The sequence below is a fragment of the Rhamphochromis sp. 'chilingali' genome (assembly GCF_963969265.1).
Source record: "Rhamphochromis sp. 'chilingali' genome assembly, chromosome: 10".
Taxonomy (NCBI): domain Eukaryota; kingdom Metazoa; phylum Chordata; class Actinopteri; order Cichliformes; family Cichlidae; genus Rhamphochromis; species Rhamphochromis sp. 'chilingali'.
The window spans coordinates 33,175,649-33,292,791 of NC_137937.1; the positions used below are offsets into that span (position 1 = coordinate 33,175,649).

Consider the following 117,143-nt stretch of genomic DNA (forward strand, 5'->3'; position numbering starts at 1 on the left):
AAGTTGACCCCCTTGAGTGTCAAAGGGGTCAAGGGTTTCCCGGTATTCCTAAAATCCACAATTAATTCCTTGGTCATGAGTCTGCACACAGACGTCGTGTTGAACAGATGGCGCTATGGTGAGGTCAGAATAACTAAGAGCTGATTATGCTCAAAACTGAGACTTTTTAAAATCTGCCTTGAAAGTTAAATGTTGCTACGAGGGGCGTCATAGTGGAGGCAAAAGTGATGCTCAGATAAAGACAACCAAGGAGCCAAAGGAAGGAGGCAGCAGCAGGTCTCTCTCTCAAGGATGCAACACAAGATAAGCTCATACAGTGGCAATTAAACGTTATTAAAACAGCAAATAGCCTTTATCGGTGTGGTTGGTTTTAAGGTTGATTTTAAAATTTGCATTCTTTTCTAAACACAAGAGAGTTCAGCTTATTTCAACAAAGAAAATGAAGATATAATTTTTTCATTGTTAAAAATCGCGCAGTTAGAAGTAAACTGTGTGTCGAAAACATTAATAGATCAGGTCACCTGCTGGTTTGAAATACTCTCCTTTCTACCTTATTATGAGTAAGCAACAGGGGCACAGGCAATAATCTTGGAGTGGGCAAAAAGACGTGATAGAGGCGGATGGAAGTGAAGTGAGCGTGGAAAATAAAGGTTTTCTACCACAGAGAAGGGCTTTTGAGTAAGTGGTGAAAATGGTTTTCGGGTAAATGAAGAGGGATGAATCATAATAAATTTAAATGAATATATTTTTCAATAATTTCTATTTTATTATTTCTAAATATGAATTTAATTGTAAAACTCTGGCAGCCTGTTCTTTGTGGGCGGGATCTATTTTCAATGAGCCAATATGGAACGTTGTGGAGGGCGGAGCCTATTTCAAACATGAAAGCCAAGAGAATGGGGCCATGACGTCAGAAAATCTGACAGCCTGTTCTTTATGGGCGGCCAAATTTCACTGATGCGTGCCAAGCTGGACCAATATGAGATCCAAGCTGGAGAACTCACTGATGAGTCAGTGTCACGCAAAGTGCAAATGAGGAGCACCACTAACGAAAAAGGGGCTCAGGCTTGTTCAGATCAGGAAAAGACCAGCATCTTTGACCTTGAGATGAACCGTCTGGAAGAGCAGCTTAGGCAGAGGGACAGCGAAATCCTGATCCTCAAACAGGACAAGGACAGTCTGTCTGCTGAGCTTGCACAGCTTCAGAAAGGCAAGGAAGAAAAAATTAGATGCACTCTGCCAAAAAGTGTTCTGGACAAACTTACTCAGGTTAGGAAAGCCTTTCGAAACACTCTGTCGGAAAATCAACTTTTAAAAGAGGATTCAAAGACAGCCAGACAGCAAGTCAAACAGCTGTTGGCCCAAATTTCACTGATGCTACCAAGCTGGAACAATATGGGATCCAAGCTGGAGAAGAAAAAGAGGAACAGACTTGTTCAGATCAGGAAAAGACCAGCATCTTTGACCTTGAGATGAACTGTCTGAAAGAGCAGCTTAGGCAGAGGGACAGTGAAATCCTGATCCTGAAACAGGAGAAGGACAGCCTGTCTGCCGAGCTCGCAAAGCTTCAGAAACACGAGGCCCCTCTGAAAGAAACTCAGTGGAATCAGAAAACACAGACAGAAAATCTGGAGGAAGAAAAAGAGAAAGTCCTGGAAGATCAGAAACTGGTGAAGGACACAAAAGAAATGCAGAACAAACTGGACACGCAGAGAAAAGAATTAGCGGAGGCTAAGACGGAGATAGAAGACACGGCAACCCCAGAGTCCTCCTCATTAGAAATACAGGAGGTGAATCAGAGCGCTGAGAAGGGCGGAGTCAACACGAAAACACAGAACATGGGGGAGAAGTTGTGTGTCCACAGAGTTATTCAGTTGGTGGTTTCACAGGCCATAGAAAAAGTCTCTTCTAAATACAAGCTCTTCACAGAGCGCCTGACTCCTGACTGCATCAGCGATCGCCTGATTGAGAGAATCTGGCCTGAAATTGGGCTGAAACATTTGGACATATCCACAAAATGGCTGAAAAAGATAGACAAGGCCATTCTCAAGGATCTGTGCCAAACACACAACTGCAAGGAAAAGTATCTGATTTTTTATCTGAGGGAACAACTTGATAATATCACAGTCCCAACCTTCACCAAACACCTTTTGGCTTTACAAGACGAGTACTCAGTGTCTCTAAAAACAGGGAAGAGTACAAAGAAGTGGTGAAAAATTTCACTAAAGATCTGGTAATGCACGCCATGAGCCAAGAAAATGAGACAGCGACATAGCATCCAGGAACATCAGATTTCATTATACAGAGGCTTTCCCATAAGGTCTGGGACAAAATCTTGTCCAAAACCTACAAAATGTCCTTAGAGAACATTGAACAGCTCAGCCTGACGGTGTACAACGAACTCCATGACAGGTGGCCTTCTCCAGTCCTCTTAATGAAGTCAAACAACCCAGTGGTTGACGAAGCAATCGTCAAAACCTTCAAAACACATGCCAAACTGAGGAGCCAAAATGTCATCCTTAGGGCTTTCTCATGTGCACGCTAAAATTGAACTGAAACGTGCATGTGATTACGTGACAAAGCTCTGAAACTGGCTTAAAATATGCATTTACATTGGGCAATCTAAATTTAATTTTAAAACCAGAGTGGTTAAAAAATAACTACCGTACTCTTCTCTTCCCAACTTCCTTCCCTCATCACCAACTGGCCGAGGCAGATGGCCACCCCATCCCAGAGCCTGGTTCTGCCGGAGGTTTCTCTCTTTTAAAAGTGAGTTTTTCCTTCCCACTGTCGCCAAAGTGCTTGCTCTAGGGGGTTGGAGTTTTTGTGCATTATTGTAGGGTCTTGACCTTACAATATAAAGCACCATGAGGGAAGTGTTGTTGGGGTTTGGTGCTGTTTCTTAACTCAAAATGTCCAATTACAACAGGACATTTTGAGTTGAGAAACAGCACCAAACCACTAGACAAAAGGAAATAAAAATTAATAATAAAAAAACCCCCTGAAAATTTAAATAGTTAAAAGTTGAAATGTAAATAGTTGGTTTTTCTATTATATGATTTATTTATTAGATTTTATGTGGAGTGAATAAATAAAAGTATATTTATGGTGCCTGCTAGAGACAAAGCACGTACAAACCCCAAAACACGTAAAAATTCCAAAACACGTAAAAACTCCATAGCATCTACAAAGGCTGTGTAATTTTGTAAATAATGTCATTGCCTTATGCTCACTGTCGGCAGGTGCAGAAATGAGGTTTTGCCAGGACACTGCTGTCACTAGCACAACAACAGTGGCCTCAATGGAGACAGAGAGACAGCTCCTGAACTTGCACAGACCTCTAACACAGTTGACCGTAACACGGAAATGCCAGTTGATATTTCACAGGAAACAACAGTCAACTTGCACAGCACAACAGAAGATTGCCCTGGTGCCAGATTTATCACTAATATCCAAAATACCAATAATGTCAAGGTTATTCAATTTAACATCTTTAAAAACCTGGAATTCAGTTTAATACGAAAAACCGAAAAAACAATTGTCATGCCCAATACTCCAATAGACAAGAAAGATCGTGATGACACTCAGGCTGTAGGAGAGGGAATGGGGTCTTTCAAGCAGTCACACTTCAACTGTGTAACTCCCTTGTCCTTATGGTGCATTGACACTACTGACACTTTTCAAAAGCAGTCTAATGTTAGAAGAGCTTTTATGTAAACTGTTTCTGTTGTTATTATTATTATCATCATTATTATATATTTTATTAATTATATTTTTATTATGATGTTGATTTGGGTGACAATTATTTGACAAATATTATATAATATTAATTTTCTAAACATATTAACCATCCTTATGCTTAAAAAAAAAACAACTTAAAAATATTTTTTTTCTTTTAAACTTGTGTATTGTTTGACTTCTAAAATGTTTGTATCAGGTGTAAAATTACTTTTTAACTAAAGTTGTTTTTAATGTGAGCAGCTCCTATCCGGTTGTTCAGTCTGACATCACTAGCCGTGTCTGGACCTAAACTCCGCTGCAGGTCCATATATCAAACGATCACTATGGCATTACTGAGAGTTGAAAAACTGTCTAAAGTCTTTCATCTTTAATAAAATGATCAGCGTTCTGCTCTACCAGGTGTAACAATTGAGTTTAACATCCAGGCATCCATGAAAACAGAATTTATGACATTTAACGGAGTTAGAAGTTAGCAGGGAGTTAGCTCGCTAGCTTCTATCTAAACACAATATAGCATGTCCTGACTGCTGGGTTTTGGAAACAAATTAAAACATACAGCTCTGTTATCACTTCCAGCTTAAATGAAGACAGAAAACTAAACAGCAGTGATGTTTGTAGGGTTATTGAAGTGGGCTAGCTGGTATATAATGATGTGCTACGTGACCGCTAGCAACACAGCTATGTTAGCATAATATAAACAAGCTAACTTTTTTCCACTCGATAAAAGTTAACGTGAGTGTTCTCGGTGGTCAGGAACAAATGTAATCAATCGCATGGCAGGATGCTGTAAAAGGACCAAACTTCAGCCAGGAGAACAACTGAGATAATCCATCCACAATACGAAGTTAGTCATTCATATACTGCTGCATGGGATGGGCTGTAGTTACACCCTAAGGTTTTAAAAACTGAGCTTAAATAAATGATTTGCGGTAATAAAAGCCGAGGGAGGTCAACAGTGATCACTGACTGTTTTAGGAGCTTTTTGAGATTAAATAGAAGAAAATACATAACAATAAACATGTTAACTCATTCACTGCCAGCCATTTTCAAATCAGGTAACTCCCCACTGCCAGGGTTTTTGAGCATTTTTACTCATTTTTGAAGAGCCACAGAAAACTGTGTGTTATGATCATATAAACGCTGAACCTACCAAAATGAAGAACAGACTCTTCTTTCATCCATAAAAAAAGCTTGTTTCTACCATTTTCCATTCTTTAGTAATCAGCTGTAGAAGAGAGGTGGGTTCCACCAAAAATGCCTGTTTTGACCAAAAAAAAGGGAGAAAACGAGCTTTTTGTGAAAAATACATTTCAAGCAGAAAAGTGCCTTTGACACTAATATTTCTTGCTTTGTGACACCTCTAACATATAACATAGTTTTTCACTTCTATAAAACAGAAATAACACTGAGAAAGGTTATGTTTTATCAAAACAATTTATTTACAAATATATGAAAAAATAAAATGTACATAGTGAAACATTTATTTCTATAGCCATTGACGTCTATGGCAGTCAACGTAAGTTTTTCAATTGACGTCTATAGACGTCAATGGCAGTGAATGAGTTAACTCATTCACTGCCATTGACGTCGAGTCAACGTAAGTTTTTCAATTGACGTCTATAGACGTCAATGGCAGTCAACGTAAGTTTTTCAATTGACGTCTATAGACGTCAATGGCAGTGAATGAACTCATTCACTGCCATTGACGTCGAGTCAACGTAAGTTTTTCAATTGACGTCTATAGACGTCAATGGCAGTGAATGAGTTAACTCATTCACTGCCATTGACGTCGTAAGTTTTTCAATTGACGTCTATAGACGTCAATGGCAGTCAACTTAAGTTTTTCAATTGACGTCTATAGACGTCAATGGCAGTGAATGAGTTAACAACACAAAAGCCATATTTTTCAATTTTTTGATGCATTTATTTATTTATTGACAGTTCCGCTCAGTCGCGGAACTGAAGGTTAATGAGGCAACTTGCCGAAAAATGCAACGAGAATGGTGCTCGTTATGGCAAGACCTAGACCTACGAAGCTCACAAAGTTGCCAAAATCACTCTGTGATGCTTCCTCATGCCTCATCTCATGTTCATTCAACTCCTTTTGAATGATGTCCATCTTGTCATAAAGCCTTATATTTTGCTCTATGACAAGCTCGAGGCGCTCATCTATTCTCTCCATTGGCTCACTTTGGGGCTCCTGCGGGTCCATGTCTGAAAAGCACTCAACACAAAAGCCATATTAAATGCAGACTACTTTAGGCCTGGAAGTAGGATTCATCACGTCATCACTGAACAATCGAATTGGCTCGTTTAAAAAGAGGGAGGAGCAGATTGCACCGCCTAGCGTCTAGTCTTCCCCAGTGTTGCCAACTTAGCGACTTTGTCGCTATATTTAGCGAGTTTTCAGACCCCTTAGCGACTTTTTTTCTAAAAAAAAAGTCTCTAAAAAGACGTGAAAGCGCGTATCGCTTTTACTCTCAACAAGCAGCGGGTGCTGTAACGCAGTCAGTTCTTCTTTTACTCTTATGCTGTTTTGTGGATCACAAGGTTTAAAACTACTTATAAACACACACACAAAGTAACTCCACCAGAGTGCCTATTTCGGGTCACTTTTGACGGTCCAAGCCCGGGTAAAGGAGCAGGGTTGGAATTGTGACATAAAAAAAAACAATAATTGCTAAAAGACATTTAATTTGTAGTTCTAAATAAACTCTAAATGCATTTAGGACGTTTTTTACTCACTTTATGTCTCTTCCACGATGTTATTTCTCTCTCCAACAACATAGGTTACAATTAGATTAGCATGACCAATTATGCAAATTAGGCAATGACGTCATTTAGCGACTTCTAGCTACTTTTAGGACAACCGATAGCGATTTTCCTTACTGAGGAGTTGGCAAAACTGGTCTTTGCGGTCTTTCGTCAGTTGCGGCCTTTTCTCTCCCTGGTGTTTGAGAACGTGGAGGACAAAAGGATACCAAAGAATCGAAAACTATGACAAAGCTAAATACTCAAAGTTTGATAAGTTTTCATCAATGATTATTTTAACTTTCTATAGTTGTCCTAAACGGTATAAATGGTAAATGGCCTGTATTTGTATAGCGCTTTTACTAGTCCCTCAGGGGGAGAAGCATAACATCTTTAGCTAGCAAGTAGAATTGGGTTAATTTACTGTCATTGTCTTTGGCAAACATAATTAAAAGTTAATTACTAAACTCTTACTGCCTATATTCTACTCAATAAAGTTCATCTTTTCTTATTCTGTTTTCATTCCGCCATTCTCTCTCTACAGTTTTTGAATTTACATACTGTAACGTACACGGCAGTTTTTTTCTGTACTTCTGCAACCTTTTCTTGGGTTTTCCTATAAGGTATTTGTAATTAATTGACATGAAATTTCCCCTTGTGGGACTAATAAAGGTATCTTATCTTATCTTAAAAAAAATTATTCTTTTTTTGGCTTTACTGGATTCCCACTCACGTTACTTGGCCATTATGCACTATCCAGTAAACAAAATGACTGAACAATATCTTAAATGTTTGAACATGAGCTAGTCATGCCATGTAACGTAATATTCATGTGCAGTATAGCAAGCTCACCTTATAGGGGTGTAAAACATGAGGCGTATGAAGTGATTGTTTAAATTACAGCAGTAGATGCCTGCAGCTGAAACGGTTTTCTGATCTGAACCTGACCCTACTGGTCACGTTTACGGTAATGTTACCAGATATGCGTTGTACTATAGGAAAACAGTGGTGGATCAGTGTGCAAAAAGCCCCCAAAAGAAGCACACAGCTTCTTTAGCTCAAACACTGTCTGATCTCTCTCTTAGATACTGTGCTGTTCCATCTAGTTATTGGTTATTGAGAAATGTTTGGTTATTAATTTATTAAGAGAGTGCAGCTGTTCGGTGAAGTAGGAAAATGCAAAACATGTTACTATAGCTGAATGCTGTGTAAAATACTAGTAATAAATCTAACTCCCATTTATGGCTTTTACTACTGTGGGGCTAAATAAAAAATTACAGACATAATGAAATCTGCTACAATTACAAAGCTTAAGTTTAAAAAAATTATTATTTATTAAGCATTTTTTTTTGCTCTTTTTAAAATTATTTTTGCTAATAATGGACTCAATTTTATATTCAAAGATCTATTAAACTTTTAAACCATTAAATCCAGGAAATTAAATGCTCGTAAATGTACGAGACCCTCTTTATTTCGTGCTAACAATGAAGGTTTCATAGAAGATTCCATAGGAACTGCTTGGGGTCATTTTCGACCCCACTTGTGGAGGAGTGGGGTAGTGATACAAAAACTGCATTTTTTTTTTTTTTAAATTAATGAAAAAATAAATAAAAATAGAAATGGCTTCATGTTACAAACATATTTTATGAGGAGTACCTGGAATATGAATATATTACAACTTTTCATTTTAAAGATTTTGAAGAAAAACAACCTGTGGGGTCATTTTTGACCCCACGTGTGCATCTAAGGGTTAAAGATTTTATGTGGAGTGAATAAATAAAAGTATATTTATGGTGCCTGCTAGAGACAAAGCACGTACAAACCCCAAAACACGTAAAAACTCCATAGCACGTACAAAGGCTGTGTAATTTTTAAAAGTTTACGCACTTTGGAATACAGTTACGTAAAGTCACAGTTGTTGGACAAAATAAATGTGAAAAATGTTGTTTTGTTTACCCTCGTGATTTTTGAAATGGTTTTATTTACAAACTTGTTTTTGTTTGCGGTCAGCTTTAATATATTTGGTGTCGTATTGGCCGTCTGATAAATTGATTTTGTGACTGTTTTGCTACATGGGGCCCACCCAGTGCCATAAATTAGCCAATTCAAACTAGAAGTAAGATGCAACTACAGAACCCAATGATAATGCCATTCCAACTTTTTAGCTCGTGTTGTACCCACAAAAAACTTGAAAGATGGGGCCCGGATGGATTTCTATGTACTTTGCCTAGTTGGGGTCCATTTAGTTCCCAGATTCTACCAATATAACACCGAGATGGGCTTACAAAATGGGGCCATTATGGAACCCGCGGACAATCACACTTAAAACCCACTTTTTAGTCTTTGTGGTGCCCACATGGTACCCACAAAAAGCTTGAAAGATGGGGCCCGGGGGGGTTTCTGTGTACTTTGCCCAGTTGGGGCCCATTAGTTCCCAGATTTTACCAACATAGCACCTATATGGGCATTTAACATGGGGCCATTACGGAACCTGTGGACAATCCTATATGGGGCCCATTTTTCAGCCCATTTCCAAACCATATGGGCCCCACATATAAATGTTGGCTGGGAAAGTGTTCTGGACAAACTTACTCAGGTTAGGAAGCCTTTCGAAACACTCTGTCGGAAAATCAACTTTTAAAAGAGGATTCAAAGACAGCCAGACAGCAAGTCAAACAGCTGTTGGCCCAAATTTCACTGATGCTACCAAGCTGGAACAATATGGGATCCAAGCTGAGGAAGAAAAAGAGGAACAGACTTGTTCAGATCAGGAAAAGACCAGCATCTTTGACCTTGAGATGAACCGTCTGAAAGAGCAGCTTAGGCAGAGGGACAGTGAAATCCTGATCCTGAAACAGGAGAAGGACGGCCTGTCTGCCGAGCTCGCAAAGCTTCAGAAACACGAGGCCCCTCTGAAAGAAACTCAGTGGAATCAGAAAACACAGACAGAAAATCTGGAGGAAGAAAAAGAGAAAGTCCTGGAAGATCAGAAACTGGTGAAGGACACAAAAGAAATGCAGAACAAACTGGACACGCAGAGAAAAGAATTAGCGGAGGCTAAGATGGAGATAGAAGACACGGCAACCCCAGAGTCCTCCTCATTAGAAATACAGGAGGTGAATCAGAGCGCTGAGAAGGGCGGAGTCAACACGAAAACACAGAACATGGGGAGAAGTTGTGTGTCCACAGAGTTATTCAGTTGGTGGTTTCACAGGCCATAGAAAAAGTCTCTTCTAAATACAAGACTCAGTGGTGCTGGCTTCTCTCCCGGACACATCTTTCTTTTACATGCAGGTCACTGATGTAGAATAGAATAGAATTTTATTAATCTTAATCTCTATGGGAAGGTCCATTTATTGGTCATTCTTCAGGATGTGGTTTCTGTGTCTGTTCTTTCTATCCTCACATGCAGCTCAACTTTAAAAAGCAGTGCAGCTGCATGGTTGCAGATGATTGTTTCCTATATATACATACCGCTACACTAATGAAGGGCAGCACAATCAATCATGTCGATTCCTGATCTATTATGTTAAATGACATCAGTGCCATTTCAGTCCTAACTGTGCAGACCTGATCAATAATCTGAATGGAAACTGGTTCTTCTTTACACTGATGAACTGCTGATGTCTCTGACTGGATTGTCTGTTTGATTTGACACTTAAGTTATTGTGTAGTTACATTAGTACCATCAATCTGCCACCAGTGTGTGATTGTGCTTTATTTTGTAAATGGACTGGTACTTACATGGTACTTTTGTATTATATTTTCAAATTTTAAGTACATTTTACTAGAAGCCTCACTTACCCATTCACACTCTATCCTGTGCACTTTAATCCTAACATGCACACACAGTCATCAGGGTAAAATCAGGGTTCAGTATCTTGCAGGAGGAGGAGACAGGATTGAACTGCTGACTCTCTAATTAGCAGATGACTCACTGACACAAAGACTCACCATCCCTTTGAGTAGCACCCTTGCTGAAGCTCATTCACTCATTGAAGTGCCTCTGATAAAGTAGGTCTTACAGACGGTGACCATCTGAAGCTGAAAAAAGAGTAAAAGAACTCAGGTTATCGATGTGAAAACCTCCGATGTCACAAATCTGTCAAAGAAGTGGTGAATGCTGTGATTTACTACAGGGAGTGCAGAATTATTAGGCAAGTTGTATTTTTGAGGAATAATCTTATTATTGAACAACAACCATGTTCTCAATGAACCCAAAAAACTCATTAATATCAAAGCTGAATGTTTTTGGAAGTAGTTTTAAGTTTGTTTTTAGTTTTAGCTATTTTAGGGGGATATCTGTGTGTGCAGGTGACTATTACTGTGCATAATTATTAGGCAACTTAACAAAAAACAAATATATACCCATTTCAATTATTTATTTTTACCAGTGAAACCAATATAACATCTCCACATTCACAAATATACATTTCTGACATTCAAAAACAAAACAAAAACAAATCAGCGACCAATATAGCCACCTTTCTTTGCAAGGACACTCAAAAGCCTGCCATCCATGGATTCTGTCAGTGTTTTGATCTGTTCACCATCAACATTGCGTGCAGCAGCAACCACAGCCTCTCAGACACTGTTCAGAGAGGAAGAAGGTGTCTTCCAGAAACTGGCAGTAGGACTGGGAGTTGAGCTTGACTCCATCCTCAACCCGAAAAGGCCCCACAAGCTCATCTTTGATGATACCAGCCCAAACCAGTACTCCACCTCCACCTTGCTGGCGTCTGAGTCGGACTGGAGCTCTCTGCCCTTTACCAATCCAGCCACGGGCCCATCCATCTGGCCCATCAAGACTCACTCTCATTTCATCAGTCCATAAAACCTTAGAAAAACCAGTCTTGAGATATTTCTTGGCCCAGTCTTGACGTTTCAGCTTGTGTGTCTTGTTCAGTGGTGGTCGTCTTTCAGCCTTTCTTACCTTGGCCATGTCTCTGAGTATTGCACACCTTGTGCTTTTGGGCACTCCAGTGATGTTGCAGCTCTGAAATATGGCCAAACTGGTGGCAAGTGGCATCTTGGCAGCTGCACGCTTGACTTTTCTCAGTTCATGGGCAGTTATTTTGCGCCTTGGTTTTTCCACACGCTTCTTGCGACCCTGTTGACTATTTTGAATGAAACGCTTGATTGTTTGATGATCACGCTTCAGAAGCTTTGCAATTTTGAGACTGCTGCATCCCTCTGCAAGATATCTCACTATTTTTTACTTTTTTGAGCCTGTCAAGTCCTTCTTTTGACCCATTTTGCAGAAGATGCCAAAACCACTGATATCAAAATGTGTCCGATGAGATTTCTTTGAAAATGAGGTGAAAGTGAGAAAAAAGAAAAAAAGAGCACCACCTGTGTAAGATTATGTTTCTGTAATGGTTCATTCATGAAAGTAAACATCCTCTTTAACTGAAATCATATTTTAATGCTAAAATATATATTGTTGTTTTTGTCGATGATTTTTCAAATGTTTATTTTTACCAAAAGCTTAGAAAATTATAAAGAGCATTATTATGTTTGATCAGGATGATCGCAGTTACTGTGACAAAATCCTGAGTTTTCTCTCAATCAAAATATCAAAGCCTGGCTGCTCTTTTATGTGTCTGTAAACTCAGAAGAATTTTCTATTTTATTTTACTGACATATTTTCTGGAAGTTACATGTGGGCAAAAATCCACAGAGTGAGAAGTATAACATTAATAATATCATAAAGAAGAAACCAAACATGACTGTAAACGACCTACGACAGACCCGATGACACATTTGTGCTTTTCAGCATCTTTAACCACTTTTATTGCACATTTGCTGTCACAGCACACCTCAGCTGCAGCTTCCCTGCTGCCAGCCACACGAACACAACAACAACATTCAGTCCGGACTCAATTCATTGTTTTATGCTGGAGAGGTGTGATTGTGGATGCCACTCAGCTGCGTCCGCCTCACCTGCAGCGGCACCGCAGATCAGGCCCCACCACAATGACATAAAGAGACATAACAAAAGTAGAAAGAGCCAACTCCAGAGAAATGATGCAATAAGATTGGAAACAAAGTAGGGCTGAACGATTATGGAAAATAATCTAATTGCGATTTTTTGCCCCAATATTGCGATTGCGATGCGATATGCGATTATTTTTTAAGGTCTTTGTCTTCTGTATTATTAAACAAAGACAAGCAATACATCATATAGTATGGCCAATACTATATTACATTAATTTTAAACTGTTCTTTCCTGGAAGACAGACCTCTGTTATGATGACATGAGGTGATGCATGAATTGATGACTGACATTTTTATTTAACTTCTTCAATCACAACAGTATATTTGAACATACACAATAGTTTATTTTTAGCTTACAAACATCTGAGCATAAAGTGCTGACAAGGAACCCTGGTGTAAACATTAAAATGAAAGTCAGTACAATGTGCAGATTGCAGAAATATAAATAAAATAAATCAGTGGCTTTACCACACTCAGTTTTTCGACATCTGTGAACTACTAGACAGTCATTAAATTAAAAAATAATATTAAATAAATAAAACTAATAAATAAAAAATACACACATCTTACTGATCTCTGTAGTCAGTAACATTACACATAAAGTGCAAACATAATAACAATTGTGTAAATGTAACAGAGTCATAAATAACATTGTTATAATTACACAAAATGTGTTCTAAACCCCCAAACTTCTCCTTTTATACCTGACTTTTAGGACCTCCAAGCCTGTAGTTGTGTTCATTATCAGTTAGAGCCCCTCCTCATTCTTTTCTTCTTCTTTGGTGCAATACTATAAATACAGTGTACCCCTTTTGCCTCTCCCCTTTTTCTACAATTCCCCTGTGGGAGAGGTGGGTGTCATTTCTTTCCAGCACCTTAAAGCACACATAATTCATATTTAACCACCCTGATGTTTATGATTGCGATTTTAATTCAGTTATTGTCATTATTGAGCCTGTTTTTGTAAGATGTTATAAGTGTGTAGTATGTGTGTGTCATAAATGTGTTTTAGGCGCCATAAATGATAGCATGAATATGTATTCCTTGCTAGCTTGGGAGCTGTGGTGGGTTGAGCTAATCCTCTTCCCCACTGTCTGTATTTGGTCGTAGGAGCTGGAGTGGGCAAATTATTTACTTGGAGGTCTTTCTTTCTTTTACCTTTTTTATCAGGTATGTCAGATTTCATGTTGTTTTTGTTTTATCTTATGTCAAATATGTTACGTGTAAATGCATATTTTATGTTTAATGTAAAAATAAATGCCAGCCCCCTTTTTCTACAATTCCCCTGTGGGAGAGGAGCTGGAGTGGGCAAATTATTTACTTGGAGGTCTTTCTTTCTTTTACCTTTTTTATCAGACACAACGCAGAATCACACCGGTTACATAAACACACACACAAACACGCCTTTAAATTAAAACTGGCTGAACATCTTGATTATCTGCAGTAAGTAACAGCAACACAGCACAAACTAAAGTGCACAATGAGTATGGCTCAGCTAGCCATAATCATCCTAGCTCACAGGTTTTTTTGCTAGGAAGACTAGCATATCTACTTTTGCTGGCTTTAAGGATGAGCGAGTGCAGGTCACTATATTCCCTCCAGTGCTGAACAGACGCTCTGAGGGGGCACTTGTGGCTGGCACACACAGATATTTGCGGGCCATCTTGCACAGTCGTGGAAAGTGAATGTTGTGCACCTTCCACCAGGCTAAGGGATCATCCTCTCCGTCAATGACAGGGGTCAACAGGTAACTATTCAACTCTGCCTCCACGACATCTTCAAGTGGCAGAGGCAAAGCTGAAGAGGCCGCACTGGTTTTAAAAAGACTACCAATAGTCTTCTTTGCCTTTCCCCCAGAGGCCTGTGCACTTGGAGAATTTTGAGCAGTTTCAGTGCGAGACCTCTTCTCCTGCCAGATGGGAAGAGAGACATTAGTTTTGCAGTTAGCTTATTTTTAAATATTATGTGTTTGTGGAAATATAATTTTCAAGGATTTACCTGATTATGTGTACGTCTAGCCGATTCCACCATTTCTGTCTTCAGTCGGGCCTTAATGGCAGGAAGGTTGTCTGCGCTGATGTATTGCGTTTTGAACCTAGGGTCCATGAACGACGCAACATCCAAAAGCTCCTGGGTGTTGAGGTCACTATACTTGTCGTTGAGGTATGCCAGGACCTTGGTTTTAATTGATCTAGTCAGATCAGTGTCCGCAGCATCTTCAGCCAAGACTGATGTTGCCAGAAGATGGAGAACTGGCTTGAGGTAGGAGATGCTCACATACTCTTCTCCAGAAAGAGCATCAGTAAATTCGGAGAGAGGATGCAGTGCCTTATGAATGGACTCCAACACTTCAGCATCCTGCCAGGTTGGGATGAGGGAGCGTGCATGTCGGTCACCTGTCAATACCTGCGATATGGCTTTCATCTGTTCCAGCACTCTGGCAATCATTTTTTCTTTGGACCCCCATCTTGTAGGGCACTCAGTAATGAGAGAGTGCTCAGGAAGCTTAAGCTCCTTCTGTGCCTCAGTGAGAGCTGCCTTTTTCTTCCAACTGTGCGAGAAGTGCCCCACCAACTTCTTGCACAGCCCAATTGCTCTTGATACTCTACCATCTTTGATTGCATTTTCTGGAGGGAAAAAAAAAATAAAGTAAAAAGTAAAATTAGTGTTAGACATACAATTGCAGTTATGATGCAAGGTTTCACCATTTCTCTCTCTCTCTCTCAAATTCAAAGTTGCTTTATTAGCATGACTATGGGAACAGTGTTGCCAAAGCTATTGTTACATACATCATGACATACAAGAACATAAGACCATAAGACAAAAACAAAAAAGAAAATACATAAGAAGAGGTGGGTACATCAGGGTGGGGTTGACATAACATATCTAGAATTAACAGCAGTAAAGAACAAGATAAATAATAGTGTGGTGTGTTTGTAGGAGAGAGTGATACACAGGCTCGCACATACATGCATGCACACGCACACACTCTCTCTCTCTCTCTCTCTCTCTCACGGCAGTAACTTACCAATAGCAAGATGTAATCTGTGTCCGAAACACTGGAGCCTGGTCCATTCGTTCAGCTGTGCTGCTTTCACCATATTTGACGCATTGTCCGTCGTTATGCAGACAAGGTTGTCTTCAGGGAGATCCCAACACGCAAGCCCCTCTCTCAGGCCAGCAGCAATGTTTTCCCCTGTGTGGTCTTCGGGGAAGTAGGCCGTTTGTAGGCTGCGAGCTTCGAGGTGGAGGTCTTCGGTAATGTAATGCACCGTCAGACTTTGATAGGGCTCTACTGTACGGCTTGACCACATGTCTGTTGTCGCCGCAAAAAACTCAACAGCCTTTAACTCCGCTGCGACCCTCCGCCTACATTGCATATGTAGCTCGGGTATTGCAGTCTGACTGAAATACGTGCGGGAGGGCATTCTGTACCTCTTATCCAGTGTAGTTACCAAATTATTGAACCCAGGCTTGGTCACCGTATTGACGGGCATCATGTCTTTCGCGATGCAGTGGGTTACTGCTTTGGTGATTTCCACGTGCCGTTTTGAAGTGCGTTCATATGGCGTAACACCGTCAAACAGTTCGGTCAGTGATCCTTGCCGAGTAACGTTACTAGGTTTATTCTGCACACTACTAGATTTTTTAGCCATACATCTACCATACTCTGTTTTGTGCCGAGTCTTAAGGTGCTGGTACAAATTCGTAGTGTTTCCGCGAGATGTAGAAACTCTACCAAGACAGGTTTTACACAGTACCTGACTCTGTGCGACATCATCTGTTTTAAACCCAAAATATTCCCACACGGCTGATGTTCCATTCCTCTTTGGTACTAGCATCCCCGCAGGCTCTGGTTCTGTTGAACCTGAGGCCATTGTGTAGGCTACAGCTTTGCTTGCTAGTTCACTCTCGGTAGACTGTTTCAAAACTTTGCTCCCCGTGTCACGTGACCAGAGTGCAGCCTCTGTGGTTAGACAATCTCGTTTGATCATATCACATGTTTTACTCGCGCATGTCACGTAAACGGAGTATAATCGCAGCGTATAATCGCAGCCTTTGCGGTTAGAAAATTGCACTTGATCATGTCGCGATATTATCGCAAATGTGATATATCGTTCAGCCCTAAAACAAAGGCAGTGGGGGACAGAGTGAATGAAGAGAAGTCGTCTCAGTGTTGTCACTGACTGGAGAAAGAAGATCGCAGAAGTTTAGAGTGTCTCCAGCTCATTTCATTGATGCCTCATCTGACTTGTTGGTATCTAAATCGGCTACAAGGATTAGACATGTAAAGAGAAACTGAGGTTTCATGGTGGTGTCACAAGTGAAAGGACTGGTTATTTTTCACAGGCATCCAGCTGACAAAGGCAGTTACGTCATCATGGGAGCTTCTGTTCTGTATTGTATAGAGAAGAGTGAGTGAGTGGACCAGGTCATTGATTCCCAGGCCTGCTGAAGATCATGGTTTCCCAGTGGTAGTGTAGGCAGCACATGCGCATATTCTATGATGTGATTTGTACTGTTGCAGGGTAGACTGAGGCATCCCTAAAGACTGATACATCAGGTCCTGGGCAGCAGGAGAGACGTCATGACAAGAAGAGATGGTACTGAAACAGTTCTAGTTTTACATTTCTCTGAGACTTTTGCAACATCAAAGATGGTGGATGCAGTAGTACAGTTGGTGCACTCTTACTTTACTCAGATATGTAGAAAAAGGATGAGAAATAATATTTATCACATCATCATTGTTATTACTGTCAACAGTAGTTATCAAAGTAATATATATTAACAAAAACATCCCTATCATTATCTGTATTATTTCATGCTGTGTTAAAAATAATTACATGCACTTTACAACATTCAGTTCAGGTCATGTTTGTTTAGCATTAGCATGCAGAAATGCCTTCAGGTAATCTTTTACCGTGCAGTATTAGAACAGGCTGAACTAGACAAACATTTTTATGGAATGAAACATGAGTGCGATACAACAAAGCTGCTCACCCTGAAAAAAGTAACTGCCACCTTAATGAAGCGGATGACACAAAGTACATACTAAGAGCTATAATGTAACAAATGTTCTTTTCTTATTAATGATTTCTAATGAACAGGGAAACCAAACACACTATAAACTGAGAAAAAGCATTTAGGCGGAATAAAGTCTCTAAAAATTATCTGATCAGTTTCAGGCTTGGTTGTTTGATATATTCTCAGAACAGAGAATAAGATATTGAACTGATAACTGGTGCATCTTTCACCTTTGTTTGGATAAAATGCTGGTTTGGGAAAAAAAGAAATCATGCCACCTCACACTTTACCAGTTTACCTACTGCATGTTGTTTAGAACATTTTCACATTAATCCTAGTGAAGAGTGATGCAGTGGTGAGTCCTGTCACCTGTTAGGGTTGTAAATCCTTGATTATTTATTTAAATTATTTGATAAAGCTGTTTTAATTATTCTATTTATACACAATGCAAATGTGCTCATGAATGAGTTGGCTCTCTGTGTTTTGAGGGCCATAAGCTTCGTCCGGCGCTATGCCTGTGCTGAAATATTGACGTGGATGTAGATCGCTTGAGGTTCCTTTTTTGCTGCATGCTTACACATACACTGATAATGGTTAGAATAAGTCTTTCTAGGTCAGGAAGTCCAAACAAGATGCCCTGAACTGGGCCTTAAAATCAGCTGAGGGATAATATTAGATGATCAAGGCTACATAGGGTTGTTTTTCTTCTTTGTCTTTCTGATTCCAGGAGGAGCAGATACGAGGCGAGGTCGGACTGAACGGAGTGGATTGGAAGGGAGTTCAAACACATGCAAGTTAGGTTAACTGACTATCTCTATTTGTTAACCCTGGCACAGATTGTTGATCTGCCGAGTAACCTGTCTTTAAAACAGCAGCGTGAATGATCAGTATTTCTGCACAACTTCACTGACACAGAGAGGCTATCAGCATGTCTGATGCAGAATTTCTTTAACACCGTGAGAAACTGCACCATCTAGTGGTGACAGAGTGAAATGTCAGGGTGATTGATATCAGCTCCACCCATAACAGAGTAAATGAAACCTAAAGATTCACTTCGACGATCACCCGGGAACTCATTACAGTAAAGGTTGGGATCTGTACGGACGAATACAATTTAGTTCAAAAGTCAGAGTGACTGTATTTCGGTGAGTCTTTTCCTTTAAGTAATCTGTAAATTATCAGGGATGGCTGAGAAATTGCTTTTAGGTTACTTGAGTTGCCATGTGTGTTCAGAGACTTTCAGAGATCCTGTGTCTCTGAGCTGTAACCACAGCTTCTGTTCAAGCTGCCTGCAGAAATTCTGGGAACAAACTAAAAACAAAAACTGTCCCATTTGTAAAAGAAAATCTTCAAAGGATGAACCATCCATGAATTTTGCTCTGAAAGAACTTGCTGACTCCTTTGCTAAGACACACAGTGAGAGCTCATGTGAGACAGAAAAAGAAAAGGAGGAAGAGAAGGAGGAGGTGGTGTGTGATAAACATCCAGACGTCCCTTACTGGTACTGTGAGGATGAAGACAGAGCTGTGTGTCCTGTGTGTGAGTTTTCTCTCCACCAGAGTCACAAAGTGGTTCCTGTAGAAGAAGCAGTCAGTGACCTGAAGGAGCAGCTGAAATCTGACCTAAAGTCTCTGCAGGACAAGAGGAACAAATACAAACAAGTGGAGGAAACATACAATGAAATGAGGGAACACATGAAGAAGCAGCTGTTGTCCACAGAGAGGCAGATCAGAGCAGAGTTCAACAAGCTCCAGCAGTTCCTGAAAGAGGAAGAGGAGTCCAGACTGGCAGCTCTGAGGGAGGAAGAGGAGCAGAAGGGGAGGACTATCAGCAGAGAGATGAAGATGATTGAGGAGCAGATCTCCTCTCTGTCAGACAGCATCTCTGCTGTTGAAGAAGAGCTGCAGAAACACAGCATGCCATTCCTCAGCAGTTATAAAGACACTCAGAGCAGAGCCAGAGCCCAGAGCTCAGTGTCAGATCCACAGCTGGTCTCAGGAGCACTGATAGATGTGGCCAAACACCTGGGCAACCTGTCCTTCAGAGTGTGGGAGAAGATGAAGGAGAAGGTCCACTTCAGTCCTGTCATTCTGGACCCAAACACTGCAAGTGGCTGTCTCTATCTGTCTGATGATCTGACCAGTGTGAGGAATGGAGACACAAAGCAGCAGCTTCCTGATAATCCAGAGAGAAACACTGAGTATGCCAATATTTTTGGCTCTGAAGGCTTCAGCTCAGGGAAACACAGCTGGGAGGTGGAGGTGGGAGACCATCCTGGCTGGACTGTGGGTTTAGTTAAAGAGTCAGTTGACAGAAAGGGAGAGCGTTTTCCTTTACCAAAATATGGAATCTGGTGTTTATGGCATAACAGTGGAAAATACACTAATTTTGTTTGTCAGACTCTACAAGTGAAGAAGAGTCTCCAGAGGATCAGAGTCCAGCTGGACTATGACAGGGGGGAGGTGTCCTTCTATGACCCTGAAGACATGACTCACATCTGCACCCACAGAGACACTTTCACTGAGAAACTCTTCCCATTTTTTGAGGTTGGAGAAGCAGGAGACACCAAAACCTCTGATATCAAAATCTGTCAGACTGAGATTTCTGTGAAAACTGCAACGACGTCTCTGTGAATTCTTTTTTCTTTTCTCTTGTTTCAAACTTTCTCGTTGTTTGTTACAGCTTGTTTTGTGGTTGTTTGTTTTTCAATTTCGGCTACTCCTGTTGTTATTTTTTATGAGAGAAATTTCAGAAAGAAAAATTTAGCACCTGAAGCAATTTATACAATAAGATAAAAATTATTTTCAAAATAAGAGTAACAAGAGTAAAACAAAATCATAAATGTAATATTTTTTGTTTTGTTGCAAATTCAGTTTGAAGGTGTTTAAAGCCATTAAGTGTTCATGAAACTGTTTTTAAACATTTAATCAGTATAAAATAGATGTGACATTGATAAACAAGCTCTGATAAATGTCACTTTCTTTACCTTTATCAGTTATTTAGATCCATATCAGCTAATAACAGCATCGTGACAATTTGTGCTTCTAATGTCTCCTTTTAATACTTAACTGTCAGTGATTCATTTAAGTGATTTGCTTCATTTAAATGTGTTTCTTATAGCATGTTCTCCATTATGTTGCAAAATAAACCAAACTGTGTAGGTTGTCATAATAATTCAGCCATGTTTTTCTTTAAAATGTGTCATTGCAGAATAATGTTGACTGTCTGACATTTATTCAGTTGTATTCATACAAACTAAAGTTCATTATTGTTCCTAAGTTCTGTGTAAATTGCTTTGTCAGATACAGACACTGTTTTCTTTGCTACTGACTGACCCAAAGCATTTATTTCATAATTGTTGAACATTTGTACAGTTGGAGCTGCTGTTTGTTCCAGTGTGTTTCTGTGAACTCTCACTTCATATTCCAGATCACATCAGCACATTCAGCATTTGGTCTTGTTAACTGTGGATTTCCTGTTTTACACCTGCAGAGCAAATATGATGAAAATGTTGGAAACACGAGTTCACTGATTTCCTGGATTATTTTCCGTCAATAAATACATCAAAGCCTGTCTGATGTGTCTGTAAACACAGAAAGACGCTGAACTTTCTATTTAAACTGTCAATTTATTGATAACACCTTAACACATTTTCTTGAAGTTAGTGAAACACATGTAGCATATAAGAGAATAAAGCATCTAATCTGAGGAAACAGAACTAGAGGATTAATAGTGTTATACAGAAGAAATCCAAAAGTGTCAATAAGAGATAAAAGGAAAGTAAGAGGAGGACACTTCATGTAGTTTATGTGCAGGGCTGCACAAACAGTCTCTGTTCAATTTCTGATGAACTGCGGATGTCTCTGACTGGACTTTCTGTTTGATTATGTTTGTTCCTTTATTTGTTTTTACTTTGACTACAAGTGGCAGATGGCTGCCCACTCCCTGAACTTGGTTCTGCTGGAGGCTTCTTCCTGCTAAAGGGGAGTTTTTCCTTCCCACTGTTGCCAAAGCCCAAAATCATAGAGAGTCATACGACTGTTGGGATTTTCTCTGTTTTCTTGGTATTATTGTAGGGTCTTTCCCTTACAGTATAAAACTTCTTAAGGCGAATGTTGTTCTGATTTAGCATCATATAAATAAAAGTTAATAGAATTACAGGCTTAGTTAACAGGAAGGAAGAATATCCTGCTTTACCAAAGTTAGACATTTGGTGTTTCTAATATAACAATAGACAACATACAGATGTTGTTGGTCAGACTATGACCCTGAAGACATGACTCACATCTACACTCACAGAGACACTTTCACTGAGACACGTTTAATATTTGGAAAGCAGGAGATGCCAAAACAGTCTAAGGGAGTTTTCATCATAGTTCAGTGAGATCTCAGTAATTTTCTGTTTTTTGGTTTATTTTTAATTTTTGTGTAAATGGGTATCATATTCTATCAACCTGTCCTTCAGAGTGTGGGAGAAGATGAAGGAGAAGGTCCACTTCAGTCCTGTCATGATCTGACCAGTGTGAGGAATGGAGACACAAAGCAGCAGCTTCCTGATAATCCAGAGAGAAACACTAAGTATGCCACTGTTTTTGGCTCTGAGGGCTTCAGTTCAGGGAAACACAGCTGGGAGGTGGAGGTGGGAGACCATCCTGAGTGGAGTGTGGGTTTAATAAAAGTGTCAGCTGACAAGAATGAATCATTCATTTCACGAGAAACTGGAACCTGGTGTTTAAATTATGAGAGTGGAAAATACACTGATGTCGTTTATCAGACTCTGAGAGTGACGAAGAGTCTCCAGAGGATCAATGACCGTCACCAAGAGAAGCATTTATTAATGACAGCTCAGTGAAGCCTAAGTTCAAACCAGAATTTAAAAAGCGACGCATATTAATGTTGGTTCAGTCACATTTCTCTCTGAAGCATAGAGACTATCGGCCGTAGTCTGGTGGTGTATTCAACATCTATATCACAGACACAGCGCCATCTAGTGAGAATATAATAAAATAGCAAGTCCATTACTATCAGCTCCTCCCCTAACAGAGTAAATGAAACTTAAACTCATTGTCGACCACGCTGGAGACGCCTTCACATTAAAACCTGCGCTTTGTACCGAAGAGCACAATTTGGCGGCATTATCAAGCAAAGAGGTCGTATTTCGGTGAGTCATTGAAACCAAACCCTGGAAAATGGCGGAGAAATTCGCACTTTTTGAAAACTATCTGAGCTGCCATGTGTGTTCAGAGACTTTCAGAGATCCTGTGTCTCTGAGCTGCAGCCACAGCTTCTGTTCAAGCTGCCTGCAGAAATTCTGGGAACAAACTAAAAACAAAAACTGTCCCATTTGTAAAAGAAAATCTTCAAAGGATGAAGCATCTATAAACGTTTCTCTCAAAGAACTTGCTGACTCTTTTGCTAAGAAACACAGTGAGAGCTCACCTGAGGCAGAAAACGAGAAGGAGGAGGTGGTGTGTGATAAACATCCAGACGTCCCTTACTGGTACTGTGAGGATGAAGACAGAGCTGTGTGTCCTGTGTGTGAGTTTTCTCTCCACCAGAGTCACAAAGTGGTTCCTGTAGAAGAAGCAGTCAGTGACCTGAAGGAGCAGCTGAAATCTGACTTAAAGTCTCTGCAGGACAAGAGGAACAAATACAAACAAGTGGAGGAAACATACAATGAAATGAGGGAACACATGAAGAAGCAGCTGTTGTCCACAGAGAGGCAGATCAGAGCAGAGTTCAACAAGCTCCAGCAGTTCCTGAAAGAGGAAGAGGAGTCCAGACTGGCAGCTCTGAGGGAGGAAGAGGAGCAGAAGGGGAGGATTATCAGCAGAGAGATGAAGATGATTGAGGAGCAGATCTCCTCTCTGTCAGACAGCATCTCTGCTGTTGAAGAAGAGCTGCAGAAACACAGCGTGCCATTCCTCAGCAGTTATAAAGACACTCAGAGCAGAGCCCAGAGCTCAGTGTCAGATCCACAGCTGGTCTCAGGAGCACTGATAGATGTGGCCAAACACCTGGGCAACCTGTCCTTCAGAGTGTGGGAGAAGATGAAGGAGAAGGTCCACTTCAGTCCTGTCATTCTGGACCCAAACACTGCAAACCCCCGTCTCTATCTGTCTGATGATCTGACCAGTGTGAGGCATGGAGACACATGGCAGCAGCTTCCTGATAATCCAGAGAGAAACACAAAGTATGCTGAAGTATTTGGCTATGAGGGCTTCAGCTCAGGGAAACACAGCTGGGAGGTGGAGGTGGGAGACCATCCTGACTGGATTGTGGGTTTAGTTAAAGAGTCAGTTGACAGGAAGGGAGAGTGTTTTGCTTCACCAAAATATGGAAACTGGTGTTTACTGCACCGCAGTGGAGAATACTATAATGGTGTTGGTCAGACTGTGACAGTGAAGAAGAGTCTCCAGAAGATCAGAGTCCAGCTGGACTATGACAGGGGGGAGGTGTCCTTCTATGACCCTGAAGACATGACTCACATCTGCACCCACAGAGACACTTTCACTGAGAAACTCTTCCCATTTTTTGAGGTTGGAGAAGCAGGAGACGCCAAAATCTCTGATATCAAAATCTGTGAGACTGAGATTTCTCTGAAAACTGCAACGACGTCTCTGTGAATTCTTTTTTCTTTTCTCTTGTTTCAAACTTTCTCGTTGTTTGTTACAGCTTGTTTTGTGGTTGTTTGTTTTTCAATTTCGGCTACTCCTGTTGTTATTTTTTATGAGAGAAATTTCAGAAAGAAAAATTTAGCACCTGAAGCAATTTATACAATAAGATACAAATTATTTTCAAAACACAGAGTAAAACAAAATCATAAATGTAATATTTTTTGTTTTGTTGCAAATTCAGTTTGAAGGTGTTTAAAGCCATTAAGTGTTCATGAAACTGTTTTTAAACATTTAATCAGTATAAAATAGATGTGACATTGATAAACAAGCACTGATAAATGTCACTTTCTTTACCTTTATCAGTTATTTAGATCCATATCAGCTAATAACAGCATCGTGACAATTTGTGCTTCTAATGTCTCCTTTTAATACTTAACTGTCAGTGATTCATTTAAGTGATTTGCTTCATTTAAATGTGCTTCTTATAGCATGTTCTCCATTATGTTGCAAAATAAACCAAACTGTGTAGGTTGTTATAATAATTCAGCCATGTTTTTCTTTAAAACGTGTCATTGCAGAATAATGTTGACTGTCTGACATTTATTCAGTTGTATTCATACAAACTAAAGTTCATTCTTTGTTTTTTAGATTGTTCCTAAGTTCTGTGTAAATTGCTTTGTCAGATACAGACACTGTTTTCTTTGCTACTGACTGACCCAAAGCATTTATTTCATAATTGTTGAACATTTGTACAGTTGGAGCTGCTGTTTGTTCCAGTGTGTTTCTGTGAACTCTCACTTCATATTCCAGATCACATCAGCACATTCAGCATTTGGTCTTGTTAACTGTGGATTTCCTGTTTTTTCACCTCCAGAGCAAATGTGATGAAAATGTCAGAAACACGAGTTCACTGATTTCCTGGATTATTTTCTGTCAATAAAAATATCAAAGTCTGGCTGCGTTTTGATTTGTGTATAAAAATCGAAGGAAATTTGATCTCTTAATTTTTATTGTTTAATTCTTACTGTATTCAAACTGTCCTTTTATTGGTAACACATTAACACATCTTGTTGAAGTTAGAGAAACACGTGCATCACCTAAGAGAATAAAGCAATAATTTGAAGAATCAGAGAATTTAAGGATTAATATTATTATACAGAAGAAATCTAAAGTAGCAATAAGAGACAAAAGGAAAAGTAAAAGGAGGAAACTTCATGTAGTTTGTGTGTAGGGCTGCACAAAAAACCTGTGTTTATTATTTAATCGTTGATAATTCAAACAGAATGATGATTTATTAGAGGCATCAGTGCCATTTTAGTCCCCACTGTGCAGCCCTGATGTTGTTGGTCAGACTGTGACAGTGAAGAAGAGTCTCCAGAGGATCAGAGTGCAGCTGGACTATGGCAGGGGGGAGGTGTCCTTCTATGACCCTGAAGACATGACTCACATCTGCACCCACAGAGACACTTTCACTGAGATTCGTGTATTATTGAAAAAGCAGGAGATGCCAAAACAACTGATAATAACCTGTTTTAGACTTTTAGAGCTTTTCATTGTAGTTCAGTGAGATCTCAGTGAATTTCTTTCCTTTGGTTTATTTTAAATTTTTGTGTAAATTATTGTGAATGTATTTGTTTCATCTTTCAATCTTTAATCAATTCCATCAATTTCTTTCTATGTGAGAAAACACTAAAATATCTCTTGGAGTAACTGAAATGTACAACATGAACTGCTGATGACTGAAACACAGAACAGTCATGTGTTCATTTCTTGTCATTTAAGGTCAAGAGCCGTCACTACAGGCCTGCAGGCAGAAATCTGAGAAGCCTGATCTGAAACTTTTCTGTTAGTCACTGTGATTTGGAGCAACTAAAAGTGATCAAAAACCATTTAAATAACAATTTGACTAGTTCATCTTTTGGTTGTTTCAGTGGCTGAAACACTAAAAATAACGTTTTTTTCTCCTTTTTTGGACACCTGCTGTATTTGAAAGCAATTTGAGTCTTTTTAATTATTATTGTTGCATGGAGGATTTACAAAACTCACTGAAGATGTTATAATGAAAACACTGAACATTTGAAAACCTCATCAGGCAAGTCTTGATACAAATACTGAAGCTGAGAACATTTCCTCTGTATTTGTATTTGATACTAATTAGTCTTATTAACTGTGGAGTTCAAGTTTTTCTCCTGATGAACAAAAATTGTGAAAATATCAGCAAAACAAGTTCATTAATCTCCTGTTTTTTTTTCTGTCAGTTAAATACATCAAAGCCTGTCTGATGTGTCTGTAAACACAGAAGGACGCTGAACTTTCTATTTAAACTGTCATTTTATTGATAACACCTTAACACATTTTATTGAAGTTAGAGAAACACGTGAAGCATGTAAGAGAACAGAGCAATAATCAGAAGAATCAGAGAACTAGAGGATTAATATTATTATACAGAAGAAACCCAACATGACAATAAGAGACAAAGGGAAAGACTATGACAGGGGGGAGGTGTCCTTCTATGACCCTGAAGACATGACTCTGATCTACACTCACAGAGACACTTTCACTGAGAAACTCTTCCCATTTTTTGAGGTTGGAGAAGCAGGAGACACCAAAACCTCTGATATCAAAATGTGTCCGATGAGATTTCTTCAAAAATGAGGTGGAAGTAAACAACCCACGACAGACCCGATGACACACTTATGCTTTTCAGCATCTTTAACCACTTTTATTGCACGGTTGCTGTCACAACACCCCGCAGCTGCAGCTTCCCTGCTGCCAGCCACACATACACAACAACAACATTCACTCTGGACTCAGTTCATTGGTTTATGCCGGAGAGGCGTGATTGTGGATGCCGCTTTGATGTGTCTGCCTCACCTGCAGCGGCACTGCAGATCAGGCCCCGCCACAATGAAAAAAAGAGACGTAACAAAAGTAGAAAGAGCCAACTGCAGAGAAATGATGCACTAAGGTTGGAAACAGAGGCAGTGGGGGAAAGAGTGAAAGACACCCTAAGAAGAGAAGCTGACTCCGTGTTGTCACTGGCTGGAGAAAGAAGATGGCAGATGTTTACAGTGTCTCCAGCTCATCTCAGTGATGCCTCATCTGACTTGTTGGTATCTAAATTGGCTACAAGGATTAGACATGTAAAGAGAAACTGCAGTTTCATGGTGGTGTCACAAGTGAAAGGACTGGTTCATCTTCCCAGATATCCAGGTGATGAAGGCAGTTACGTCATCACGGGACCTTCTATTCTATATTGTATAGATAAATGTCTTTGACAGAAAATTTAAACATAATGTTTTCATGTTACCTGAAGGTTGTACTGGACAGTAAGTCCAGTTTAAAGATATTACTTTGAATTGAATTGAATACTTTGAAGTGATGCATCTTTCCCAAATAATAAATTATTGGTCTTTAAACCTTTATTTGGATAAAATGCTGGTTTGGCAAAAAAATAAAAAATAATAATAATGTCACAGCACTCTTTAGAGTTTACCTACCACTGCATGTTGTTTAGAACATTTTCAGATTAATCCTAGTGAAGAGTGATGCAGTGGTGAGTCCTGTCACCTCACAACAACATGTTCCTGGGTTTATTCAGGGTGGGGGTTTTCTCTGCAGCTTAGATGTTGTTCCTCTGTCTCTGTGGGTTCAGTCCGAGTAATCTGGCTTCCTCCCACAGTTCAAACACATGCAGGTTAGGTTAACTGATGATCCAAAATTGTCTGTCTGTCTCTACTTTTTTAACCCTGCCACAGATTGTTGACCTGCTCAGTGTCTAACCTGCCTTTAAAACAGCAGCACAACTGAACAGTATTTCTGCACAAGTTCACAGACACAGACAGGTATGAGCATGTCTGATGCAGTATTTCTTTAACACTCTGAAAAACTGCGCCATCTAGTGGTGACAGAGTGAAATGGCGGGGTCATTGATATCAGCTCCACCCATAAGAGAGTAAATGAAACCTAAAGACTCACTTTCACGATCACCCGGGAACGCATTACAGTAAAGGCTGGGATCTGTACTGACGAATACAATTTTGTTCAAAAGTCAGAGTGACTGTATTTCGGTGAGTCTTGTCCTTTAAGTAATCTGTAAATTATCAGGGATGGCTGAGAAATTGCTTTTAGAAGGTTACTTGAGCTGCCACGTGTGTTCAGAGACTTTCAGAGATCCTGTGTCTCTGAGCTGCGGCCACAGCTTCTGTTCAAGCTGCCTGCAGAAATTCTGGGAACAAACTAAAAACAAAAACTGTCCCATTTGTAAAAGAAAATCTTCAAAGGATGAACCATCTATAAACGTTGCTCTCAAAGAACTTGCTGACTCCTTTGCTAAGAAACACAGTGAGAGCTCACCTGAGACAGAAAACGAGAAGGAGGAAGAGAAGGAGGAGGTGGTGTGTGATAAACATCCAGACGTCCCTTACTGGTACTGTGAGGATGAAGACAGAGCTGTGTGTCCTGTGTGTGAGTTTTCTCTCCACCAGAGTCACAAAGTGGTTCCTGTAGAAGAAGCAGTCAGTGACCTGAAGGAGCAGCTGAAATCTGACTTAAAGTCTCTGCAGGACAAGAGGAACAAATACAAACAAGTGGAGGAAACATACAATGAAATGAGGGAACACATGAAGAAGCAGCTGTTGTCTACAGAGAGGCAGATCAGAGCAGAGTTCAACAAGCTCCAGCAGTTCCTGAAAGAGGAAGAGGAGTCCAGACTGGCAGCTCTGAGGGAGGAAGAGGAGCAGAAGGGGAGGACTATCAGCAGAGAGATGAAGATGATTGAGGAGCAGATCTCCTCTCTGTCAGACAGCATCTCTGCTGTTGAAGAAGAGCTGCAGAAACACAGCATGCCATTCCTCAGCAGTTATAAAGACACTCAGAGCAGAGCCCAGAGCTCAGTGTCAGATCCACAGCTGGTCTCAGGAGCACTGATAGATGTGGCCAAACACCTGGGCAACCTGTCCTTCAGAGTGTGGGAGAAGATGAAGGAGAAGGTCCACTTCAGTCCTGTCATTCTGGACCCAAACACTGCAAACTGCTGTCTCTATCTGTCTGATGATCTGACCAGTGTGAGACAAGGAGACACAAATCAGCAGCTTCCTGATAATCCAGAGAGAAACATTAAGTATAATGATGTTTTTGGCTCTGAGGGCTTCAGCTCAGGGAAACACAGCTGGGAGGTGGAGGTGGGAGACCATCCTGGCTGGATTGTGGGTTTAGTTAAAGAGTCAGTTGACAGGAAGGGAGAGCGTTTTCCTTTACCAAAATATGGAAACTGGTGTTTACTGCACCGCAGTGGAGAATACAATAATGGTGTTGGTCAGACTGTGACAGTGAAGAAGAGTCTCCAGAGGATCAGAGTCCAGCTGGACTATGACAGGGGGGAGGTGTCCTTCTATGACCCTGAAGACATGACTCACATCTGCACCCACAGAGACACTTTCACTGAGAAACTCTTCCCATTTTTTGAGGTTGGAGAAGCAGGAGACGCCAAAACCTCTGATATCAAAATCTGTCAGACTGAGATTTCTGTGAAAACTGCAACGACGTCTCTGTGAATTCTTTTTTCTTTTCTCTTGTTTCAAACTTTCTCGTTGTTTGTTACAGCTTGTTTTGTGGTTGTTTGTTTTTCAATTTCGGCTACTCCTGTTGTTATTTTTTATGAGCGAAATTTCAGAAAGAAAAATTTAGCACCTGAAGCAATTTATACAATAAGATACAAATTATTTTCAAAACACAGAGTAAAACAAAATCATAAATGTAATATTTTTTGTTTTGTTGCAAATTCAGTTTGAAGGTGTTTAAAGTCATTAAGTGTTCATGAAACTGTTTTTAAACATTTAATCAGTATAAAATAGATGTGACATTGATAAACAAGCTCTGATAAATGTCACTTTCTTTACCTTTATCAGTTATTTAGATCCATATCAGCTAATAACAGCATCGTGACAATTTGTGCTTCTAATGTCTCCTTTTAATACTTAACTGTCAGTGATTCATTTAAGTGATTTGCTTCATTTAAATGTGTTTCTTATAGCATGTTCTCCATTATGTTGCAAAATAAACCAAACTGTGTAGGTTGTTATAATAATTCAGCCATGTTTTTCTTTAAAATGTGTCATTGCAGAATAATGTTGACTGTCTGACATTTATTCAGTTGTATTCATACAAACTAAAGTTCATTCTTTGTTTTTAGATTGTTCCTAAGTTCTGTGTAAATTGCTTTGTCAGATACAGACACTGTTTTCTTTGCTACTGACTGACCCAAAGCATTTATTTCATAATTGTTGAACATTTGTACAGTTGGAGCTGCTGTTTGTTCCAGTGTGTTTCTGTGAACTCTCACTTCATATTCCAGATCACATCAGCACATTCAGGATTTCGTCTTGTTAACTGTGGATTTCCTGTTTTACACCTGCAGAGCAGATATGATGAAAATGTCGGAAACATGAGTTCACTGATTTCCTGGATTATTTTCTGTCAATAAAAATATCAAAGTCTGGCTGCGTTTTGATTTGTGTTTAAACATAGAAGAAAATTTGATCTCTTAATTTTTATTGTTTAATTCTTACTGTATTCAAACTGTCCTTTTATTGGTAACACATTAACACGTCTTGTTGAAGTTAGAGAAACACGTGCATCACCTAAGAGAATAAAGCAATAATCTGAAGAATCAGAGAATTTAAGGATTAATATTATTATACAGAAGAAATCTAAAGTAGCAATAAGAGACAAAAGGAAAAGTAAGAGGAGGAAACTTCATGTAGTTTATGTGTAGGGCTGCACAAAAAACCTGTGTTTATTATTTAATCGTTGATAATTCAAACAGAATGATGATTTATTAGAGGCATCAGTGCCATTTTAGTCCCCACTGTGCAGCCCTGATGTTGTTGGTCAGACTGTGACAGTGAAGAAGAGTCTCCAGAGGATCAGAGTGCAGCTGGACTATGACAGGGGGGAGGTGTCCTTCTATGACCCTGAAGACATGACTCACATCTGCACTCACAGAGACACTTTCACTGAAATACGTGTAATATTGGAAAAGCAGGAGATGCCAAAACAACTGATAATAACCTGTTTTAGACTTTTAGAGCTTTTCATTGTAGTTCAGTGAGATCTCAGTGAATTTCTTTCCTTTGGTTCATTTTACATTTTTGTGTAAATTATTGTGAATGTATTTGTTTCATCTTTCAATCTTTAATCAATTCCATCAATTTCTTTCTATGTGAGAAAACACTAAAATATCTCTTGGAGTAACTGAAATGTACAACATGAACTGCTGATGACTGAAACACAGAACAGTCATGTGTTCATTTCTTGTCATTTAAGGTCAAGAGCCGTCACTACAGGCCTGCAGGCAGAAATCTGAGAAGCCTGATCTGAAACTTTTCTGTTAGTCACTGTGATTTGGAGCGACTAAAAGTGATCAAAAACCATTTAAATAACAATTTGACTAGTTCATCTTTTGGTTGTTTCAGTGGCTGAAACACTAAAAATAACGTTTTTTTTCTCCTTTTTTGGACACCTGCTGTATTTGAAAGCAATTTGAGTCTTTTTAATTATTATTGTTGCATGGAGGATTTACAAAACTCACTGAAGATGTTATAATGAAAACACTGAACATTTGAAAACCTCATCAGGCAAGTCTTGATACAAATACTGAAGCTGAGAACATTTCCTCTGTATTTGTATTTGATACTAATTAGTCTTATTAACTGTGGAGTTCAAGTTTTTCTCCTGATGAACAAATATTGTGAAAATATCAGCAAAACAAGTTCATTAATCTCCTGTTTTTTTTTCTGTCAGTTAAATACATCAAAGCCTGTCTGATGTGTCTGTAAACACAGAAGGACGCTGAACTTTCTATTTAAACTGTCATTTTATTGATAACACCTTAACACATTTTATTGAAGTTAGAGAAACACGTGAAGCATGTAAGAGAACAGAGCAATAATCAGAAGAATCAGAGAACTAGAGGATTAATATTATTATACAGAAGAAAACCAAAGTGACAAAAAGAGACAAAGGGAAAGTAGAAAGAGCCAACTGCAGAGAAATGATGGAACAAGGTTGGAAACAGAGAGAGTGGGGAAAGAGTGAAAGACACCCTATGAAGAGAAGCCGGCTCAGTGTTGTCAGTGCAGCTCAGTCAGTGACTGTAAAAAGAAGATGGCAGAAGTTCAGAGTGGCTCCAGCTCATCTCAGTGATGCTTCATCTGACTAAATAACAGGAAGGCAGCAGAGCTCACAGTGGCCTCAAGAGGAGGACACTTCATGTAGTTTATATGCAGGGCTGCACAATGAATCACTGTTCCTTATTTCACCTTTGATAATTCTTACAGATGATGATTTATTAGAGGCATCAGTGTCATTTGAGTCCTAACTGTGCAGCTCTGATCAATAATCTGAATGGAAGCTGGTTCTTCTTCTACACTGATGAACTGCTGATGTCTCTGACTGGATTGTCTGTTTGATCTAAAGTTATTCTGCAGCTACATTAGAAGCATCAAGCTGCCTCAGTGTGTGTTTGTGCTTTATTTTGTGTGACAGCGCCCCCTGCTGGAGCATCTTTACTCTTTGAAGCAGCAGTGACTCTTGGTGCTGACGGTCACTCAGCTATGTACAAAAGGCAGCCAGTCTGCACTGGCAACACAGAGCCCCATAGAGAAGCATGCCAAATAATCATCATCACATCATCATCATCATCATAACTGTCAACTTCCTCATAGTCATCCTCAGTTCTATAATCTATATATAATATTCCTTATCATTACAATCATCTTCATTATATCATCTGGAGACAAAAATAGTTATATGCACTTAAAAAGCTGAGAAAATAGAGAGAGAAAGGTCGAGTATACCAGCATTCAGTAGAAAATGAACCCAAATAAAAAGAAAAACACCAAAAAACAAGTAAAAACAAGTGTCCTATTGACTGTCATGCAAAGAAAAAAAGGCCAGCTACTCTGCTTGTTAGTTGCAGTTGTGTAATACTGTGAACTCATTTTAAATATGTGAATCTCATCATGATTTTAAAGTTTAGAAACACACAAAGAAGAACAGAAGAACGACACCTTTGTACTGTACATGCTGCTTTTTCTTCTTTTTCTGGAGGGAGGGGGTCATGTTAGCACGGTCACGCACATATGTGTGGTCAAAGGTAACCTTTGACCTTTGAGTATTAGAACAGGCTGAACTAGACAAGAACATCATTACTAGATGAGACACAAGTATGATACAACATCTCTGTTGTTTACTGCAAGAAAAAAAACAAAACGTTAATCTGACAAAATCTTCACCATCTTATCAAAAAGGCGAAGTGTTGGGTGGGACAGTTCACACAAAATACAGTCCTGTATCATATGAATTTCAAAGCAAACATGTATCCCACTCTGTAAAAGTGGTAATGACATTAAGTAGAAGGAAAAAATGGACAACGTAAAACAGCAAAAAATGTAAATCTGCAGAAGAAAAACAGCAGAAAAAGCAAAAGTCATTTCCACCATGTTGGTCGTTACACAAAAACACATGCAGAATGCAGATTGGGTGTACTATCCATTTAAAAGCAGTCATGTTTATACATGAAGCATCGTCTCTTTAAACAACTGCAGACAGCACTTGCACAAGTGCATGATTTGTACAATAGGAAAAAAAAAAAAAAAAAAAAAGCACAGTAAAAATGTCGACTACAATAAATAAATAAATATTCAAAATAAATTAAAACCTGAGGACTGTTCACCAAGACGACTGAGCGGTCTTTTTCTATCTTGGTCTGACCAATAGGGGCGAGACAAATGTGAAGGCAGCCAATGGTGGATGAGCAAAGTAAAGTGGAGCTGATGAAAAGTCAAACCTCCACAAAATCAGTTTTCAGTGCTGCAAAGTCCATCCGTTCAGTCCTGCCACCTCTGGCACAAGCACTTTATATCATAAAAAGCTGATAACACTTTACTGTAACACAAACAAACCAAAATAACAGAGTAAAAGCATGAAAAAAAGAAAAAAAAAAAACACATGAAAGAAAGCAGATGAAAACAGTCCTGGGCTGAAGGCAGGGGACTGATGTGCCCTCCGAAAAAAAAAAGCCTTCTCATTTCATCATCCACACGGCACACACTTCCAAAATATCCTCCCAGGCTTGTAAAGAATACACACTGAAAGCAACCAATGTACATGCGTGCGGACACACTCACATAAATATTGCACCTGTGGCAAAAGACTAGCAAAATGCACACGCCCAGCCAAACGCAGCCTTCATTCTTCATTGCTGATATGGGCGTTACGCTGATCTGCGTGTGCTTCGTTTAGACCAAGCTGCAGCACCAGCGTGCTGTGCTGTGGCTCTGGAAGTGAGAAAGCTCAAACATCTACCGGGATCCTTTCTTCAATGTGCTGACTGCTTTTGTCATTTTGAGTGGGGAAAAAAGGACCTGCTGTTTTTCACCGAGATTTTTGGAACTTAAAAATACCTCACACGTTCAGAAAAGACCACAGAGCTCTGATATTCAGCTGTTGCCTAGCAAACAGCAGGACTCGCCCAACATCCCATCTCTCCGCCAAACACCTTTTCTGCACCACTGACCAGAAAATAAAACCATCTCCAGGTGGGGTGAAGGCTGAACCAGCATTCACAGAGATTCGTGAGAGAAGCAAGGTTTAGGAAACAGCACGTCAAAGCAACCCTGACCAGACTATTTCAGAAGAAATTATCTGTACGCTATAATAATATTCAGCATATCTGATTCATTATTGGTTATAACAAAACACATTCACCTTCACAAGATGGTCACTATAAGATGAAATACATATATCTGATATCGTTTAATAAATTGTGGTCCTTTCTAACCTGTTTGAAAGTCTTGAAATCCATAAATAATTTAAGTTAGTACAGCACTTTGTTCCAATTCACATTGAGTTTCTTGCCGTGAGTTATTCTCCTGAAACTCTACAAGCGTTTCTTCAACACTGTAAAGTTTCAGTCGCAGGAACATTATTATTATTTGTTGTGCAGCAAATTAATTTTTTTTTTTGATTTTTGAGCTTTTGGGAAATATTCTAAATTATAATGCAAACTTTAATTCATTTTAACTGGGTTTTGCTGTTAATCGAGCCCAGTACAATACAGCCTCTATAAAAGTACTCCTCCCTGCTTCACCAAGCTAGCCGCCTGCTGACCTCGATCTAGTGTAAGTAATATACTGAATGTGAACAAATGCCTCACATAATTCACCTGAAAGAAGCCAAATTATCCCATCAAAAGAAATTATTTATAACAACCTAAGAGGCAACAGGCACTATGATGTACTCAGCTTCAGTTACTTTATAACCATTCCTAATCATCTGTGTTTTTTCAAATACCAGCAATGAATAGCCTTCATTGGAGCAGAGGTTTCACCGTGACACATTTTTCTTACAACAGCTTGATACATCACTCTAGAATCAAGCATCCTGGTCACAGAGACAAACCTCTTCATGTCCATGTTCTTGTTACTGCTTCGTTTTACACCCATCAGCTCAGACATTTAGAGATCAGGGCGTCACCGGTGTTGGAAAGTAGCACTCCTGCTGCATGCTGTTTGCTTTGATTTGAAGCCCAGTTAAGCAAACCTGTTCTCCTGTCTTTTACTTTGCAGCAAGGGAGAAACAACAAGTTCCTCCAACTGTACCGACTTATCGTGACTGGACTAACATGCACTTACTCAGCACACCCATACACACACTTCAGGGCTCGATCTCTACATGGACGCCCATCAGACGCACCCCTTCCAAAAAAAAAAAAAAAAGAAAAGAAAAAAGAAAAAAAGAACAAAAAAGAAAATACAATTAAAATAACATTAAAAAATAAAACTGCAAACGCACAATCAAAAACATGTTAACCATGAGTTTGGGCACACTGTTATAGCTAACATACAAGAAGCAAATTACAAAAACTGCCAATATCATTTTCCACTTAATAGCCACAATAAAAAACAGCCACTGTAAATATGGGGCAGGGGGACATGCTTCCTTAAAAAGATAGAGAAAAAACGATTTTCTTTAACTCTAAAAACCACTGGCATCAAGAATTCTGAATTATACAAATTACATATACAATTGCAAATGTGTAATAATAATTATAATAATAATTATAATAATAGAGTAATGATAATAGATTTTACTTAAAACTTTACATACTGTATTTCCAGTGCAGTGTTTATGTCACACAAGTGTGGATTCACAGGAGGACAAGAGGGTTGGTGTCACAAAAGACCACAGGAAGGAATCACACCCAGTGCTGAAAAACACCCCCACCCCCATCAAACACCCAGCGTGCCGGAGGGAAGAAGAGGAAGTCGTGAGGGATGAAGGACGCTGCTGCTGTTCGACGGTTGTCAGAAGGTGCGGTAGGACAGGTGACAAACAGGGGGCAGTAGTAGTAAAAGAAGAGATGCATGCTGGGAGGGGGTTGAGGCCGGGCGTCCAGTTTGTTGTTGGAGGACAAACAGCTCCCAGACCACTACTGGACGTGTTCTTTCACCCCTTCCTCATCCTCCTCCTCTGCCTCCTCCTCTCTCCAGCAGAGCACTCCTGACAGATGAAACTACAGCACTTAACCCTGAGAAGGAAAAACAACAACAAAAACACCCTGAACATTAAATAATTACACAAATCAAAGTGTCACACACATACATAATTTAAAAAATGGCTTTAAAACACTGGTAAATGGATTTAGTGGATTCATAACAACTGTTAGTCGAATCGAGCTGGAATATTTTCCTCAGCTGTTTCTCACATGTAGCACACAACAGGAAATAGCCACTTCTGATGCATCTGCCCTGAATAATATATGGATATAGCACACAGGAGGCAGCACACACGATGCCCACGTGTTATTAGTGAATGCACCAGCCTGTTACTACTATTGCCACATTGATCCAATCGAACATCACACTAGGGCTGCTCAATTAATCGAATTTTAATCACGATTACGATCTGGGCTTTCAACGATCATTAAAAATAACTGAGCCGATTATTAGCCCCTCCCTCATATTGTCGGGCATAAACCGGTCCGTGGCGCAAAAAAGGTTGGAGACCGCTGATTAAGAGGACCCGAGGGAAGCTCGGAAAGCTAAGCAGAAGTTATTTGGAGAGGAGAGTGACTGCCGTTGGTTGAAAAGAGAGGTAAAAAAAAAAAAAAAACTTCAGTGGTGTTGCACACTATTTTATATTATTTTTTAAAGTCATTGTTAACCCTTTAAAGCCGGTCAGAGCAGCACGCTCCGTTTTGCGTAACTATTTTTAAATCCCTGTAGAACCTGAACTGTGTAAGCTAGCGCAATAATTTGTTTTGCATATGAAACCGGAGGAGTTGTACTTACATCTGATGCCATCAGCTTGTCCTCGGTCACGGTTTCGTTCCACATATAGCTTTGCAAAAATTGCATAAAAAGCGCTTGCAGGAACAAAAACATAATATTCCAGAAACACGCTTTGCCGTTCCTATCAGCTGTTCGTAACACTTCCCACAGTGAAATGATGCACATGCTGTTTTCTTTGCAAATTTGCATCATAGGATTGTTTTTTGTTTTTCCTGCAGTATATAAAAATTGCTGTATCTCCAAAATAAAACTATGAAGACACTCAAAATAAATTTCCTGTGGTGGGAAACTATTTTTTGCAACTTTATTGTATTTAAAGTTTTGAGGGATAAGCCTCTTAAATTTCTCCAAGTAGAAATATATGTAAACAAAACAAAAGCGATTTTCAATTTTTTTTGTAGTTTATTGCACTTTTTTGCAATTTATGTAATAACTATGGACTTAATGCATACATATTATTAAAATATGGGCTATAACAGTTGTATTGATGTATAGCAACTTGAAATGCTCCCACAAATGGCACTACAGCATGTAAAAAAAATAAATAAAAATAATATAAGCTCTGGTGGACTTGGTTCTATAGTAGGTCTTAAAGGGTTAAATAAATATCGTCAAATAATCGTGATCTCAATTTCAGTGAAAATAATCGTGATTATCATTTTTGCCATAATCGAGCAGCCCTAATCATCACACTTTGTTCCAGGAAGCTGTGCAATTGAAAGGCGACTAACAAGCATGCACATCTTGCAGTTTCGACACAAGAATGTTTATAAATTTTAGGAGAATCAGGTTGGAATATTTTGTCCTTTCTCACATAATGTGTAGCCCACAGCAGGAATTAGCCTGCTTTGGATGTGTTCACACTAATGAAAATACTCCAGAGAGAGAGCTGCCTGGACAGAGCGTGCAGAAAGCAGCACACATCACACCACTGCAATTAGTTTGCACATCGGTAAATCTGATATGATGTGGATTCTCACATGCTTACCCTTTCTACTATTAAACAGTATAAACAATCAAAGAGAACAAACCAAAATGCACCCAAGGATTAAAAAAAATCAGTCTGGTTATATAAAGAGCTGTTCATAGCAAACTGATTAAGGGTCTTTTTCTTTATTTCCAGTTGAAAATATACAGAGGTGGGTGCTGATATCAATTCACTTTGGCATAACAGGTTCAGCGTATAACAGGTGAGCAAAAAGCTCAGGAATACTTTGAGTACTCAATACTTTTCTTCTGCTCTTGGCTCTGCATTATTTCAAAGAGAGTGTCAATGAGAGCTGTGAGCATCTACTGTTTAAACTTTACGTTTATGAGGGGCAGCCAATCACAAGGAATTTGGCTTACAGTAAGAGAAACAGCTTGATTCAGAGCCCAGGAGGTGCACCAAGATGCAGTTTTTAAAAAAATCCTTTTTTAACTTAAACTATCAATCATGTAAAGGTACACTGGTAAGGTCCAAGAAAATACACATGGAACTGGAACAAATCCTTCTGCTTTCAGTTTACTCAGTCCATACCTTACTGGAGTGGCGCAGCTGGTGCGCCTGAGCAGTGGAAGTGGATGTTCTGCCACTTGCTGTCTCTGCGATGCCAGACACGAGTCTCCTCTGACTGGCTGGACCGCGGCCGACCCTGGCCGTCAACAAACTGAGTCAGGCGGATGTAGGCGATGCAGGCTGCATCCTCGCCGATCAGGTGCACATGGGGGTTCAGGATGGTGGTGTGGATCGGCTTGCTGTTCTTAGCCAAAACTGAAAGGATGATGAGAACAACGTCATCAAATACGATGGCACAACTACAATAATGACAGGACCAGTGTTACTACTGATGATTCAATTTAGTTATATCAATGGAAATTAATTCACAATACCAGGAAGCAGGAAAAAAGTAGGTAAACATACAAAAGCATATATTGTGTTACCAGTACACACTCATCCAAGTGTAAATGTAAGCGCTGCCGTGGAGTATTCGTCTGTATTAATCTCGGTTTGTGGTTTAGGCAAATATGCTTTTCATCAAATGTATCTATTAATCTTACGGTTCTCAAAGTAGAATCTGTGGAAATCCATTCCCTCTACCAGGTTGCCCAGGGCCTCCGGCTCAAATGAAGTCAGTCCAGGGTCGCAGATCTTACTGAAGAGCACACATGAGCGCATTTTAAAGATGCCAAACACTAACTTTAAACCACAGAAACTACCTAGTACATACAAAAAGAGACTCACGCGTATGCCTCAAAGTCTCCGTTGTTGATGGCCTCTATCAGCTGTTCGGTTATCTTGATAATTTCTTGCTTGCGTGCTGCAGTGAACATGTACGAGCAAAGGTTATTCAGAGGCAAACACAAGAGCCATCAATGTTAGCTCATTTAACTTCAGGTCATTTAAACACAGTTTTAACTCATTTACACCAAACAGATGCTCAGGCAAAGGCAGTTAGCGCACCAGCTACACTAGAAAAACTGAGAAAATAAATCAATGAGCAAAATGTAGCAGCAGCAGGTTAATTCATACACGCCACAGAGACACATACAAGAGGCCGGGTGATCATGTGATCCTGGACACTGTCAAACACACCTTAACATGAGCACACACCAGGCTTCTCTTTACATCACCACAAACCGTGTCACCTATATATTTAAGGGCATAACAGTGAGTCAACACACACAGATCCTCTGTGCTGTTAGCGGTGCTCTCTGTGGAGCAGCACACAGGAGGTTAATAAGGCTCAGAAGTAAAGTGCATCACATTAAACACAAAGTACTTCACTCCATATACACCTGTTCGCACAATCAGAACACAAACTACCAAACAGGCGCCCTGTGAAATCCTAACACGTCATTTGATAAGGGCTCCTGACTGGATACCATGCGCAGGGTTGGGGTTTGGCTCACTAAGTACTCACTCTGGGAGGAAGACAGGGGAGGGCTGGAGGGGGTGTGAGGGGGAGGTGGGGAAGTGGTGTGTGCATGTGGAGGGGTAGGCCTGGCACTAGGTACCGGCGCCGGCACAGCATCGACTTCGGGCGCAGGGGCCGCCGGCGCCCTGCGAACGCTGCTTACCAGGTCTGTGAGCCGAGACACTGAGTGCAGTCCAGGCAAGATGGATGGATGGATGGATGGATGGGTGAAGGAGGAACGCATAGAAACAGATTAAAAACATTGTCAGAAGGTGGTAGAGACAAGGAGAAGAGAGGAATGAATAAACAAGGAAATCCCTTCAGGAACTATAGTTCACTATAACAGTACAGTGAACTTAAATTATGCAGAGTAATTTTACAGGTAATCATAGATAGACCATCATAGATCTGCAAGGTTTAGCTGCCTTTGTACGGCAAGATTACATATAAAGTCTTAAGAATGATTTATCATCAGTCTGACATGTTAAAGTGCACATTTATTTAAATAATTAATTAAATGTGTGAAATGTAAGAAAGCTCAAATTTAAAACAATGTAACACTGAACTAAAAACATGTCAGGATACAAAAGTAATACTATGTGATGATTATGCAATAAATATTGACATTTTTAAATTAAAAAACCCTATTTGCACTACATATATTTTGAGACTGCATTTTGAGGTCGCTTTAGACGGATAAGCTTTATTTATATCTCTCCTGCAACTATAAAGGTTATTTTTAAAACTGTTAAAGGGACTACAGAAATATCCAGAAAACAGCTGTGAAAAAACAGCAGTTTTAATTCCTCCTCATCTTTCCCAAAATAGCACATGAAAATCAGATCAGTATCAGTGCATCTTTTCATGCATCATCTTGGCAATAAATGAGAGCAAGAGGAAGATGCTAACTTATACATATATTTCTCATTTAGTTTTCTCTGTCTGTTGTCGCTCTTTTCTACTTACTCTGCATGGGGACTACCGGGGTGTGTGGAGGGGAGGGGGCAGAGAGGGCAGAGGGAGGTGGAGTGTTGGCTCTCCCTTCTCCGTCAGCTACGGGCCCTGATCCCCTACGCACTGAGCCCAGCAGGTCAGCGAACTTTGCGGCAGCTGAATTTAGGAACGGAGGAACATGAGGAATGACACTTAAATGTAACCGCACGAATGAAAGTTTGTCTAGGAGAGCACTAAGACAAGCAGTCCTCTCAGACTAATGTGAAAAAAAAAAGATCTATATTTATTTACATGAATATATCAAATGACACATCATTTGATGTAGCGCTACGGTGCTGACTACATTATCAGAGCTCTTCAAGACAAAGTTAAACTCAAACAAAGACAGTGAAAGAAACATAAGACAGGGTTCATGCCAAGAACTGGAAAGCAGTCGCACTGTGTTGTTATTCCATGAACATCCAATTGAGGGAGACAAAGAGTTGTCCTAATCCTATGTGGTGTAGGTGGCACAAGGTGGGAGGAAGGGACGGTAGAGGAGCGATATGCTACAGAGCACTCTGGTGGTTTATAGAACTTTTCCCTTTTCTGTATTTAAGTTGTTAATTTCAGACTGATGCAGAAATAGAGACAAGGCTTTCTAAGTCAAGGCGTTGCAGGGATTTAGTGGCTCTACACAGCAGCAGATGCATGCTTTTAATATAAGCGAGGACTGTTTTTAATACAAGCAAAACACGCAGAAAGTGATTTAGTCAACTTTTTGAATGCGTTATAGGCATTTGGCGGCCATGCTGACTTACAGTGCACAGCAGCTGAGGAGCTGTGAGAGCTATCGGGTTGGGAGCTTGTGCTGGACTGCGCCTTAAGCGAGCTGTTGTCTAAGCTCTTCCCTAACACACACACACACACACACACACACACACACACACACACACACACATATATATATAGTGACACCAATCACAAGAGAGATGAGAGCCATATTCATACTTTGCACACAAAAACAGAAATGTCCCAGTGAGGAACGGTTGGAACTACATATGAGATGGCATGAAGGGGGCAGATGAATGTGATGAGCGCAGTCTGTCTTTACATTTTCAGAAAAATTACTGCTACTATTTGGCACAGCAGTCTGTCAATAGATTGAGCAAGAGGGAAAAAAAAAAAAAAAAAAAGAGGGAAAAAAAGAAGCTTTTTTCTCGTTATCTCAGTTAATGACTCCATTTTGGCAGGATTTACAACTGCGGCTGCCGCTGCATGAGAGGTTTTACTGAGACTTCAATGGGAGTCTTGCCAGTAAGCAGAGGACGAATGATGACAACAGTGATGGCCATGATGATAATGAGAGAGAGTTGGATGTTACTCATTATCGCTTGTCTGTTTAATCAGCTGGCACGCGAACAACTCATTGACAAATAGAGGGAAAGAAAAGGCCCCTGCAGGGAAACAAGGAATTTGCTGCCACTGGAAGTACACCCACTCAAACACAATTACATGAAATTCACAGACCAACTATTAAACAATCCACACCTTCTGCAACAGTAATTTTGACATTTTTCTGTTATCACTAAAATTAGTTGTGCTAAGTACAGAAACCAAGTATAATGAGGGGAAACCAAGAAAAATCTGTCAGTGTGCAACCAACAGTAGGTGACTGACAAGCGATATCTCGGAAGTGCAGAGCATAAATATTCCAGCGATGGACAGTTAATTCAACAGATGTCAAATAAGAAGAATACTGGGATTATTAAATTAACACCCAATAACCCTTCAAATTCTAACACAAAAACATGTAAATTAATGACTGAAAACAGCAATCAGCCCTCAGAAAGCTGCATGCAACATATTCGCTTCTACAGACTTATTGAGGCTAACAAAACAGATATGTACTCAGATGCTCTGAAGGCCAGTGCAGGTGTTGGGTTACAAGCCAGCTGTCGAGCACTGACCTCACAAGAAGATCCTATAAAGCCAAGCGAGAGACAAACTACTCCAACCAAACACGCCACACTCACCTGGTTCTTGTAGTTTTCTCTGAGCAATCTGAGTGTTAGCTCCCTAAGAGCCCTCAAACTATTGCTATCCAAGGGTGGCGCTAGCCGAGCGGTTTGTCTTTAACACCTCTCCGGGAGCTCCGTCTCGGTTTCCTGCCACTGGTGCTAAGTTTAGACACCTCTCCCTTTAGCCCAGACTTCCATCCAAAGGTGTCCTAGCCCCCTCCACTTCTGCCAGAGGGGTGGGGTGGTGGCGCTCCAATTTAGAGTAGGGGGATGATGCAGGAAAAGTACAGTAGTATACAGTACTTCCTTTGTGCATAAAGTTTTTCCAGGCGATACAATGTTCTGTCAAGATGCCCTACCTTCATAACGTTTGTTTTAATGCTAACGTTTAGGCACATCATTTGACATTGGATGACAATTTGACTAAGGTGCAGTACAGAAACACTTCCAATCAGTTCACTGAAAGATTTCAGACAAATTAATCAAAGCGCCAAAAGACCAAATTTACTGGAACTGCATCAATTTTTAAAAAAAAAAAACTGATAGATTAAAAAGACTAAACCTGCACCCTTCTTGACAGCCAGCAGGGTGCTACACCTCTGTTTATAAAAAGAGTGACTGGAGAAATGTAGGATAAAATTACTTCTCGCTTGATTTATGACTTCAATAAACACATTTCTACTGATTTTATGGTCTCAATAATAAATTAGTTTCATGTATCATTTAGTACAACACATTAATTGACTTCAGAGCCATCAAAGTAACATGAATCCTAAACTGCACACCTCTGTATGAACCGATCTCCTGACTCCAGGAGGATATCTGGATCAGGATCAATTTTTGATATTTCCTCTAGAACATCGAGATAACGTCTCCCAACTTTTCTTATTTCAACTTAATAGGTCTTTTTGAATATATGAAGAAAAGGTTAAATCTTCTTTTGAAAAACTTTTAGGATGCATTAACTCGAAACACTAATCACTCCCAACTTGGTGCTAAAATTTTAATTCAAATCCAGCAAGTTGGAGCAAGTTTTGTGCTGGCAAACGCCCTGATCACATCGCTTCCTTGGCAGAGGTAATAAGCAACTATAATAAAAGCATTTGGAGTACTGTTTCCAACATTTTTTTTCTACGAGACCTACATGATGGCTCTTCTGCGGTTGCTAGGGAATTTGTGACATAGCAGCAAAACCTCTGTAGGGAGGAGGAGGAGGACGATGAGGAGGAGGAGATGGAAGCGCACATCCTGTTCTGTATGCTTGGCACCAAAATGAGACATTCATGACCCGATTTAGATGCATTGTACTCAGCTGAGATGTGGAGAACAGGGGTGTTTGAGTGTGTTGGTATAGATAAGCTGAAATTATGCTTTCACAGTAACACAAGAGAAAAACACACACCGAGTGGACACAAAAGGCTAGACACAAAAACACTTTGTGGAGTTATTTGCTGATATGTGTGATACGCCTTTGAAAGAGTGTTTTCTTCCTCTCTCGCAACACTAGCCAAGTGACACACGCACACACAGCCACAACTACACAGCTCCAAAAGCTGACACCCCACACAGGCATGTTGGTATTTAAGGGGTGTGTGCTCCTCAGTATTAAGATTTCAGCCAAACACTTTTGAGCCAAACCACAACAGCATTACAAGGCCTCTTACATTTCACAGCCCTCGTCTCACATCTCAAACACACAAAATCATAACCATACATGTCTTCGTTATAGAGCTCCGTGAGGAATCAGTAAGAGGTTAGACGTGAGCCAGATGACTAAATTAGAGCTAATCTACTGCATGTGCACCACACATGATGTGCATCTAGGACTCTTTTTAAACAATAACCCTTTTAGTACATATAGCATGTGCTGCTTAGCCTTCTGCAAAGCAACAGAATTTTAAATAAATCCAGTCATTACGCTCTTCATTCCACTCGAAGCCACTATGAAGACAAAGCCGGTCGCATGAGAGTTTGTCAGCAGTTGGCATCAAAAAAAAAAAATTCTGCCCCAAGGCTCGTGATAACACAGTCTAATAAACAAGAGAAGCTCATGCAAAGCAGAGCATGTAAGTATTAAGAGCCTCCCTAGACCCTCAGTACATTTGACTGTAATTTTTAAGCTTTTAAAAATTGTAGCAATTTCATAAAGAGGCATTCATTAAGGTACAATTATGTCAGTAACAAAGAGCAGCTTTCACCGCAAGGAGAATCCATTTTCCCAGCAACTAAAGAGCAATAACAGAGCCTGTCAAAATCCACCATTATAAAGCTGAGAACTTAACAACTGAAAGGCAATCAGCCAAATCTCCAACATATTCCATTAAAGTGCGCTGTCACACGGTTGTCATCGACTTGTAATGAACAGTTTTAGTGTTTCTGTTGTTTAAAAACTTACTTTTCTGGCTCCTGAAATTTTTGATTACTAGATGCACATTAAGTTCAGCTGTCACACAAGTTGTTCACTGACTGACTGCAGTGACAAACAAAAGCCTGGAAATGTCAAGTGATGATCCAAAACTGGTCAAGACCCCTGGAGTGTTGTGACTTTTCATTCGGAGCAAACAGCTTCTCCTTTTATTTGCAGTCTTACCTTTCACATCTTCGTCCTCCACAGTGGTGTTGCTGCTGTCCGACGATTCCTGGAGATCAGAGATAAACAGTTAGCTAAGGTTCGGCCATGACAGGGCACACATTCGCGCTGAATGCACATGAAGAGGGACGTCACAAGAAGGGCAATGAGACTTGATGTACACAGACACAAGACTGGCCAGCAGGGGGCACCCTATGTTGCCATGTCATGTCTTTACAAACCCAAAACAGCGTAAAATACACCAAGACCAGTTACTTACTGTGGATTTAGTTCATAAGCAAAACACAAAATCGAACTGCAAATACGTTAGTTACTATCATCCAGCCTTTGTAACTATTATTTGTTTACTTATTTTTGCATTAACAATTCAAAAACTTAAAAGTGTCAGTCTATATTTAACCTTTTTACACTCAAACCTCTTTTCTTCTACTCATGCAGCTTCGTCCTATCTGTGTACTGCACCAAGTGGACAAATGATGCCTTTGCTTCAGTGGGAGCACTTATATCATGCTAAAACTGACAGAAACTGCTTTCCATTTCAATAACGCTAGTAGACAGAACAGATTCTCACAGGGCGATATGTTGTCATCTTAATCAGGGGCTGCATCCCTCAAATCTAATCATCTACCCGTCTGCCTGCTTGCCTGCCTGGCTGGCTGTCTCCCTCTTCTTAGGCTTTTGCCAGAGGAGGAGTTTCTCATTTCCAATTAGAAGATTAAATGGGCCTAAATTCCCCTGCATGAAGAGTTGAGAGACTCTGTGACCTCATTAGAAGCATGCACGTGTGCTAACAGCCTCACGAGCACAAAGCACCAAAGTGGTTTCATACATAGCCTTTTAAAGAGCAGCTGGTGGCCTGACCGGAGAGGAAGAGCGAAAAGAAAAACTGTTTTCATGTGAATGCGAAGGAAAGAAGTGTGGAAAGGATTGTCAACTATTTGAAATATAATTAAAAGTGTGATTACGCCTACAGTTTGTTTTCTTTGGTTTGAATCATTGAGATGTTTCCTGTAACATTCTGCATCTTATTCATTTTGTTTGACCCTCCTTTGAAAACTATTCATTGTGTAAATATGGTGAATTTATTTTCTTTGTTCTTTTATGCGACATTCATTTCTCGGGTCACATATTGAAGCCTCGCATTTACTTGATCTCGACTCCTCTTTATTGTTGCCTCACAAAGTCCAGAATCTATCAAACTTAACTTACCAGATGGACAGAGCTGAGTGAGTAAGTGCTAAAGAGGTCAAGTGTGCTTCTTTAAACCAGGCGGGTGTGAAAACATAAACTGCACTGAAGACTAATCTTCCACATACTTTCATCGCCTTCCTGCATAGCCTCTGTTTGAGCTTGGAGAGTGAGAATTCAAAGTCATGTACTGTATTTCACACATATAACTGACCCACAATCAAAAGATCACTGCGCTTTATTAAAAAACATGAATATCTCTTTCAAACAAAGTTCTGCTACTTCTCACTTTGGGTATAACAACTCGGGAAAAACACCTCAGTCATGCCTATGAGGAAGTGATCTTACTGCAAAGGCATGCATGTTCATGCACAAGCTATAAACACATACACATTCACACTGGTTACACCAGCAACTTTTAAGAGATTATATGACAGTAAGAGAGGGTACAACGAGACACCATCAGTCAGTATAATGCAAATAAAAAGTTTTACCTATATCATATATATAAATAAATTACAATGCTGAATGCTGAATATAACAGTCTTAAAGATCCAAAGACACCAGTCTCAGGTTCCATTCATTGGCTAAAATATAACATCTGAGCTCAAACATGACATCTAAGCTTATAAGGACTGCCACTATTCTCACTTGAATAGACATTAAGTATAGTTAGAATTCCCTTAATCCTAATACATGCGTGTGTTGAGGTCCCCCTTGGTGGCAGACTAACACAAGTTTGGTTGTTGGGGTAAACAACATTCGCTACCTAGCACCTGTTCCCTTCAGACAGACTTTTATCTGAGATTAATATTTAGTTACACACATAGACAAGTGCACAAAGCCATGTTGCACTCGCACAGATGCAGCATGAAAAAAAATATCAAAGGAGAGGAGAAGGTAAGGAAGAGGAGGAGAATGACAGAGCAGGAGAAAGAAGAGGTCTGGACTGGGGAATGACGTATACCTTTGTCCTGTCCACCGGATTATGGATGACAGTTGTCTGAGGTTCCTGGAGGAAGAGGAAAATGAGGAGGGGAGATGAAGGAAGATGAAATAAAAGAGAGCAAGTAAAGAAAAAGTGGAAGAGAAAGAGAGGGAGGGAAAGGAAGAGAGCAGAATTTGACATAAACGTAAATATAAATGAACCAAGTGTACCAGAAAGAGTGACATGAATGTTGTATGAAGAGAAAGTGCTTGTTAAGGATGGCAGAAAAGAGAGGGGGAGAATCCTCCAAAGTCATAGAGTGGGTGGATGAACTGAAGACTGTAATTTGGAGTCAGTTCTGTTGCCTGTACACACACACACACACACACACACACACACACACACACACACACACACACACACACACACACACACACACACAAATTAATCTGCAATGGGCACATCAGTGCTCACGCAAATTCACACACACACAGTGTTTTTTTGCATCACTTCAGAGGACATTACACTGACTGTTCTTCTTTTCCTGAAGACTTGACCCACACTGCGCCCCAACTACTGCGACCATCATTTTATCCTACATCCTTACACTAAAATCTAATGACCTGTCTTTTAAAATCTCAAAACGGAGGAGAGTCCCCGTAATATAAACAGCTCTACATATGTCCCCACAACATAAGTAATACAAGTGCAAATACACACATACACAGAGTAAGTACACAGCCTAAGGGAAGAGATGGCATGAAGTTGCACTCAAAGCTGTGACATCTTTTTGAACTTTAACTTATCTAGGCTTTTGTTTACATGGGTACTCCTTATTTCTGCACCACCTTGCTGTGCATGCATAATTTCAAACTGTTTTCTATGCCTGAAAAGATGGAAATGCATGCCAAAACACAGAAATAGCAAATCGAAAGGGACAAAGGCATAATGACAAAAAAATCAGCCAGCTCATACAATATGCATAAAATATAATGTGACAGATTAAAAGAAAATGGCCTCAACATCTTGCAAAACATTGGCATACCCAGCAGAAAGACTCAGATGCCCCACAAGATGAAAAACGGGTCATTCTGTTCTTTCACACTCGTCTCAACAGAAACGGCGATCACTGCCGGGCAGACGCTGGCATCATTTCAGGGTCCTTTTTGAAATGGAATTTAATCAGAAACAGCTATTGTTGTTCAGGACTATGTGCAAAGAAATGGCTCAATCACTCAACAGGATTAGCCATATAACAATTTGTCATGCTAATTTTGCTGCTACCAACACTAAACTTCATGCTGAAACTAAGCTGTCTCTTAAAGTACAGCAAGGTAGTGGTTCCCAAGTTTTATCTTTTATCTGACATACCCCCAAACCCTGTCAGGCAGACCCAAACCACTCTCACCTCACCAGTTACTCAAAGCATTTAGCTTACCATTTCTGAATGATGACCATTTAGGTATAGGCATAGTCTCCATTTAAACACTACTCATTATGTGCAGGGACCACTTCCAATCGCTTATTTTAGCTAACAATTTCAATGTATACTTTTAATCTAGCAATTTTACTTATTAATTTATACTTTTGGCTATTTTAACCATTTTGCTTGTAGTTACGTCTAGCTAATGAATTGCAACTTTTTATCAATCATTTCAGCAAACTAGTTCAGTATATTTCTACATACTCTATATAGAATTAAGTTTAACTGCTTGCCATACAGTTTCCTTATAAACAATCATTCATTACTATATATTTTTCCATTTTCTAATTTGCAATTTCAGTAATTTATCTGGACTATTTTCTATTATTTCATCTGGTAATTAATAAAATTCGCAATTACTTTATTTGAATCCATGAAAGTGCTTTTATCTAGAGTCTCACTTTCTGCTGTTTATCAATGCTATCTTCTGATAAAAGCTGTTCAAATCCACCAAAAAACAAAAAACCCTAAATTACACTGCAATTTTGTTTTGTTTTTCATATTCACTGTGCAATTCTGTCCACGTACCACCTCGATACTGCAGAAGTATCTCCTTTAGCACTTGTACTGCAGCTTGCAAATCACCACATGAGGTACAAAGCTGTACTCTTTCTTTGCCACTTTTTGCTATAACAGTTATAGTTTTACCACATTTACACCAGTACTTGACCTTTGTCTTGAAACCCTCAAAGGCTTGCCTCCTCTCAAGTTCACACAGTAGCCACTGATTGCTGATGACTCAGACTGGAGACAGAGATATTTTCTCCCTCTACTAGGAGCTGTCACTCGATGTAGAACATCCTGTGTAGCCCCCCCGCCAGGAAGTGACACCTCTGTGATGACCAATCATCAGCTGTCTCCCTGGTGATGATAGTGGTGTTGTCAAGGCAACACCACTATCATCCCTTTACTAGGGATGCTTTTGCTGTGCAGCTAATTAAATGATTTCCCCTTTTTCACTCTAGATGGAATTCATTTAAACGAAGCACTAATGTATTCATATATATAAACATATATTCATGTGGATTTACTACCACCTGCCTACTGCTTCCAGGTGGGAAGAATGTCAGTCCCCTGCTGTAATTAAGGAGATAATGCACCAAATGGCTGAACACAAACTAGATGAAGTCCCTGGTAACAGTGCGATTATTGCAGCCGCCCTCCTACTTTCTATTCCCTTCAAGGATCAGCAATAAACACCTGTCCTCCATGCTTGAACCCACACTACCACAAAGACTTTGAAACACGTAAATGTGAACTTCCATTCAAACCCTGAATGTGAGTCATTGTACATGTGCCAAGCAGAGTGCTAAAGTTAGCATCACATGTAGTCAAACAGAAACACACACATTGGCAAAAAGAAAAACGTTCTGTTGTGGAAAAAAAAAAAAAAAGCTCATATAGCTACACATGATGCTAAATGGAACTGGCTCACTTACTGCTGTGTTATATACAGTGGGATGCAAAAGTTTGGGCAACCTTGTTAATAGACATTATTTTCCTGTATAAATCGTTGGTTGTTACAATAAAAAATGTCAGTTAAATATATCGTATAGGAGAAACACACAGTGATATTTGAGAAGTGAAATGAAGTTTATTGGATTTACAGAAAGTGTGCAAGAATTGTTTAAACAAAATTTTGGCACTGTTGTCATTTTATTGATTCTAAAACCTTTAGAACTAATTATTGGACCTAAAATTGGCTTGGTAAGCTCAGTGACCCCTGACCTACATACACAGGTGAATCCAATAATGAGAAAGAGTATTTAAAGGGGACAATTGTAAGTTTCCCTCCTCTTTTAATTTTCTCTGAAGAGTAGCAACATGGGGGGGGGGTCTCAAAACAACTCTTCATTCTGGAATAAGGTGCTGTGGACTGATGAAACTAAAATAGAGTTATTTGGGCATAACAAGGGTGTTATGCATAAAGGAAAAAGAACACAGCATTCCAAGAAAAACATCTACAGTGAAATATGGTGGTGGCTCCATCATGCTGTGGGGCTGTGTGGCCAGTGCAGGGACTGGGAATCTTGTCAAAGTTGAGGGACACATGGATTCCACTCAGTATCAGCAGATTCTGGAGACCAATGTCCAGGAATCAGTGACAAAGCTGAAGCTGCGCCGGGGCTGGATCTTTCAACAAGACAACGACCCGAAAAACAGCTCAAAATCCACCAAGGCATTCATGCAGAGGAACAAGTACAACGTTCTGGAATGGCCATCTTAGTCCACAGACCTGAATATTATTGAAAATCTGTGGTGTGAGTTAAAGAGAGCTGTCCATGCTCGGAAGCCATCAAACCTGAATGAACTAGAGATGTTTTGTAAAGAGGAATGGTCCAAAATACCTTCAACCACAATTCAGACTCTCATTGGAAGCTACAGGAAGCGTTTAGAGGCTGTAATTTCTGCCAATGGCGGATCTACTAAATATCGATTTCATTTCTTTTTTTGTGGTGCCCAAATTTATGCACCTGCCTGATTTTGTTTAAACAATTATTGCACACTTTCTATAAATCCAATAAACTTCATTTCACTTCTCAAATGTCACTGTTTGTGTCTCCTATATGATATATTTAACTGACATTTTTTATTGTAACACCCAACAATTTATACAGGAAAATAATGTCTATTAACAAGGTTGCCCAAACCTTTGCATCCTACTGTATCTACTTTGGTGAGATTACTAGAGTGCCCTCTAGAACATAAAGCCAAACTGCTGCCCTGTGTATATATAGTAATCAGAACAATAAAGATTCCCAAAGGGAAACTAGAACTCCCCATTTCTGTTCCATAAGAAAACCTCACTCGCAATATCGCTGAATTTTCCCAACTATTTGACAATGGACTTAACATCATTTTTTGACATAAAAGACAAATCCATAGGCAAGAGAGTAGCTGGATTTAGTTCAAACATGTTTTTTCTAACAAGCTGACAAACAAGACTGAATACTGTGGGCCTTTTTAGCTTACAGGTTTTTATTCCAAAACATCAGCCAATTTTACAGAGGAATTCTCTAAAATCCACGGGTGGAATTTTTTTTGCTGGAAGGACAATCTGCAGACCTTTGGACTGACACGGTGGGGGACAGCTTCAATACAGGAGGAAGGGGGTAAATCGCAGTGACAGTCCCTGCAGGCACTGGTTGTCTATTTGTCTTTGGCAAACTTACACTGACAGAGAAAACAACATGGCGGTAGACTATCAACCCGAGTCCAAGTCACAAAGCATTCCCAACTGCCGTGGGAAAATGCTTCCTGACACGACTGCTGGTTTACGACCTACCCGACTGCTTTGGCCATCTCAGTGGCTCGATAAAGACCAAACAAAACCAACAAGAATGGACAGAAAAGAAAAACACACAAAGGTGAAGGAAAAGGTGTGGGATAGGGTGAAGGTAAGGGTCTTAAAGGATGCAATGCACTCTGTCCTCTGTCCTCTCACACCTGGACAACAACAACACCTACGCCAGAATGCTGTTTATAGACTTCAGTTCAGCATTCAATACAATCCACCCCTCACAACTCATCAGGAAACTGACAGACCTGGGTATCAGTTCCCTCATCTGCAAATGGTTACTGGACTTCCTGACCAACCGCCCCCAACATGTCCGGCTGGATAACCGCTGCTCATCTACCATCACAATGAACACCGGTGTACCACAAGGCTGTGTGATGAGCCCTTTCCTCTACTCCCTCTTCACCCACGACTGCAGACCTGCTGATGGTTCCAACACCATCATTAAGTTTGCAGATGACACCACGGTGATTGGCCTCATCAGTGACAACGATGAGGCCGCCTACAGGGAGGAGGTGGATCGTCTGGCTGAGTGGTGCGACACAAACAACCTGCTGCTTAACACCGAGAAGACCAAGGAGCTCATCGTGGACTACAGGAGGAATGCTGACCCACATCCACCCATCCACATTAAGGGGACGGCTGTGGAGCGTGTGAGCAGCTTCAAGTTCCTGGGAGTCCACATCTCCGAGGATCTCACCTGGACGACCAACTGCTCCAAGCTGGTCAAGAAGGCTCACCAGCGCCTCTTCTTCTTGAGGACTCTGAGGAAGAACCACCTGTCCTCAGACATCCTGGTGAACTTCTATCGCTGCACCATCGAGAGCATCCTGACCAACTGTATAACAGTCTGGTACGGGAACTGCTCTGCCTCGGACTGGAAGGCGTTGCAGAGGGTCGTGAAAACTGCCCAGCGCATCGCCGGAGCACCACTTCCTGCCATAAAGGACATCTACAGGAAGCGGTGTCTGAAAAGGGCTGGGAAAATCATCAAAGACCCCAGTCACCCATCACATGGACTCTTCACCCTCCTGCCCTCTGGGAGGCGCCACAGGAGCCTCCGGACTAAGACCACCAGGTACCGGAACAGCTTCTTCCCCACAGCTGTCAGACTCCTGAACTCTGCCTCCTGACATCTGACCCACGTTAAACTCATGGACTGAACATACACACACCCACAATGGACAACTGTACCCTCAAACACAATAATAACATGGACTGAACCACCACTCACAACCACTAGCACTTTATACAGCCTCTGTAGAAACTATCTACACCCTCACTTATCTTAACTGCACTACTGTATAGCTCTGTGTAAATAATCATTCTGTACATTCGATAATCTTTAATCCTACAACTGTTTACAACTTGCATAGTTCCCATTTCTGTATAGCTGTATATCCCAGATTTCTGTAAAGTTATTTATTTCATATTCTGTATAGTTTTTCATATTTATATCCTGTTCATATCCTGTACATAGCTTGTACTCACTACAGCCTGTACATACTTATAGTTATAGAATATTTACAACATACTTCATACCGTGTACATTATAACATACCATAATAGACCCATTTCTGTAATATACTCACATATCTATATTATTGCTAATATATATTGTAATATATCTATATCACTAAAGCACTTCTGGATGGATGCAAACTGCATTTCGTTGCCCTGTACCTGTGCATGTGCAATGACAATAAAGTTGAATTCTATTCTATTCTATTCTATTCTATAAGGGCGGCGGGAAGTCGGGCACACACAAACACACAGGTGAAGGGCGGGTTAGGAGATAAATACCAGAGCGGGTGAAGGGATGTTTCCTTTGGGGCTGGTGACTATGCTGTTTTTGGTGCTGTTTGTCTGGGGCTGTGCAGGAAAGGAAAGGAAAGGTAAGGAAAAGGAGGAGACACAACAAGAGTGTTAACAACAGCAAGAGGTGGGCTTGTGAGTGTGTGTCCATGCTTGTGCTCGTGTGTTTTTGGAATTAGCACATATATGTCTCTTTGACAGAATCAACTTTGAGGGTCTCACCTTAGTGGCTCTCATGTAAGGTAAAGAGTTAGGATTTGTCTTTTCATTCAGTAAAAACTCAATGCAACATTTTGATATTCATCGTTCAGAATTTATCTGCTGTTCTGTGTTACATTTATTTAATTTGTACCGTGCGGATCAGAGCAAAGTAGTAGGATACATGTAGGTGTGCATCCCAGTGAGGCCTGAAGGTGGCAGGCAGACGCAGCAACTGTGAAGGGATTATCCTAAAACGTTCACTCTCAAGACTGATCTGTAATTCTCAGGTGACACCACGGGCTGAGGGGTACTCTGACATCATCGTGATGTCACAAGTGACTTCCCCTGCTTGGGATTCCACATCAAGACGTGCCGTTTGGCCGTAGTGAATCACCTTTAGAAGCCTGGATGAAATGCTCTTTTGAAGATCAAACATCAAAGAGCGGCCGGCTCTTTGGAGCGTAGATTGATCTAAATTATTTTTGCATTGAATCTACATTACATTTGTAATCCTGCTGGGGGGGGAAATATCCAGTTTAAACCCTACAAAGGATCAAGCCCTGGGTGTGACAGTGAATAAGCTACAATTACGTCAATGGTAATTATGTGAGTTGATACAGTAAAATGCAAGCAATCTTGCTTGTAAGTGAAATTTCAAGAGGTCTTAAGTAATCAGGAGGATTACCTAATCCCCTATTAAGACTTGGCTAAGATATGGCATGATGTTGGTGTGCTGCCAAGCTAGTGAATGATTCCACCTAACATTAATTAGATAAGCACAATATATGAGAATTTAAAAGTGCACATTTTAAACAAGCCCAGAAGATTCAATAAAACAAAATGTTTGGTAATCTTGGTGCTGCAGCAGTGCTGAATCAGAGTGACTGTAATGGTGACTCTTTAACACTGACTTTCAAGATGGAAAGATGAAGACTGATGTGTGTGTGGTTGTGGGTGTGTATGTTTACCATAATATGAATTTTTTAAGCCACTGGGCTTACTCAGAGGAGACGAGAGGAGAGGAGAGGAGAGAGAAGAGGAGAGGATGCCAGCACACATATGGTGCGAAAACACCACATAATGCAAGCACGCACTAAACAGCAAGTAAAAGCTGGTGTTAGCTGACAATAAGCTGACATATAGAAATTTTAAGCACCCATACAGTAACCCACACACAGCCACTCCCAAACAAATCTCCACACTCACACACAAATTACACCAAACAAAGTGGCTGTCACTCCGCTGCCTTTGTGACGATGAAATGCATTCCTCAAAGCAACGATACCATCGTGAGCAGTCTTAGTCAGAGCGTGTTTGCAGTATCAACTCGGGGCCTTAGCATTTACGTCATGTGTGTTTGTGGAGAGAAAACTGCTAACACTTCAGGGAGGCATTGAAAGAAAAAAAAGAAAAAAAAGAAGGAATGATGACAGCAGTGCTACGGCTCGCCAGTTGTGGAGACGACTGCCAATCATTGTCATCTTGAAAGCAAAATGTCCATTAGATCATTTCTAAATTATGAAACAGAACACCGGACATCAGGAGTGATCACAGACAATTATAACCATAGATGAGGGTTAAAAGGGGGTTAAAGTATCCACACGAGGTTTCCAGGATGGGTACAGGAAGAACAAAGGAGGGAAAGGTGCAGAAGAGATGACAAGTGTGGTAAAGGATGAGCCAGATCAGAAGATCAGAGAGGAAAAAAAGGTTCCTTCTGCGTAACGGCAGGGCAAGAAGTTAGGGGTCAGAAATAAGTGAACTGAAACTAGTAATTCTGTGTGGTTTAATATTCTTATGCAAATTCCTGTTTCATTTTAAATCCTCCAAGTATGACACTGAACATGTAGGGTACATGGACCATTCACAGAGTGTATGTGCCCTAGATCAGACTTTTGTACTGCATGTACTGCATGTTGTGTTTAGTCAGGCAAAGCCAGGCTGTTGTTTTGTGATCGTGTCTTCAGCGTTTGGATGCAGTACTGTGCTATAAACCTGCTTTTTTCTCCAAAGTTTGTTTAAAACAAATAAGTAAACATCTAAACGCTACCTAAGACTGTCTAAAGTCAAGCTGGTACTGACAAAATAAGTGCACACGCTGGAGTCATTTCCAGTATACCAGAAGCTTAATTTAAAAACTGGAACACGTTTTGACCCATTTCTGTGTAAAAGGAACATGCGCGCCTTGCTTAAAAGTAAAAGACTGGTCTATTTTTACATTTGCAGAGGAGAACTCAGTGGCATATGTGAACCACATACTGTATATTCTGCTCAAGCCTCATATAGCAATGTTCACAGGTTAATGTGGCAGTAAATACATTGATACACTGTGAGTAGTACACTGGAAAAATAGCACACTAATGTTTATCTACAGTAAAGTATGCTGAGCCGCTGCAATGGCCAATTCTGATGCACATGCATGTTGGCCTCTGCAAACACCGTGGGTAACGAGTCAAGTGAGGAGTTGATTTCCCGTTTACAGCCTGTAACAGCGAGAGAGAACCGAGCCACAGCAATCAATGACCTAGCCTACTGTAATCAGTAATTACTGGACATTAGTGCATGAATATCAGCTGAACAGTATTAGGTTCTGATATTTGCCTGGTTCTTTATTCATTTGTAATCCTATTATAGTTTTTTTCCCTAAGTTGTTTTTGAATAGATGGAAGTATAGCTAACAGGAACAGTAGGTTAATAAGAGTCCTGAGCTAACTTAACTCCGGAGCCTCGTGGGGAGTCACCTTAGGCCAGGTGGGCTGCTGGGCTTGTAACACACTGGATGAAACCCTTATTAAACAATATTTAATATTCAACATGTTTTTTTTATGGAATTTCATATGCTGCCCGGTAGAGCAGGGCGATATGGCCAAAAATATTTATCACGATATATATTTGAAAATTTGCGATAACGATATAACCGACGATATAATTGATGCGAGACAAAATACAACTCCACAACATTACTAGCGCAAAAAGACAACCTTCCATTAATTTTCACTTAAACAAGAAGCTGGTTTTTATGTACATTAAAGCTTTATAAAAATGTAACAGTGCAAATGCAAATTCCTTGCTGAAAGTTTAACCAAAAGGCATTTCCAGTAGAAATGGGCTGACATATCCTGAGCATAACCATGTATAATATCCACTGAAGTTAAAAAGAGGTGCTTTGCAACATTAAACTGCAGTGTGCAGTACGCATTTTTCGGACCATAAGGTGCACGGGATTATAAGGCACATTAAGCGAAACAAGGCAGTCAGATAAATCAAACTTTATTAAACTCATTCTTCTTGCTTCCTCCACTTCTGTACCATTGATTCATTAATGTTGAATTCTCTGGCAGCTGCTCTATTCCCATGTTGTTGCAGTATATTAATGACTAACCTTGTATTGTGGATGGATTATCTCAGTTGTTCTCCTGACTGAAGTTTGGTCCGTTTACAGCATCCTGCCATGCGATTGCATTTGTCTCTAACCATGAGGAACCTTCACGTTAACTTTTATAAGTGGAAAAGTGTTAGTGTTTGTCCTCCAGCTTCACTGTTTATGTTATGCTAACATAGCTGTGTCGCTAGCGATCACGTAGCACATCATTATATACCAGCTAGCCCAACTTCAGTAACCCTACAAACATCACTGCTGTTTAGTTTCCTGTCTTCATTTATGTTGGAAGTGATAGCAGAGCTGTACGTTTGATTTTTTTCAGAAATCTCTCAGTCAGAACATGCAATATCATGCTTAGGTAACTAGCGAAACTAGCGAGCTAACTTCCGCTAGCTTCCTGCTAACTTCTAACTCCGTTAAATGTAATAACTTTTGTTTTCATGGATGCCTGGAAGTTAAACTTTATAGTTACACCTGGTAAAGCAGCAATGCTGATCGTTTTATTAAAGATGAAAGAATTTAGACAGTTTTTAACTCTAAGTGATGCTGCAGTGTTGTTTGACCTGAAGCATACGGAGTTTAGGACCCAGATTACTCCCAGATTTAAGAGCATCTTAGTCCGACAAATATGACAATAACAACGGCCGCTTGCATGTTCTGCAAAAAATGTGCTTTGTTGTGTATCTGACAGACAAACACCAAACCAGTTCCACATCACGGAAGTTGCACCGTTTTTACAAACCAATTCTGGTTCATCTGTTTCACTCAACAATCGGCCATGTGCGTATGAAAACAAAGGCACCGCGCATGCGCGTTTTACTCCCATTCTATCGCGATATTTCATTTTCCTATCGTTGCCTAACATTATACCGGTATTACCGTGAACGGTATAATATGGCCCAGCCCTACTGCCCGGCTGCTGCAGCATCTGCTCTGTGAATGGTCAGCATAGGTTACAGATTCAGCGTAGTAGGTGAAAACTATAGCGTTCTTAGAGGTGGAGGATTAAATAATTATACTTTTACTCTTGTTTGAAGTATGCACCTTGTTAAACTCAAGGGCTCTGTCTCAAAACTACAAGTACTGGCTCCGTTCTAAAAGTGTGTGCCTGACAGATCTGGAGCAACATCCCTGGAGTAACTCTGATGGAACTAAAACACCCTGCTTCCATTACGTTTTCAGAGTATTCTCGTGACGCCGTACTTTGCAACGATCATCCCGGCCTGTCAATCAAGCGAGACCATTGCTGTGACTTGTGCCTGGTTTTTTCTGTCAATGAAATATAACTTTCTGTATACACTGTCTAGAGCTGGGCGATAGAACGATAACGATATCTATCGCGATATAACTTTTACTCGATAGAGAAATTAAGCTATCGCGATAGACCTCGCCGCTCTTGTCCTCTTTAAAAAAAAAAAAAAAAAAAAAAAGGTCGGCGATCCAAATTAAGTAGCGCAGAGCCGAACCAATCACAGCCGCAGCTTCACGTCGCGTGACTTGTTACGTACAGCACAAGTGCCAAGCCGCACGTGTGTTTGTTTGGGAAGCAGCCAGCGGGTAATGGAGCCAGCGCATAATGGAGGAAATGAGTGTGCCGACTAGAGAAAACAGATGATGGTTCCAATGCCGGAGAGATTGTCGAACGGAAGAGCCATAGAAGTTCCGTAGTGTGAAGGTATTTCGGCTATTTCAAGTCTGACAAAAAACAGAGTAGCGTGCACTGTAAATTGTGCCGAAAGCAAGTCTGGAAATACAATAAACTGGTGCATGCGTCACACTGTGCGCCACGTTATTGTTTCGGTGAAATGAATTTCTACAATACTGTTACTGTTAATTCTACTCTCTGCAGTGTTTAAATGCTTACATATACACACAGTTACTGTCGGTCCACACATACGACTCGGTTCTGCTTCTATGCCCCAGCTTTGTTTACTTTTTCCCACCGAGGCTTCTAGACTTCTGATTGGCCAACATTTCTGCACGGTTAGGAATCTAGCGCCACCTGCTGCTTTGGCATGTTCATAGCAGCGTTTTCCTTCATTTCTACCTTTATGTGTGGACGGGATTATTTTTTAAAACGAAAACGGAAAATCTCCGTTTTCAAAAATACCCGTGTACGTGTGGACGTAGCCTCGGTCTCTGACTGGAAGCGCTAATTCGTCATTCGGCTTTTGTCAGACTAAAGTAACTGTTAAAACTGTTTGAAAAGCTCAGCTATACAACAAGGAGAGATTGAGAATTTCCTTTTAGTTCTGTTTATTTGATATTGACAAAAGTTAGTCAGTTTTGTCTGTTCTTCTGTAAAACAAACTAAGATTTATTTTTAGAATTAATACTTTGTTTCTAAGTGGAATTGACAATTTAGTCTGTTTCATTTGTTCTATTTTGAAACTTAAACGCTTTAGCGGCTGCCTTTTGTGTAGTTTGCAATATTTGCCTTTATTTATCTGAAAAAGTCTCATGTTCCTTAAGTACATCTACCCTGTTGAACTTATTATGGGAAATAAATATTTAAAAACAAGCTGCTGATTATTTCACATTTTACTTGTGAGCAACGGCACATTTAAATCTTACAAATATAGTTATTTGGCTTATATCGTGATAGATATCGTTATCGCCTGAAATGAAAAAAACATATCGTGATATGAAAAAATCTCATATCGCCCAGCTCTAACGCTGTCATTTTCTTTATGTGACATGGCAGCTATTGCCGCTCAGAAGCTACTCAGCCTCTGTAGTTCCTAACAAGGTGCTGCTGTTGCCGTCATGTAAAATGCATTACCTCGTGTACACCAGAGCATTTTTAACAAGAAGTGCCTACATGACATCTGACTGCTGTTGAATAAAAATGATTTATGAATCGGCACCCACTGTGCCACAGAATAATAAGTTAGTGAAGGAAGGGAGTCTCAAATCTATTACACAGAAGGAAGAAAGGAGACCATAAGGGATGGAACAAAAAAAGAAGTGACATGGCAAAATGCATAAATAGCATGCTCACCATATACTGGACAGTAGAGCTGGACTTGCGTTTCTGTCCTCAGGCAATTGATGGATGGATTTATTGATGGATGAGCAGATGGTAGAAGAAGGAGGGATGGGGAGGAAAATAAAGTAACCAAAAAAACAACAAGTGAGTGTACTGTCAAAAAAAATGAAATTAAAAAACAAAGAGCAAAATAGAACTTGTCAGCATAAACCAAAAGCTGTACACTTTGATGGCAAGTGAAGAGAAGTTCCTATACAGCTTAGAAAAGGCAAAAGGAGGAGCAGCTCCTTCAAAGAAGTGAAAGGAGCAGTGGTTGAAGTGAAGGCCATCAGAGAGAGAAAATTAGAAGAGGAGTCAGCTCATGGAAGAGTCAGAAGGCAAAAATTCAACCTATTGCTTCGGGGACAGTGAAAGGGAAGATGGCACGGTAAGAAAATAGCATGACAAGGAACTGCAAGATTTATTATGTAAGTGTTTTCCCAGACTTCATCTTAAATTTAAAATCACAACTGGCTTGAATTTTGTTGTTACATGTTGCATTAATGCATCAATAATTTATCGGAGACCAAAATAAATGTTCTCAATGTTGTTATTTTACATTCATCTAAAACTGTTTTGCAGCTTTTAATCTAAAGAAATCTGCACATTGTGTATATAATAACTAGTGTAAACTTAATAAGGATAAACAGTGTGTCATATAACAACACTGTTTAAAATGCAGAATATGTTGGTTCCTCTGAGCAGTAGCTGGCGTCGAAGGAGGTGAAAGGTGGTGGGCAACCAGTGCCAGAGAGAGACCGCTTGCTTGCACTGGACAGGTGCTACAACTGAAAAGCGTCAGGTGTCATTAGGCATTAATGAGCCAGCGGGAGAAAAAGCAGGAAGAGGAGAAGACCATGAGAGGAGCTCAGAGTTTCAAAAGGAACAAAAGGACATTTGGAGATTATAAGAAGAAACAAGAGAAGAGGGAGAAAAAGGAGGCAAGCAGGGACGGCAGCAAATGAAGAAGACGCCTTTAGAAATGGTTTGGGGCGAGTGTGTGGGGAGCCTGTTGCTAGGCAATGAGTGCGCCGCAGTGGAAGTAAGCGTCTATTTCTGTCGTCTGAGTTTCCAGGGTCCAGACTGGCAGCTATTCCTGGAACCGGAGTCACATTCCCTGCTGAACCGACTGCGCAGGGAGGAACGGGAGGGGGGGGGACACATTCACGCACACACACTCACACCAAATCCATACATACACACACGCATGGACACTCGATGCTGCGCATGAGTGTAACACGCATGGACACCCACGCTTACGCACACTTGTGTGCAGGCATGCTCACAGCCCCGTTTGCACGTTCAGTCTCTTTTCAAGCTGATAAACAAATGGGATGTTTTCACACACACACACACACACACACACACACACACACACACACACACACACACACACACACACACACACCCATGTCCACGTGCCCAAACCTTTGCCTAATATAATGTATAATGCTGAGAAGCATGAATAGCACGTTGCATGTACGTGGCGCACACAGACACATTCATGATAGCTGTGTGTGGGATGTGCTACTGCAGCGTGTGCATGTGAGAGCGTGGGATGTGAGAGATCTTCATTAAATGGATGAACAGGAATGTGGGGTTAAAGACCAGATGGGGTGAGGAGGAAAAAGAAGCATTGAAAGAGGAGCAAAAGGCAGAAATGGAGGGATGAGAGAGAGGAAGTGATGAAAAAACAAAATGTGAAGGGCTGACAGATGGTTAGATTTAATAATGGAGATGGAGAGGTGGCACTGAGCTAAATAATGCTAAATCAAAATAAGAGGTCCTTTCAGGAGGATGCGCTACTCGAGGCTTGTGCACTGGCAAGTGGCATGAAGGCTGATACGCATAGCACACACAGACTCGCATACATGTAGACACACATCCAGATGTGTGTACAGATGTGTATTCAGAATGGGCCACTCACTTTAATAAAATAATTAGATAATAACTTAAAAATCCAGCAGCTCTCATTCTGATACACAACACCTCAAGCCAAAAAACACAACTTTTACATGTAACACTAGACAAACATCCAATGACAGAACATACATGACAAGAAAGACATTGTAGGCAAAAGTGAGACTAGCAAGATTAAGAAAGAAATGAACAATCGAGCAGAAAAAAAATGGGGAAGAGGAAGAAGAAGCAGAGTTTCTAGCCCAGAAAATGTAAGGAAGGAGGAAAAGTCAAGGAAGGAGATAGGTAGAGAAGTAAGAGTGTGCCCCTTACCTTGACATCTGCCTTTTTGTTGAGCAAAGTCTTGGCTGCTGCAATGACAAACAGGGAAAAACAACCAGTTAAAGGTGTAGCTGAGCAATAGCAACTCCATGTTTCTCAGTGAGTCTTGGTATGAGCTACAACCTTAACCTACATTGAAGCCTTCAGAGATAATCTGGATTTGACTGAAATAATGTTCTTTACTGACCTTAGTAGTAATAGTCTATTTTGAGTAATGATAAGTAAAGGTTGCCTGAGGCTGAAAGAGAAAGGGAACCTTTTGCACACTGAACTTAAAAAAAAAAGTGTTTTTACAAAATGACTCAAAGCTAAACAACTACAACCTCCTGAATTTACTAGAGTCTACAGATGGATACAGTATGAGTATATTGATTCATCTATTAGTCAAACAACTTGCCTTGATCTCCCCCCCCCCAATTTCATAACAGGATTTACCTGTAAAACTGAATTCTTTGACTGCCTGAAAAGTAAAGTTAAAACCAACCTTTCTTAATAAGGCTTACATAGAACTACAAATGTACAACAACTCAAAGATGTGTAATACTAATGTCAAGGTAGTCAAACTGCAAAGTGGCAGGGTGAAAAGTTAAGCCAGTGCAGAAAAACCAGTACTTAAAGATGGTCATTGAGGCTGGCTTTAAATACCAGTCAATCCCCACTGACTCTTATGTTAAATGCCCACCATTATATTAGTCAACAATGTGCTTACAGCCTGGTAAAAAAACAGTTTGGGGCTTTATGTATAGTTTCCCCCTTGACAGCAACTGTTTGATGGGAGGTTTTTGGGTTTTGTTTTTACTCATTCATTTGTTAAGGCTTCAGGGTTGGGGTGTGACCGCTTCGATGAACAGCTGAGTTGAACCAGGCGGCTGTAGCTGTAGTTCTATGCTTTTAAACAGCCACACAAATCTCACTGTCTCCTTGGGAACAGTATTGCTCCCAAAGAGAAGTTGGCATATAAAGCGGAGGAGCCAGGGAATTGAACTACCAACCTTTCAATTATAAGCCAGCCCGCTGTAGTCCCCGAGCCACTCAAACAGGCTACAAGCAGACAGACTAGAAATTTTCCGAATATGGAATTTTCACATCAGTTTGTCTTAAGAATAGTTGGCACAAAGACGCTGTTGTCAGTGAAATAAAAATACTCTCCATTTGCATTGTTTCACATGAATTCTCAGGCTAAAGTCTCCCTGAAGCCATGAGGAAGTCAAAGTAAAGATGGCTGCCTCACACGGCAGCCATAAACCCAACAATAAGCCCTGCCTTAAAGAACTCCACAGAGGCCCAAAGGAGGATTAGTGTTCAGTCTGCTCTCTAATGAGGGGTAATGAACGAGGGGGTGAGGGAGGAAAGCAGGAAAGAAAGAACGATACTATAGAAAAAGTCCACTGATGAGCATAATACCCATAATCCTTTACAACAGTGGAAAGTGCGTGTAGTCAACAGAAGACAGTCCGCAGGGCATTTACTGTGACTGCACTGCTAATGCCCAGAAAGTAAGGTGGTCTGATTGCATTAGATAGCTACATGTTCACCCAGAGGGCTCCAAAGTAAGAGCCAGACTCTGGCTTGCTGGTCAGTGGAGCCTGTGGCTGCATCTGTGGGGATGTGGACAGAGGATTAACACTAACACGACACCAGATGATGAGATTGGACGTGCAAATTAGTGCAATTCAACAGCTTTAAAGTTGGTACCAAAATGCACTTTCTTGCTTGTTGGTATTTTACAGCTGTAAACACCAACACAAGGATAGAAAAATGACTTCAGGAGAGCATAGTTATGACTTCTAGAGTTCCTATTTTGATCATCATTATTATTTTACAATAGGAACATTATTTTCTGTCTGCGGTGTCTTAATTTACCAAAGTGAACACTTAACTCAGTTAGTTTAATTACTCCTGAAGACAATAGCTAGAGCATGATATAGAAGGCACAAATCTACCTTCTCAAAAGGCAAATAAAATATATTTAAACATGCTTAAATTGGGTTGTTTTTGAAAAAAAAAAAAGATTCTCAAAAATATTGTTTTGCTTTAGTATAGATGTCAGTGCTATACATAGATCTCATACAGGTTACCTTGTACAAAGATGTTTACATTATCACTGCCATAGTGTGCCTATCTTATAGTAAATAATCTAGCTGTGATCACCTGGGAGTTAAAAAGCCAGATTCCTCTCAGTGTTACTTCCATAGATGCTTGCTGTGACTTTTTGCTAAGAGCCTGAGTGCAGCTTCAAGTCTAATCAGATGCAATCACATCAGTATCCAGCCATGTTACATAAAACACTATTTATGGCAGTCTGGTTGTTTTTTCTTTTCTTTTTGCTTTTTCCTCTTTCCTTCCCTCTCTCCCTCATTCCTCTTTCTCTGAACATCAACCTCCTGTTTGATTTCCCCACTTCCATTTCAAAACATGTACCAAAGCAGCTACACTGAGTGATCAGAAGCTTCAAGTCGATGAGAATTCGGACTGTGTGCTGATTTCTTTGGGGGAGCAGAAGTCCAAACAGAGAGCGGTCACTTCAAAGACCACTGCAGGCCATGCCAAATTTAAACTGTATCCTTATAAGAGCACATTTGAAATAGCCATTAAGATAAAGATCAAGAGAGAAAAATACATGGAAGATAGGGTGTGCACACTACATCTTTTTTTTCCTTTTCTGCCTCAGTGATTCAGTATATTGTGCTTGAAGTGAGGTTTGCATATTCAGCAGCCAAAAAGGGAGCAATAGGAAGTGATAAATAAGCACTTTGTAATCTGGAGGGATGTGAGGAAGGCATGAATGTGCATGTTTAATTGTTGTGCTGTTCTTCCTCAGTCTCCTTCCAAAGGCCGGTTGTTACTGAGGAGAAGAAATGGGGTCAGAAATAGTGTCAAGTTCATTCTCTCGTATTCTCTGATGGCTTAGCAGAGAATGAGAGGATATGAGAGCAGAGAGGAAGAGTAAGGAGAACATGAGTGGAAGTGATGAAGGTATTCAAATGTGCTTTCCAAAGTGACATTTTTCAGTCAAACTGGATCTTCCAAAAATGTCTTTAAGTTCCAGGCATAGCTGTGGAAATCTGAAAAGAGCCAACGTTAGCTTAGTTCAACCCAAAGGTTTAGAAGCAAGGGGTGCTCCTTACCTTGCCACAAATTACACATGAAGCAAGAAGAGAGAGGAGGAAGAGATTAAATCAAAGGCATCACTAATAAATTTCTATTAAAATCATGCAAGATGGACCACTGCAAGAACAAAGCAGGGATGGGCATTGATTCACATGAAGTCCCACATAACGGAATAAGCTAATGGAGAGATATGCCTATAATGAAGAGCCCCTCAATATCTTCTTCATATAACACAGTCCAGGACAGATTAAAAGACTGTCCGCTGCTGTCCTGCAGGATGTTGGAGTGAGTTTGAGTAGATTTTACTTGTACTTTTAATGTATGAATACGTGTAAAAGAACAAGGCCTCTAGTAATCCAGTGAGGCAAAGTGAGGCTGATATGGAGAGGCAGTCCACTATAAATATTTGATCGGAGTCTCATGGAGGCTGAGGGACACAGAGAGGACGGTGGTGTCCCAGTAGATTATAGAAACAAGGACACAGCCACTGTTTCTGTCTCCTTAGCTCAATGCTAGATTGTCACATGAAGTTCTTTGCTGTTCATAAACGGGCACCCTACTAAGCAAATGTACAGTGATAAGAAGCTTATGAGCATTCCCCGATGCACAATGGCATCAAGGAACAATACGGTAAAAAATTTAGGTGATCTGTGGTCTGTGAAGGGAGGCTTTTAAGCTTACATTTCAATTTAACAGACTTAACATCTTTTAAATAAAAGAGGAAGTAAGATAGACATTTTTCTTGAAGTGGTTGCTGAAGCTACAAGCTAAGTTACATTTGTCAGGAGGGAAGATATAAAGCTCATAGGAGTTGCTTAGGTTGTTGTGCATCAGCTGGATGTGCAGCTGTTTGGCAGCTAGGTCAACCTGAACCACTTGATACAGCCATTGCAGAGTTTTATCATTTTCTTGTCTTAATATGTTTAGACAGACGATGAAGTCTTTTTTTGTCTTGCCTTGCATAACTTCTTAAAACATGACCACTGTGTTGATTCACCACATAGTGGGCTTGAAATAGGTTATGGTGAGTCTTCTGTGGTCTGATGTGGGGGAAAAAAATACCACAGCACACCTGAGAACAAACCAATATGTGGTTGAGTTGTGACTGAGTTAAAGGAGCCACAAGTTAATGCCTGAGTCAAGGCCACATGTAGACCAAAGCATCATGCAAGCATGTGCCAAGGTTAGGCCAAACAATTACTGCTATCTGGTCTAAACTATCCAGAAATGCATGTGCCAACTGCAATCTGGGAACCCGTGAACTTAGCCTTGTAAAGTTTTTGGAGTTTTTCTTAGTCAGGATACCTGGATAGGGCAGATGTAGATGGTTCAAGATTTCTTGTTTTTGGATTCTGGAAAATACTTCTTGCTCTCAACGTGGACTGTTATGTACAGGCAACTAAATATTGCTCAAATGTGATTGGTTAGTTTACAGGACTACAAATAGGCATTTTTTTTGGAAAGCACTTTTCAGTTTCACCACTGAAAAATTAAGCTGAAGTTAACAGACTTTAATTAGATCTGGTTGTCTAAAACAAAGCCTTACATTCAGTCTGAAAAGTAAAACAACAAGGCTCCAACATTTACAATTAAAACATTGGTCCAACGACCAATGACTACATGTTACAGCAATACAGCTACATACGAAACTGGACTGTAAAACCTACAGCTCAGTTCACAACACAATTACTGAATAAGTACTAATACGGGACTTATCTTAAAAAAACAACAACAACAACTTTAAAAGGCTTCGACTTCATGAAAACAAGCCCAGCCTTGCATCATTTACAGTGTTCATCATGCACCAGAGTCCCCTTGTGTTGCAGCGCATGCACCAGTCCAGTGCCCCATGCAGCATTCACCGACAGCTCTCAGGCAGTTCCATCCTTAAAGTTACAGGGGTGAACTTTCCAGTGTCATTGTCAGACAGAGAAAAGAAGAGAAAGGGAAAGAAGAGTGAGGAGTGAGGGGAAAGGTAAGATGTGACATTTGAGGAAACAGGGAAAGTGGGAGTGAAACTGGTGAAGTTGTGGAAAAGTATTGGATGACTCAAGAATCAACAATGTCCAGAGAAGTAAAAATGCCAGAATACAGAAAAAGGAAATGGGGTAAAACTGAGTGATGACAGAGATGGCACAACTGAGATGGCAGGAAAAGAGTGGAGAAAAAAAGAGAAACTGAGAGACAGGACAGCAGTGCGTTTGGGCCATGCTCGGTGACTCTGTGCAGAGATGAAGATAATACGATGAACAGGGGTGTGTGGTAATGACAGAGCAGTGATGGGCTCTGAAGCAACTATCAAATCCCAGACAGGAGATGAGAGATGTGCTGACATAGTAAATGACAGCAGTAGCTGGGCTTCCACTCTTTATGTCCTTTTCAAATTTAAAAGCCTAAACATAGATTGAAAAAGACGGAAGCTGTAATATTTAGTTATCTTGCGGAAATTAATTTCTGGTTTTCTCATTAAACAAAAATGTTTTCAGTCTTTCTTACCAAATTAAATTTAAAGTTAGTGGTGCTTTTAACATCAAGAAGAGACATATGTATAAACCAATAGATCAGATCACCATTAATACTTCCCAGTTACATTAAAAGAAACTTACATTAAAACATTAAATAGGCCTTATATTCATTCTTTTTAACATACTTGGAGTAGACAGAGTTAGTCATAATGTTGGACTATTTATTTTATTTCTTACGCGTTTTCACTACCAGCAGACACAGAAGGTGTGGGTTTGTATAGTGGGAGAGAACGTATGTGTTTGTTTTAATATTACTCTGCTAGTTGTTCTTGTGTCAGTGCATTTCTAATGATATTTTTAAATATGTATTAATATGATCCTATGTTATGTGTTTCAGGATCCTCTAGAAAAGGATATGGGGCATCTCAAGCGCTCGCCAATTAAACTTTTATAACTAAAAATCTTAACATTGTATGTAAGTAAAAATCCTTGTTTTATTAATTAATTTAGCTTAAATTAAAAGTTGGGTATCTTTCTTTTACATTGGGGGAAAAAAGCATATAGTGCACATTGACTGTAAATTGGTTTTAAAAATGTCACGTTTGGTGTCATATGGAAACATTTGGTGTTGTCAGTGCTACTAAAGTTTGTAAAATTCCAGTCATTTTTATAAGAATATATTGTTATGTGTAAAAATATATCATTATTGCTATACAGCTTCTTCAGCTTATTTTTAAAGTGACAGGATTTTTTAAATGTACTGCAATCTTTTGAAAATAGAATATGCAAATATTGTATCTGTAATTAAAAATCTATTAAATAGTCATTAATTTGTATAAATGTCCAATAACAGGTTATCAAAAAGAAACTAAATGAGTATTTTAAAGACATGTTTTAGAAGCAAAACTCTTTCACATTAAAAATTATTAACATAATAGATGTGAAAAGGAAAAAGCTTAAATTTCTTTCATTTGTCGTATGTAAAACACGGTAATAGTTAGCTGGAAGCATAGCTAATACTGCAGCTGTTGAGATGAGGGGAGGTGTAGTTAGCAATGTTGTCAGCCATCATGCTCTGAACTCCCATGCTCGGAAAGGAGGGAGGGGTAGCAGAGAAGATTGAGTAAAGGGAAAACAGAAGAAGAAGAAGTTCAAAGAGTCAAAGACAGGTGCAGACAAGGGGCAGGGTGGGAGGGGTGGCATGCCCTGGGTGAGCCACCGTGATACCTTGTTCCACCAGCCCTGCTGTGGTGCCGGCGGCTGCAGCCACAGCTGCTGCAGCTGCAGTGACAGAGGCTGGAGCGGTGGTCTGCCTGCTGCCCACTGTTAAGAGTCAAATACCCAGTCACACGTGAAGAAAGAGTTACAAAGCCAGGAGGAAAGGGATGTGAGAAAAGGGTGAAAGAGGAACAAGGGGTAAAGATGGAGAAAGGGTGGAGTGATATTTAGTAAGAAGGTGATTGACGAGGAGTCGGATACAACAGGAGGTAGGCAGGTAGGGTGGGGGAAGGAAATAACAGGTGAGGAACAAAAGGGGCGGAGACACACGGGGGCTCATTAGTTTAGAAGGAGGATTAATTTATATACACAGACCACTGAAAGCATTTTTATAAACGGAGTCGCTGCTTTGACAGAAGAATCCACAGAAAAACATCAGGCAGTGACACAAATCTTTACTTCCATGTGGGACACTTTAAATCTTGCCATTTGTCTCAAAGAATACCTGAGAAGAGTGTTAATGTTAGGATGATGATGGCAATGATGATGCAGAATCAAGCCGCAGTTAGTTTGTGTTAGATTTGTAGCGTCTGTGCTTTTAAAACTAAACTAAAAAACATCATCTTTTCCTGACAGCATCTTTATTTGGTACGTTACACATTGAAATGTGATGAGAAATAGAACCACCTCTGTACCAGCACAGACACTGAAACTGATTTGTGTAACACATGATTCATAATATATGCTGAAAATACAGCAAGCCATTGCATAAAGCACTGACGTTGGATCCTGCCTTGATGTAATGTGCCACAGCTATCTTTCTCTGAAAGCCTATCTCTGACTTTTTACTTTTTTAACTCTGTCTCATTTTCTCTCTGACTCATTCACCTGCTGACCTACTCTTATATTTGAGTACTGCTTTCTCACAAGAGGAAAAATGGTAGGAAAAAAGGTCTCTGAGAGCGGTCGCACAGGCAGGCCACACACCTGGGTCAATGTGTGTATGTGTGGGGGGATTTAAGAATTGACTGATTGTTTAGTGGATATTCAGACTGCTTCCCATGCCGATGCTTGCAGTGTTAAATCAGCTGCTGTGAGTCATGTTTACTAAAGCAGCATGCTTATAGACAGACGTATACACACATTTATATATGCAAAATACACATTTGTACAAGAATGAAGACTCCGTGGGTATAATTCTTCCAAAGCGATTACCCTGAATGCATTAAAGCACTAGAACGTTCATACACAGTAAATGACAAAATATTTTGTCATTGTACAGTAGATGAGCTCCCGTTTCATAGACCACAACAGTGCCAATAAAAATCAACCTAGTAAGTTCCTATTTAACCATCTACTGCATTTAATACATCGTAGGTAAAAAAAAAAATTCTCAGTTTGAAAAATTAATTTCCCAAAGTTTGGGAGGGGAAGAGGGAGTGCTAAAGTACACCATGTTGCTTGAATTAAAGCACAGATTCAAGATCATGTAAAACTTCAATAAAGTTATTATTACAGAGATATAAACAAATACAAAGACAAGTACACAGACATCAACAGCTTGCGGATCAATTCAGTGTTTCCCCACATTTTGTTGTTCCAGTTCAGCGTGGTGCAAAAGACACACACAGAATGACTGAATCATTTTCCAACTATTGTTGCTGTACTTTAAGATTCTGCTGTGGGTGATTCACTTCCTGTAGCTGAAAAACTGTCATTAAATGTTAATGTAATGTCAGGTTGAAATGGTCTTAGGTGTTGTACCTCATATTTACAGAGTGTGAAAATATTCTCAGGACATCGGGACGTGAGAGCAGCGAAGAAACAATTTGCAGCTGTTGTTATTAGACTAAATGTGGTTTTAAAATGTGAAATTATTGGAAAAATATCACATAAAAACAGCTCTTTTCATAAAAACATCCTGCATTACATGTTAACAGCTACATACACAAGAAAACCAAGGGAAACACTGAAGCTGCATCGAAATGAAATGGAAATGTGAATCTGAAAGCATGCTCTTTAATCTTTATGTAAAATATAACTCTTGAAAAAGAGACAAATGAGTCTGTCATTAAATATTTACATTTACCTGTGCTTACCAGGTGCATGCCACCATTTTTTTAAACATCAAAAGCCTCATTTTACCTGCTTTGCTTTTCTCACTGTAAGAAATAAAAACTGAGTTTCCCACAGAAATACCTTACTCGAGTGGGCTGCACTGACATAAAATAACAACTAGCAATGTGTTTTCTTTTTCACCTGTCCGGGAGAATGACACCAGCTGCCAATTTACTAGTGGACAATCTTTTCACACTTCCTTTCACAGTTTAAAAGTTTTGTCATTGCTAACCAGATACTAATGGCTTTAGCCTGTCTCATATTTCCATACCGGCAGGCTGACCAGGTCACTGATGTGACAGCCCTTGATATTGTTAAGCTACCTCTTCAGAGGTTTTTCTCCACACACACTCCAACTCCACCGACATATATCCACTCCAGGGATCTGCTGTTAATGTAGGGTCACTCTAACCAGAACCCAAAGTGAGTAGAGTAGTTCACGTGCCACTACATTGCAGTTCATCAGTGCTGCAGAGCAAAACTACAGCTACGCTCGCCAAATACAGTTTAAGGTGGAGTTAGTCTACTTAATGAGTGATTTACTGGAGACCGAGCCAATTATCGGTCCTTTATTTAATTGTCACAAACTGTATATAGAGCATAATTTACAGGGGTTTTTTTTTGCCAATCAATTTTCTTCCTAGGCTCTACTACAATAGCTTTGCATCTGAAACAGAGACTTTAGGACGGCCTACTTTTTCTTACATACCCTAACCAGATCCCCCACCCCATCCTCTGGCTATATTTTCACAGACAGAATGTAATTCTGTGGGAAACACAGTAATTTGTTTGTGGCTGAAAAGATGTGTGGTGGTAGGCACCAGAGATCAATAGTGAATACACAGGATAAGTCAAGTTCTTAGGTGGAGTAATTTTAATACCGGCAGGTGTTGGTTCACAGATATGAATGGTAGGTTTACAAAAATGGAGGATTCAAGAAGCACTTACCGGAGAAATTTCGAGAAACCAGCATGGTAGTAAGAATGGCCCCCTGAGAAGAAAACAAAAGGACATAAACTTAATGATTTTGGTATTTTTATGGAAATTAAAACCCATTTTTCCCCTCTTCTGCTAGCAATTGATTGGTCACAGCCATCATTTAACCAACATTCAGGTGATTAAAGTGTTATATTTGCCGCTTGAATCAATAAAACTGTCTTCATTTGGAACAATCCTGATTTGCAGCAGGTGAAAGTCACACTGGAAGCTTTCAGTGCTACCCCTCAGCCTCCTGTCTCTCAAAATTAGGTGTCTACACCACCCGCCCAGCAGGGTGACAATAATACCCCATTAGTCTTTTACAGCTGAGGGGTAAAAGTCAATTGAAAGAGGCCACTATTCGTGTTTGATTTATAAATGATTTCTTAAATGTGGAGTGTAAAATACACACAGTAATTCATCACCAATAAAGATATAACCCCAAATTAAGATTCAAATTATAGAGAGAGAAAAAAAAAAAAAAAAACTTTCCTCCACAATAACAAAGAATACCAAGCTGCACATGTAACCCACTCAGACCTACTCACATCTAAAGCGCTGACAACAAGGCCAGGCTATGAAAATCAACAGCAAAAAAACTACTTGATAAAATGCAGCATGACTGCAAAGTGAGTCCGTATAATAGCCTGGCACACGAAAATGTTCTGCAGTATTGTCCTAGTCAAACAAAAATGTGTGAGATACAAAGACAGGAGACAAAGGACAAGCAAAAAAACAGAAGAGAGAAAAAACAAAGAACAATGAGGAAAGCAGCTCGTCTTAGCACTTTTTTTTCTCTGGAGAAATCATCTCAAACTGGAGGCGAAAACTTTTCAAAAATGGTTTGGAATTTCAAACAGACGATGGGATGATGATATGCCTAATATCAGAATAGATAACACATGACACATCTCTCGCTCCCTGTAATCAGAGCGAATAGAGTGGCAGTAACAAATGTCTAAAAGGTCAGAAATAGATATGAAGTCCACATCTGAAACATCCAGCTCAAATTCAGAATTAAAGAGAAAAGAACAGGCAGTAAATGTCTAGGAGATTTTTGCATCTCTAAATGATTTTATGCAACATATTACAAAAAATTAAAGCTACACTAGAGTAAAATCTAGAAAAAAAAGACTTAAAAAACAAAGTACACACAAAAAAGCTTGAAAATAAACAGCCCTCCTCTTGATGCTCTCCACTCTCTCACTCTCAGTTTTTTAGCCCCTCACCAGACAATGCACACTAAAAAGAAGTCAATTTTGAATTTTGGCTCGACACACAATTTAAAACCCACTCTCTCAGCTTGAAATGCATCAGCTTTGGGCCTCCCTTCTTATTTCCTGTGTGGACTTGTTAAATCTGGATATCAACTCTTTGCAATTGGCCTCCTGTCATGGACTAGAGTTTCTAAAAGCTAAAAACAGTAGATTGGTTTGACTTGAGACGGCAAAAATTAAGTGTGCAGAAAGGTTATTGTAGATTTTTTCTATTGACCACTAACACATAAAACATGTCCCTGCTTTAGGAAGTATCCAGAAGACCATAAGTTAATCATAGTATGCTAAATTTTAGCATAAACCTGGAATTGGATTTATTCAATTAAAATTTGTTATTGTGTTCGTTTTTATTTAAATGCACTAAATCACAGATTGATTGTCTGTACATTTTGTCCTCTTTTCATACTGTGCATGCTTTGATTTTCTTATATTTTTTGTTGTGTTTTGCAGTTTCTGTTCACTATGTAGCAAAACATCTAACCTTGCCACTTGACTTTAAATGTGAAAAGCCTGAGACAATTGTTTGACGCTGTTGGCATGTTAGTTGAATGGTGCAACATTTGCCTGCAGCCACCTGCACTTCAGCTTGCCATGTGCTGGTATTTAAGCCATGCCAAGAGTGGCCAAAAGCAGCAGGGTAACAGTGTCATGCTCCAATGGCTAAGCTGTTACGTCCACACAAAATCTAAGCAATAAATCAGTGTAAAAGGGAAACCATGCATAACACTGAATCTAAATTTGAAATGACTTTGCATATGTAAATATCATATAGATGAAGCAAATGCTATATTTTATACTGCAGGCCAATTAAACCCACTTATGTTTTCTTGAATCACTTTGGTGAACCCTAAAGTAATGGGGTAATAAAAGTGAGTGAGGACAGCAGCAGAAGGACTGAGAGCTTATTAGAGCAGAAGGGGAAGAAGTGTAATAGGGTGAGTATGCGAACAGACCTTGAGTTTCCTCCTGGCATTGAATTTCTTCAGGCACTCCACGGTCTCCTGTCTGTGCATCATAGATGCCACTGTGGATCGTTGCTGAGAAAAGGAAGAAGAGACGGAAGAAGAGGAGTGGGGTGGGTAGAGGAAGAGGGTGACAAATACAGAATTATATTTAGGGAGAAGAAAAAGATAAAAAGAACATTGTCTGCCTTCTTTAGATTTACATTTAAGGCACCCAGTAGTGTACTCCAGATGTGTACAAATAACTTTTGTCAGCTTGTCTATCAAGCAGAGGACACTTACGCAGACCCATGGGTGCTTGAGGGCCTCTTGAGCAGTGATCCTCTTGGCTGGGTTGATCGTCAGCATCTGGTTGATCAGGTTTTTGGCCTCTGGGGTGACTGTGTCCCACTCTGGGGATGGGAACTAGAGGCAGAGAAAACATAAATCTCACATTCACAGAGAGGATATAGAATGTCCTTAGATAGTCTTTAAATGGATTAAAACATATTTTCATATTACACCTGCTGCCTATCTTCATCTAAACACCTCACATAAGGGGAGCAAAATTATCCTTCATAATCACCATCTGAAAATTAACACATATCTGTGTTTATCTCTATTTATCCAATTGGCTCTCTAAGTTACCATATCCTTAGCACTGTAGGCTGCTTTGCAACCCACCTCTACCCCAGCTTCTTCTTTTCTTCCCCTTTCTGTCTTAATAAGTGCCGTTACTGATGCCTGCTCTGTTCTAAGCTGTCTTTCTGCTGCTCTCCTCAGCTCAGGCTCATCTTCTTTAAACATTTAGTGGTTCTGACTACCTTCTCATTTCCAGCTGTTTATGGCAATCTTACATCCTTCCTAAATCTATGCTGCAGTCAGTAGATTTTAAATAGCAAATCTAACTATGCCTTGGCCTTTTATCATGACTTTATGTAGTTATTTTCTTTGATGTTATGTCTCTGTAAGTATTACACCTGTACCATGTACAAATCTTCTAATTTTCAGGCATGCTTTTTTACAGTGTGACTACAAAATTTAATGCATGTAGATGAACCAACGTTCGTTCTCTCGTTTGACAGAGTGAACGTGTGTTTGCTGTACTGCTTAGATGTGTAGCTCAAAAATTTGAATATACTGAAAAAGTGCAGTTTCTTCATTATTAAATAAAAAAAAACCCTCATTTCCATAAATACGACACTCAATAAAAAAGTGAAATATTTAAACCCTTCTTTGTTTCCATTCTGATGGTTACAGTTTATAGGTCGTGAATAATAGAAAACCAGTAAAACAAACAAATAAGTAAAAGTAAATAAAAGTAAATAAATAAAAATAGATAAAAAAAATAAAGCACAGTAAACACCAGTAAACATTTCATTAAGATAAAAAAAAAAAAAAATCAAAAATGTCCAATGTAATTAGTTAACTGATATACTCAAGACTTTGTTCAAGCTCCTTTACCATAAATAAAAGCGGCGAGGCATGTAAGCAATCAGGCTGTGGCACTACTAAGGCTGCTTTGATCGCAGCCTTCCCCTCATCTTCAGAGATTCTCTGTGGGGTTCAGGTCAGACCAGTTGGCTGGCCAGTTGAACACAGTAACAACTTGGTCATGTTAATACTTTTGGGACTGAGGGGGGGTGCCAGGTCCTGCTGAATAAGAAAACCAGCATCTCCATGAAGCTTGTCAGCAGATGGAAGATTTTCAAACAAAATGCAAAATTTACTTTTATCTGAAATTAGGACTTTAGACGACTGAGCAACAGCCCGGTTCTTCTTCTCTTTAACCCAGGTAAGATACTTCTGGTTCAGAAGAGACTTGATATAAGAAATGTGACCGCTGTAGCTCTTTTTTCGAGGAATTGACTTTACGTGAAAATCCTCAAGGCTACGGTCATCCTTGTGCACCTTTTCCTATCCAAACTTTTCTGTTCCAGTCAACCTTCCACTAAAATACTTCAACACAGCACTGTGAACATCCAGACTGTTCAGCAATGAAACTTCTGTGGCTTACCCTCCTTGCAGTGCATCTAGAATATATTACAATTCTGAAATGCAACTTTGTATGTAACACACCCCGATGTGTTAAAATAGCAGCTTTACTTATAGCTTACATGTCTTTGTTGGAAATCTGCAGAGCAGAGAAACACAGAGGGACTAACAAACAACCCAGCTCCCTGACCACACATGACCTCAGGATGTTGCCAGTAGATGTCCATCCAACATTACAGCCACTCAGGCTCCCTGCGGATGTGTTGTTTAACGATACCAAAAGGCCAGTCCAACACAGCCCCAAGCAATTTGTTAAGAAATTCTCAACCCATCAGGTCCCGTTGTGTTTAGGCATAAACACTGTGTCCTATGAGCCCAGAATCACTGCCAGACTCAGGAAGACTCTCTCTCTCTCTCTCTCTCACTATCTCTGTCTGACATGGAGCTCAATCTGATCTCCATGCCATGTGTTCTAAGGTGAGGCTCATTCCCTTGCACCCCCTGAAATATGAATGAGGTGACTGAGTTATGTAATAGCAGCCAAAAAGGAAAGAGGGCAGTGGGAGGGGAGGGGAGGGCATTACAGCAGGAAGGGAGAAATGAGAGAGCGGGAGAGGAGACTCACATCATAAGCCCCAGCCTTGATCTGCTGGTACAGCTTGTGCTGGTCCTCGTCCCAGAAAGGAGGGTAGCCCACCAGCAGGATGTAGAGGATCACCCCTGAGACACACACAAAAACACATGGACAAACAAGTACACAGACACACACACAAACACACAAAATGCACATTTTGTTAGAAACTGGATTTCAGACAGTTTGTTTCTCAGTTTTTATCATCTAGGAAATACCATATGTGCCTTGTGTATATTTCTCTGAACAACTCACCACAGGCCCAGATGTCCACAGGTTTGCCATATGCCTCCTTCCTCAAAACCTCAGGGGACAGATACCCCGGTGTGCCAGCAAATCCTGCAGAAAACCCCCCCCCCCAAACAATTGATTGACATGCTCAAGGCAATAGACTGTGTTGGTGCTATCTGTGGATCAGCTTATATAGGAAGCAACATAATCTTCAGTAAGATATGACCTATTGGTCCAAACAGGACTGAAATCTTGAGGATTTAAGATGAGTTGATTGTGAAGCACTGGCTAATCTCTTTCTTGAGAAATGCCACAGACACACTCACTGATCAGTACGGGTGTATCAGCACTACTAATCTTGATATTGCCAGACTGACTTGTGCAAATGCCTCTGTTCAGTGGCTTTTTCAGAACTGGAAGCTAAATTTATCTTTCATTACCAGTCTACGTTTCTATCACTGCGGTCACTGTGAGCCCATCAATAGCTTATGGGTTAAAATGCAGATGTGACTGTACCCACCGAACCAGGCCTGCTGATCCCCCTGCACCTCAATGGCGAGGCCAAAGTCGGCCAGTTTCACTGCAGCATTCTTACACTTGCTTGCCAGGAGCAGGTTCTCTGGCTGAAGAGGGAAAGAGGACAAAAAAACAACAACATTGGCATTAAGACTTTGAAATGGAGGATTGGGTACAAAACAAATAAACTGTCCTAGTAGGGAGAAAGAGTTGCAGGCACATAGCTAAGCATGCATGCAAAAGTTTGGACAGTTTCTCACTTTTTTCCAGTGCGTGCACGCCCACACACACACACGCACACACAGAAACAGATGTTATTTCAACAACATGCATGGAAATTATACAATAAAGGTTAGTCCGCATTTCTGTAGTGACTCTGTTGGTTTTCAGTGTTTTTTAGTCCCAGGCTCATGTGATGAGCTGTGGCCCTGTAGTCTCCATCTCTGTGGCCCAGATAATACAGTCAGCCTCATTATTCTCTGTCAGAGGAGGGCTCTAATAATGGGCTGCAATCCCCACTGGTCCCTGTTCTTTTTCACTTTCACTCACTACATCTCTCTCAATCTCACTTAATCAGTGCCTACGTAAAAGCAACTGACAATCTTGAATGTCAAATAAAGCACTCTGGTGGGAAATACAGTAACTTTTCCATTGACGTCCATAGACATACTGTGTTATTTCAGCCGATAACCAGAGGCTTGATAATACTAGGCTTTGCGCACCAACCTGTACACTGAATCTGAGACAGAAACAGTTAAGTCCTTCCCTCTGTTCGTTTAACTCCACCTGTTAAGTTACTCTGCTCGTCCAATTAGTCGCTGTAGTTGTTTCCTTAAATAGTAGACAGCAACACTAATCTAAACTTTATGAGAATGAGGACAATATATTTAGACTGCATTTCTGTCACTGACTCCCCTGCAATGCAGCAGCATGCGTTTTCACATCCTCTGCCTTCCTCTATCTGTTCCCTCTCCTAATATGTTTAGAGGCATACTGTGTATTTGAAGCACAGATTGTTGAAAGTGTTCTTTCACAGTCTTTGAGGCCATAAGTAAAAGAGAGCGACTGAGTGAGTGAAGCAGTAATCCGAAGGCTCTGAGCCTACCTTGTGTCATCACATTCTCCCGGCTCTACCACTTCGTTAGGCTTTACTCTTTTGTAAATGGGGAGTTAGAACTTGCCAACACTGCAGCACTAAGATAATCCGTGAAAACGGATGTGGGCGGAATTCACGATGAAGCATCCGCTTCCATCAAAAAGGTGCATAAATGTGATGCAAAACAAGCAGGCCAAACGTTCAGACATAACAGCAGCAATCACCATCAGCATTTGGCAGAGGCACAGCTTCCTTTTCCATCTCTTCAGCGCACACATACACTTGGACATCTACACACAGCTCAGCACACAGATGACTAGCAACTGGTTTGGTTGAGGAGGGCAGAAAAGGACAGAATACAGCTGACAGAAAAATCTGTATTGAAGAGCAGGTCATGAGTGGGTGTTTTAAATGGTATGATTCCAGGCTTTCTCTTCTCCCTTTTATTTCTTTGCCTGTAGAGAATCTGGAGATGCTGTGGCATTCCTGCCATTAGATAAAGCAGCACGGATGTAGACCTCTAATAAGAAAGCACACCATTTCAAATATGTTGCTCTGGTGTGGAAGGAAAATTGCTCCCATTTCATTTTACAGTGACATAAATGCTTAAAGAGATTAATATGTACAGATTTTTTTTGCACTAGACACGCAAACCCTTATCTTATAGATGGTTTAAAAACTAGCAGCATAAAAAAACAGTCATCCAAGAGTAAAATAACAAGGTTATGTCTTATATACCCAAGTAATTAAGTTTGATACAGTTTAATTAATGCATCTTATAAGACCTGTTACCTTCATTACTTTTGTTGCTGAGGTTTCCAGCAACATAGACATATAGCCTTGGGATCAGTACACATTTAATTTCTGAGATGTCAAAAACACTATATAGCATCTGCTTTACAGTCTGTACATAGATATGGGTTTTTGGGGCACACACGTGAAAGTGCACAGTGTGTTGCCGACATTTTCTGTATCCCATTTTCCCAATTTGAGGGTTCTTGTGACTCAGACTGTCCTCAGCCATCACACTATGACCTACTGCATGAAACACTCTCCAACGCTCGGGTGTGAAACCAGATAGGTGTGTCAGCTAAATAAAGACATGAGCCACAACAGTTCTGATAAACACAACACGCCTTTACTGGAATGCCTGACATTTGCATAAAGGTCTACTGGACAGCAGAGGTGCATCACGTAAAACAAGATGCAACATAAAGGCATGCAAATGCAAAATACAAACAGGTAAAAGACTTGTTTCTATTCTGATGCTTATTCACACATGGTTTATATTTAAGGTGTTGCTTTGGAAAACTAAAAGGCATCTTGAGAAAAGAAAAAAAATCCCTGAGAGCAGTGAGAACAATGTGAAAATGCATTAACTGTTTCCAGCTCTAAAATGGACTGAACTAGCTGGCAGTCAGCTAACACAGGCAAACTTCAGAACACTACAAGTTAATTAACGGGCCTTTACAAAAAATGAGCTGTCACGTTTAAGTCAATCTAAACCTCACAGGGTGCCTGATAATCAATAGTTCACATCCATCTCTATCTGGTAAATGAACCAGAGATCAGATTAAGTATCCTCTTGGTAGAACTTAGATGGATCCATCAATAAAAATGGGACAGCTGTGTAAATGACAAATTCCTGCTCCAAAAAGGTTACAGAGAGAAGGCGCAGGTCAGGTGGAGTGACCTGCATGCATGTCTAAAATCCTCTTACACCAGGGAAAGTCATGTTTATACAACAAGAAGGTGACTGCAGAGAGCTGGAGGCTGCGTACGACAGAAGAGAGCCAGACAAAAGCTGGAAAAAGCATTTAACAGTCCCTCAGTCATCACCACAAAGCCTAAAGGGGCTGTTGGAGCGCTGACTGGGGGCAAAAGCTTTTACCTAAATCTGAGTAAATACTATATGTTTTACAGTTAGATCAGAAGGCAGGAGGCTTTGCAAGCGACATTACATCAACAAATAATACAGACAGTCTGTCAATAATAAATCAGACAAACCAGACCAGACAAATAACACACCCACAACCCCCCCGACACGAATATATAACTCTCAAGGGACAGCAAGGTGATCCTAATTACTCACCTTCAGGTCCCGGTGCACCACGCCCATTTGATGGCAGTGAAGCACCGCCTCCAGGATCTGCTGGATGCAATGACTGCATGCAAACACCAAGGAGGGGGCTCATGTTAGTCTCAGCAGCGCTTCACTCGCGTGCACAGGCCAAGGGAGTAGGGTGTGAGGTGAGGAGTGGGGGTGTTATGGAAGGTAAGAGGGTTAGAAAAGAGGTAGCAAGGGCTCTTCTGTTGCTTTGACCTTTTACTGGCCAATCAGGGTTCAGTTTTGCAAATTTCCACTGGATCCAAATGTGATGCCGAGCTCAGACTACACAATATTTGTGATTGTTTGAGGTGATTATAAAGTCTTGCATCTGTTTGACCGAGAGACACCGTAGACTGCTCCACTATCGATCATGCTGGCTCTCTTACAAATTGCGCATGATGTCATCAGGAAGGAGGAGCTGGCTATTTCCAAGCAAAGAATGTAAACCGACAATGGCAACCACTGCCACAGTGTATGTGATAGTGGCCAGCTGGCATTATTCCACTTCCTCTTTCATTTTGTGATGTTTACAGGTGTAGCTACACACAGCTGGGAAAAAATAAATAAATGGTTTAATGGCTGGTGGATCTCTCTGTGCTACTTTTGGTCAACATCACAGAAGTTAAAAGTGGACATCTTGAAGTGTCCATAAAAACAGCATGCATGCTGCAAGACTCCAATTTAGTCTTTTTTAATGTCTGATGATATCTACCACTCCTGCTCTTCATCAGACAATAACAGCTTCTTAAATTACATGTTGCTGGTCACATGATCACATCATGTCCAATCATAACACATATACCAACCTAGTGTCCAGATGCAAGAATGTTTTTTGTCCATTATGACACACTACACAAGACAAAATGACTGACTGACTATCAGTCAGGTCTTGCTGAATAATCAACACTTTTCACGCTTTACCCAAACTGACGCCCCTGTGCTGTGGCCATAACTAGGCTGATATCATATAGGCTGAACCCGGCATAATACCTACTATAACATTAATTTCTTAGACTGCAAGACTAAAAAATGGATTGCTCAGGCTTGCTCATCTCTGGTGAGCTTCTCACTTAAAAGGTGACCTAAGTTTTAGGTGGCGACTGTGGCTGTGAAACAAACACCTTCCAGCATATCAGACGTCATCATTGACCTTCATTAGTGAAGTTTTTGGGGGCTGGCTGTAGCCATGAGTTTGACTCTGTGGACTGCAAGGTCAGAGGTATGCAACAGAAGACTCCTTTGAGTCAGTTTAATCTGCAAATAACCAATGGATACAGCCTATGATCTTTGTCTTAGGTGGTCTATTCTTGGTAGATGACAACCCAATCTAAGAAACACATTTACTGTTGGCTAAGGGCGGATTCTCAATACCCCACCTCCCTCCATGAACTAGCCAGCAGGCTTTGAGTGATGAAAGAGGGGTGTGAGGAAATGGCTGGCCAAGGGGGGCTACAGAAAGCGTTGATGAAGGAGGTAAGGGAAGGAGTGAGTCATTGTGCAATTAATAACAAGATGTGTCTGGGATCAATGCCATGTCTACTGCCAGTCTAGCTGGCCTATGCTGACAAGAGTAGTCATTCTGGTGTCAGCAAGCCTCCAGACACTAAAAATAAAGCCAAAAACTGTACAAGGGACGCTGAGGGGCGATCGAGGTGTGAGTGTATGCAGAAATTAGATGATATTCCTCAGCAGGGTGAGGTGTGAATTAATGCAGAGCCGCAGTAATACACACTCACAAATGTACTGTTGGAAATGTTTTGCTGTGACCGTGCATATATGCTTCCTGTGCACTGACAACGTTTTTCCACCTTTCATTTGTTTATTTATTTTTAAACAGAAATTCTTTTGAGGAGAGAAACAAAATTCCAGGTTTACTATTATAAAAAAAAAAAAAAATGGTATTATTAGAAATGTAATGCAACATCTACTAGATTCAGTTACCAGTATTTGAGGGTGCAAAGGGAAAGGGCTTTTGTCTCTACTAACAACCCTGATTTCTCATTCAAAATGAAAAAAATTGAGTCATTATTGAAAAGCATTAAAACTAGCGGGGGGATTATTTTCTAATAAGAAAGTTTCATTTCTATTGTCTGACAGTTCTTGCAAAATGAGAAAAAAGAAAAACAAGTAAGACAGAGATATCTTTCCAAAGCAGTATGGCATTTCAACGTCACTGATTCATTTAACCCTGAGTTATATTTCACCACCTCACCTGTGTCACGTCCTACTAAGCAGCTGCTTACATTTGAAACCAGGCTTGTTTTCAGTGTGAAGGCAGTGGAAATATTGAAAAGTTGGGCTCACTTGTTCTCACCACTAATACTTGGGAAATGAAACTAAAGCATATTTTCTGTGGCATCGTTAAAGCGACTATGAAAATGCTTTTGCACCTTTTTTTTACCACTGCGCAGCCAGTCAGAAGGTGAAAATGAACTCCCTTCATTGGAAAAAAAAACCACTTGATCCTTGTCGATAATACAGAGTAATAAATACATTATGAGAAGAAAATACCTTTCCTATATTTCAAAGCATTCAAAAGTCGGAAAAAGCATGAATTATTAATTTCTCAGCACAGAGAAGCTCAAAGCTTCACAAAGGGAATTTACTTGCCAAGGGTTAAGAAATGATGTTTGTTGAAAAGTCAGACAGAAATTAGCTGGCCTCATTTTTCTTTCTAAACATTTTTTATTTCGTTAGTTTGAGGACAGTATGTTCTAATGGCTTGGCAATTAATCAACAAATAATTTGTCACACATCCTGGATTTTTCTCTCCACTGCTCTCAAGGTCATCCTCAAGAATTAATTTTGACTGGTGCGAGATGTACCAAACATTTAAAAAATAGCTTACAGATGGCATTTATTTTGAAGTTAGTTGCATTAAAAAAAAAAACTGAACTGAAGACCACAAGCATCATCATTATCGTGTTTGTGGGATTTTCCGTTACACAAACTCCTTTAGTAACCACAGCCGGATGGATTATTTCTTGCGTGCAGCCTTTAAGTCTCCATTATTTATACGGTTAAAATCCTGGAAACCGGATATGTGTAAGAGAAGTCGGAACCAAGTCAAGTATTTTTTAAAATGCTATCTGATGTTTTATTCAATCCCAGATGCTGTAAACAGTGCAACAGTGTGAAAGCGTACTTGCACAGGTAGGCAAATTAAATTTTCAGTAAGTTCTTGCAAATAAACAATGAAAGAAAAAAAAAATCAGTATAGCAGCAGCTGAAGATTTCAACTATCAGAAACTGAGCTGTAATGAGGGAGATGTTTTGATACTGCAGTCATGTTAAACCTCGAAGGCTGAATTACAGCCATAGAGTGCAATAAAGCACGAGTCGGGCCAGTCTGTGAAATATTATAACATGAGAGAAATAAGAGACAGGGAGAGACAGAAACAGAGAGAGAAAGAGAGAGCGATGGACTGGCAAGACTGTAAAGTTCAGGGCTATAAATTAGAATCCTGTGTCTTGTTTCTAAAGGTCTCCCAGTGAATAAATACTAGGCAGGTCACACCAGCATGTGGCTGTAAACGTGCGGTCAAGGCTAAAACAACTTCTCTCCATGAAATGTGTCTGTGCTCTTTTGTATTCATGTTCATGGATAAATATGTTGGTATGTAAGCAATTCAAAATGAGAGACTGTGTGCATATGCACATTTCAAGCTTCCTCCAACACTTTTGTCAGCTGTTGAGCTCTCTTACTTGTCTGTGTGTTTGAGCGTCCAGTAAGCAAAACCACATGAACCCAAGCACTCCTGAATTGGGTATTGTTAGGAGTGGTCATGTCATGCAAGTCATGCCCAATTTTTGCAGGCATTCTGCAGCATTTATTTCAGGTCATTGAAACATCATATACAGACTCCTACTACAAGGGAAACCCCTTTAGCGTCATTTTTAGAGTGAAGCAACAATGAAAACTACAAAAGTTCGCTTTGAGAGGTAGGTGGTGTGCCAGATGGTACAAATCACAAGTGTTTATTGGGTATTTTACTGGGTAAAAATACACCCTTTCATAGTGTTAAGTACGTGTTTTAAAGCAAACTTCTCCCATTTGCATTTCTTTTGTTTTTATGTTACTCGCAGTGACAACAGAAGCAGAGCACTACAGACTACTGGCTCAATAGCACTGCCCTGCACTTTGTAAAATGACTGTACGCGAGTAACCAGCATGCTATATGATACCTACAGGTCCTGAGCAAGTGTTAGTATGTTACAACTTGGAATTGAGAACAGGTCTTCTTTCGTCAAGCCATCCTTGTGCATCAAACAGAATATATGTGTACGCATTTGTATTTAACATCAATATAAAGTTGGAGTTTTTGCATATAGTATTATCCTGGATTCAGAAACAAACACAGCCAAACTTTGTTTAACTGTAAGACAACACATATGGCTTTCTGTACACTTTGTGGATAAGCAATACAATCTGCTCTAACAAGCCACATTTGCTTGTAGTTCTGCTGCAAACTAACAAGTTAGTCCAATTTACAATATTCTTCAAAGAGGAAGTGAATAATTAGGTCGACAGATCACAGCAGCAGATGCACCACAGGACAGGAATAATTTGTGCCTGTTTTTTTGTGTTGTGGTTCTAGATAGAAAACATTACTATGACAGTACGTGACAACAAAAACAATGTTTCACTTGTGGTTTAAATTGTACATTTTCAAGCAGGCGTTTGATGAATTATAAGCTGGTCAGAATTATTTTTGCTTCTGTGCCTTGAATTAAAGGTGCAGTATTGTACTGTTGTCTAAACCTGAGAAACATGAGCTCAAAACAACAATCAGATACCCTAAATGCTCCAGTCTATAGGCAGCAATACACATTGCCATTGCCACTACTACTTTAACATCAGCAATGCTAATAAATTCCTTAACATATTATCATTTAACACCAACATTCAATGTTGCAGTGTTTACATTTTTAAAGTCTAATCTCTAACTCTCCCCCAAAAAGGCAATGTTTGACAGCGACTCTAACAGGTGTCCAAGGGAAAGAGCAAAGAAAACAACATCTTTTCTTCCTTTTTGTTTTTATATCCACAGGTAGACTCAACCGTGTGGAGATCTCACTGCACTGTTGCACTGATTGTTGGTCTTTTCCTGCAGAGATTCATAGATCAACATCTACAAGTTGTAGATTTTTCACAGCCACTTAGAGGCAGTGTAATGGGACTATTCTTGTTCATACCGTGCCTTTGTCAGCTCTTCAGTATTCCTCCTTTAGATTTTCAAATAATCACCATTCAACCCACGCAGTGAATTGCACACCTTTGGCACACTGTTGGCTTACTGAAGGACCATACAAGTCTGTCTCCAGAGCCTTTACACTCTTGAATTCCCATAATCCTTCTCTCAGCATAGCCTGAGAACTATGCAAATGGACACGGATGCATAACCATAAATCCTCATTTTAAAATACAATGAATTCAGTGTTTCATTCTACAGCGATGTATGTCTTGTTAGACTAAATATCATAGTATACTGCACTGATATCTATTACCTGAGATTGAATGAGCGGTAATATTAATAATAATAACTCCTGCATCGTACTGTACGGCTGAAGGTCTAGAATAAAAGCTTTTTTTAAGGCACTACACTTGTTTATGAAATCACCTTTAAGACTTCATATCAGAATGAAATTGTGTTTAAAATGAGTTTGCTTAAGTGGGTTTAATTTGTGATATCTCTGATGTTTTAATATTATCATATGAGTAATATTATAGCAGCATCCTAAGGTTTCATTTTATTATATTAGAGCTACTTTGAGTCTGACTACGGTGACGTCAGGAAGAGACAGATTGAATATCTAATAAGAAAATCAAAAATATTAAGGAAAATATTCTTTGTTTTATAATCTCGGCTCCTATTTTGCTGTGTGTCTTCGAGCCTAAGATCCCGTAACACCTCTATAAAGGGGTTAAATGAGGCTGTCCTGAAAATTCAGGGATCAATACAAGAGAAGTCGGCATTTTAAAGGAAGAGAAGATTAAGAAGGAAGAAAAAGAGAAAAAAAAAAATCAATGAAGAACACAGTAAATATAGCTGTAGATTTTTCCTAACGAGCCTGGTGGGGAGAAATTGATGGTTTCATGGCCTGGATATTTATTGCACCTGCAGAAAGTTGTGTGCTTGCTGCAGGTGACTGTGTGTACATTTGTTGAAGTGCATTCATTAATAGATCTGGCTGTCAGTCAGTGCAACAGGAGCTTTTGTTATGTGGGCGCTGTAAAAAGAAAAAAAAAAAAGGTTGAAAAGAAAGGGGAGGGCAGATGGATCAGGGAGGGTGAGTGAGGTAGGCCAGGGTCCTCCAATTAAAATTTAAAACACGACGCAATAAGACAGCAAAACGTAAACAGCATACCAAGAGACAAGTCGGACAGGCGGACATCAGACCAGTAACTGACAGGAACGACACCACGAACTGACGAGATTGAGGAGGAAGGAAGGAGAAAAGAAACGAAGGAAGCAAGCAAAAGGATGGGGGGGAAGGGGACGTTAGGAGGGTGAGGGATGCAGATGCTTCTCTACTTTTACTAACCTTCAGGTCCCTGTGCACTATGTCATGTTGGTGAATGTGATGGACACTTTCTAGAATCTGATGGATACAGTGACTGTGAAGACAAAACAGAGAGAGGAGGGACGGTGGGAGTGGAGAGGGGAGTGAAAGGATGGATGGAGATGGATGGACCGTAGGAATGTATAGAGACGGGTGAAGGTGGAGAAATGATAGAGAAGGAGTGGAGGAGAAGAAAGAGGGATGCCAAATGAGTGACAGAGAAAAGACAAAATGAAAGATGAGAACAGGGCAGGTTAGGAGGAGGAAGAGAGGTCATGTAACAGGTGGGAGGGAGAAAGGAGAAGGCAAGAGAGATTGATGCAGACAGAGGTGGAAGGAGAGGGATGGGTGAGTGAATGCAGGTGGAGGAGACAAAAACGTTTCGTTTTGCTTCTTTAAACATGATGAGAGACAGGGGCAGCCACAGCAGAACAACCTGGCAGACAAAAAACACATTAAACACTGACAGAGGAAAGGAGAGGAGAGGAGGAAACGAAAAAAGATGACAGGTTTTGAAAGTGAAGATAAAAATGTTCTGCAGAGGAGAAAGAAAATGATAATAATACATAAGAGAAATGGAACACTTATGTATAGGATGAAACTGAATCATAGAAGACTGGTGGGCTGTTGTCAGGCTATTTTTCCATCACTAAAAGGAAAACACATCACCATGCGTGTGCACTGCAGAGAGACACATGAAACTAACTCGCTATAATGTGTGTGCGTTTGTATTTTAATGTGTGTGCATGTAGGCTTAGTGCAATGAGAGAGTTTAATGTGCAGAATATGTGACTAATAGCAGGCGCAAGGAGACAGGCAGCCTGCAGGATCCACACCCACACAGTGTCTAATGAGTGGGAGGCCTGAGAGAGAGAGAATCAGAGATATACAGTACGTATGTGCATGCCCGCTCACACACACACACACACACACACACACACACACACACACACACACACAGCTTATGATTTGATACTCGTCAACACCAAAAGGCATATTTCTGTTATAGTAAATCCTACTGACTGCACTAATTTCCTGATCCTGGAAGCAATCTGCAGCCACATGGTAATCCTACCATTACATTTAATGCGTTTCAAAAAAGAAACCTGAGTATGTAAAGTAAAGGCATTTAGAAGATGTAATATAATGCTTTTTTCTAATCTTAAAGAGTAACTTAAAAAAAAAAAAGCTGCAGGCTCAGCATTGCACCGTTGCTGCAGTGAACTTCAAAATGAACCAACTGACCATCATCAGCATCAAAGATCGGTGCAGCACTGTTTAAAATTTAACCCTAGTCACAAGTTCCTGACCTGAGCTCTTGTGTTAAATGATTTCTAACCCGCAGCATACTAAACGGGAGCTCAGTGGTTTCCAAACTCCATTCATGTGGCACCTGGAGCCACCCAACATCAAGAGTTAGATGTTATGATATATTAAATACAGAAAAACTAGATGGTACCCTGCAGATTTACACATTAATATTTACTTAAAATGTATTTTCCTTAAAAATAAAATCAGTAAAATAAAAACATTTTGTAGGCATTTCACTAGCTGGGTCCACGTCCTCATTTTAGGTTTGACAGCATTTTAGTAGGTAAAAGGTGAATAGTTTGGACATTAATTGAGCCGCAGTTTGGGGAAGGCCTCGAAGGGGAGTGGCAGCAGCTCCCAGGCCTGGCCGGTCCCCATGTACTAAATAGAAGTGAAGAAGTTAAAGAATTGAAAAGGTCAGGGAGGGTGGGGCACATACACGAGAATGAACAGCTTTTAGAACTGGGGGAACCTATATAGATAAGAACCAGAAGGTGCGTGTTTGGAGGTGTGGTCCCACTCCTGAAATTCTGATACTTAATCTCCAATTAGATAAGACAAAAAGATGTTGACACGTCACTAATAGGTGGTTTTTGGTCTTGTTTGGAGGGATAATCAGATATATACAGCTGAAAATATATAATATAGTGAGCATAATGCAGCCAGAGTCTGTTGAATAATAATCGGTTATATTTTTGTTAGTGTACTTTAACTTGTGAACAATCCATCTGACAAAGAGTCAGATAGTAAAAGTAAACAAAGTAAACATATAATATTTATTCATAACAATCAAGGAAAGTTACTTTGCAGTAGCAGTTAGTGTAATTTTAATGACAAAGGGAATTTTAAAAAAATTAAAATATTATATTTTTATAATTATAATCTATTAAAAGCATGTATTGGTTTTCCATGTAATGTTAAAAAAATGTTTTAAAAGGTTTTCCAGATTCTATACATGATAGTTGAATGGTTGACGAAACAAGAAAGGGCGCTACATGTAGTAAATCCACCCTAGAGTAAGGACTTAACAGCAGCACCGCAGAAAAGCATAGGTGGGTGTACAGCACAGATAAAGATGTTTTATGAGTCACAAAGTTAACAGTTATCATTAAGTGGTTATGATAACTATTTGTGTTTGACTGTTTCAGGAAGGACATGCCTGTGACTTACTCAGATAAGAGGTGAAGACCTGCACAGAACACCACACCGTCTGGCTTCTTCTCTTCAATATAACCTGCTCTATATTTGCTTTTTCACACTTCCTGATGCTGCTGTTTGGACTGTCAGTTAATATAAAGTGACAGTGATTTGAAAGTTTACTGCATGCCTGCGTGGACACAGTGTTTGGCCTGACAGAAACCCACTGAGTATGGCATTTAGAAATAGGGGAGCGTCTCCATGCTGCTCCTTTGTTTATCCATTTGTGCATGCCTCTAATATCTCACTGTCCAAAACCATTTTGTCATTCCGAGTGATTGTTTATGGACTCCTGGCGGGGCAAGGGGGGGGAGTGCAACGCTCATCTTACTGGCTAAAAAAAATGTGACTTGCTCAGCACTTTCAGCTATAACGTCCCACTGTTCTCTGCAGGAAGCTGAAGTGACACTCGGAGGAAAATCAAATACAGCATCAGTGAATGTGTCAAGCGTGGGGCACCTTCTGTACCTCTCATATGCCTGAGATGCTTTCAAACTACACCGTGCTTTCTCTTGTGAGCATGGTTAAAATGTTTTTTTTTAAAAGAGGATCATAGAAAAAATAGATTGGCTGCCATGTTTTTTGTGCTACATAAAGATGAGGATGAAAAAAAAAAAAACAAGTAAGAACAAACAAAACAACCTTTCAAAATACTTCACCATGGAAACTAAAGCGCAAACCATTCGTGGCAGTGCATCACTGTAGCCAAGCAGAAAGTAAATTCTCAGAGCAATGTTTTGCATATTAAAGACAAGACAGAATCAAAGTTCACAATATATTTAATGTCTAATGCTGTGGGGTGGTGTGAGGATGCGTAGTCCAACGCTGATCTACAAATCAGGACTAAACTTACCTTCTTATGACAGGAACAAATCTAGATTAAACACTAAACTGAATCTCTTAATCTCAGGCTGCACAGTCTGAGCATGTGCATCAGATTTCACTCCACGGAGAGTTTCACTAAACTGCTGGCTGGTATAAAAAGCTCACATAATCTGCCTGGTCAAAAGAAAAGAAAAAACAACAACATTTCACTGCACTACTTTTAAGCTTTTTTAATATTGATTTCCATGCAGAGTTGTGTTATTTTTTTTACTAAGCCCCTAAAATCTACTTCAGCACATCCAGAAGATTCTCAATAGAAGTTAAGGTCTGGGCTCTTTGGTGGCCAATCCATGTATAAAAATGATGCCTCATGCTCTGTAAACCACTCTCACAACCTAAGACCAAAGAATCCTGGCATTGTCATCTGGAAATATATTAATCCATGACCCACACCTTATATATTTTTTACTTTTAAGATGTTTCAGAAAGTGTGTGGGGAAAATGGTTTGCTAACCTTAACCGTAAAACAACTTAATAAATCAACAATGTTTGTGTGCCACAGCTCCTGCTCCCTAAATATTCCTGAATGCAGCTTTATTTGTAATCAAATAAAGCACGATGGCCTCGATCCAATCAAACGCTGCTTAAGAGAAACTCGATTCTGACGGGGGGCGACAAGGTGTTATGCTGCACAGTTTGGGGTCTGTGAGACTAATTATCGTAGCTAATTAAAGTCCCACTTCTTGCTGGTCTCCAAGGGAGCGAGGGGGGAGGACTGGGGTGGGGGTGGTAGGTGGAGGGGGGAGGTGGGGAGGGGGGGTACTGGCCTGAATGAGTGACATTCAGAAAGGAGGGGAAAGGAAAGTGAGTCCGTGTGTGTATGTGTGCATGAGCAAGGAATGAACATTTCAAGGGTTGCAAGGTGGGTGGCAAATGCTGTAGGGTTTATGTGTACTGTAGGATAAAGCAGGTGCCTGGCGGCCTACACATAAAGAGTAAACCACTGCATCGCTGCTGTCAAAACAGATTACAAATTCCAAAACATATACAAGAACATTTCTTTATATCCTGTTATGGAAGTATAGTTCAGCTGCCTTTACTTGGCCACTAAAATAAATAAAGTGCATTTTGTTTTATTAGTTTAAAAGCATCACACACGCAGTGAGATGCCAGTATGCAATAAATGAGACAGTAGCCTCTGATGGAAAATGCCCAGTAGAAAGACAACATTTAATCCAGAATGACAAAAAGAAAAATCACCCCTGTTGAATTTAGAAGCACCATCACGACAGAGCTACATCTAGTATTTCATCATTCTTTTCTCTGACACCATCAAAATGGTAATTTAGTGAATGAAAGTCAGATTTATATATAGCAGATCTCTCTCTGTATGTCTCGGATATGCTATCACCCTCATTACATAAATTATAGTATGCGTGAGAATCAGAAAATCTCACAAGATGATACTATTACAGTTTGAGTGGTATCGCGATATAAAATGATTCTGTGAGGAGACAAGATATTCATCACAAATTCTGTGTAACTGAGTAAAGAAAACCACTAAAAAGGCAGAAGGCAGTAATTATGTATACTTTTAATTCACTTGTAATCCGCATGAGTATGTATGTTATCGTTATTATCTGATAATAATTCAATATGCCATCTTAACAAGTTAGTTCTTGGATTTGCCGTCTTGTGTGTTCGTTCTATTTCACTGCAAATACTGTTTCCATCCCCTTTATCAATTTTATTTGATAAGCACCAACAAAAAAGTCAGGAAGTGCCTGCATGGATATTTATAGGATATCTGTATTGCTTTATATATATGACCATCGTAATGACAGTAAGTAAGGTGTTTGCCTTTTCATACAATTTCTATCGTACTGTAAGTTTCTGAAAAGCAGAGAATCTTAGATGCATTTGAAACAGCGAAACCACATTTACGTTTTTTGGAAGCATAAATCGTTTCTTGAGATAAAGATTTTAAAAAAAATCTCTTATATTTTAGACTTGTGAGTGGGTACATTTGCATTAAAGTGAACAAATTACAGAGCACTGTGGGTTATGACCTTTCTGCTGTGAGTGATATAAGTGCCTCTTAGCCACCTGTTGTAACTGCTGACATTAGCAGCTGACATCTATATGAATGTTTTCCTGAAAAACAAAACAATTCACCCACAAAGACGACAATGCATATCCAGTCCATCTTATGAGCTAATCTTGGACCCAGTGCTAAAATTAATGACCGTAAGGACCAGGCCATATCAGGGTTGATTTACCTGTTGATGGAGCATAGCGTGATTAAAAATAACACGATTACTGTGGTTTAACTGACATATAGATTGAGATATATGGTGTCAGGGAAGAACAGTGCAGCTTACTTTAATGGAAAATATTAACAAGAGTTACTGAACTTGATGATGATGATTCCTGACTTACAAATCAAACAATGACAGTAAAGTGTGTAAACAGCTCACTGGTCGGGGATGTTTTACCCAAGGATATCAAAGAAACAAAGTTTCATGATTACCTGAACCCTCACCATCCTCGTTAACTCGAAGAAACCTCAGAAAATAAAAGTTAGCCTTTTCCATCAGTTACACAGTCGATGCTAAAGAGTAAAAGCACTTTAAACAAACTAAGTCAAACTCTGAGTGGAGACTTGGGCTGAAATTGGCCATTTACTGTGCCAAACTGGTGTGATTTTCTACAGCAGCAGACTATTCAGTTCTGCTTTTAATGTTGCTGAATGGACTAACACCCACATCACAACTGTCAGTTTCAAGCATCTCTCTCACTCTTCTCTCAGCCTATTGTCTGTCCACCCCCCCACTCCATTTCCTCTTCCGCCATTGGTTAAAAAGCAAACTGTGTGTATGTGTGTCGATGAGTCAGCATGAGTGGTGGGTGTGAGATATAAAACGGCATGGGTGGCTGTGGGGGAAGGGGGAGGGGGGGTGAAAAAGAAAGTAAAGTGGGGGACGGAAGCAAAAGAGAAAGAAAGAGAAAAGCAAGAAAGTAGGTAGGACGCGCACACGCACGAGGTGGACAGGGTCATGCTTATATTCTTGTTTTCATATTTCTCAGTGTTTAAAGGAAAAGCATGTGAGGAACATGAATGAGCAACATAAGAGTGTAAAGGTGTACCCTGAACATCCACACCAGCTAAGCTATTTGAATCATTGAAAGAAAAATACCTGAGGTTTGACCAATTAGAGTTCTACACATAGTTACAAACACCAGCAACCTATTATGTGAGAGATACAATGCAGTTTTATGTTCTTTGTAGCAAAGGCTGTCATTATCTTGGGGTTTCGATTTTCCTGTGCCAGAAAATAATTACTGCTTTTGAGGCTATTTTAGCACCACACGCTGCACTTCAAGTGAAATTATTTATTTTCTTTTTGAGAACAAAAAATCGAACGACGTATTCATCAAAACACTTGTGCCGAGAGCTTCTTGCTGTGACACGTTTTACGCTTTGCAGCCCATTTGTAGGTTTACAACAAACACCACTTTTTTCTGGCTTCATTTTTTTTCCCTGTTTTCCTTATAAGACTCGATGGTGCATTTTGAGAGGTTACTCACACAGACGGCTTTTGATTTAATTTAAGAAAATGTTTTGAAAGACATTAAGATTTATACATTTATGTTAAAATAATATGAAATGCAATAAAAAAAACTGCCTAGATTTTGTTTGTATAGACCTGAATAGGTTAAAGATGACTTCGAGTGAGTCCCAAATTAAGCCACTTCTCTATTCTGTGCCGACTGATCACCTTTAAAAGGCAAATGAAATGTTTTTCTAAACTTTGATGTCAAACATGCATCATGTCATGTTTGATGGCTGTGTTGTCAGCTGGAGTTTAATGTATGGCTGTAACAAACAGCTGTAACTAAACAGAGACAGAACTCCAATACAAACGACATCACGGTTTAACCGTCCTGTGGCAAGTGTCTAAACCCATAGCTGGTTTGTGTCCACCTGCTCTCTGTATGCTTTAGTACTGATTTAGGATTTTGCTGAGCACGTCTGGGTCCGACTTTAAGCCACTTAGCAGAAAAATCAGCTCCATAATAACAAGTTCACAGAAGAAAGAAGCAAAAGAAAACAAAAGAATGTTTTGCTTTTTCATCCAAAAACTTGGTAAACTGTGTTTTTAAGGATGTTATATCAATGCAACAACAGTTATTGTTATTGCTCAGATATTTTGTAGTTATATAAACATCTTAACACATATCTTGCGTTATGCATGTGTTTGCAACTTCGACCCTAACCATAGGTGACAAAAATACAAGTATCTTAGTCACCACAATTTACTGTGTGTGATTTGGTACTGAAAACCTATAGTGGTCAAACCTCAGTCTGGTCTTAAAGGTAGTCCTGTGTCAGTGTGAGAGGTGAAGTACTCTGATGTAAAGGAAGAGGCAAAGGACAGAGGAGAAATATAACAAACAAAGGGGGGATAAAGATGAAAAGAACAAAGAAAGTGGCGGTGGTAGTAGTATAGCAATGAAAACAGGAAGTGGAAGGAAGACCACTAACAGAATAGAAAAGGCAAGAAGATACAAAAGAAGACAGTAAAATACAGAGAAAGAACAGAAGTGAACAGCAACACATGCAGTGTAAGGGGCAGGAAACAGGGGACAAGATAAGACAACACAGAGCAAGTAGTAAGAGGAGAGGACAGTGAGACGAAGAGGGGAAGGAAGAGTAGAGCAGAGTCACAAAAGAAGAGGAAGAACATGTACAATCAAAGAAAAAAAAAAACAGACAAGAAGACAACAGAGGACAAAGACCATTTAAGGGCAAAGAGAAGCCCCACATACAGGAGTGAAGGCTGCGCTCCTACCTGGCATCGGCCTCACTGTAATACTCTCTGGCTACGATGTCCTCAAATAGTTCACCTCCGGTCACCCTGTAAAAGCAGACAACACACACACACACACACACAGACACACACACATTTATTTAGGAAAGCTGGAATGGTTGGAGTGGAAGGAGGAGGTAGTGATGGTGGTGTGTGGTTATAAATGCTTCAAATCAAGGATTCCTACTTCAGTTCTTATTTTCTACAGCTCCCCCCTTCCCCCCCAATCCTCCTTCACTTCATCCCCCCTTCCCACACCGTTACCATGGAAACTAGAGGGAATTGCTGAGAGATAGATGTGGATAGCGTGGGTGGTGATAGTGGCAGTGGTGGTGGTGGTGGGGCAAATATAAGAGAGAGTTATGCAATTGTATATGTATATGGAAGAGCTGGGAAAACTGAGAGGCAGCAGCTAAAAGAAAAGGGGGGCAGAAGATGAAAAGGGATGAGGAGGAGCAGAGAGGAGAGGATGACGACGATGACGATGACTTACAAGTCAAACAGGAGGTAGTGGAAGCCCTCCTCTGATATACTGTCATGAAGACGAACTGCGAGAGAAAAAAAGAGAGATTGAGAGAGATAAAGTGATACCTGGGCTCTGTGTAGCTGGAGCATTCAAGCTATGATGGTTATTCAAAGAGTTTCTGAAAAACACTGGGGATGACTGCTGCATTTTAAGTTTTTGGTTGTTTTTTTTTTTTAAAGGAAAAAGGTGAGATAAAGAGATAGTGAGAGTGCGCGTGGGGTAGAAACCACAGGGAGTCAAAATAATTGAGTCTTACATCATATGTGTTTACAATAGGGTAGGAGCTTCTGGCAATACAGGGCTCGGTTTAAACAACAAATGAATAAAACTATATACTTCTATTGGATCTTTTAATAAAAAATGTTAAGTGTGTGTTTTGGCAAAAAAAAGAAATTGTTCTGTATCAGGAATAAAAGACTGTTAATCAAATCTAAACTGGTCTTTACTTTTAAATGGATTCAAACTCATTTAAATTATTTTCAAATTATTTTCAGTGGGTTGAAAATAAGAAAAGCGTGTCCTCACCGATGTTGGGGTGTTTCAACAGACGACAAATACGAGCCTCTCGCTCCAGCTTCTGGTGATCTGAGGCGCAACAAAAGAGAGAGAGGTATGTCAGAGTTATTGTTAAACTTGGGTTATAAATATGTTATATCTATATTGTAGAAGGCTTTTTAGGACGATAAAGTCAAATGTGTCAAAAACAGTTTAGAAAATGGTTTCGTGTCACAAAGGACGAAGAGAATGCAAAGGAACCCAGTGGGTGTAAAATATGGAAAAAGTGAAACATAATAAGGCGTGTTGTTCTTCCAAGTTTTAAACTAAGAAGGCTCAAGGTGGATTCCAGTGCTACATACTATAATTTAAAAAAAACAAACAAACACATTCTTGTTTTACTCCATAGTTTAATGGGTGATCTTCACTAAGGCCCACAAGATTCAGCAAGTTTCTGTATTGGTGACTGACAACATAACTGTTTTCTGGTCATTTAGAGCACAAGAAAAACAATATTTCCTTAAACATAAAACTGCACAAAAAATAAATAAATAAATAAAAATGAATGAAAAATGAAAAAAAAGGTCAAAAAGATCAAATAAATATCCATCCATACAAAGCATTTTTCGTGTCCATGAATTCAAGAGTCTATGTAAAAACTGAGCATGAATATTTAGCAAAAATACAAGTTGTTCAAATTATAAAACACCAAACTGAATTTAAATAATGTTGCTGAATTTTTGTGTGTGTGTTACATTTTTCTCCATAATGCAACATAAATTTAATATATTATGTTTAAGTGGCTTTGAACTTTGAATATTTCAGAAACTCGTGATCTACTGGGATTTTCCCACACAACCAACTCTGGGGTTTACAAAGACTGGTCCCGTAAAGAGAAAATGAGCAGCGGTTCACTAGGAGAAGATACCTTGTTACTCCCAGACTTCAAAGGAGCATAGCCATAATTCTTCCACCCAGAAGGAAGAGAATAGTAATTCAAATAACCACTTATTACAACCAAGATATGCAGAAGAGCATCTCTGAATGCAGGAAGGAGCAGAAGACCACACTGCCTGCCGTTCCTATTTGCAAAGAAAACTACTTTGAGACTAAAATTTGTTGCCTGGTGTGTCTGTGCAACATTTGGTGCAAACAACATGAAACAGTGGTTCCACAGTGGATGTGTTATATCAATAAAGAAATGATGTGGGAATTCTTTTATAGGGATATTTTCTGAGCTTCAGTACTGGCTGAGCAGCATTTTGACACCAGAGCATACCAACTACTGCTGCTGACCATGTTTATTCTTTTATGACCGCTATCTACACATCTTCTGATGGCTACTTTAAGGATAAAATACAGTGTCACGAAGCTGAAATCATGTCTGGTGGTTTCCTTCACCTGAACTGAATCAATCCAATAGTGCATCTTTGGGTTGTGGTGGAACCAGGGGCGTAATTTCCAGGGGGGTTAGAGGGTTATGACCCCCCAATAATCAGACCCAACCAATATAACCCCCCCAATAAAATTGTGAATGATCTTGCATAAATAGGCTCTTGATTTTCTTTACTCTTTTCAGGTATTACCAGCAAAATAGTTGCATGTTTAATCATCTTTATCCAGATGTATTTATTTATTTAGACAGAGATCTTGACCCCTCCTATGTTCAGTACAAAGTTACGTCGATGGGTGGAACAGCAGAGTTCAATCGTGGATGCTCAGATGAAAATATCTTCTGGAAATGTGTGATGCTGACATGTCAACACAGACCAAAATCTCTGACTCTAAGCCAGTTCTGAAGAGAAAAGAGGATCATAGCAAGGTGCAACTAACGAAGTGATCGGTGGGTGTAATTTACTGTGAGTGGAAGTACAAATATATGAGCATATATACTTCAAGACACACTATGTATGTATGCAGCTAAAATATTTACATCAGCATGTCCCTTTACATAACAGATTACTGATGCTAACCAACATGCATTACAGGGTTATCGTGCAAGTCACAGCAGGCATATAAAGCACACACACATACAGACACACGTACACACAGGGGGTGGATCACCGGATCCACAAAGCGTGACTGTCAGCACAAACGTACATATGCATAGGTTGCACCCACACGCGTACAATCTGTACGAGTTTAAGAGAACACAGACTGGCAAAACTCAAGTGCACACATTCACACTGGCACTGTGGAGTGACAGTGAAGTGTAAGCGTGGTGATTATAGTCTCAGAAGATGAGAGGAGTGAGGCGGAGAAAGGAGTGGAGGAGTGTTGAAGGGGGACAGGAGAGGAGGAGGAAAAAGGAAGGAGAGAAAAAATACAAGGACGTTTAATATGCACAAAGCCTGGTTGCTGTCTTTCTGTTGAAACAATAAGACACCGCTAATCACTGCCTGCTACTTTTTTTTTTCTTTTTAACTCTAGTCATTTATTCTTCACATTTGGTTTTTGTTTGAGGCTATGAACTCACTGAATATTTTTTTCCCATTTATTTGTTTGTCCATGTGTAACAAACTGCATTTTAATGGGACTGAATTTCATCTTTTCAAAACATGGATTCACATCTGACCTACTCAGAAACACACCGATTACAATGTTTGTGATTTACTGGGAGAGACCTATTGCAAATTAGCACTTTAAATAAGGCTATCATTCCTGCGCGATCGTGCAAGCTTTCACTGCAGTTGAACTGTATCTGACTGACTCTTAAAAACTACCAACTCTCAGCTTGTGTTTAGCACTCCCAGATGTTATCTGTCATACTAATGTCAAGTGTTGGAAAACTTGTCATGGGCACTCGCATCGCATTTCATTCTATCAGTGGCATCTGCTAATATTACTCTGCAAGTACAGAATTGGCTCACAGTAGCTGCTGTGGTGCATCATCTATCGTCTACCATCTGTGCCTTTGTTATCAATCCATCATCTACGTGGGACAGTTTTATTATTAATATTGTGATATCAAGTATTGAAAGATCTATTGAAATATAACACATATGTCATTACTGGGCTTTTTTTCTTGCCTTGTTTCTGCTTAAAACTCATTTGGCATTGTGAGGTGAGGTAATTAAAAAAAAAACTCATCATATGATTTACAGATGGAGGATAACTGAGGATGAGATACACGACCTCCCCTGAAATGAACATGGTCTTTTATCAGGTCTTTTATCAGAGCTTTATCAGACCGGCAGATAACACTACAGCAAAAAATTGTGTATGACAGATGACCTTCCCATGGCAGAACACTCATAACAGATGCTCTTCTCAACTGCCCTGCATAAAAGAGGACACAACTGATAACTGTCTATACAGTCTGCAGTGTGTGTGATAACCTTGTGGTGTGTGTGTGTGTGTATGTGTACCAAAGAAGAAGTCAGCTATCAGGTTCAACTGTACGACAGTATTTTTAGTACTGCATATGAGGGGTCAGCGTAGTTTAACAAGAACTATGGAGATTAATGTAATTTTATTTACGTATTGCATGTAGTGTATCAGAATAAAACTGATATGTAACTGACAGTTAAAAACCCGGTTTATAAAAGGTACCTTCTCTCATGTATAAATGGTGGGAGATTTGCCAGAGCTACTGCAACACTAAACATTTACTTAAATAGATTTACTGTAAGGCCGAGAGCTCCATTTGTTTTCATAATTGTGTTTACGTATTTAGCTAGGTAGAAACTATTCTAAGTAGGGACAGCTGATGTAGTGGCAGATCATATAAGAAGATTATCATGTGCATTTTTGTTATCTAGTTACAATTTTAATATATTCTCACTCTTAATTTCATCTTTTGCTCAACTGCTCATTAATGCAAATGAGCCAATCACATGGCCGAAACTCAGCGCACTCAGACAAGCTTGGTGAAGAAGACCAAACCGAGCATTAAAATGAGTAAGAAAGGTGATTTAAGTGACTTTGAACATGTCATTGTTCAAATGGTGCCAGACAGACTGGTCTCATTTCAGAATCTGATGATCTTCTGGGATTTTTCCCGCAATACCACCTGTAGGGTTTCTCTGAATGCACAACAAGTTATAACAGAAGCATAAAGCCTACAGCAGCAGAAATCCACATTAGACACCACTCCTGTCTGCTAAGAATAGGACACTGATGCTACAGTTCGATTGGATGGCCAAAACTAAACAATAAAATATTGGAAAAACGTTGCCTGGCCTTCAGACTAGTCCTGCTCTGTCATTTAGATAATAGGATCATAATCTGGCATAAATAAGATAAAAGAACAGAACAATGCTGCCTTTTATTAACAGGCTTTAGGCTGTTGGTGATGTAAATACATGTGGCGAGTTTTCAAAGAAAGTTAACCAAAAGGAACGGACGAAAGATTTGAGACAACTCGTTTCAGATAAAGAAACAACCAATTATAAGATAAATGAAGATTACTGTGAAATCTGAGTTGTGCATAGCTACTCCAGTAGAGTCAGAATAAAAACACGGAGCAGGACGTGAGCATAACGGCACTCATTTAAAACACCAAGAATTTTTATTCCACAGAGAAAAGAAAAAAAAAGGCCTTTTTGGCCCTCCACCTAATATAAAATGCACTGATTTCTGTTAAGTAAGGCGCTCCAACCCCCACCCTTTCACTCCCAAAGGCCCATTTCTAGTCAGAAAAACCCTAAACACGTATCTTGAAACGTGTCCAACATTACACTTGTTTCTGGACTTTAATTAATTATTGCAGTTTACAGTTATATGCTGAAAACGTAAAAGCTGGTCCAAAATGCATTCGCTCTGGGGTTTAAAAAAAAAAAAAAGTACTCTTTTGTAAAAACATGACACACAAACAAGATCAAATGAGAACTTCCTTGTGTGGTTCTCACTGTAATTACTTGACTGTCAGCAACTGTGGCCGTGCGGCTCTTTTAGTGCAGCCTGCTTAAAATATTCATTTAATGAGTCTTTCAAAGTGCCGGTCAGTCAGAAGCAGCAGGGTAAATAAGAAATGAGACCAGGGAGTGGGGTAAGGAAGAAAGGCAAGGACAAGAACACATGCACAGAGTAGGATAACCCAAGGACAACATTCAGTGAAATCAGTGGGAATCTTCATGCTGAAGGAGAAGAGAGCAGAGGAGAGGAATATATTTGGGTTAATCATCACCAGTGAGGACTTAAGTCTCTAGAGAGGGAGGAGATGTAAAAAGACAGCCACAAAGACAGCCAGATATAACCACTGTTCGGAACACTTGACTCGTAACAGCGTGAGCCCTACCAGCAGGGAAATGTGGAGTGGGGATTGAAAGGTTTCCTATATCCTATAGATCCTACAGAAGCACAGCATCAAAAAGCAGCCTCTGAGTTTAAGGTGAAGCATGACAGTGGTGGTGCAGAGGGGCTGCATGTATATAGAAATCTAAGTGGATTCCTGAGAGTAATATGATTAAGAAAGCATCATTTTTCCAGTGAAACACCTGAACTTGTAATCTCATTACATGACATTACATAATTACATAATGGGTGAAATACTTCCATATAAACAGAGTGTGAATTGACAGAAAAAGTACCAACACATCTTGAATTATTTACATTTGTAATTGCAGCCACAGTGATTTGATTTCACACTCGGGTTTAAGTCTCATCACTTTAGTTGACTATATCTGCCCTGGTTATGTGACATTGACACAAAGCTCACTGGCCAAAACCAGGTCAGATCACTTCTACTGCATTGCAGGTGAACATCAACCCCCCCCCCCACACACAGACACACAAGCTCTACTCTATCATGATATAATTACATGGCCATACAGGAACCTCTGGCATCCACTGTCCAGAGATCATTGCCAATAAACAAGTCCTATGATTGGCTGGAAGCCTTGCCCAGCAGACCTGCCCTATATTTCCTGTTGACATGTGTTGGATTGGCATTAACCGTTTGTCGGCTGGAAAAGGGAACGGCAGGGTGGGGTGGTGGGAAGATGTAATGAGAAGCCCGACTACTACTCTATTCATAAATTTGAATGTTCAGTGTGTGAACCAAGTGTTATGACTACAACAACCAACGAATTGTGACACTTTTTGGTTGTAACTAATAGTTTCTTGATAGAGTTCACTGTCCAGTTGACTGCCTGCATCTCAGACACTGCTTCTCTGCTGTGGCTGTCTGAATATCTGCCCATGTGTGTCTGAGAGAAAGAGAGGGAGAGTCAGATGAGTATCCCGTGCTAAAGGCATGTAGGCGTACAGGCGCATGGCCCTCAGCTGCCAAATGCCTGGGGTGCCTTTGCTCTGATGACCCCACCCTCCCCTCAGCTACCATCTCCATCTGCTGATCCTAAACAAACGCTCCTCTTAAGTTGGTGAAACCAGGGCTGTAAACTCACCGACCCTACCTGCTGCCTGAGAAATATTACAACATCATAAAAGGCCTAAACCAAATCCCACTTATAAAGTAGAGCAGCAAGCCATCAGGGCTGCCATAAAGCGTGAATGCAGCAGCAGCCCATGTCACAAAGGTCATGGAGCTATAAAAAGGACTTTGAGTAGAAGTAGTATGCAGCAGCTCTGTTGGCTCTAGCATAGCCCTGCTATTTCACAGAACATGGCTCATCCATTAGTAAGGAGCGCAGCACGGGCCTCGCGCACCGCTCAGTCAGGTCAGATCAGTCACCCTATCAAATGTTGAAGCAGAGAGATTACACTGTGCCTCTGAAAAATGGTGGAAAGCAGCTGCACTGCCCGATAAAGCAGCTGGAGTGAAATTATGCAGAAGTCCAATGATAGCATAATCTATAGGAAGTGTATTTATACTCTGTGTGTCTGTGTATGTGTAACTTTAAGTCTCATTAAACCAATCTCTAGAATTAACTGCTAGCCTCTTGCAGTTAATAGAGGCCGGATAATCTAGGATGGGTTTAATCTCATTAAATGCTGCACAATGCAATAAAATGCAGGCAAAAAATGAGATACAATTACTGTCAAGAATAATGTGACACCACAATTAGAACAATGTTTGTTGCAGTCGACTTCTATTTTTCATAGAAACTTAAATTTTTATAAAAAGCTTGTCTGCAAAGTTTAATATTAGACTATATTTTCGTTACGGCTTAGTAAGAAAGATAAATACAGATGCTCAGATCATATACCCTCTACCACCCTCGTAATGTTTGAAATCAGAAACACATTTGTAATTTCACTGCACAAAATGTTATGAGTTATGAGTGACAGTAGCAATGCTCATTTGTGTCTGATGCCTGCTGGAGCTGGAAATAGTATGCTGAAATACAATGCTAAAAGTGCATCATAACATCATCTCATTTATTTATTACACTGCACTGTTTCCAAGTGTCTGCCTAGTAAAGGAGATGAACACACATGAGTTTAACCTGACTATATAAACATTCAAGTCTAATATTTTCAAACATTATTATTGAATTTTATACCCAGGAGCCTGACCTTTAAGAAGCTCACATAATTGTGAACACACAAAGTATAATTTTTTTAAATTGTCTGCATACGCCACTGATACTTTAACAATGGTTTGGTAAGAAAATTAACATCTACAAACTGACAAGCCGAACTGAGGGTAACATTTGGGAGAGAAGGCAGATAAGGACAGACATTTCAGGATCAAGCCCTCTGCTTCATGCCTGTTAAAATGCCTTTTCTACCACACTCAACATTTTAACACACAATCCGTTGGTGAGCGTATGTCAAGGCAGGGTAACAGTCAAGTGACAGTGTGGTGCCACCTGGCAGGGCCACGGCAGTGGTTCTCCAGTTACGAGGCTGCAAGGGCAGCAGGAGATTTACACTGGGCAAGTGGTGGTGTAAATTGCCACGGCGACCACAGTGGTGCTCGACTGGCTTTGGTGGCAAAGGCATTTAGCCTTGGCTTTGGCTTAAGTCATTACTGGCTGAGTAGCATGTGACACTAATTACGGTGGTTACAGAGTCTATGTTATTCAGAAGAAACAAAATCCCAATATATAGAAAAACCTTTTCACTTTACATTATTATACAAGCCAGTATTTGAAGACTGACTGATTTATTGATACACCCATATTATCCTGCAACACATGCAGCAGAATATGAATTGCAGCTAAACAACTAAACAAGATGGTTTCAAGATAAGTAGTGTGTATAGGGTTGGTTATCAGTGATGCCTGCTCTGTTCTCTGCTGTAGAGCAGGGCGATATGGCCAAAAATATTTATCACGATATATATTTGAAAATTTGCGATAACGATATAACTGACGATATAATTGATGCGAGACAAAATACAACTCCACAACATTACTAGCGCAAAAAGACAACCTATCATTTATTTTCACTTAAAAATTAAACAAGAAGCTGGTTTTTATGTACATTAAAAGCTTTATAAAAATGTAACAGTGCAAATGCAAATTCCTTGCTGAAAGTTTAACCAAAAGGCATTTCCAGTAGAAATGGGCTGACATATCCTGAGCATAACCATGTATAATATCCACTGAAGTTAAAAAGAGGTGCTTTGCAACATTAAACTGCAGTGTGCAGTACGTATTTTTCGGACCATAAGGTGCACGGGATTATAAGGCACATTAAGCGAAACAAAGCAGTCAGATAAATCAAACTTTATTAAACTCATTCTTCTTGCTTCCTCCACTTCTGTACCATTGATTCATTAATGTTGAATTCTCTGGCAGCTGCTCTATTCCCATGTTGTTGCAGTATATTAATGACTAACCTCGTATTGTGGATGGATTATCTCAGTTGTTCTCCTGACTGAAGTTTGGTCCGTTTACAGCATCCTGCCATGCGATTGCATTTGTCTCTAACCATGAAGAACCTTCACGTTAACTTTTATAAGTGGAAAAGTGTTAGTGTTTGTCCTCCAGCTTCACTGTGTATGTTATGCTAACATAGCTGTGTTGCTAGCTATCACGTAGCACATAATTATATACCAGCTAGCCCAACTTCAGTAACCCTACAAACGTCACTGCTGTTTAGTTTCCTGTCTTCATTTATGTTGGAAGTGATAGCAGAGCTGTACGTTTGATTTTTTTCAGAAATCTCTCAGTCAGAACATGCTATATCATGCTTAGGTAACTAGCGAAACTAGCGAGCTAACTTCCGCTAGCTTCCTGCTAGCTTCTAACTCCGTTAAATGTAATACATTTTGTTTTCATGGATGCCTGGAAGTTAAACTTCATAGTTACACCTGGTAAAGCAGCAATGCTGATCGTTTTATTACAGATGAAAGAATTTAGACAGTTTTTAATTCTTAGTGATGCTGCAGTGTTCGTTTGACCTGAAGCATACGGAGTTTAGGACCCAGATTACTCCCAGATTTAAGAGCATCTTAGTCCGACAAATACGACAATAACGACGGCCGCTTGCATGTTCTGCAAAAAAATGTGCTTTGTCGTGTATCTGACGGACAAACACCAAACCAGTTCCACATCACTGAAGTTGCACCATTTTTACAAACCAATTCTGGTTCATCTGTTTCACTCAACAATCGGCCATGTGCGTATGAAAACAAAGGCACTGCGCATGCGCGTTTTACTCCCATTCTATCGCGATATTTCATTTTCCTATCGTTGCCTAACATTATACCGGTATTACCGTGAACGGTATAATATGGCCCAGCCCTACTCTGCTGTGCTGAGTTTTACTTCTCTTCTGCCCGCCTTTGCTTTTCACATTTGCATGTATGCATGTAGAGGGCAGGAAGATCCCAGAATAGCGCATACAGCTAAATAGAAATTACTGCAGCTGAAAATAGCTTCGACTTTAATGGTCCTGACTGATTTACGTTGAACTCTTTGGACTTGATTTAAAGACAATTACTGCTACGATCTTTCCTGCAGTCGTATATAGGGCACACGAACAATACTCTACAATTTGTTCTCCAGGGGTTCCTCAACACAACTCAGAAACAGGGTAGTGTAAAAGGTGAACCAGTGTTGAGCAAACCTACTGTATGACTGTCACATCACCATACCAGTGCTGTTTCTACTGCTGCTAGGGCTTTTCCAGCTTCCTCCATTTCTTATAAACAGACATGATTTATAAGAAATTAAAAGTTTGTCCTATGAAGTGGCATCTGAGAAGGAAACCAAATTTTGCTGCTACATTTTGCTTATATAACTGTCTACACTACAGGTGGGGGTGGTGACCACTGGGACAGAGAAGCTATGAACAACTTAGTCATTTTTGAATGGTTGCAAATTGTACTTTTAGCTCATGAATTAACAGTTAAATATCGAAACAGTGGTGTTGTTTGAGATCACACTTTGGCTCCCATGGAAGCTGTGATTCAATAGAACTGGATGCATATGTGATATAACACTGAAATAAGTTGTGCTCACCTCTTGCAGATAACTTTTTGGTGTTGATTATTTTAGCAGCATACTCCTGTCCTGTGCACAGCTTAACACATCTGCGCACCACTGAAAATGCTCCCCTGGAAAACACAGAAAAAAAACCCATTGACTAACATTTCATGCATGGTTATCATAGGACAACTCTATCAGAAAAAAAATAACTAACAGCTGAAACAACACTTCATTTCTTTATCATAAATTAACAAGTTGAGACCATTGTTCTCTTGCAAATTCTTGAGTGGTTATGGACCTTGGATAATAATGAGCATGGTGAAGGTTTTGCTGAGTGAACAAATTTGCACACAACTTTGCAGAATGAGCATTTTTAAGACTCAGAACATAACAGAACTGATAACACTTTTCATGTTCACCGTGGACACATTAAACACTTTGCTGCTTAGTTAATAAGATCCCATGAGATCTCCAGTCAGGATACAAGTAATGCGAACACATGTGGGATGTCGAAAGGTAAATTGGTAAAATGTAAGAGCTAAACTGGTCTCTCAAACACATTAGATGTAGAGTCACATAGCCCATATTATCAGCCAACACTAGCCCATCACGGATATATCAATATCAATATTATGTTGTTTGATATGCATGAATATGATTTTCTTTTTGTCAGGACATAAAGCTTAAAATTTGTTTCACTTACAACCGTGTTTCCAACTGTCTTGTACCTGGAACCCATAGAGACCTGCTGGTGTAGTTTGTGTTCTTATTCCTGCGTTATATGTTTTATTTCTTTGTTTTGTAATGTACCAAATGTTTTCAGTGGGTGACAGGTCTGGACTATGGGCAGGTCTCCTATTGTGACATTTAAGCATGATGTCTTTGCACCTTATGTTTTGTACCTTCAAATACTGTCGGTCTTACTTTAATCCAAAATAAATAAATAAATAAATAGCAAAAAGTAAATAAGCAGAATATTCCCCTCAAAACTAATGATAATACATTTTAAAAATGAGAGAGAGCGAAAAAGAGAACGACCATCTGTAGGACAGCACATGTCGCCCCAATACCTGAATGTTTTTCACTGCGCCGTCACAGATGTTTAGAATTTGTTTTTTTCCTTTTAGATCCACCAGTATAAATTAACACACAATATATTTGACATACCAGATTCAAAAGTTCAGTATTGTTTAGGCACGTTTAGTCAAACACAAAATCAAATCATAATACTGTATTGTGTTATTGAAGGGTCTTTACCTTATAATATAAAGTGCCTTTAGACAACTGTTGTTGTGATTTGGAGTTATATAAATCAAATTAAACTGAATGAAAGCTGAATTACTGCCAACTCATCTAAACCTTCGTTTTAGTGTCCAAAGCCAAATTTTGCTATTACATCTATGCATTTCTGCAAAATATAACCATTAATTTCAATAAACGCTCAACCAAAAACAAATGTTTGAATATACTTATACAAACCAAGGCTGGACAAGACTACACAGTCCTGTCCAGCCTTGGTTTTGATTTAGTTGGGTGTGAAACAGTCTGATGTTGAATGGTGCCACTAGTCAGCCTTCACACTGGGACTAAATATGCTTTAACACACATAGACGGTTAAATGGGGTAACAGGTCATGAATCACAACTGTGGTCTGACATCCAGAAAGTTGACATGGAGAGATTTAAACATGCCTAAACTATTTTTGAGGGAAAAACACTGGTGCCTGCAGAAGTGAAGGGTTTTGTAACTGGATAAGTTTGAGCTTCTGGTATGCTGTTACAGTCTCCCTCTGATGTGGAAGAATTAAATACTGTGTGGTGTGTAAATCTATACTCTTAGGTTTCAAGCCTAACTGAGACAAACAACAAAAAATTTGTTTAAAAAGTCTTCAAAAGTCTTTCAAAAGCCTTTGTGCTGTTACAGACTTCTTTTTAGCAGCTGTGCAGCAGAAGGACAAACACAAGCTACACTCAAGCCTCTGCGATTGTTCACGTTATTGTTCTTCAAGCTGTTTAGCTTGTTATCTGTGTTCTAATTGAGATCAATTTGACCAATTTAAGCAATGATGTGCATTACTTCTGTGCAAGAACAAACACAGAAGCATTATCTAACCAGGAGCCAGTGTTCAGCACACCTCAATCGGTGCTGTGGTGTTTCTATTAAAACAAGCCTGGCAATATTTGTAACAAACGGGCTAAGCACACTAAAGCAAAAGGACCGAGCTTAAATGTCACAAGTCCTGCTAAGAAAGTGACACCAGCAGAGAGTGAGCACACAATCATTAGCTCTCCTCAGATGTTGGATTAGTATTACAAAGTTCCAGAGAGTGTTACCGTAAGGATGCCAAGCCACTCACACCTGCACTCCTTCCTCCAAGCTTTAGGTGCCTGGGTGAATAATAAGATGGGCCTACAGAAAAAGCTTTTTGCATACCGGGGGGTGCAGCTTAGTCCCTCATGCACCCAGAGCTTCAAAGCCGGTAGTTTCTGGTAGAAGTTGAGATTTATCTCAACACAGCGAAACCAATGCATTTGATAAGTTACAGTCTTTGTAATGTCTTTTTTCTTTTCCAAATCAACAGCCGGCACCATAGAATGAAATCTCATAGGGTTCAGGAGGCATTGGAGCTACGCTGGCATAATGATCCCTGCGAACAGTATTTATTACTTATGGGATGAAAAGAGAATGGGAAGGATGCAGTGTTGTAAATTAGTCTGAGCCCCGTGTCTTCTACAAGCAGTCAGTCACATAGACGATGACTCTGTCTATTTATGCTCGCTCAATAACAATAACCCACCAAGGAAACAGGACTTGAGTATATACACTCCCCTCCTGTAAGTGAAGACTCTGAAGAATTCATAGATTGCACTTCACTATGGATGGCAGCCGTGGCTAGATTAGCTTCACAGCAGTTGCAGTGCATGAAATTGAAATGGCGACCTAGATTCATGACTTAAAAATATTCATATAAACTAATCACTAATTTACCTCTCTGCTACAAGTCCCTGCATTAAGTGTGCTTTGTAAAACCCATCATCACCACGATATGGTAAAATACCAGATATGCTTTTTATCTAACTTTCTGTTTCTCATTATCAATCACAGATAAAACTGGCTCAAAAAGATGGCAGTTAAGTTAGCAAGGACTGAATGTAAATATTCAAAATCAAAGGCTTCTAGTGACGCATCTTTTCAGTTCCTTTTATTAATCCTTCAATGAATCTTGACTTTTTCTTGACATATTTGCATATTAGGTGCGTATTTTACCAGCCTTTGAAGAGAGACATCAAATGAGCTGTCACAAACACCTGTTAACACTCCAAATGTACAAAATAGTACTATGCCGTCATGTTTAAAAAGTCTCTCCGCACCTATGAATAATCATGCTATCTTTCCACAGGCCTGTAAATAATATAAATCTAGGACAACACGTAATAGATTAAAAGAATACTTTAACATGGCTCGTTTTCCATTGTTTTTAAATAGATTAAAGATTCAAGCCAACAAAGTCCAAGAAAAACACGATTTCCATGTTTATACATCATCATGCAACAGCTAATAAAACTTAAAGAAAAATATCTTTCATTATATAATCTTTGGAACACGGAGGTGGATTACATTAGAGCAGGGACGTCAAACTCATTTTACATCGAGGGCCACATACAGCCCACTTTGATCGTAAGTGGGCCAGACCAGTGAAACTCCCCTTTCTGTCTGTGTAAAGAAGATTAACTAAACATTTATTCACTGAGAGATCTTAACATAAGAAAACGAAGTGCAATTTCAACAGCACATCTCAATTTTTCAACATCATAAAGAAATGCTGCTGTAGTAAATTAAATAAATCTGTCAGCACCACTTAAATGAAAGAAATGCAGTTTTGTTTTTACCTGTGGATCTATTGTAAAAAAAAAAAAAAAAAAAAAAATTAAAGTCTTTGTCCGACCAATTCTGGTCCCCAGGCCTTATGTTTGACAGCCCTGCACTAGGGTCTTTTCCAGTGTTCCTCAATGACAGCATAGTTCAGTCTCTATTCTGTCAGAGCCACAAAGCTAACACAACATTAACTGCACTTCACTCCAGATAACTTGGCTGTTTCTGTGTTCTCATTGAAGTTGTCATCACTGTGGTGGCTGAATAAACAGCATTAGGCAAATCAAGCTAGCAGTACATAACGAGTGATATGAATGATAATCAAATAATGCCAGTACAAGATGCATGACGGGCTGCAGCAACAAAGTAAACAATAGACACAGAAGGATGATTTGAAATTGTCCCCTTTACTCCTTTGCCCCGTGCCAAGTGTAGATCACCTACTGTAATGAAATCACCAAAAGTTTTGTTTGCCTCTATATTAATTTTTTTTATCTCTCATAATCATCGTGATTAAATTGTGATTATTTAAAATGAGTACTGATTAACCAAATTGAATCCCTTCAGCCTTCAGAACTGCCTTAATTCTTGGTGGCATAGATTAGACAAGGTGGTGGAAACAGTCCTCAGATATTTTGGTCACGGTGGCATCACAGGTGGACATCAATGATGCAAATCCCCCGCTCCACCACATCCCAATGGAGCTATCTTGGATTCTGATCTGGTGGCTGTGGAGGCCATTTGACCACACTCAGCTCATCGTCACATTCAAGAAAGCAGTTTGAAATTATCTGAGCTGCACTGACATGGTGCACCATCCTGCTGGAAGCAGCTGTCAGAAGATGGGTACACTGTGGTCCCAGAGTGGTGGAAGTGGTCAGCAACAATACTCAGATAGCCTGTGGCATTTAAAGGATGCTCAGATGGTACTAAGGTGCCCAGAGTATGCCAAGAAAATATGCCCCTGCTCCATTACACAATTACTGAACTGTTAATATGAGTCGGGATGGATCCATGCTTCCATGTTGTTTACACCAAATTCTAAACCTAACGTCTGAATGTTACAAGAGAAACTGAGACTCATCAGACCAGCCAGAAGTTTTCCAGTCAGTTGTGAACTGTAGCCTCAGTTTCCTCTTCTTAGCTGGTTAGACTGGAACTCTGTGTCTGCCCATCTACTTCGAGTCCAACATGTTGTGCGTTCCAAGGTTCAGAGGTTGTAACAAGCGGTCATTTGAGTTGCTGTAGCCTTTCTGTCAACTCAAAAGCACTTGTTCATTCTCTTCTGCCCTCAGGCATCAACAAAGCATTTTCATCCAGAGGAATCCCGTTCACTAGATATTTTCTCTTATTCGGACCATCTTCTGTAAACCCTATAGGTGACTATGCCCAGTTTCAACTTCAAGCGTAATTCAAGTAGCTGCCATGTGATTGGCTGATTAAACATTTGGGCAGGTGAACAAGTGTACCTAACAAAGTGGCTGGTGTGTAGAATTCCAATTAAATACGAAAATATAACAAAATTGATACATAACAACTAAACTAAACATGCTTCTGGGAAGAAGCAACAGCCACTGCTGGACAGGAAAGTGTGTGTTGGGTCATTAAATGACTAGAAAATGAGAGCATCGATGCAAAACAATTAATTTGTATTTTTTTTTAAAATCACGAATAATTTGTTTTTTATAATTACGGGACACCACAACCATAACTTAAAATAACATTTAATGAACTGCCCAGCCCTTTTAAGGGCTACACACTACACACCGTGTGTCATGTTCAAAGATTAGGTTCAGACATATTACATACCTATTCCCTTCCCTCCATCTGTTATTATACACAGAAGTATTTAGTTACACAAATAATGAAACAATATGAGTTCAGTTTCCGTATTTAGTACTTTTAATTCCCTATGGTATCAAAACTTTCCACAACAACAATAGTACCTAGAATATATTTTGCATATGCACTGCCATATGATTGTTTTTTCCTACAGTATGATAACGTATGATTCCTATGGTTTTGACAGATCGGCTTTTATCGGATGGATTTTTTTTATTTATTTTTTTTGCTTGCTGCTGCACTGCAGAATATCTTAGCTGGTGTAATCTGCCACCATAGTGCTGCAAAAAAAATGTCTTCTAGGGAAAAAAGGCTGTTTGTTCATATAAAGGTTAGTAAAGCACACACACTTCAAACCAATGCAATAAAACAGGACAAAATGGTCAATCGAGATGCAGTCTTAAAGGGTTTTCTGATCGGATATTTATTGCATAGCTTTGCAGAAGACAGGAATTTGATATTTGGTCATACCCGCAACTGTCATATGTGAAACCCTTAGTTTTTCTCTGTAAACTTCGACTCTCCGTCTTCAAAAAAGAAAAAAAAGCGTGCAACTGCACTTTCCATAAACCGCAGTTGTCTTCTTTTCATCTGTGGTTCAAATGGTTACACCACAGGACTCTGCTGACACCCCACGTTTCTCCGTGTTTCACCGTGAAACGAGCGAACTCGTCAAAAACGTTGCAACGTTTTTGCAAATATTGTTGCCTCTGACGTCCGTTTCTCGTGATGATCAGGAAACAAACAAAACACTTGGTGAGCTTAAACAGAGAGAGAGGGGGGGGGGGGGGGGGGGGGGGGGTGTACTTTGAGAGCTGTCATCCCCGAAAAGGCGCACACACACGCGCACCATCAGAGCGCGCACACGCTCAACACTGCTGGCCTGCAGACTCGCTCAGCTCTGCACTGCCTGGAAACCTGCCCTCCTCCTACATTTCAACTACACTACACTTTCTAGCAGACAGCTGTACCGCAAACATGCACAACTAAAATAATAAATACGTCAATTTTGACAGAGAAACAGCGACAGATACTCACTTCCCCAGCTCCTCGTACAGCTGATATTCATCTGTGAATCGCGTACAGGTTGTCGTGGCCATGTCTCTCCCCTGTCTCTCGCTTCTTCTTGTTAATGAACTCCGAAGATTCGCGGTTAGTTCGGGCTGAATGTGCGTAAAAAAAGTGCAGGTCCGCCCAACAGCGAGACGGCCGGTGGAGCGGAGAAGTGCCTTTTAGGAGGCGCCGAGTGACGGAGGGTTTGATATAAAGAGCCGAGGAAGCCTGGGTGGGTGTTCACTCTATCTCTCTTTCTCTCTCCCTCCCTCTCTCTGACAGCTACCGCGCTCTGCGCTCCTATAAACAAGCCAGTTGAGCTACGACATGCCACTTCCTTTTGCGATTTTCACAATAAAAGCTTTGACATTGTCTACGTTCAAAAAAGAAAAAGTTGCAACCTTTGGTTTTCTATTAAACGGCCATTTATTTAGCCTAAGCACTGCCTTAGCATTTTTTCCCTGACCAGCCAACTAAGTGCATAAAGTTGGTTTTATATACATTTTTTAAACAAGATGCCAGTTCATGCAATGGTAAGAACAAACTGACTGGAGTATTTGCATGAGTTAAATGATATTATACTCAGCTATATTTCCATTAAAAATTATTTGAGAAAGAATGTTTCCAGGATTCAATTCAGTTCAATTCAGTTTTATTTATACAGCGCCAAATCACAACAACAATAGCCGCAAGGAGCTTTATATTGTAAGGTAGACCCTACAATAATACATACAGAGAAAAACCCAACAATCATATGACCCCCTGTGAGCAAGCACTTTGGCTACAGTGTCACAATGTTTTGTTTTGGGGTTTTTTTTGTCTCTGCTGCTGTTTGGAAGCAGTCTGGCAGAGATTTTAAATGTCCCATATTTGGGCACCAGTTTAGCTCACTGGTTGAGCAGGTACTCATATGTCCTATAGTTAAAACAAGGTTGAAGTTTGACCCCAGTTCTTTGCTGTGTCTCTTACTCTGTTCCCTGTCTAGTCTTCACTGCTAACCTGTCTATAAAGGGAAAAAATGCTCTACTGCTACTTCCTGTGTCCCTTCACCCTCAGAGGAGAACATTACATTTGGGTTTTCTGCACCTTATACACCTCATCATTCTGCTCTGCATAGACCTGTTGCATCCCATGCATCCAAAACAGGACCATAGGGCTCAGGTGGTTATGTCACCAGTACCACAGAAACAATTAAATTGTTTATGTTAATGCTGTTCATAATATTATTTATGAAGACCCTAAAATACTACAGTTCTTCCTGGTGTGCAGGAAGAACTCCCTTTTAACAGGAAGACTCTTTCGGACGGACCGAAGAGTCAGGAAGGGGTATCGTTTTGTGGTTGTGTCTGTTTGAGTAGGTATTTTTCCAACATACTCCCATGCAGTTCTCTGAAAACACAACAGTGTGTAGTGGTGTTTGTAGTCTGAATACTTATTTGTTGAAAGGTGGAACCAGAGCAGGGAGAGGAATCAGGTTTTCCCCCATTCCAGAGTCCTCCGTGATTGGAAGAAACATGAAAAAACATCAAAGATAGACAAAAAAAATACAGTAATCCATTGTTTTAACAATCAGTTTCTGTGGCTGATGGACCAACAACAGAACAAGAGAGACAGCAAGACCAGTTGTACCATATACTTTGGACACAGCCTCCATCTGGCAACAAATGCTCTCTGCAGGCGATCAAACTATCCTTAGCTGTCTGTCAATATAATGCCAACAGAGAACCGTGTTCAGCACCCATATATGTAACCAGCTGAGGGCGAGGGGGGAAAGAATATAAAGTAGAATAGCAAAGAGACAGGAAAGAAAAATTAAAGGATGTTTTACACTAACCTGGTTCACCTCTAATAAGGTTATATAGAAAAAAAAAGGTCTAATCTTAAAAATAGAGACGGTCTGTCTTTTTCCCGAGCCCAAACTGGGAGCTGGATCCAGAGGAGAGGTGAAGGCTCTGTCTTCTGTTCTATTTTTGGAAACTCTAGGAGCCACATGTAAGTCTGCAGTGCAAGAGCAAAGAGCACTGTTAGCATAAATTGGCACGATGTGGAAAAAAAGGATTTAAAAGGGAGAAAATGAAGAGAAGCTAATATTGGGAGAACCATGACTTCTCTTTCCAGTGTTTGT

At 39.9% G+C, this 117,143-nt stretch overlaps 5 protein-coding genes across 19 annotated transcripts; 3 read left to right on the forward strand and 2 right to left on the reverse strand.

Moving 5' to 3' along the window:
- Positions 1-13,999: 13,999 nt before the first annotated feature.
- On the reverse strand, positions 14,000-16,367 carry LOC308404370 (E3 SUMO-protein ligase ZBED1-like; the record flags this gene model as incomplete). The annotated part of the gene is made up of 3 exons (XM_080894395.1): positions 14,000-14,398; positions 14,488-15,116; positions 15,518-16,367. The coding sequence occupies 3 exons, from the start codon at positions 16,365-16,367 to the stop codon at positions 14,000-14,002; spliced, it is 1,878 nt and encodes a 625-aa protein (XP_080750521.1).
- A 2,254-nt stretch (positions 16,368-18,621) lies between these two features.
- On the forward strand, positions 18,622-20,670 carry LOC308403970 (nuclear factor 7, brain-like). The gene has a single exon (XM_080893776.1). It carries the CDS (start codon positions 18,699-18,701, stop codon positions 20,145-20,147), a length of 1,449 nt encoding a protein of 482 aa, XP_080749902.1. The 5' UTR covers positions 18,622-18,698; the 3' UTR covers positions 20,148-20,670.
- Positions 20,671-22,562: 1,892 nt separating this feature from the next.
- Positions 22,563-25,076, forward strand: LOC308403972 (nuclear factor 7, brain-like). Its single transcript, XM_080893778.1, has one exon. The coding sequence runs from the start codon at positions 22,704-22,706 to the stop codon at positions 24,138-24,140; it is 1,437 nt and encodes a 478-aa protein (XP_080749904.1). The 5' UTR covers positions 22,563-22,703; the 3' UTR covers positions 24,141-25,076.
- A 2,911-nt stretch (positions 25,077-27,987) lies between these two features.
- On the forward strand, positions 27,988-30,619 carry LOC308403971 (nuclear factor 7, brain-like). Its single transcript, XM_080893777.1, has one exon. The coding sequence runs from the start codon at positions 28,241-28,243 to the stop codon at positions 29,684-29,686; it is 1,446 nt and encodes a 481-aa protein (XP_080749903.1). The 5' UTR covers positions 27,988-28,240; the 3' UTR covers positions 29,687-30,619.
- Positions 30,620-33,066: 2,447 nt separating this feature from the next.
- On the reverse strand, positions 33,067-115,278 carry camk2b1 (calcium/calmodulin-dependent protein kinase (CaM kinase) II beta 1). Of its 15 annotated transcripts, XM_080895091.1 has the most exons (24): positions 115,004-115,278; positions 108,284-108,378; positions 97,998-98,057; positions 97,440-97,494; positions 96,929-96,994; positions 88,725-88,797; positions 78,977-79,079; positions 78,481-78,564; positions 78,220-78,314; positions 75,903-76,025; positions 75,612-75,695; positions 73,352-73,394; positions 63,483-63,520; positions 61,224-61,256; positions 54,628-54,696; positions 48,083-48,127; positions 45,928-45,976; positions 42,138-42,227; positions 41,350-41,493; positions 40,390-40,566; positions 39,711-39,786; positions 39,527-39,621; positions 39,006-39,239; positions 33,067-36,723 (listed from the first exon to the last, which is right to left on the reverse strand). In XM_080895091.1, the coding sequence occupies exons 1-23, from the start codon at positions 115,063-115,065 to the stop codon at positions 39,007-39,009; spliced, it is 1,992 nt and encodes a 663-aa protein (XP_080751217.1). In that variant the 5' UTR covers positions 115,066-115,278; the 3' UTR covers positions 33,067-36,723; position 39,006. The 15 variants fall into 15 exon arrangements, with proteins under 15 accessions (XP_080751217.1, XP_080751224.1, XP_080751225.1 ...); XM_080895098.1 differs by lacking the exon at positions 61,224-61,256; XM_080895099.1 differs by lacking the exon at positions 48,083-48,127.
- Between the last annotated feature and the right edge of the window lie 1,865 nt (positions 115,279-117,143).

What these genes read in the sequence shown, in the direction of transcription:
- LOC308403970 (XM_080893776.1), top strand. Translation starts at nt 18,699, where the DNA reads ATGGCTGAGAAATTGCTTTTAGGTTACTTGAGTTGCCATGTGTGTTCA.
- LOC308403972 (XM_080893778.1), top strand. Translation starts at nt 22,704, where the DNA reads ATGGCGGAGAAATTCGCACTTTTTGAAAACTATCTGAGCTGCCATGTG.
- LOC308403971 (XM_080893777.1), top strand. Translation starts at nt 28,241, where the DNA reads ATGGCTGAGAAATTGCTTTTAGAAGGTTACTTGAGCTGCCACGTGTGT.
- camk2b1 (XM_080895091.1), bottom strand. Translation starts at nt 115,065, where the DNA reads ATGGCCACGACAACCTGTACGCGATTCACAGATGAATATCAGCTGTAC. An exon ending in CTGTACGAGGAGCTGGGGAA is followed by an intron (nt 108,379 to 115,003) that starts GTGAGTATCTGT and finishes TGTGTTTTCCAG; the next exon opens with GGGAGCATTTTCAGTGGTGC. An exon ending in TCAAGCACCCATGGGTCTGC is followed by an intron (nt 75,696 to 75,902) that starts GTAAGTGTCCTC and finishes TCCTTTTCTCAG; the next exon opens with CAACGATCCACAGTGGCATC.